Raw genomic sequence first — 144,179 nt, 5'->3', positions numbered from 1 at the left:
ATTTTTAAAATCAATTTTTATTTTGAAGTAGTTTTAGATTTACAGATGAATTGCAAAGATAGTACAGGCAGTCCCTGGTTTACGAACATCTGATTTACGGACAACAAATATAAATTTGCCCTCACTTTGAAACAGTTGAACCAACCCCTACTTGCAACAAATTCTTCATCACAATTACCTTCACTTGGCGCATGTGCAGATTTTAAATCATTGAAAAGGCTTCGAGCCTTTTCTTGCACTCAAGTAAGGCTAAATAAGAACCCTATGCACCTGTTGCTGACTTACCTATAAATTTGACTTAAAGACACAGCTAGGAATGGATTTCATTTGCATACCTGGGACTGCCTGTACAGATAGTTCCCTTATAATCCTCACTCTGTTTCCCCACTGTTAACATCTTACATTACTATGGTATGTTTGTCAAAACTAAGAAACCAATATTGGTATACTGATGTTAACTAAACTCCATACTTTGTTCATATTTCACCCATTTTTCCATTAATGTCCTTTTTCTGTTCCAGGATCTGACCCAGGATACCACATTGCACTTAACCTACTATATTTTACAGAGAGAAACAGAAGCGATGAGAAAAGACCCAAACGTACCTTTAAGACTTCCTGCCTATTGTCCGGATTTTCCACATTGTTCTAGGGGCAGTGTTGCACAGTGATTAGCTAGACTCTGCTTTTCTGACTGAGCATGAATTGTCCCTGGATGGATTTGGTTGCCCCTCCTTGAGACTGCCATCTGCAAACTTTTACCATGGCACTCATTGGGCTGTGATACAATCTCACTTTTAGTGAGAGTCATTTAGCATCAAAGCTGCTTCTGGGGCACAAAAGAAATGCCCAGATCCTGGCAGTGCGATTTGTTTCATATGGGTTTGGTGGTATTAGGTAAAGGAGTCTTGAGGCCTTTGTTTATAGCAGACCCTGAGACTGTAAGGCCCATGAAGCCAGAGATTGTGTCTTTTTTGGCTACTACTATCTTTCCAGATCCACCTGGTGCCCGACCCATATAGTAGGCTCTCCATAAATATTTGTTGAGTGAACGAACGCATGAGAAGATGAGAGGCTGCAGAGCTGTAGGAACACCAGCAGAGACGGGGACCGCCATGGTTGGCAAAAGAATGGCCTTTGGCCCTTTTGGTCCCCATCCAGGTGGCCTTGGCAGCGTGGGAGAAGGAATCCTCCCCAGTAGGGGCGTTCAGCCTTCAGCTGGTCTTAGTTGGACGCCTCACTTCACTACATCACACCTGGCTATATGTCAAAGATTAATGAACACCATCTTGTCAGCTTTAATATATTGCACTTGAGGAGTTTACTTTGACGATGTAATCATACATTCCCTGAGCTGCGAATTACACCTTAAGGACTTAAATGAAGTTCTAGTGAGAACTAAAGAAACAGGAATCACTGTAAAACGTAAAAAGTGCCAGTTTTGAGAGAAAACTGTAAATTTTCTAGGACATTAGGTTTCAAAAGAAGGATTACACACAGACTAAACAAAGTAGAAGTCATAAAAATTTAAAGACACCACAAAACATAACAAAAATAAGATCCTTTTTAGTTATGACAGAATTCTAAAAGGAAACTTACACCAAATTATGCCACCCAAGCAGAGCCATTAATTAACCTAATGAGGAAATATGTTCCATTTTCATGGCCAAAGCATGTCAGGAAGCCTTTGACATTTTAAAATGGAAAAAAAAAAAAAAAAAAGAGGAAAAAGAAAGAAAGGCAATTGCACCATTCTAAAAGTTTTAAATGCTAACTTATCAGTTCAGGAACTCTGAGGTACTTTTGATAATGTCCTCAGTGACCCCCTGGGGAAATGTTTGCATTTGTTTCATAAATAAAATGTGGATTACAAAAGCAGTACTGGGAAAAAGAAGTGGGAGTCAAGGGAGCTATCCAAAAGCTAAGGCTCGGAAATCTTCAGCAGAAGCCTAGGGCTGACCTCTGGGCGGAACTTCTCAAGATGAACTTGAGCAATGTGCAGCGATAAAGCAATGTCCTTCCTTCACCCCGTCCCTCCCAATCTACATTGACCTGAATAAAGGCTAAAGCAGAGATACAAAAATCTGTGTTCTAAGACAATAACAACAAAAATCCCTTTATGCAACCCTGGGGACGGCATTAAAAGCCAACCGTCTTCCTGTTTCTTAGTAATTCTATTGGTTCCTTGATTAATGTCGCTTACATTACATTCAGAGTTGTTTCTCTCTCTCCCCCTTCGTCCTGAGCCTGTTTCACACCCCAAGTCTCTCTGCCTGCTCTTACTGAACCTTGAACCTACCTATGACCTCTGTTCGCCATGTGGGCAATTCACAGCCATGCTCTTTTTTACTTTCTGAGAAATGGAGATAATAATATTTCCCAGAAGCTGTTTCAAGAATTAGTGAGGTCATATGGGGAGAGTGCTTTGAGGTCCTCAGATGAAAGTGGTTATGGGAGTCTAACATATTATTAAAAAAAAAAAAATTATTAGTCAGCGTTATTTAAGCGGCTACACAGTCTTATACTAGCAGAGGTACAGTCGAGAAGGTATTAGTCAGGGGTTTATGTATTTCTCCTCAAGATTACTTTTAAACCTGAAATTGCAAAGTGGTCCCAGTTGTGAAAGTTGAAACCAGAGTAGGTACGAAGGCTCTAGGCCTGGTTCACAGGCATCCCAGACGGTGTTATGTGGCCTGGACAGGCTCCAGGTTCTGCCTTCTCTGGTGACCTGTGGGATAACCTGCCCTTTTGCACTTTCACAGATGATAGACAGTTAACAGCATTTTGGCAGCCCTGGAAATTTTGCCTCAAGGTCTGAGGTCAGAGATGTTTTTCCAGCCTACCTTGAGAAGGTAGTCTAATTCTTACTAGCCTGATTCTCCTGCCAATCATTTCAGGAGATTATATGGAGTACATTTCTACTCTGACACATGTCAGGTCACCATGAGTCAGAATCGACTCGATGGCAGCTAGTGGATCCATTAGGTTTACTCCACTTGAGTCGAGCAAACTGGCTCTTAAGCCTACTTTTTTTTTTTTTTTTTTATTGTGCTTTAAGTGAAAGTTTATAAATCGTCAGTCTCTCATACAAAAACTTATATATACCTTGCTATGTACTCCTAGCTGCTCTCCCTCTAATGAGACAGCACACTCCTCCTCTCCACCCTGTATTCCCCATGTCCATTCAGCCAGCTCCTGTCCCCCTCTGCCTTCTCATCTCGCCTCCAAACAGGAGCTGCCCACATAGTCTCATGTGTCTACTTGAGGCAAGAAGCTCACTCCTCACCAGTATCATTTTCTGTCTTACAATCCAGCCCAATCCCTGTCTAAAGAGTTAGCTTTGGGAATGGTTCTAGTCTTGGGTTGAGTCCTCTACTTTTCAACCTGAGATACCACTGAGCTTCCTGCTTGCTTCCCTTCAGGGGTAACCACAGGCCTCTAAACGCTCAAGGATGTGCCTAGACTTTAAGACCTTCAGGGTCCCCTGACCTGGTATCTAGAGCCAGATATTAAGAGCTTGGCCTCAGGATTTGGGACTTGCCCCCCCCCAAAAAAAAGCTCATATTATTCAACTGGAAGATCTTTAAATGAGGGTTGAAGGGACTAATCTTTTAAAATGTGAAAAATGCTGAGGATTTTTATACGGAAGTTAAAACTTGATGATGAGGATAAAACATTTTGAGATGGATTAAAACTTTAAACTCTAGATTTGTATTATAGAAAGAAAACTTTCTGATTCTGGAGCTGTTGATGATTCGATCAGAGTCTGGGGATGATGGCTGAAATCCTTTAGTTCACCTGAATGCATGAACCTTGATGGTGCTGTGGTTCTCAAACTTTGGCATGCATCAGAGTCCGCTACAGGGCTCGTTGAAGCACAGATGGCTGGCATATTAGCTTCCTAGGGCTGCCACAATAATAAAGTACCAAAAACTGGGTGGCTTAAAGCAACAGAAATTTACCGCCTCTCAGTTCTGGAGGTTAGAAGTCTGAATTTTGGGTGGTGGCAGGGCCAGGCTCCCTCTGAAGCCTCCAGGGGAGGAGACTTCCTTGCCTCTTCCAGCTTCTGGTAGCCCCAGGTCTTCCCTGGCTTGTGGGAGTAGAATACTAATCTCTGCCTTGGTCTTCACACGGTCTTCTTTCCAATGTCTGTGTGTCCACTTCTCTTCTTGTAAGGACGTGGGGTATTGGATTAGGGCCCACCCTCCTCTAGAGTGATCTTGTCTTAATTTAACCAATGCCATCTGCAAAGACACTGCTCTGAAATAAGGTCAGAATCTGAGGTTCTGGGAAGGACAGGAATTTTGGGGAAACGCTATTCAACTCAGTACATAGGGTCTCAACCCTAGAATTTCTGATTCAGCAGGCTGGGGTGAGGCCCAAGAATTTGCACTTTTTAAGAAATTCTCAGGTGATGCTGATGCTGTAGTCTGGGAACCACATGTAGAGAATCACTGAGCAAGGCTGCTGGGTTGTAAATGAGTTTAGGCTAGGCCCTTACTGCACAAAGCATGGTTGCCTGGAATCTCGTTAGAATTGCAGAACCTCAGATTTCTCTATCCCCAGGCTGACTGAATCTGATCTGCATTTTACTAGATCCCCAAGTGATTAGTATCCACGGTAAATTTTGAGAAGCACTGCCCTAAATCCTCCCCCAACCCCCATCTTCACTGTTATTAAAAAACAAGAAACCAGTTGCTGCCGAGTCAGCTTCGACTCTCACCGCCCCATGTGTGTCAAGAGTGGAACTGTGCTCCGTAGGGTTTTCAATGGCTGATTTTTCAGAACTAGATCACCAGGCTTTTCTTCCTTGGCACCTTTAGGTGGACTCAAACCTCTAACCTTTCCAGTTAGCAACCAAGAGTGTTAACCGTTTGCACCACCCAGGGACTCCTTGCTATTATCCAATAACCTACTTTTTAGTTCTGGATTTTCAGGGCCCGGTAGCTTTTGGCTTGAATACAGCTCTGCCTAAATGTGGCCAAAGGCCCACTGAGATTTGGCTTTGCACGATGTAGTCAAGGATTTTACTCACCTCTCACTCATGTCTCATCAAAGAGTGAAATGAGATGTATAAAAATGGCCAGCGGAGAAAATCAAATGGCTTAAGCACTCTGACACTCTTGCTTTTACCACAGAAACCAAAAACTCCAGGAGACACTCTACGGCTTCTGTAATCATGAACTGTGTGATTCCTTTTGAGCCAGAATCCCATGACCCACAGGGAGCCGACTGGTGTCCACATTATACCCGTGTTGCGCATGTGTATAGAACGGAAACGTCAATGCTGCTCTCAGCAGGGCTGGCTGCAGCCCTCCGTGTGTGCAGGCAGGTGTTCAACATCAAATAACACTGCTCTGGACCTGAGCAACTGAGAGAAAAATGTAAATGAAACTTAAACAGTTATGATAAGAACCAGTCGACCACCCGGTCCTCCCTGCCCCAACATATCCCCCCTTTCTACCTCCTGTCTTTGCTCACAGAGCTGAGATTCCTCCGGGGAGTCTTTAGAATCGCAAATGCTGATAAAAAGGACTCCACAACCTCAGAATCCAGGGCAGGTTTACTGAAGGCCCTGCGCATGAGGGACTTCACCGAGAAGGGACCCGTCAAGATACATAGTTAAGGACAGGGTTTAAAGTTTACAGTTTACTAAATGTGCAGTTTTGGCTATTAAATCAAACATCTGGTACAGCTTTCATTGTCTTGCACTGTGCTAGCAAGTTGTTCATTCAACAAGTATACACTCAGTGCTAGGGTCCATGGGGAATATAAAAATTAATTTCCTCATGGGAGAAATACTTGTGAAGATAAAAACCCAGAGAACAGGGTTGGGAGAGTTCAGGACCAGGCCTTTTGGTCACCAGGAAAGCCTGCAGAGAGTAGGATGCTGACCTCTGAGATGTAGGAGACACCCACCACAGTGGTGTGAACAGAATCTGGTAAAGGGGTGCTGGCCGTGCAGTCTGTTAATGTCACTCCTTTTCAGTTTGTGATGAACACTGAAGTCCATTGTTTGGATTAACGGTCATAAACCAAGTTTGAGTTTTGGACTGGAAGGAGAGAGCGAGCCTTGGAACCAAAGCAGCTGGAGTAATGGGTTTGGAGTGGTGTTAGTGGCTTTAAATCAACCGAAAGCTTTCCAGTGTTTTTAAAATAAAACCTAAACTGCTTATCTGTGCCTACCTTTCATAATTGCCTCTTGCCTCCATCTCTAACTCCATTCTTCTCTCTGATTCCAATGCTTCAGCCATTCTGGTCTCCGTAAGCATGACTAGCCTCTTCCAACCTCCAGGCCTTGCTTCTACCTGAAATAGTCTTACCCAAGCTCTTCACATCCTTCTCCCGAGATGAAATTTCCTTGGCTTTCCTGTTTAAAGTAGCTCTTGCTCCCAGTTGAACCCTGTGTCATCACCCTCTTCATTTCCTTCTTAACTGTTCTGCACATACACTGTTATGTGAAAAATCTTTCCAAAACTCAGTGGTATAAAACAAAAGCCATCATTTTAATATGTCTCACAGGTTCTTTGAGACAGGAATGGTGGAAAGGCTTGGCTGGGTGGCTTCGTCTTGGGGTCTGTCACGCAGTCATACTCAGAATGTGGCTGGAGTGTGGTTGGCTGGCCAACTTTGTCTCTCTTTGTATAGTCTCTTGGTCTGTCCATGTAGTCTCTCCAGGTGGCCTAGTTTTAGCTTCTTCGCAGCGTGGTGGGCTCAGGGTAGTCTGACTGCTTACATGGTGGCTGAAGGCTTTCAAGAGTCAAGTGTTCCAGCAAGCTTTTATTATCTAGCCTTGCAAGTCACTCAGCATAATTCCTACATTTTATTGGCTCAGATTTAAGGGTGGGGGAATAAGATTCTATGTCTTGATAAGGGGTGACTCTAGGAGAGCATGTATTATAGAAGATCTTTTGCATCCAACCTTGGGAAATGCCATCTTGAGCACAGCATTTACTACAATATGTAATTATAGTACCTACTCTCTCTTTAGGAAACCCTGATGGCATAGTGGTTAAGTGCTATGGCTGCTAACCAAAGGGTGGGCAGTTCAAATCCACCAGGCGCTCCTTGGAAAATCTATGGGACAGTTCTACTATGAGTCGGAGTCGACTCGACAGCACTGTTTTTTTTTTTTACTCTCTCTTTACTTCTCTGTCATATTTCCCTTCCTAGAATGTGTGCCTTCTGAAGGCTGGAGCCTTGTGTGACTTGGTTATCCCTGAATCTCCTGTATTGCTAGCCCAGAGTGGTGGTACAATCATTATTTAGCTGACTGTAGAATGAATGCCCAAATGCCAGGATAAATTTATGCTTCAACTCAGTTTTTTAATGGAAATAAAACCAGAGCTTCAAACTGGTTCATTCTGGTTTGAACCCCTGCTGAGAGTTAGCATTTCTAACAAGTTCCCTTCTGAGAATTTGCATTTCCACCCCAGATATACTGAATCAGAATCTACAATTTAACAAGATCCCCAGGTGATTCTTATGTACAACTTCCTGGGAACTTGTTAGAAATGTAAATTCTCAGCAGGGAACTTGTTGGAAATGCAAATCCTCAGCAAAGGTTTGAACATAAATCAACTGGTTTGAAATCCTGACTGAAACACACTATTTGTGGAATGTCCTTTCCCCTCTTTGTAAAGGATGCAGCAATAGCTACACAGCCGCGGTAAGAAGTCACCCTGCCCTTTTTTCCTTTTAAGTTGTCATTTCTCCAAGTGCCATTTAGTTCTCACTTGAAAAACACAGACATTCTGAGGCATTTCCTCTATTCCTGAGTCTTCTTGTTTCGGGAACCCATAACCCATATTCACTTCTTAGAGATGCAACCTCTGCTAACCAAGTACCTTCCTTTCCTCCACACCATCTCGTTTTTCAGCAGCGCTCCAAATCCACTTCAATGCAGGAAGTCTGCCAAGGAATTAAATGATTATTGTCCATGTTTTACCAGCCAGATAGTAAGGCATTTGGCCACTGATTACGTTTCCATAATTTTTCTTGTCTGAGTAAGGAACAATTTGCTGAGCAATTTGGCTTCCTTTAAGTTTTATTTTAGGAGCCCTTGTGGTGCAGTGTTTAAGTACTTGGTGGCTAACCAAAAGGTTGGCAGTTTGAATCCACCCAGCTGCTCCTTGGAAACCCTGTTGGGTAGTTCTACTCTGTCCTATAGGGTCACTATAAGTCGGAATTAACTCATAGAGACAGCAATTTTTTTTTTAGTTTTTTTCCTTATTTAGCTCAACTGTCTACTACATATATCTCAAGTGTTTTGTTTAAATGCTTGGAAAGGCATTTGAAGATCCATGGAATTGAGTTTGAACAGGCCTAGACAATATTTTCCAAATGGACATTTAGAATTTTGGTTGGGAATTTCATAAGTGGCTACGTGGGGATTCTGTACACAAAGTATACTTTGTCTCCTTAAGGAATAGTAATGATGTATTTTCCACAGTGTTTTCCGATAAAGATTCTTACACATATCAGCAGGGTTATTTTTCTTCTATAATGGGTAGAGATACAAATTGTCTGGCAGAATGAGGTACTTGTCTTGAGAAAGGACTTATTCCTGCTTCTTTTCTGTGGCTATACTCAGGTTGTATCTTTTCATTAGGGAACATGTGCCAGAGAAAGTTAACTGAACGTATTATGTTTGGAGCTGTATGACAATGCTGTACTATTACTGGCCCAGACTCCCTGTATGCAAATAAAATATATTTTGTTGTCGCTGCTTCTACTTCTAGTGAAGTAGCTCATAAACAAAATAGCCAAAAGAGCGGCAGTCTTGAACTGATTTAAATAGGTCAATAGCAGTCCTGAACTGAAGTTTTGGTCAGCCAAAGAGATTGAAATAGGGAGCTTGTAACACTAATGGTGATGGGGACTTGGTGCTCGACTGGTCCAGGAGTTCAGTAGGGCTGGATATGGGATATGGGAACAGCAGGGAACACTAGCAATGGCCCGGGTCACAAATGATGATGATTTCTTTTAATGGACTAAGTGAAAAAAATCTCACCTGGAATTGCATAATTGTGGCACCAGTAGAATCTCACCGTTATCTCTTGACTCAGGCCCCAAACATAGTGTCTTAGTCATCTAGTGCTGCTATAACAGAAATACCACAAGTGAATGGCTTTAACAAAGAGAAATTTATTTCTTCACAGTAAAGTAGTCTAAAACCCCAAATTCAGGGTGTCAGCTCCAGGGGAAGGCTTTCTCTCTCCGTCGGCCTTCTCGTCAATCTTCCCCCAGACTAGGGGCTTCTCCACTCAGGGACCCTGGGCCCAAAGAATGTATTCTGCTCCTGGCACTTCTTTCTTTGTGGTATGAGGTCCCCCTGTCTCTCTGCTTGCTTCTTTCTTTTATATCTCAAGAGATTGCCTCAAGACACAATCCAATCTTATAGGTTGAGTCCTGCCTCACTAACACAACTGCCGCCCATCCTCCCTCATTAACATCATAGAGGTGGGATTTACAACCTATAGGAAAATCACACATTACTGGGAATCATGGCCCCAAACCAAAAACAAAACAAACCCACAGCCATCGAGTCTCTTCTGACTAATAGCGACCCTACAGGACAGAGTTTGGTAGGACAGAGCAGAACTGCCCCGAAGAGTTTCCAAAGAGCACCTGGTGGATTCAAACTGCTGACCTTTTGGTTAGCAGCCATAGCACTTCACCACTACCCTACCAGGGTTTCCAATCATGGCCCAGCCAAACTGAAACAGATTTTGGGGGGGACAGAATTCAATCCATGGCACATAGGCCTTAAGTAAATAACCAAAATGACCTGGATTTAAGCTGAAAGTTTTTGCTTTGCCTATTTTTTATAGTGTAATGTTTCCGTGTGAGGATACTGTTTCTCTTCTCAGATTTTAAGCATTTTGAGAATGAAGAACCTACCTCATACAATTTTGCTTTCTCAATAGGGCCTAGACTAGTCTTCAATAATTATTGATTTATTGATTGGTGAATTGTTTTGTTCTTAACACTACCCTGTAATGGTCAGTGTCTCCTGGTCCTGCTGTCAGGTGTCATTGTGTAAATGAAAAGAAAGTATATAGGAAGTACACCTCCAGAGTTTTTCCTCCCTCCCTTCCTCCTTCTTTTCCTCCCTCCATTTCTCCTTCCTTCCCTTTCTCTTTCTCTTGTCCCCACTCTCGCTCCTTCTGTTCTTCATTTGCTCTCACTATAGAAATGTAGAGCTGAGGTTATTTTGCTTTTTTTCCCAACCTCTGGTGGTCGAACTTCGCTTTCTTTCTTTTACACTTGTCATAACAATAGTACATTGATATGATTGCTTTTATTGAACATGTACAATGAGATCTGACCATTGGCTGATTTTCATTGGCTGATTTTTGGAAGTAGATCACCAGGCTGGGGAGAGTATAACCAGTCAGAGGAAGCACATTAATATGTGGTCCTAAGTTGAAACAATGGGCTCAAACATAGCAACAATTGTGAGGATGGTGCAGGACCAAGCAGTGTTTCGTTGTGTCTTGCATAGGGTCGCTATGAGTCAGAACTGACTGGACGGCACCTAACAACAACAACAAGTCAAAACAAGTAGAAGTGAAATACTTTAAAACGAACTTCTAAAGAAGCTAACAATAACAACTCAAGTAATTTCTTACAACGAACAATGAAATATGGAAGTCAGTCTTCACATATATTTATGCGAAGATTTGAAAGAGGGTGAAAATTGTGAGCTCATGTTCAGAATGATATCGCAATGCTTTGTGATATAAATATGCTACGTGCTCCATGTGTTGCTTTGTCTAATCGTCGGCGTGCCTTTGAAAGACCATATAGACCTTGTTTTTACCAAAGTTGGTAATATAGTGAGTCCAGCTAGATAATGAGCAAACTTACAGACAAGCATGACTGGGTTGTAGTGTATTAAACTCATCATCAGAAATAAATGTTCGAAAACAAGATGAGAATAAATATTATCACTAACTTGGCAGAGGCAACACAAATTCCTAGAAATATGGAGTAATTAAGTCACCGTGACTTTAATTAGTTCTTTTTATATTTTTTAATGGTTGGACAAGTTTAAATAAAGTCTGATTCCCCTGCCCCCTTTTTTTGGTGCTCCCTTTTCTCTTTACCAGAAACAGTCAATATTTTCTGCTATGCTAATGAGATACTGAGCCAGTTTCTAATGAGTTGCATTTGTATCCATGGAGCACTATTTTCGAATCATTTCCATTCTATCATCTCATTTGATATTTGCAAAGTTGTGGCAGTTATGTTTCTTTCATCAAATATGATGTTTTCTTCCAAGTATTAGCCTTCTAAATATCTTTTGAATATAACATGTTGGAATGACCCCTAATTGGTGCTTGTTGGAACTCTGACTCATTTCCCACTGCTGGTCTAGCAATCTGCTACCATTCCATTATCTGGTTCAAATTACCTTGGATCTTGAACTGTGAACATAGATTAATTTTATATAGTCAACATTACTTCAGAGATATCTTTTTAGTTTAGCACAGAATCTCAAGTTATATTTAAGGTCAAATTAACGTAAGAATTGCCATATTGGCTCATCCACCCGTGTTCTCTTGCTGAATCTCTTTCATGGAAGAATATGTTGCTCTCATTCTTGAAATTATATGCGAATTGCAGCTTCGGTAGCCACTAGGGCTTTTCCACTTGTACGTCTGTCCGCAGGAGAAAGAAGATAACATTGTCCTTAATCTTGTAATTTCCTTATCCTAACAACTTAAAGGTTACCTCCAAAAGAGACTGAATGATAAATAGAATTCCCTAAAATTTTGCTGTTCAACAAGGGATCTGTGGAAGAGTAGCAACAGCATTACCTGAGAGCTTATCAGAAACGCAGACTCGGAAGCCCCTTTCCATACTACTGAGATCATCATCTACACTTTAACAAGGTCCCCAGGTAACTGGTAAGTAAGGATATTCCAGTTTGAGAAGCACTGACCTAAAAGACAGAGTACTAATTGACAGGGCTGGGAGTTGGGGATCTGGTTCACATACAGCATCTGAGGTTGAACACATCCTCCCAAAGTTTGTTCTAGTGGTTTGGTTGGTAATGTCTGCTGTTTGAGGTTTTCCGCGCTAGAGGGTAACATTGGGGCTGCATAGCTAAATGAGCAAGGCCTCTCCCTAGGAAACAAATGGGCAGTTTAAAGTAATCTATCAAAGCTTTGGTTTGGTCTTTCATGTTAAATTTATTTGTTACAGTTGTTAGCTGCTATCAAGTTCGACCCCGGCTCATGGTGACCCCATGCACAATGGGATTGAACTATCGTGATCTATAGAGTTTTCACTGGCTGGTTTTCTGAAGTAGATCACCAGGCCGTTCTTCCCAGTCCATCTTAGTCTAGAAGCACCACTGAAACATGTTCAGCATCATAGTAACACATACACCTTCACGACAGATGGGCGTGGTTGTTCCTGAAGTGCATTGACTGGGAATCAAACCTAGGTCTCCCTAATGCGAGGTGAGACTTCTACAACTGAAACAACACTGTCTGCTAAGTTCACTCTTAGTTACCAAATAATGGCTGACATCCAGTCAGCATGAACTCTAGGCCAAGCACTGTGCCAGGCCTTTCACACAAACTATCACACTTAATCTCTCCTCGGAGTCAAACTGTGAGGAAGGTGCTATTTTGCTCCACTTTAATGATTTGGAAATTAGGGCTCAGAAGGGTCAGGAAATGTGTTGATGGCCACATAGCTGAGAGGTGACAAAAAGTGACAGAGCAAGAATGAGTCCAGGTCTGTCTGACTGTGAGTTTGAGCTCTGATCACTGTACCGGCTTTTCTTTAATTCTCTCACCATCCCTCCAGGGCAGGCATAAGGAAGCCAACAACTGTGACTGTTACATAATTCAAATAGAAGAACAAAGAATTTATTTAAATTAAAATTCCGTATATGGTATTTTTTCAATTTGAAAGAATTTTATTTCAGTTTTTGGTCCTTTAGGTGAAAGCTTACACAACAAATTATTTTCTCATTAAACAATTAAATACAAATTGTTTTGTGACATTGTTTGCCAGCCCCACGATGTGTCAACACTCTCCCCTTCTCGACCATAGGTTCCCCATTTCCATTCTTCCAGCTTTCCTGTGCCCTCTTGCCTTCTTGTCCTTGCCCCTGGACTGGTGTGCCCATGTAATCTCATATATGTGGTTGTACTATGTGTGTTACTGTTTGTTTCATACGCCTGTCTAATCTTTGGCTGAACCTTAGGAGTGACTTCAGTACTCAGTTACAATGGTGTCCAGGGCCCATACTCTTGGGGTTTCTCCAGTCTCTGTCAGAACAGTAAGCCAGGTCTTTTTCTTGTGTGTGTGAGTTTGAAAAATTCTGCACTTTTTTAATGCATGTTCTTTGTGAAGCAGTTGAGTGGTTATGTCCACAGGCTGTAGAGGTACATTGTGTATATGTGGCTACTGAGTCCTTGAAATATGGCAACAGTGACTGAGGAACTGAATGTTTAATGTATTTGATTTTAATTGATTTAATTTTAAAAACTGATTCTGGATTCAGTTATCAGAAAATTTTTAATTTTGTGTTAGAACAATTTGGGTATGTGAATCTACTTTTTCAACTGTAAGGTTTTTGGAAACTAAATATAGACCAAATATTTTTGGTGAAAATTTTGTGTCTTGAAGTGAGATGTGCTATAAGTGTAAAATACACACTGTTTTGAAAGACTTGGCATACAAAAAAAAAAAAAAAAAAGAACGTAAAATATTTCATCAATACTTTTTGTATTGATTACAGGTTGAAATGATACCATTCTGTTCCTCAGTCACTCCAGCAATATTTCAAGTGTTCAATAGCCACATGTGATTAGTGGCTATTGTTTTGGGTACATTGACTTACAATAATATATTATTAAGATTAGTTTTACCTGTTCCTTTTTTGTTTTAATATGGCTACTAGAAAATGTAAAATGATATACATGGCTTACATTATATTTTTATTAGACAATGCTCCCCCAGAGCCAGATTGCCTATGTTCAAATTCTGACTCCACCACTTTGTAGTCGTGATAACTCTATGGGTCTTCATTTCTACAAGTGTAAAATGGCATAAGAGTGAAGAATACTTACCTCGCAGGGCTGTTGAGAAGGTTAAATGAGTTAATACATGCGAAATGCTTGCTGGGAGACAATTCTCCATGAGTCTCTTGTGTTTCTGCATGTCTTGCAAGAAGCATTGACTGTCTTTGTTCTGAACTATCTTTTCATGGATGTTGTATAGCAAACAGCCTTGGAAGGTAGAGATAGCTTCTCCCCCTGAAGCCAAAGTCAGGCAAGTTTGCCTATAGTCCATTATAAAAGATTTGGGATCCCCAAGCTCAGCATTCTTCTTCTGTAACTCAATCTACTGCATGTATGGGTGTCACCTAGCCCTTTTCATGTTGCCCTGGGGGAACCGGAGCTGAGGGAAAGAGTTACTGGTTATGGTATTGCTGTGAGTAATAAACTGTCCTTTGTTTCTGACCCAGGAGTCTCGTGTCTTTTGCCAGCATCCATGAAACTGTGGCAGACTAACTTGTTAGCTTGCAAATGGAGTAAAATTTCAGACCCTTCACAGTTCTTGACAGTGCTGTAGACTAGGTGCCTGGCGCACAGCACAATGTGTTAGCTATTATTGCTACTGTCCCCACTTATTTCCATTTAGTTTAGCTGGATCACTGCTGTCCTACACCTTGTGTGTCCAACTCCGTTTAGGAAGAGATCTTTTTGCTCTTTCTTTGGACCTCTGACATTCCCCTTGGTTCTACCTTGTTGCTTATCTCTCATAGTTACTTCAGTTTGCATGTGGTGAAACTACTAAAGTTGAGTCTTATAGATCAGCCTATTGGATTTAATTTTCTCTCTCTTAATATTGTTCCTAGTTGCTACAAAATTCTTCCAGAAGACTTGCATTGACCTAAATATAAAGACACATGGTGTCAGTCTCAAGTCTTTGGTACCTCTATGTTTTCACTAATTAATTGAGGAGAGTTTTGTACATGACAAGCCAGTGCCCACCACTTCTGTCTACCAACAATTCTGTGTGTAGTGCTATTTCTTCACTTGTACACAGTCCGAGATGTGAACACACACGATCACCGTGCATCGTTTCCATGTACGCATAATGCATATTGACCGCACTATAAAAAAAAAAATTTTAAAAGCTACCTAGAATTAAGAATTTTATTGGTTTTGGTCAAAGGCCAGAGTAAAAACGTTCAGAGCAAAGAGTATGTACTGTGTACTCTTTGGAATAAGCTACAGGATCAAAGGAAAACAAAGCGAAAGGAAATAGGAAACATTTCAGTGTGAATTATTTTAGAAGAAATCATCACACAAATACATCACCAAAATGAATTGAACTGTCTAAATTGCCTTTAGCTCTGGTTCGTGAAGTAGCCAATGTAAAAAGATATTCTATTTATATATTTGCTATTTGAATTTACATTTCATTAAAATGAAATAAAATCAAACATTCTGTTCTTCAGTCACACTACCCCATTCCAAGTGTTCAATAGCCACCTGTGGCAAGTGTCTACTGCTTTGGACAAAGAAGATACAGAACTTTTCCATCATCACAGTGAGATCTACTGGGCATCCCTGTTCTAAAAAGTATATATGTGTTTGGGTCAGATAGCAAAAACTATTCTTTAGCAACCAGCACTAAAAGTTACTCCAAGACACTGTCACATAATTTCAGATATGTGTACGACACTAAGTAACGTGATTATGCCTATTGTTAGGATAAAGTTATAAGATTTTATTTCTGGAAATTCCATATGCCACCAAAATTCATTTTCTACTTTTTAAGAATCTACATCTTCACTTAAATACATTTATTCCCAGGGATATTTTTCTTTGTCTTTTTTCTCTTAACAAGAATCATTCACAGTTTTTCTATTATTGCTACATACTATCTTGGCACAATTTACAGAGTTTAAAACTAGTATATGTCTTATTTATGGTACATATTGTTTTAACAATCCAGTTTAAGTTTAGTTTGAGGGGATAGACAATATTCAAACATACATGAAAATATTGTACATGCTTGTGATTATAATGCTGTCACCGAAAATAGGAACAGCAGCTGTAGTAACAACAGCAAACAGCGAGCAGTACCACAGTCATGCCTATAACTGACTACCACGCACAAATATTTATTCAATGCTGTTGTGTACATTCTACTCAACTAAGTACAAGCCTGGAATTAAGACTTAGGCCATATCATTGTTTCCTTTTCAGAGGGAGAAAGTCATGTTTCCATTAAGTCTTTTCCAGTGTTACTAATCTGTCCTTAAAATTAAAAGAGCCAATAAACCATGCTTTCGATCCTTGTTCCTCAAAGTGTGGACCATGGACCAGTAGCATTAGCATCACCTAGGAAGTTGTTGAACAAGTAAAAGAATCTTTACTGTTGAGTCGATTTCAACTCATGGCGACCCTATCTGTGTCAGAGTAGAACTGTACGCCATAGGATTTTCCACGGCTCATTGGATCACCAGGTCATTCTTCTGAGGTGCCTCTGGGTGGGCTTGAACCTCCAACCTTTTGGTTAACAGCTGAGTGTGTTAACTGTTTGCACCACCCAGGGATTCTGGGAGGTTGCTAGAGATACAGAATCTCAGTCCTCACCACAGACCTACTGGATCAGAATCCACATTTTAGCAAGGTCTTCAGTGACTGTAGCCTCATTGAAGTGTGAAAGCACTGCTCCAGTTAATGAGGAGACATCATGCCATTTCTGGGATATGGTTCCTCTGTCTTCTGTATGATGAATTGTCCACCTTTTTAACGGTATCAACCAGATATTTATGACCTTGTACTGGCCCAGAATATGGTATCTACCTGCTAGGTAGGGCACATACAATAGCCCTCTTGAGGACATGGTTTACAGAAGAGATGGCTACGATGTCCCCGAAGGTTGCAAAGCCAGGCACTCGGGACCCTGGAGGGAGTAAAACATCCCTGCAACATGTAACAGTACACTTCTTCAGCACAAAAGAAATGAACATAGATCAGACACTGCTTTAGAAATTTAGAGTGAGACCTGGAAGAGACATTGAAAGATTCAAGAATGAGCCATACCAGGATGAGAGGAGCAGAAAATGAAGCTACAGAAGATATATTGGAGAAAATAACAACAGAACTACAGTGGGATGGGAAAATCAGGGAGAGAAGGCTGGAAGGGTAGAGAAAGACGAGAAACAGGGTCTTCAAAAATTATTTAACCACCATAAATTAATTCAATGAAGTAGTTAAGGTACTCCTATGGTAGAGAAGATTTGTACTTTCAAATCTGCAATCTACATGAATTCTGGGATTTGTAGTAGCTAGTGGCAAGGGAGACTTGCGCGTTCCAATGGAGCCTTCAGACTAAGATGAGGGAGAAAGACCTGGAGATCTACTTCCAAAAATCACAACGGTTCTATCCACAACTGATAATGGGGATAGTGCAGGACTGGGCAGCATTTTGTTCTGTTGTGCATGGGGTCCCCACAAGCTAGGGGCTGACTGGACGGCAGTTAAGAACAACAACAACAACGGCAATAATAATAGCTGATGGATTTGGAAGGAACTTATGCTTTTCATTTTATACCTACAGAAACTGAGTCCCATTAAGTGAGAGACTTACTGTCTTGTAGCGAGAGACTACCTAATTGGAGACAGAAGCCCAGGGTCCAAATCTCACAGCCTAGCCCAGGGTTCTTGCCAGTACACCTGGCATGTGTGATTTTGGTAGCTGTAGATCACAGAACAGAATGTCTATGATAATCTAAATTACTTTATATGAAGCACATGGATTTTGCATCAAGTAGTTTTAATTATAAGCCTATAAATATGTCTCAGGCATCTGATGACATCTTATTAAATTACATGAGTGAGCTCCAGTAGTTTCGGATGCTGGCAAAATCCCAGAAGAAGGAGTTTTATAGTCAGGAGCTACCCAGGCTTTTTCCTCTCCCTCTCTGTTCACTTCCTTCCCCTTTTACATTCTGTTTGTTTGTTTTAATCATAGAGAATATTGAACAGAAATCAAATAGACACCAAATTATGAAAATAGAGAAGAAATATTTACCCCAATGGTTTTTTCTTCTTCTTCTTCTTCATCCTCTTATTTCTTAGAATCATGTTAGGCTTTAATCTCCAAAGAGGCGATTTGTAACTCCAAATAGAAGAAACTGTATTTTCTCTAATGAGATACTACGTGTGACTGTTATTTTAAATTGTGATTCCATTGAAAATAGTACACATTAGTCTCCGAAATTATTTTAAAAAAAGTCATTGTAAAGTGGCAAGTTTATAGAAGTACCATATCTTTCATTCTAGCTGTCAGACTACTGAGTAAATTGGCAGCCGATAGTTATAATAGTACAAATGTGAGCTATGAGAATTTTTGTGACAACTATGGAAATAATGGCTTTTTCCATTGTTAGCTTTCCTAGATATTTCAGGATTACACAGCAGATTTGGAAATAGGATCCCTCTGACCTCATCTTTCTATATGCACCTTGAGGATCCAGGTAATGTCAGCCGATTGATTTCTTCATGTGTTCTCCTAAAGGACACTCGTCATGCCCCTTGTTAATTCCATCACATTAGCTCTCTTTTGTTCAAGTCACTGTTATTAATAAATGTATCAGTCAGGATTTCAAAAGAGAAATAGAAACTACTGCAAGGTTTAGAACAGAGAGAATTTAATGCAGGAAATTGGTTATAAGGGTAATGGGGGGAGCTGAGAAGCCAAACAAGGGTAGGGAGGCAACCCAGAGAGATTAGCAACAGCAAGAAACCACTTCCATGCCTAGGCCTGTGTATTTGTATCATTGTTATTTTTCTTATGTGAAGTACATTGGAGCTGTTCTAGGGCTATCAGGGATTCAAACAGAAGACATGCCCTCAGGAAGCTTATAATTTGGTTGGAGAGACCACACACGCAGGAAACAAAGAAAATGACCAAGGGCTAAGTTGTGGGAACAAACTCTTAAGAGCTGTCAGGGCAGTACTGAAGGACGACTGTGGTGCTTCCTGGGCCACTGTAGGAATGAGCTCCAGGGCACTTCTCATGGGGTCACTTTGCCTAACTTAAAACTTCTAGGGGGCAACCTGAGCTCAGGGACCCTGTCTGTGAATGTGCGCCTTTGAACACATTTTATTCTCTTAGAAATAATCATCTCTCAAGAGAAAAGTTTTTCCCTTTAATAATTCAAAGAGATTATTCTATCCAGGAAGAAAGGGGATCTAGATGAAAGCATTTTGCTCTTCTAAAGAATACTGGCAGATTTTAAGGTCATGTTCAAAATAGCAGATAAACCTTATATAAATACTCTTGATAAGGCTAAGCCAAACCAAACCTGTTGCTGTCAAGTCGATTCCGACTCATAGTGACACTTTAGGACAGAGTAGAACGGCCCCATAGGGTTCTCAAGGGGCAGCTGGTAGATTCAAATTGCCAACCTTGTGGTTATCAGCCAAGCTCTTAACCACTTTACCATAAGGTTAGCTGGATGCCAAAATGGCAAGGTCAGCAAAGTTTTGGGGTATCCTCAACCACTTTTTCTCATGTCCCCTCCTTTCTACATGCTTCTTCCCTTCAATGTGGGCACCCAGTACTCAACTGTTCTTCTATATTCTTTACTTGTTAATTCTTACAAACTTGAAAGGATCAGACTTAAAGTAATTCACAACTTGGAATAACTTTAAATCAAGGTAAATATCTTTGTAGCTCCTTAGTACATACATACACAATGTAACTGGCCCTTAACATTGGCGTGTATTTTGGGGAGTAAAATTTTAAAACGATAACACGAAAAAAGACAAAAGACAAGGTCATTTTGAAGAAATAGTTTGGATAGAGAATATTTTAAAATTCGTGTTTATATAATCAGTTTGATTACATATAAGTATTTTCACTTTCATATTTAGGAAAAATGTCAAAAAGTTCTAAAATAAAAAAGAATTTTAAAACGGCACGTGTATATCTGGTCATAAGATAAAGTTTAATACATCTGATCACGTTAAAGGACACAAAACACAGCCAATCTAACCAAATTTCAGGCATGCATTTACATAAATATATTAAATTAAGAAAAGAAATTATACACTTAAACATCCTTTTCACCTAAAAATCATTAAATCCACAGATCAACAATAAAAACCAATTCTCTGCATTTACCACTTCAAGATACAATTGTTCTATTTTAAAGATAACACAAATACACTTGTTAGAATTTATATGCATTATACATATATTATATATTACATAGATAGTGTGTATACATATGTAGTGTTTGTACAGATAGATAAATATATATACATGGGTGTGTGCACACGTACAGATACACACAGATTACTTTAGGCCATCTGTACCATTATTGCTGGATTCTAATGTTGAGTTGAATTGGAATTCGTTGGATGTTATTACTGTCTTTTGCGTCTAACATGTTCATCATGCCCACTGGGCTCACAACCCCTCATTGTAAACTTTCTTGCCTTTTCTATAGCACATAATCATGCTAGGCACTTCCATAAATATTTGTTGAATGAACAAAGGGAAGGATGGCTGAATAAGAGAAGCTCAGTCAAAGAGAACTCTGCATATTACATTTATGTGGTTAAATAAATCAGATTAGTTCAAACTCAGAGGGATTATTTGAGGCAATGGTTTTGTCTCTTTTCAGAACATGTGAGAAATCCTACTAAGTCTATCTATTAAGCCTGCTCCCTCAGACTTGTATCTGCTTTTACGACTTGTTCCCCCATTCTTCTGCCTCTTATCAACAGAAATCCAAGCATGGGTTGGTTCTGGTGTCTTCTGCAAGGTTATGGACAAATAGTTCTAATAGTGAACACCTAAAAGAAAATGAAAAACTAGGACGACCAAATGTATTAAAAGAATGACAACCAGTCTTCAACACTGGACATTAGTCACAGACAGGTCAGGAAAGACATGGGATTTTTCTTTGCAGATTCTTTTATGCTTATTAATTGATAATGATTTGATAGTCTTTCCATTCTAATTAATTTTTTTTTAAATAGTCTACTTTAGCATGTCCTAGGAAAACAAGCTTCAAATTTCCATAGTAACCTCAGTATCATTTATCTTATTATTAAATGGGCTTTGGTTAAATGCATGTCCAAACACATCCTATGAATATAATGAGAAATGGGAAATATCTAACACCTCCTAAGGTGGTCAGTTTGGTTTCTCAATACTAGTATTATGAAGGGGACTCTACTGTATAGGAAATCTTAATTTACTCTAAGAAAATCATGTCTTAAATTTTAAGAAGATGAGATAAAGAAATAACATACATTTGGGCATAGATCATAAAAAATTATCACATTTTCTTCAAGTGGATGGAAGCTATTGACCAGTTGTTTTTTTTAGTGCAAAAGGAAATGTGCTGGGATCAGCTTTTCACTATGAAAACACAATTTACCTATTCAAGCCATTATAAATTTCCCATCACTGTTAATGTTCAGTTCTTTCTATACTATGTGCTAAAACAAAATATTGTTTTTTTAAATTTAAGTGACTTGAGTCAATTAAGTCAGTTGAAATAACTCACCATACATTTATGTTAACTTGCCTGTAAAGTATACATGTACTTTGGGTTTAAATAATAATCTTTACATACGGAAAAAAAATAAGAATCAAACATGATGCTTGATTTTGTGGTGTACATGCGGGGAACATCAGAATTCATGTGGACTTGATACCATTTTTTAAAATAAGTTACTGTGTACCCTGGCTTAAAAAAGCAGTAACGAGCTTCAGGCCTAAGGCTTTCTGTTGATGTAAGGGATCCATTTATTTATTTATTTTCTTTCCTTTTTCGACTGACATATACGGCATATACAAATGGTTATAGGAAAGCAAGGTAAATGATGTATATATCTTGGGTTCATATTTAATAAGGAACTTAAGAAAAGTGCTAATCTGATAACTGAATAAATTTCTCCATAGCAGCTAGGAACACCATCACAATAAAAAGAAACACCACGACACTCTTTCATACTCCCATGAATACACACTGTCCTCCTAAATGGTCATTGTAAGGGAATTGCCAGAACTTACTCAGAGGAGATATTTAAAATGAAGAAGGGTTAAGTTGGCTAGGATTAGTTTTGGCCGCTTCCATGGTCATGTTTTTAGTATCTTTAACATCAAATGCTTCTATGCTTAGGTTTTCTACCTTTTTTGACATCCTATAAGCTACTGAGTTGTGACTATTTTGTGTTGATGTGATGAAGAGAAAGAAGGTAAAATAGTACACTTATGTATCTCTTTTCAGATATTCTAAAGAAGAACTTTCTGACGGTGTTGTCAGCACTCACAGTTGTCAAGGCCCACGAACTTCCTGGGCGTAATAAAGGCGGACATTTTCTCGGCGTGGAGCTTTGGTTTGAGTTCTCTGCAAGTTCAAGTCTCACTCCAAAGGTAGGGGAAAGAAGATTCTGAAGTCACCATTGAATAAATACTTATTTTTCCTCATATATTTGGAATAATCTTCTTCAAAATAGACTCCAGAGAGATGGCTGCTGCTTGGGTAGGAAATAGCTACTAACTTTCCCTATCGTTAGCCAAAGCTCTTGACTGGGAATATTCTCTGGGTCTTGCCTCTAGCTGTAGGGTTTATCTGTGATGGAAAACTAGCTGAACGGAAGGAGCTGGACTGTTGGTCATTTAGGCGCCTCAACAATTATTAACAGATCAGTCTAGTAATTTGATACCTGTCTACTATTTTTTGTGATATAGAATTTGAGCAAATATGACACCAGTAGAGGGTGTTTTTCAGGAAAATCAAGAAAAGATCCTAAGTAGCAAAAGCAATAGCAACATACTCCAGGGCACCTTTATTACGGGTGTTCCCAGGACATGTCTATTTTGCCAAAACCAATAGGAAGAGAAATCGAGGAGAGGGAAAGGGTTAAAATGGAAAAAAAAAAAAAAAGAGAGAGAGAGAGCAGCGGGGAGGCAGAGAAGACAGGCAGCATCATAAGGTAACATTCTATTGAGATTCTCAGAAACTTTAATTTGTTGATCAGCCAACTACAGCTTTATTCTATGCCTATGGTATACTTTAGTCTTCCTCTTAAATATTGGGTTTAGCTTCTCTTTTATCTTTCAAATCTGAGAGAATTAACAGAAAATTGGACTAATAAAAGTTTAAATTGATGCGTACTTTGACAGGCCGTAGAGGGAGCTTCTAACTTTATATTTTACACCTTGTAGGCTTGTTGGATAGTCTATAATTCAGTGATAAAAACAGTATAAAAATAATGGATCTAAAATCATCATTACATTATTGTGTCATTGTTTTCAAAGAAAGACATAGGAAAGAAGTGACTTCTCTGAAGTATGTAAATGAAAAAGAGAATGGTTTTCTACTAGGTTGTGTGTATATATTGTATGTGCAGGTTTCTTTGCTTTTTTAATGAGATAGCCCATTAATCTGAGAAAACTTTTGAGTATTCTTTGTGATTTTAAAAAAAGATACATTTCACAATAGCCACATTGTGACAAATTCTGAAAAGAAAAAGTTTGGATGGAAGCACTTTTTGCCCTCATTTGAGTTTCTTAATTATTCCCTTCTTTTCCTTTTCATAACCTGCCAATTCTGTTTTCTTCCCATTACCTTATATAACTGGCAAGAAAACCCGGTTCTATTAGCTCAGGACAAGAGTTTGGCAGGAGCAGTGGTAGGAAGAATATTTCCAATTTTTTTTTTTATAACAACCATAACATTATTTCACTCTAAATTGATACCCAATGCTTAAGCTCTAGAATGAACAAGGGGATAATAATATGCATTTTACTATTACTTTACCTTCGTCTTTACCTCACATATTAGCATTCATACCAAGGCCACTTCTCTTTTGTTTTTAGATTGTATGCTTTGTGAGCTGAGTAGATGTTGCCTTCCATGAGATGAAACTGTTACTTTTTCCTAACTCATCTTTTTTAGCCCATACCTAGGTTTCTAATGGTTAATTAGCTACTGCTATCTGCTTCTCTCCTGATAACAGAAAGAAATGACTCTAACGGCTTTATTTTCTTTGCTTGGGTCTAATATCCGTGGATCTTGCTATCTTCTTTTCAGAAGAATTTAGTCTTTTATTCTGAAAGCTCACTATAGGGAAGGCAGTGACACCTGGGGTACAGATGTTTTTCTAAGTCACTTGAAAGTCCTTCACTTAGGAAAGAGCTGTATAAAAAATCTGGGTCTGGTCCACTTAATATAGATTATTTTTAAATAGTAGAACTAATGACATTATAACAGCTTTTCTTCTGGGGACGAAATGGAAAGGTGAAAGATGTCAGAAGAAATGGTGGATTTTTCAGATTTTGCTGAAAATATAGCAGTATCCTTATTGTTTTCAGTGAAACCATGGATGGGAGAATGAGTAATAAAACTGCACTATTTGACAGATTTAGACAGCTGGCTCCCTCACAAGAAGCTCACATTTTGTTAATGTCACCCACGTTGAATAAGGGATGATTAGATGGTAAGGTCCATTTACAAAAATGGTTGTCAGGACTTTTTTTTTTTTAATTGTAAAACTTTCTGTGATGGAATTCAGTAAAAGGGCTACGAAGAGAAAGAAATGGAGACAAAAGATTGCTATTAACCTACAGATGCAGGCTACTGCAGGGTTCATTGCAAGATTTGTCACACTGTTGAGCCAATGAAGTGTTAGTGTGACTAGAAGGGACCACCCCTTTTCTGGGGTAAGAGGGCAATTTGGTCTCCATGCTCATTTAATTCTGAGACGTCTTTGAATAGACTGTCAATTGAATCTAAATTGTGCAAAATTATGCATGCACTTTTTAATGCAGCCTATTGTTCACTAAGCACTGAACCAAGATTTCTCAACCCATTTCCATTTGGCATGAGGTCACTTGAAACTTCAGTAATCATATATGGAAGACAAGTGCAGTGTACTTGTCCAATCCTTCTACATTGTGTTTTCTACTTAAGTGTTCGCTGTGCTTCAATTACACATTTCTCACTTTAAAACAATAGAGAAATACTAGCTACAAGATGTTTTTTAATTGAGGCTCATATTCCTGAAGGTAAGGGGCAGATCTGGGAAATCAGCGTGTGGAGCATGATCTATATAGCCCTACGGTCAGATTCCAGAGGAACGACGTTTACAGAAGGACGACTACAGTGGGTGTGTATTTGTCATGGGAAGCTGTGTCTTTTTTCAGTAGTGCAAAGAGTCCTTATCACTTTGTTACAATTCAAACGTGGAGAGCTGGCCTCGAAAATCAGAGAATGTCTACCAGACTTTTTGCAGTTGGAAATTAGAACATGTCATTTCTTTAAAGATCTGAACAGAACACTTACAGAAAATTTATTGATACATTGACCAAAGAAAGGATTTTCATTGTGCTCTGAAGGAACATGTACATTGGAAGTCATATCTGGTAAGGATTATTCTATTAAAAAATTTGTACACATGACAGCTTACATAGGCAAGGTTTGTTAAAAATGAGTGAACTCTTCTCCACTGAGGTTCGATTCAGTGTGAAATCGGCAACATTCTAATCACATAGACTCTGCCAGTCTTGCTATGGTGCAAAGCACTTTACGAATGTTTAATGCTGGAATTTTATAAGGATTAGTTGTTTTCTTGCTTTTTCATCCGTCGTTAATGATTACATGTTGGCACAAGGATACATGGCTAGATTAGATCCACAGCACATTAAAGACTGTTTGCTTTCTCATTCCCCTTCTTTCCAATTAAGTTGGTGAAAAATGTAACTTTAGTATTTTACGGGACAGGGTAAAGGTGTTTCATCTAGGTGATGTCTATATTATAAAAATAAAATAAACAATATAAATATGTAACACAAACCCAGTGCCTATTGTTACATAAAATATACAATAGAAGCAGACCTATTGATTTTTAAAATATGCCGTTAGGATTTAATTATAAAACACTTGAGAACAATCTTGAGATTAGATTTCTCTGCCAGTAGAAGGTAAGTGCCTGACATTCTGTAACTGGATACATTGATAAAAATGAAGATTACAATTTTACATTTAGAAATCCCATCAGGGAGTTCTGAAACATTTCTCATATTTATAGTCCTTTAATATAAAAATATAGACATTTTTATTAAATCCATCAGATTGCACAGCAATGTTTCAAAACTCCATTAAAATTGACTTACTATCACAGACAGAAAATTCCTGGGAAGTCAAATAAGTTTCTTCAGGTGACATAAAAATTCTGTTATCAATATACAATGGAATTTCTGTGTAAATTACTCCACACAAGAAAATATATATTTTTAAAATTCATCTGTTACGCAACCGCATCATAGGGGTTGTGAGCGTGTGTGTACGTGCATATGTGAACAAACGTGCCAACATACACACACCGGATCTGCACATTTCTGGAAATTATCTTTAAATTAATCAAAGAAAATGAAATCACAGGAGTGTGTGGCAGGATAACAGTCTTTCTTTTAATGAACAGGATCAAAAAGAAATGCCCACTGGAAAGGAATATTCAAACAGTTCCAGAAACTATACAATGTAACTTGTTAGATCCAGCAAATAAGATGTCATGTCAATGATCTGATCAAGAATACCTGCCCTGGTCACTCTGCGGATGCTTCTGTCCACTTGTTCACACTGAGGGCCAAGATATCCTTTTTTACAGAGGCACTTGTTTGGCCTAACGCAGACACCTCCGTGACGACAGGCAGGCTCACATTTTGCTGGGGGGAGAAAAAGAGCAATAAAATTACACTTTCATTCTGTAGGTCAGATAACAGCCCTTAGTCTGAGGCCAACAAGTGTTTGATGAATAAGGGAAGAGAGGGAAAGAGGAGGAAGACAGCGACCCAAAAGAATCTATGCAGGCAGAGAAGACAGTTTTCAGACACCCAGTTTTGGGGGCCAGCACTCAGTAAAGAAGGAAAGATACTTCAGGACAAGCAGAGATCATGGAAACCAATTTCAAGCTCTTGCACAACTGACTCTATTTACAATAAGGATTTCAGTTCTTTCAAAACTCTGCTTCCTACGGGCATTTCCAACAGGTGGCTTTCCAAGCAACTCCATGTTGCCAATAGCATTAGATCAGGTCCTCAACGTGGGAGAAGGAAGCCTAGGAGGCCCAGTGGTTTTGGAATCTCCAGCCCAACAAAAAGGAATGGAGAGTTTCAGGGTTTAGTTAGATGGAACGCCCAGCATGGGGACTCCCTTGGATTCCTCCTTCCCCTGGCTTCCAGGGGGCCTACCGCTGGCTGTGGGTTTGGCTCTCTGATTATACTTGGAAGCCCATGTTTGGGGTCAGTGTAGTTGGCCAGCAAAGGATAATTTTGAGCAATCCTTTTCAGGGTTACTCTACTCAGCATAGAATCTCTTCATAAAGAATTTTTACCACTGTGATACAGGTGGTGTTATGGATTGAACTGTATCTCCCAAAATGTGTTGGAATCCTAATCCCTATGCCTAAAAAAAAATAATCCTGTTTGGGAATATGGTTTTCTTTGTTAGTTAATGGGGCCATATCAGTGTAGGGTGGGTTCTAAACCTAATCATTTGTGAGCCATGAAAAGAGCAGATTAGACACAGACAGGGCATGTACTGGGGAAGGCAGATGCCATATAAGGATGGGCAAGGAACTAAAAAATGCCCAGGGCTGCAGACAAGGAAAGAATGCCATGGAAAAAGGTGACCCTGATTTAGGCTTTTAGCCTCCAGAACTGTTAGAAAATACATTTCTGTTCTTGTGGTCTTTGTGTTACATCAGAACTAGCTAACTAAGACAGGTAGGAAATATAAAGATTTACTGCTAAAATGAGATAGAAGGATACATTTGGATACATAAATTGTCTTTTGCTAATAGGATAAATTTGGAATGTGCAGCCACTGTAAACAACAAAATTCCTGAAATCCACTTCCTTATACTTTCAAGGGGCAGGGTCATTTTCACCTTTTCAGAAGCATTAAATCAAAATTTGGAGGGGTTTGTGGCTGACTTCATAGAAAAGAAAGGACAAGAAAAAATACGCTGTTTTCTCTTTTAAATTTGGGTGAGATGAGTCAACTATGTGGGTCTGTGAACAACGTTCTTGCTGAAGTAAAAAGTATCATGAGTAGATTACTTTTATAAAATGGTTCTAATTTTTGTTATGTAGCCGACCTTTAAATTTGATTCAGTGGGAAGGTTAAAGTATTGTACTGAAGTAAAACTTCATGTTAACTCAAAGAAACTATTTTTGCTTATATCACATATAATTATTACCTCATAATTGCACTTACTTTCAAAATGATTTGTTCACCCTCAGTTTCAAACACACTGTCACTAGAAGGGACTCAATAAATATTTGGTAACTGGTGACCTGAGGTGACTTAAGAGGTAGGGACAAAATAAAATGGACACTAGATAAAAGAAGTAAAAGAGTAGATATTGTCAGGCATCCAAGAAAGCCTGAGGGGAGGAAAGAGAAATTATCGGGAATTAAAATACTACATTGGAACACTGAATTTGATTCTCAATTTTTTGGCAAGCAAAAGGAAGATAAATAATATACTGTAAGCACTTGTTTTAAGTAATGCAATTACCTAATTTGAGTTTCAATTCTGATAGCTATTTCCTAGGTATCCCATAGTATTAATCACTCATGTAATGTTATCAGTCATGAGGCAAATTAATCTTAAAATGTATACTGTATGGGCGAGTCTTTAAATTTGGGCCATTCTTTTGTTAGACAATAAATAAAGCAGACAATTTATGGCTATATATTTTGAAACAAATATATCTTTAAAATAAGTGAAAAAGTATGAATTAAAATATTAATTTATGACTTTCTTTTTTTTGGCAAGAGGCACTTTAATATTTGAAATACCAGAGATCACAATCTTTTCTAAATAACATGTACGTGATGGTTGTTGAAACATATTTTTAACATATGCATCTTAAACTTTAGGTATCGGAATTGATCTAACTTTTCTTACTTCATACCAAGTGGAACATACACATCATTGCACGTGATTGAGGCAATGGCAAGTCTAAGGATATAAAAGCCTGGAATAAATCTCCTTTGCTCTCTGAGCAGCTGTACACCTAGCTGATGATTCACAAGGGGGAATTAAAGAATCTCATAATATGCCTCCAAATCGCTGCGTTTCCCCGTTTTATTTAACAGCACCCACTGAAAAACCCTGTTCTCAGTTCGCCGCAGCAGGCAAGCAGTAAAGCTGGGGATGGCATTTATGGGGTGTCTGGAAAATGCTGGCACTTGGAGAGGGGTTTTGCCAACCCTAAGTCATTGGCTGACGTGAAATCTCAGAACCCAAGACAGAGAGCACTGGAGAGACGATCCAGTTGTGCTGTTCTCATTTTTCACATTCTGAAAGGACTCAATAATTTAAAGATCTCTGATGCTTCTGATTAACTTACATAAATGAAAAATTCACATTAAGAAAACGGGCAAGATTACATCCACCAGTTCAGAAACAGACCCAGCATGAATGACTGCAAACCGCTAAATACTTTTGAACACGAGGTAATTCTAGAAGAAATAACTGATGCCAAGTTCTTGAGTGCACAGAACTGTCCCATCCCTAGGCTTTGCAGAGATGATGGAAACACTAACCGATTCTGCAGAAGTCCCCCTCCCAGCCTGGGCTGCAGCAGCACTTTCCCGTGGGGGTGCAGTAGCCGTTCCGACAGAGCCGGGAGCACTCGGACGTCAGCATCTGCGCAGAATGAACTGTGGCTCGGCATTCCTCCGGCATTAAAGGTCTGCGTAAAAAGGCAACCGTGAAACATGTTTTTTGGTTGAAAATCAATATTGGAAAGAAATCTAGTTTGTTTTTCCCTAGTCTCTTACAAAGCAACGTCTTCTGCTTTCCAAAGAGAACTTTCTTTTAACTGACTTAGTCAGAAAGATTTACAACTTTCTAAGAATAGAAAAGGAGTCCCTGGGTGGCACACATGGCTAAGCACTCCACTACTAGCTCAAAGGTTGGCAGTTCGAATCTTCCAGGAGGCACCTGGGAAGTCAGGCTTGCGATCCCCTTCTGAAGGGTCACAGCCTTGAAAACCCTATGCAGCAATTCTACTCTGTACACATGGAGTCGCCACGAGTTGGAATCAACTCAAGGGCAACTAACAAGAACGAGAATAGAAAATGCACTTGAGTAAGGAAACAAATGAAGCAGTCTGTAACCAAAGGGACTATATTAAACAGGCAGGAATTTCAGATAACTTTTTTCAGGTCGATTTTTTTTTTTTTTGAAGAGTTATCATAATATATTTGTGTTTGTGTATACTATTGATTCAAAGTTTAAACCCTTCATGCAAACAAAGATCCATATATAGAGAGAATATATATACAGGAAACCCTGGTGGCATAGTGGTTAAGAGCTCAGGCTGCTAACCAAAAGGTTGGCAGTTGGAATTTACTAGGTGCTCCCTGGAAACCATATAAAAAAAAAAATAGGGCAGTTCTATTCTGTCCTATAGGGTCGCTAGGAGTCAGAATCCACTCCATGGCAATGGGTTTGACTTTATATATATATATATATACACACACACACATATATATAAATTTTATTTTGTCCTGCTATGAAGAAAAAGAATGCTAATGGTAACAAACAGAAACATCTCATTTGCAATGTAAAAAAAAAAAATTTATTTGCTCTACAACTGCCATCATTTATAGGGGAAACCAAAATACCATGGAACAAGATTTTTATGAATCTGTTTTTGAAACAAGATGCTGTCATTCCAGCTGGGTCCGGCTGGAATTATCGGCCACAACTGCTCATTATCTAATCTCTGGGAAGAAATACGCAGTGGCACTTTTCTATCAGTTACTGTTCCCCACAAGGCCACTGTGCGGTGAGAAGGCTCTTTTCAGTTAAAGAATGTAAACAAGACGTTTTCATCACCAGTTGAATCACCACCACCATCAGGATGGTCAGCAGTCCTGAGTCCTTAAATACCGTAGCACAGAAGGTGATAATTATAGGTCAAAACTGCCACAAGGGGTAAATTATATCGCTTTCTGAGATAAACAGTAATTAAGCCCTGTAGACTCAGTTTTCTAGACATAGGTTAGCTTGTTATGTCCCCGTGACAATACGAACACTGATAAAAATTTGCGGCCTGACCTCTGCCTGCTTCTGCAATAACTCAAAACCATATGAAAATGTGTAGCCACTTCTCTAGCTCCTCGTCCTCAATCAAAGCCCCACCCTATGTTGAAAGGATCCTGTTTTGCAGGTAACATGGCAATTCAGAAAAGTCCATTAAATCTATTCATCTTTTCATTTAAATCTAGGAATGGTCTATTTATGTCAAAGAGCCTTAAGGCATTTCATGGACTGAGCATATTTTCGTTCAGAAAGCATTAAAAATATTTCCCATGTGTCTCCAAGAGTCTTCTCTATGGAAATCAGGGCCACCACCACCATGACCTAGTGCTGTCGAGGGGGATGTAAAGTAAGGAAAATGTTAATTAGCTATGCCAGTGAAAACCAGGACATTATCTAGGCCTTGTTATTGCGGAGGAGCCCTGGTGGTATAGTGGTTAAGAGCCTGGCTGACAACCAAAAGGTCAGCAGTTCGAATCCACCAGCCTCTCCCTGGAAACCCTATAGGGCAGTTCTACTCTGTCCTTACAGGGTCACTATGAGTCAGAATCGACTTGATAGCAGTGGGTTTTTGGTTTGGTTCTGCTTTTGTTGAACACCCGAGGTGGCTTGATTTTTTTCCCATATAAAAGTCTGATTTTATCTGTGAGACGGTGGTGGCATTTTTGATCACCAGAAGAGCAGTTTTTCAGTAATCAGGAAGCTCTTCTGAGTCACAGTCCAAGATCATTTACCACATGCCATTCAGTAAGTAGGGTCACTGGGTGGTGCAAACAATCAATGCGCTCCCCTGCTAACCGAAAGTTTGAAGGTTTGAGCCTACCCGGAGGCACACAGGAAGAAAGGCTTGGCAATCTACTTACAAAAAACCAGCCATTGAAAACCTGTGGAGCGCAATTCTCCTCTGACACACATGAGGTCGCCATGAGTTCGAATCACCTTGATGGTAAGTGGTTAGTGGTTATTCAGCAATCAGGTATTATGCTAATTTGACCGGTGACTAAAATTTTAACATTTTAATGCGTGTCTTTATCTTATTTCTGTTTAGTACTGACTCATTTACCCACTTCCTGACTTTTTCAAGGAAACAGACTCAGAAGTAGAGTGTGTCGAAAACATATTATATGTTATGCCTGCTCGTTGCCGTTGAGTCCATTGCAACTCATGCCGGCTCTGTAGGCCAGAGTAGAACTGCCCCATAAGGTTTCCAGGGAGCACCTGGTGGATTTGAACTGCCGACCTCTTGGTTAGCAGCCGGACTCTTAACCACTACACTACCAGGGTTTCCACTCCATGTTATAGGTGATGCAAATGTGCAAGCACATAGCGCACATGTGCTCCGCAAGATAGTCTCAGCCTGATCCAATGAATCTACACAGAAGACACCATTTAGATCAGGGATGGAGGTAACTCCAGTTAAACAACAACAACCAGAAGATGTTGCCCGTTTGAGGCCAAGGGTAGGAGCACTGATCTGTGTGCACTGGGAAAAGGAATAACAACAAGATGAATAGGGATCTAGTACTGAAGTTCAGTTCTTCATGACAGGGTACCTGATCCTAGTTCCCTGCTGATCCTCCAGGAGATGCTTGAACCATTTTTCACCAAACTTTCCAGTATGTGGAAACTCAGATTACAGAGGGGATTCTCAGTTGCGTTTTTTTTTTTTTTGCCTAAGATTCAGTAAACGTCTATCTATCTGCGAATGTAATTATCTCATACTTGGGCTTGTTTACTTAAGCTTATGCAAGCCCTTGAGGCTGTCATATATAAACATTATGATCCCCTTAAGTTTTTATTTAAAACACCTGGGAAAATTACTTTTTTTTTAATGTAATTGATAAATAACATTCCTTACTTAGCATGTTAAGCAATTCCTCTCCTTTGAAACTATTATTCTATCAGAGACTGCTTAACATGAAAATTACACAAAAGACAGCCTGTTTCTTAAAAAGCTTCCCTTCTCTTAGGGAGTGGGTTATCCTATCTCCCTTTCCCGTCTCCACTGAAACGAAAGTTTTCTGAGGGCAGAAATTACATAGTCAATCCTCTCCAAGTCCAGTCATTCACTCAGGCAAGGACCATGCTCTTCACTGGGGTAGGACATAAACCAGACAAGGTCCTGATCCTCACAGAAACACAGCAAGGAAGACAGACATGCAAACACAAAAGTGTAATTTGGTGTGATCCTTATTTATGACACAGACGTGTATGAAGTATCGTAGAAATACAGACGAGGGAGCAACTAGCTTAGGGTTGTGGGACATTATAGGAAGGAGATGACATTTAGGCCACTCAAATATTTCATCTTGTCATGCTACTTATATTCATAGCAGCTAAGGAAATACTATATAGACATTCAATACACGTTTATTAAATTGAATTGAAAGTATATAGTATTAACTTTCTCAAATATATTTTCTGAATATAAACTTGATGAGGACAAATACTTCTCTTTGTTCTTTTGTGTCTCCCCAGGACCTAGAAGAGTGCCTAGCAATGGAAGATGCTTAATAAAAATCTGTTGAATGAAAGAATGAATGAACAAATGAATGAAATTAATAAGAATACAGACTTTTAAAGGGTGGTTGTTTCTTTTTTATGTTATTGGGCAAAGGTATTAGGAATGTATGGACTATTTAGGGGAGGGATATCATTAATGACGTAGCGGTTAAGTGTTTGCAGCTAACCAAAAGGTTGGCAGTTTGAATTCACCGCTGCTCCTGGGAAACCCTATGGGGCAGTTCTACTCTGTCCTGTAGGGTCACTGTGAGTCAGAATCCACTCAACGGCAATGGGTTAATTGCTAACCAGAACTAGATGGTGCCTGGCTACCTCTACTGACCGCTCTGATCAGGGCCACAATAGATGGACCCAGATAGAATGGGAGAAAAATGAGGAGCAAAACTCAAATTCTTAACAAGTCCAGACTTACTGGACCATCTGAGACTGGAGGAGTCCCTGAAACTATCGCCCTGAGATACTCTTTAAACCCTGAACAGAAACTGTTCCTTGAGATCACTTTTTAGCAAAATTACGGATTAGCACACAAAATAAAGGATATTATTCCTGAGTACAGTGTGCCATTAGAAAACCATCTATATGAGACCTAAAGGTCAACAATCACTCTAAAGCAAAATGAGAAGATACGGGGGCAGGGGAACGAGAGTACTGGGAACAGAACAACCAGAATACAATGAAAGAGAATGTGGACAAATTGTGAAAAATGTAACTAATGTCAGCGAACAGTTCCTGTAGAAAGTATTAAATGGGCACCCAATTTGCTGTGTAAACTATCACTGAAAACACAATAAAATATTATTTAAAAAAATTTAACTGCTATACTTTTATATTGTAAGCCTAAAACTAAGAAACACTAGCTGTATTTCTCTCTATTGCCTAAATTAACTCAAGTCTTTCAAAATTTTCTAAGGCATGGTTAAATCCATTTTAAATGAAGCATTTTTATACTAACTATAACCATAGTAAATAAACAAAAGGCTAAGAAGTCAAACTAAGCATGACATAAAGGGATAGGATTGTTTACTCCTCCAGATGAAAATTAAGTCAATGTATCAAAATTCACTTTTTCTAGTAATGAATTTGGTGAAGTCTGGCAAAGATTTCTGGTGACACCAAACATCCCCCTCCGTTCGTTGTTTGTGCTGGTGTCATTTCCCCCTTTTGTTGAAAAGAATAGTGTCCTTGTGGGTGGAATGAGGAGAAAAAGAAAGGGAATGAAACAAGTAAATGTGAACTTAATTATAAGTGTTACCTTGAAATAGACCATCTTACATAAATACTATATACACACATCTAGATGGGATCCAAAATATAGATTATATACCTATGTTTTAATGTATGGTCTAACAAGAACCATTTAAATAGGCTTGCTCTTCTTTTCCACAAGTACTTCTTTAGTTTTTGGACTCTTAGCTCTACTCAATGAAGTCAGAGGTACGTTTCAAAATGGAAAACTTATCTAAGGGGTCTCTAGGCCTATAATAAAGAATAGATCATACTCATTTGTTTATCTCCACAGCCTTCAGCCTTAGTTTAAATCAGAAAAGCATATTTCTTAATTTTCTCACACATGACAAATAATGAAATGGCAAAAGGCTAGCGCAGAAAATTGCCCAAAGCTCTTTATGTAAAAACATTGTTTTCAGAAATTTAAGACATTTTCTTAGAAACTTACTTTGGCTGGCATTGCATAGTGAACATAAAGGTTTGAATGTTTTCTTGAAAAAAGGAAGAAGTTGAGAAGCATAATTAATTTATAACACACATACGTGATGGCTTTTTGTGAATAGCTAAGGCCAACAGTGGATGTCTTTGGGTGATGAAATTATGGATGGCTTCAATTTAATGATATTTAACTTAATAAATGAACAAGTAAATCAGTAAATGAGAAGTCCTCTGTGTATTTGTATGGACAGCACAGAGAAAAATACTGTCTGAGCAGGCCCTGTCCTTCAGAGTGAGTGTTGTACAAATCTATTTTGTCTTTTACGTGTGTGTGTTTCACAGGGAAGGTCCCTGGGTGAGACAAGTCGTTTTCGTTTAACTGCTAACTGAAAGGTTGGCGGTTTCTAACCCATCCAGCAGCACTGTGGGAGAAAGGCCTGACAATCTGCTTCCAGAAAGATTATGGCCAAGAAAACACCGTGGAGCTCACATTCTACTCTGTAACTCACGGAGTCACCATGAGTCAGAATCGACTTGACGGCAACGGGTTAAGAGGCTACACTGGGGGACATTCTGAAATTTTTGTTAGAGGGCCCAGATTTTAAATTCACGTTACTGGAAAAAAAGAGAAATAGATCAGGATGCTCCTTAGAAGCAAGGCTGGAGAGAGTACGGCTCACATACTTTACACGTTTGTTATCAGGAGGGGTCAGTTCCTGGAGAAGGACATCATCCTTGGTAAAGTGGAGGGTTAGCAAAAAAGAGGGAGACCCTCAATGAGATGGACTGACACAGTGTGTGCAAGAGTGGGCTCAAGCACAGCAACGATTGTGAGGATGGCACAGGACTGGGCAGTGTTTTGAAGTGAAGGGAGGATCACTCTGCACAAGGAGGCAGTCTGTGTGGCACGCACAATCTAAGGTTTAATGAATTCCCTCACTCTGTAAGCGGTTTCATATACAGCATATTCCCGACCACTCATTATTTCTAAAACCAGTACTCAGCATTTTTACCTAAAAAAAGGGTAGGAAAGGGGAAAATTTCTCATGATGGGATAGACTTCACTGCTTCCCAGCGGTATGGTTTAAGCCCTAGGGATAAGCACTAATGCAATGCTGCGTCTTCTTTTTAAAAAACTCACATTTGTACCTTTATCCAAGGTCAATACACAAACTGATTTTTTTCCCCCTCACAATTTTCTTCAGTTTGGATAGTCTCTGAGTTTACCCTGGTCATGTGAACATTTCCCTGTTCAGTGTCAGTTTACCCAGGAGTTGAAATCTGGTGTCTGATGGATTTATAGCATGTTTTGTGACTACACAGCCATTTGGTAGCAGCTAGTAAAATGACAGTAAAATCTGCTGCTATCAAGTAGACTGACTCATGGCGACCCCATGTGTTACCGAGTAGAACTGCTCCACAGGGCTTCCTTGGTTGTAATCTTTCTGGGAGGAAATCACCAGGCCTTTCCTCTGCGGCACTTCTGGGTGAGTTTGAACTGCCAGTCTTTAGGTTAGCAGTCAAGACCAAGCCATCTGCACCACAAATTTAATTTGGTTGAGGGGAATCCTATGCCTTCACACCCATTGCTGTTGAGTCAATTCCGACTCATAGTGACCCTAGAGGACAGAGTAGAACGGCCCCATAGGGTTTCCAAGGAGTGGCTAGTGGATTTGAACTGCTGACCTTTTAGTTTGTAGTCATAGCTCTTAACCACTACACCAGCAGGGCTCTATACATTCTTCAAACAATTATATTCCAGGTAGGAGAGTACAGCAAATGGAGTCTATTCCTGTGTAACCATGCAATGTTGATCACGTTGGGACTTCATGGCAGTATAGACTGCAATAGAAATTTCCTGACAGTATTTTTCAAGTACTCTTTGAAATATACTAAGAAATTTAATCTTTCAAAAGTTACTGCTTTCATTTTACTCTTAAAGAGTGATTTCTGTTACACTAGATCATATGAAGGCTTCGGAAAAATCTTTTTACATGTCTTGAGTAACCCTGATATTGGAATAAAGGGAAAGAAAACTTAAATTCAAGAATATATCTGAACTTAGTACATTATGTAACATATTACATTTTTTTAGTTGTACCACATAAGGAGCCCTGGTAGTGCAATGGTTAAGTGCTTGGCTGCTAACTGAAAGGTTGGTGACTAGAACACACCAGCTGCTCTGCGGAAGAAAAACCTGGCAATCTGTTCCCATAAATATTTCAGCCTAGGAACCCCTATAGGACAGTTCTCTCTCCTATCGGGTTGTTGTAAATTGGAATCGACTCAACAGCATACAACAACAACACACTTCTAAGAGGTTCAGTAGTAGAATTCTTGCCTACCATGCAGAAGACCCAGGTTTGATTCCCAGCTAATGCACCTTAAACGTAGCCACCACCCGTCTGTTAGTGGAGGCTTGAATCTTGCTGTGATGCTGGACAGGTTTCAGCCAAGCTTTCTGACTAAGACAGAGTAGGAAGAATGGCCTGGCAATCTACTCCTGAAAATCGGCCAATGTAAACCCTTGGATCACAACAGCCTGATCATCAACTGATCACGGGATAGTGCAGGGCTGGGCATGTTTTCTCCTGTTGTACACAGGGTTGCTATGAGTCATGGACGACCCCAAGGCAGCTAACAGCAACAAAATATTTCTAAAGTTCTAATTTTGAATGGGGTAAACCCAATGCGCTACCTTATTTCTGGACAGTGGCTCGAAGTACTACATTTCTCTGTTCTGAAACATGCTGGGGAAATGGGGCTGGGTCTAGCCTGTCTTCTCTGTGACCAGTGATGTCTTCATTTTGAAGTCTTCTAGGATTTAAAAGTCTTGTCCCTCACACATGAACATAATTTCACAGAAAGTATTGATTAACTTTCATATTTAGGAAGTTTGGGATTGAGTTGGTGCTAAACTCAAAGGAAGCAGAGCCATGGGTTTGCTGCCTAGTGCTATTAAGATTATCAGAAATTTCACAAATATCCACTTAATTTTGTTTTACGGTTAAAGATTTAACCATAGTAAAAATAATGAAATATATATAACGTTCATGTTCAATTTATCATCACGAGACAGGGCCGGTGTTGCTATCCCTAGATTTAGAAGATTGGGAAATGTATGAACCAATCAAGTGGTGTTCAGACAGATAGTTCTGGGACTCTTTTCTAGCCCAGTGTTCTTACCACTCAACTGGTTCTAGTACTCCAGGAAAAGATAGCAATGCAGCCATAGCTCAAGTCTATTAATCTCACTATCCAAACACCCCCCCCACACACACATGCGCGCGCACACACACACACACACACAAATATCTGAAAGGGTGGGTGGATCTCCTTCATTCAATGTTATCAGCTTAACTCAATGTATTGATTCCCATGGGAAAGTCAGGAAATGAACGTTATGTATTCCCTTAAAGGGACAATCTAGGAGAAATGATTAATGAAGCTAGATGATAACTTCACCTACTTTTGGATAAAAAGACAAAGTCTAATTATAGTAAATTGCCTTGCAATTTCCTATGTTCAGAATTATCAACCATGACTATCAACGATGAGTACAGAAAAACAGGCAACTCCAGTTTAATTCAATGTACATGTTCTTGAACAATCTTGCATTCCACAAAATCCACATACTAAAAATAACAGGGTTAAAGGGAGAAAAGAGGGTTGGAGCAGACCCCTCAAGGTACTTTGTAACCAAAGCACAAACACCAAGAAAACTTGGTATCTTGGGAAGCAGTTGGGGCAACCAGAAAGCAGCTCACCTCTGCGTAGCTGGAGGCTGCCTCAGGGGGACTATTGTTGTTGCTGTTAGCTGCCACGGAGTCAGGCTCTGACTTTCGACCATCCCCTGCAACAAAACACTGCCTGGTCCTGCACCAGCCCATGACTGATGGCAGAGCAGACCATTGTGGTCCAAAGGATTTCCGCTGGTTGATTTTTGGAAGTAGATCACCAGACCTTTGTTCCTAGTGTGTCTTAGCCTGGAAGCTTTGCTGAAACCTGTTCAGCATCATAGCAGCAGGCAAGCCACCACTGACAGACAGGAGACGGCTGTGCATGAGGCACACTGGCCAGGAATCAAACCAGAGTCTCCCACACGGAAGGCGAGAACAAACACACAAAACAAAATGGAAGTGAATCTCTGAACTCAGCAGGAAGTGCAAACTGCAGGGAGCCATGCACGCTGGAGGGGTGCTTCTTGTGGGGAGGGACACCCAGTTCAGGAACTAATTTTGAATTTTCTTAACACGAAGCTCAGAAGGCTTTCTGTCTGTAAAACAGCTTGGCTGAGGGCTTGCTCCTTGCCTTATAATTTGCTATTCACTATTTTTTTTTATTCTAGCTACACTTACTTAAAATAACTTCTATGCTATGCAGACATGGGCTAACTGATGTTAAAGAAATTTATGCTATAGTAGAACAGCCTGAACTGGGAAGCCAAACTGCGGTAAGTTTTACTCACCTCAGTGCTCATAACCTCTATAATGTATAATGTTTTGACATAATCTTTTGTCTCCAAATGTCAAGTATCTCAGAAAATATTATTTAATTTTCAAAAGTATACACAGTTTCCCTAATTAAAGTAAAAATAAGCTTCTTAAATGGTCAGGCAAGGTATCATTCATTTTCTCCCTCCATAACACATAATACAATATCTTAAACACAGGACACATGCCAAAAAAAAAAAAAAAAGGCAATTGATTACATCAGGAATCTTGGTTTATCTCCATACGCACTCTAATATGGTAAAAAATAAAAACTGAGAAATTATGCTATTACCAAAAAGCCAATTCCATCACTTCCTAATATAAAGAGGAAAATATACTCTGTTCGGAATTTTATGTTCAAAATCAATTTTTTAACTTAAAAACTTATAAGCCATAATACATAAAAATGTTAAACTTGACATTAGATATGTCTGTAATTGGGAAAAGAGATAGGTTTTTTAATGCTTATATAACTTAATCCAACCAGTGAGTTTTTTCCCCTGAGTTTATCCATTTTTATTGAGATGAAATTAATTCAGAATAGTGACAACTAGTATTAACAAAATAGAATAAGGAACACCTTAATTACAACTTTATTCAAAAGACTTAAAGCCTAGGGCATTTTTCTTTTAGAAATCTTCTAAAAAATAACCCCTTATTTCTTTTTTTCCTCTTATAAAGCTGTAGATCTACTAATAGTTTAATTTTATATCCAGTGAGGCTGGAAAGATTAAATATAACTCAATGTCTTAAATGGGAAGTAAAAATTTGATACAAGTTTCTGTTCTTTAAAAGAACACAAAAACGTCCGTTTAAATTCTCTCTGAAGAGTGTTATGGTGGCAGTTTCCTAAGTTTGGATGTTGCATTCTTCGATTCACCTGACAATGTTAACAGTTATTAAAAGTCATTTAAAGAATGAATATTTTAACTCAACTAAAATAAATTAGTAAACAAGTGATACTAGGATGCAGTTTTTTTTCCTTTTTATAAACTAACATCTTCCTTTAGAAAACATCTTTTCACAATGTGTGACTGCTTTAAACATATCTAATACATAATTGAACTTGTCTATCTCAGGCATTGCAATATCTGATAATAAATTGCCTTACAATAAAAGTATATATTTAGAGTATCTAATAATATCAGACTTTCACCACTGTCCAGAAAGAAAAATGCATGGGATTCAAAACAAAAACAAAAGCAAACAAAAAAGCCATGCTTTTAAGAGTTTTTGACTCTTAACAAATGAGTCTCATTTCTAAAAACAGTCTTCATTAAATTCATATTCTCTGTTTTATGCCTCTTTAAATGAATGTCATTTTAAGCTGCAATCAATCAAGTTTTCATAGCAATTTGTATAATTACTATAAACCAAAAACCCGTTGCTTTGGAGTTATTTCCGACTCATAGCAACCTTACAGGACACAGTACAACTGTCCCACAGAGTTTCCAAGGAGCACTTAGTGGATTCGAACTGACAATATTTTGGTTAGCAGCCATAGCTCTTAACCACTATGCCACCAGGGTTTCCATAATTACTATAGGAGCTGATATTCCAACATTCTAAAGCGATAGTTAAAGAGGTATTTTAATTAGCATAAAGCAGAAAATTTCACTGAATGCTATGGTTGCATGCCATATCTCCAGGAAATAGGATATACACACAAAAGTCATACATATATATATATAAAAAACCAAAACCAAACCCACTGCTGTCAAGTCGATTCTGACTCATAGTGACCCTAAAATATTTAATATTTTAAAATAACTTGGTCATATAGATACTTTTTTTCATAATTATTTCTATAAATTTTCAATTATTTTGATACAGGTGATAGTCCTGTGTAACACTGCACAGATTGCTTGAGTATTTTAGGTGTGCATATATACATACATAAACATATGCAAATCTTCCTATAGTACGAATAAAGTCCCAGTGATACTCAGGCCATTATCATATGTTATGTATGCATGCTCATCCATTCATTATAAGTTCTGACTCTAATCTTGTCCCACTCTTCGTAATACACCTTAAAAATTTCAAATGTTACATAGCAGTTAGAAAAGATTTGTTAGTTAAGAGGGTATTTATAGTACATTAAGTATCATACAGTATTTTAAGAACAAATATATATAAGGTAGCAGATGAGCGTATATCCACTTTTGGTTAGTGGATATGCAGAACAACAATAATACTAGCAAAGATGTGGAAAATGGTTCCTTGTCTTTTAGACTTAAAATCCACCATGCTGAATGAATTTTTATAGGGCATATACTTGTTCATGACCTCTAGTGTTAAGAAATTCTGTCATGTTTGAAAACTAGTCCCTCGTGGAGCCCGTATCCCTGTTAATAGCTGAAAGGTCAATGGAGCTGCTAAACAGTTTGTATCACTGTCAGGGTGGCCGTGAAAACACCACCTGCTGCAAGAGGACTTGGCAGCTGGGTCAACAGGCACTGTGGGAATTTATCAACTTAGGGGGACCACTTGCATAAAACTTTGACTGATGAATTGGGACTAGACTGGCTTATTGGGCTAAAGCGGCTCTATTATGTATGACTTTCTTTCGGATGGCAGGGCTGCCTGCTGGCTTGCTGAGACACATGCAGCAGATACACAGAACCGACTTCCCCTTATGAAGTGATTTTCTAAAGAAAGCACTCTTTAGCATCCAGCATAATAAGGGGTAGGATGAAGATATTAAGAAGTAAACAAGCAAACGGCAGTCGGTGGGCCCACGGGTCAGGGGCGGGTAGGAGGCAGTTTTTCATATTGGTCACCAAGGAGTTTGGGAATTCAACATTACAACATTTCTGTAAAATAAAATTCTCAAGCCTAGAATTTGCGGTATCACTTTACAGACCTCTCCAGAGAATGGTCTGTGTGATTTGACTGGGTAATAGATAAGTGATATGTTAAAATATAGAAACACTGGGCACATTGTAATTAGATCAGCATAATGAATAATAAATTTGTTTTTCACATTCCTGGAGACATAATCCTGGAAGCACTAAAAAAAAAAGGAGAAAAGGTTATTTGCTTTAAGGTCATCTGAAACAAAAATTAAAGAATCTTTGTCAATATTGTGAAAATATTTGTGTCTTGTAAAAATAAAGCTCGGAAGTTATATCACTTTGTCAGAATTTAATTTCTACCCTCTGGGAGCAGTTATTTACTTCTGAAAAAATTTAATAAAGAGCAAGCATCGGAGGCATGACATGGGCATTTAAAAACTAGGGATTACTGGCTCTTTAAAGCTTCATGGAGACCTTTACCCTAATTTTAATACTAAGAGAATCTTAAAAGTTGAGAAAGAATTCTTGAATGTATGAAATGAACACCAACAATACTATACAGTTTAGCCTTTTAAATATATTCTTTAAAGGTATCTTATGTATTAATTTACCTTCACAGTCCTCCACAGAAATTAGGCGGGGGCAGAATGATGGTCTGTGCTTTATAGATCGGCTAAGGCGGAGCAGCAAGGTACAATGGCTTATCCAGGGTCACACAGTGAGGAAGACTGAGACCAGACCAACTGACTCCCTGTCCTACTAGGACAGACTCATGCCAAGTTCTTAGTCTTAGCTGGCACTCCCAGGTAATTAAAAGTACTGTCCAGCTTTTTTGCTCAATGTATCTAAATCTGTTGTCTGGAACTGCTGGCTAAAGGATCTCCCCAGACCAGGTCATGCACAACCCAGTGTTAGCGGCTTTTTGGGTCCCTGTGAGTTGGCTGAGGAGTCCCTGAATGGTGCAAATGATTAACACGCTTGGCTGCTAACTCAAAGATTGGAGGTTCAAGTATATCCAGAAGGGCCTCAGAAGAAAAGCCTCGTGATCTACTTCCCAAAAATCAGCCATTAGAAAACTCTATGGGGCACAGCTCTATTTTGACATACCTGGGGCCGCCATGAGTCCAAATTCACTCAACATGGCAACTGATTTTAATAACCAGAGCTGACTGAGCCAGCTGGGTGTTGGGTAATGCTTTGAACTCTACTTTGCCACAAAATGCCCCTGTTCTAACCCTAAAGATATTCTTGAAGTGTGTTCACTGTCCTAACACAGAGGCAAAATTCATTTCTTTTCTGCTTCCCTAGGGAAATTTTTTTCTTAAATAACTCCTGAGTTCTAGTTAAGCCTTAGGGATGTCTGGTTGTATTCTTCTTCTTCTTTTTTTTATTTTCTATTTTTTTTTCATTATAAATAGTGGCACTTGATTTTTATAACAGGCTTTTTTGCCATCCTTTTTTTTGAGAAGGTTCTCCTCTGAAAATGATTTGGAAACGATTTCTTATATAGCTTTAGACCAAATTGTCCTAACAGGCTGAGGTAGTAGTACCAGAACCTCATCTGCTTTGCCAGAATGACGTAAAAGATATTGCATACATTTTCTAAACCCCCTCGTCATTTGTGTGTGTGTGTATTTGTGTGTGTAGGGGAAAACAGAAAGAAAGAACATAAACCATATAGTTAGAATATAACGTCTATGACATGTAATATAGAATATAAAATTTTATAACCTGTTATTCTCTTCTAGGGCCACAAATCAATTGATGTTCTCAAGTTATTCTGAAAACATTATTCTAACAACTCTGGGTTCTCAACAAAAATACAATTAAGCTAAGAGTTTAATTTGAAAGTTAGATTGTTGATATAACAAGAAATGTCTTTCTCTCTCTCTCTATTTTTTTACTTGATGAGGCTCTTTCTTCAAATTCTCCCTCAAGTTTTAGAAAAACAGTTTTGCTCTGAAGCAGACATTCTGAACACTACTATGCTGGTAATTAGCTAGTGTTCCCAAAATAATCCCGCTCACATGCTAAGGTCTCTGCTTATATACAACTTCAGCTCATCTAGAGAGAAAAGCTATAATACTAAACCTTGGCATCCAAATCGAAACAGCATGAGGCTCCCAACAAATGTTTATGAAAACATTGGTTTTCTCATAGGTAGCTTAATTTTGAGATTTATGCCTACGCCTATATACAAGGACAGTGTCTCTGGGACTCTGTTACTCCCCCCACCTCCCAAAAGCAAACACAAATCTTAACCCTGGCCCCACACATGACACGACTCACCAGAATAATGAGAAGTCAGGCCTTTCAGGTATGTCACTCGGAGACCACCCTACTAGAGGAGGCCCTAAGATCACAAAGCCAAGGTCCCTTATGGCAACCCTGGTAATTAGATACTAATAATGGATTGAAGGTGTAAAATTCACCTCAACTCACCCACCAACAGACTAAACAATCCAAATGAAGGGAGGGCAGCTTTTGTGAAGAGGAGGGAGACTTAATGATAATACTACCAGGAAGCTTGCAAAAGGATTTCATCACTTGGACAAACCTAATGGAATAACAGTGAGTATTTTGAAACCAATTCCATTAGATTTGAGTGAAATCCCTAGGCATCATTAGAGCGCTATTTCGTGAATTAACATTAACTTGATTTTTGTTTTTAATGTTGCCAACTTCAATAATCACCTAAGTGTCTGATTTTTTATTTATTTATTTTCATTTATTCTAATGAGGACATTGCTTTCACACTCAAGTGGAGAAACCCCCCCACTGTGTTCAATGTACAGACGGGTACCTCTCCTGTTGTGGAAGAAAAGGCGTACTATTCAACAGAGAAGTAATGCTCTCAGCGTGTGACAGATGAGAATATGTGATGCTGCAGAGAGACTATTTAGAATTGGGCTGTAGCCAGTGCCCACCTATTGTTTTTCCTCAGGAAAGATAGGGTTTTGTCATATGGAAAAGGGGCAAGGGACCACACCAATTAACTCCCTGTCCTAGGATAGGCTTGCTCCAAGTTCTTGACTATAGATGTCTAGTGTTAAGAAATTCTGTCATGTTTCCTTAGTCAGTGGCTTCTTCAGAAAAACATGTCACATAATTTCTAACTTACAAATGATGTCTTTAAAATGGAACTAAATCAATGCCTTGAGTGAACGTTTCAGAATATTAGAATTTACTCTTTTAAAAGAGATTTGAATTTCAAGAATTTTCATTTGCAAAGGGGCTCATGAAGATAAAATAGAAAGAGTTTGAAATTTACAGCATGGCATGGCTAAAGAATCTGCCAACCATTAGTGTTCAACAACAGTCTTATCTGTGAGGATACTTAGGTTTTGTTATAGTTTTTTTTTAACATATGACTAATGTCTACTTGACAATATATAATTTTAGCAGCTTCTGATCAGATTTCATCCATGAAATGAAAGATGAATTATGATTCAAGATGATTTGAAAGTTGCGTGAGTGTGTTCAAGTTTTCGTGGGTGGGTGGGTGAGTAAGGAGAAGCAGGGGTGGGATAAACATATTCTTTAAAGGATTAAAACATTCCAATCTTCCTTTTACTGAGGCAAATAACAAAGTGCTTCTTCAGTTTTCATTTGTTAGGTCACAGCAGTCTCCATGAGCGCTGTGAGCTTTCTTTCAGATAGTTTTGAAATGAGGCTCAGATGTTGAACTGCCAAAATAACTTATCCTGATTACCTAACAAAACTCATGCTAAACAGATGCAATGCCTGTCAGCATGTTTCTAGTTTTCTCAAAAAAAAAAAAAAAAAAAGGAGAGTTTATTGCTTCTAATGTGGTCTCTGGGTGGTGTAAATGGCTAATGCACTCAGCTGCTAACTGAAAAGCTGGAGGTTCGAGTCTACCCAGAGGAACCTCAGAAGAAAGGTCTTACCAACTACTTGCAAAATATTAGTCATTAAAAACACTTGGAGCAGAATTCTACCTTGACACCAACAGGGAAGCCATGAGTCTGAGTCACCTCAGTAGCAACTGGTTGGTTCATTGCTTCTAGCATGAGAGCCTGAGCCACTGTCTTACATCAGGGTCCTCTGTTGGCTTGTAACTGAGGACTCTGATCCCAAAAACACAACGCTGCTCTCCGATGACAATGAGAACAACATGAATGTGTGGTAGCAATAAGGCTCTTAGAGGTCAGCACAGTCAAGGCTAGCACCCAAGACCCTCTCAGGACGGTGCTGAACATATGGAAAGGACATAATTGCAGTTCTTTTGTCACTAATTTGTTTACTGCTAATTGCAGTTCTTCTGTCACTAATTTGAATGCACTAAAATAACTTAAAGAAGAATTACTTGACTTGAAGGGATATAAATTAATCTCACCTCTTGGGATCTACAATTTTGTAGAGTTTTCCATTGTGAGTCTGGGTCATACTTTTACTACTTGATAAAATGTAAACTTCACCTGTTGAAGAGAGAAATATAAGTTAATTCACAGCATCACAAGGCCTTACTTCCAATTGCCTAGCAAATTATATATATGTTATGGATTGAATTGTGTTCCCCAAAAAGGTATATTGAACTCCTAATCCCTGAACCTGTGAATGTGAGCCTTTTGGAGAAAAGATTTTCTTTTGTTATATTAATGAGGTCATACCAGAGTAGGGTGGGTCCTAAACCTAATCCCTTCTGAGTGGTGTCTTATAATAGAGGAAGACAGACACAGGGGGAAGAAGCCATGTGATGATGGAACAGATGCATCTACAAGCCTAGGAATGCCAAGAATTGTTGGCAGCTACTAGAAGTTGAAAAGAAGGGCCTTTCCCAAGGATCAACTTTGGTGAAGGGAAGGACAACACACAATACAGGAGAAATCAACACGATTGGACCAAAGCGAAAGCTAAGAAGTTTCCTGGACACAGTCAAACATTTTGAGGGACAGAGTAGCTGAGGCTGGGGCCTGAGGACCATAGTTTTGGGGGACATCTAGGTCAATTGGCATGATGAAGTTTATTAAGAAAATGTTCTACATCTCACTTTGGTGAATAGTGTCTGGGGTCTTAAAAGGTTGTGAGCGGTCATCTAAGATACACCAATTGGTCCCATCCTGCTTGGAGCAAAGGAGAACGAAGAAAGTTAAAGACACAAGGAAAATATTAGTCCAAAGGACTAAATGACTACATGAGCCAGGGATTCTACCAGACTGAGACCAGAAGAATTATATGGTGCCCGGCTACCACCAAAGACCACTCTGACAGGGAACACAACAGAGAGTCCTGGACAGAGCAGGAGAAAAACATAGAACAGAACTCAAATTCACATAAAAAGACGAGGCTTAATGGTCTGACAGAGACTGAAGGAACCTCCAAAACTATGGCCCTCAGACGCACTGTTATCCCAGAGCTGAAATCATTCCCGAAGCCCACTCTTCAAACAAAAATTAGACAGGACTATAAAACAAAAATCATACACGTGAGGAATGTGCTCCTTAGTTCAATAAGATACAAGACCAAATGGGCAGCTGCTGTCCAAAAGGAGGATGAGAAAGCAGGAAGGGACAGGAAGTGATTGATTGGACACAGGGAACCCAGGGTGGAAAGGGGGAGTGTGCTGTCACATTGTGGGGATTGTAATTAATGTCACAAAACAATATGTGTATAAATTTTTATATGAGAAATTAACTTGGGCTGTAAACTTTCACCTAAAGTACAATTAAAAAAAAAAAACAAGGACCTTTCCCTTGAGCTGGTATCCTGATTTGTACTTTTAGCCTCCTGAATTGTGAGACAATACATTTCTGCTTCTTTAAGCCACTCACTTTGTATTTGGTTACAGCAGCCCTAGTAAACTAAGCCTATATGTTTACATAGAGAGAGAGAGAAAGATAGAGAGAGAAGCTCTAGTGGAGTAGGTTGAGTGCTTGGCTGCTAACCAAAAGGTCAGCAGCTCCACAGGAGAAAGATGTGGCAGTCTGCTTCCTTGGAAACCCTACAGGGGAGTTCTACCTTGTCCTATAGGGTCATTACGAGTTGGAGTCGACTTGATGTCAATGGGTATATATATGTATATACGTATACCCATTCACAGGAAAAGCACTTGCCTAAAGATTTATATGAAAGAGTTTCACGAGTCTACCTTCAGAATACATCCAGACCCCATCCACTTCTCTCCACATTACCCTACCACTACTTTAGTGCAGGCAGAAGTTATCTCTCACCTGGATTATGGCAACAGGTGGCAACAGTCTCCTAACTGGGTTCCCTGCTTCTACCCTTGCTCTTTTATGTTTAGTCTCAAGATACCAGGCACAGTGATTCTTTCAAAGGAAGCAAGATTACTCATGTTGGATGGCACTCCATTATTTCAAAACCCTCCAGCGGCTTCTCACCTTTCTCAGAGTAAAAGCAAGTCTTGACAGTGGCCTGTGAGGTCCACCCTAACTGCTCTGACCTCACTTGTGGCTTCTCTTCCCCCTGCTCACTCCTCTCCAGCCTCACTGGCCCCCTGACTTTGAACACACGAGTCAGGCTCCTGTTCCAGGCTCTGTCCCAGGCACCCACCCAGTAGGTTCAGTCTTTCCTTCTTCCTGTTTGTGCTCAGATGTCACCTTCCCTAACTGTACTATTTAGAATTGTACTTTCCCCAACACCTCAGCAATCACTAGCCTCCTTTACTACTAAACTTTCTCCAAAGTACTTATGACCAATTGATATATTGTATACCTTTTTTTAAAAACATAATTATTTTTTATTGTTCTCCATTAGAATATAAAGTCCAGGTGGGAAGCTTAGATTTTTGTCTCTTTATCTGCTGCTGTGTCTCCAACACCTAGCACAGAGCTTTGTACAGAGCAGGTACTCAACAAATAATTGTGGAATGAATACTGAATGAATGGACATGTTTTATCTTGATTTATTTTTGCCTAAGACTGAATGTTTTTGGTTATCAAGTTTTTACTGTTAACTGATAATCTGAGGCCAGATAGAATTGGGGTACCAAAAACCAAAACCCACTGTCATCGAGTCAGCTCTGACTCATAGCAACCCTGTAGGACAAAGCAGAACTGCCCCATAGGGTTTCCAAGGAGTAGCTGCTGGATACAAACGGCCGACCTTTTGGTTAGCGGCTGAACACTTAACCACTGTGCTACCAGGGCTTCATAAAGGCCTAGTGAGGTCCCACCAAGATTTGAACCTGGATGGTTGGATTCAAAGTCCAGAGTGGTAGCCATTACACCATTACACCATTGAGGTAGTCGTTTTTAATCTTCAGCTTTCTTCTAACGAAAAACACTGAAATTAATACTGGGGGTAAAAAAGAGAGAGAGAAAGACCAACACTAACTCTTGGAACTAGACTGTGTTCGTGATGATGAAAATATAACAGATGGAGCACCTTTTACGAGAGAACCACTCTTGTCTATTACCTCTGCTTCCATAAAATTCAACGTATAGAATGGATCATATGAATAGAGAATTAGAAGCTGTATTTATGATTATGTGCTTATATGTTTTAAAAATCTTCACAACTCTCACTCATAAAATAGTCCTTCAGGTAGTCTGTATTTCTGTATTCTACTCTATTATTTTATATTAAGTACACTTCACTTTTCTGCTTCTGAAAAGGATGTTATGGGGCTTTCATTAAAAACACAGATACAACAGAAAAAATAACAACGAAGCTGAAAAGAAATACAAGCAGAAGAATTAATATTTATTTTGTCACACACTTTACATAGCTTATCATTTAATCCTCAAAATAAATCCACCCTATTTTTACAGTTAAAAAATAATATAGATAATAGACACTCAACACTTTCTATTTTAGAAGGTGCAAAAGTTTTCCTCATTTTCGTATTTGGCTCTTCAATTAAAGCCCAGGGGTTTCATGATAAAACCCAATTCAGGGAAAATGGATCTACTTTTAGTTATGAGGTCCACAAGATGCTGTAGCTTTTGGAGAAAAAAAAAAAAATAAGGACTATATTGTATTAAGCCTACATGCACGTTTGGGATATTTTAACTGACGGTGGTGAACTAATAGGATGACTGATGGTGAGTCATTTGTAGCAAAAAAAAAAAACCCAAAAAACAAAACCCATGGCCATTGAGTTGATTCTGACTCACAGAGACCCTGTAGGACAGAGTAGAACTGCCCCATAGAGTTTCCAAGGAGCGCCTGGTGGATTCAAACTGCTGATCTTTGGGTTAGCAGCTGTAGGTAGCTCTTAACCGCTAAGCCACCAGGGTTTCCTTTTGTAGCAAGGTCTAGGGAAATCAAAATCGTTCAGTTATAATATCTTAACATTCATCTCTAACTCTGCCCAAACAATTTAATACCAATTTATAGATTTAAAATCAGAGTTTGCCAATTAAATTAAAAAATACACCGCAGAAGATTTAAGTGAGAAAGGGTATCCCTGTGATTGCTTTGGTTGCGTAGAGTAGGAGATTGTAAAGGGAAAATTAACTGCAAAATGCTTTCAATGCTGGAATAAGAAAGGAGTAGACTAGACTCCTCTTCCTTAAATCATTATATTTCTGTGGCTCTCAAATATGTTGTACATGTTTCAGGAGTGTTGCCTGAGTCCCTTATTAACCTAAGTGGATGGCCTGGAACTTTTTCTGATGTAGGGAAACCACATCTAGATGTTCAGAGAAAAGATTCTGATTTCTACAGGAAACATATACTCTTTATTATTGCTTAGAAATTCATTTCTGAAGCTAACAGAGCATAATAGGCCATGGTTCATTTTCATATTGCTTTTTAAAGGGAATCATGAAAGCTACATTTATCTCTGTAATTTAAAATCAGTAGCATTTTCACTCTTCAATGACATTCCAATTTTAACTATTTTAATATTTTTGCATGTTAAGTCACATACATGTGATAATATGCAAAGAAATATATTGTATGTCATCACCAATATATTGATAGTTTTTAAAGTCTGGTGGAATAGATTATCAGCTTTTTTAAAACTCAGATTATCAGAGTTGCCTGAGGGGCAAAAATAAAGGAAAGAAAGAAAAGTAGGAAATGCAGAATAAGCTGGGATCCAGATTCCAACAAACTTTGATTTACTGTAAGAGACATGAGTTAAAGGAAGGGTTTTCCTGATACAGAATATGAACAAATAATCTGGGTACATAGTCAAAAATATCAGTAGATATTTAAAAGATTTCTGTCTCTTCAGGACTCAGAAATTCTCTCTTGTTCCTCTTTTCCATTGCCTCACATTTATCTGCTTCACAAATTTTGTATTTCTGGACTGCAAATGAGATTTAAAGACCCCCACCCCACCCAGTGAGAAGATACTGGAAGAGGATACATAACCGGACAATCTTCGCTATAAGAGTAAACTTCCAAAACACAGTGGATATGATTGCTATACTAGCAGAGCAAAGCCTCCTGGGCAAGAGGGTGAGAACGGAACTTAACAGAAATCATTTGTACAATACCTAATTCATCCTCTCCAAATCCCAAAATGTGACCGGAAAAGTAGCCTCTACAGGAACCACCGTTGCCAAGACAGAGTGGTTTTTCCTGCCATTGCTTGGTCACCGGACTTTGCTGGATAGTTAAGAAATTCCTATAATGAAAACATACCACGAACCGACAGTGAAAACATGCTTTTGCTTAAAGCCCACAACAAAATCTTTAAACTAAAATTCACATTTAATCATTGTTGTGCCATAGACCTGGCTTCTAGGGAGAAATAACATAGCCCATAATGTGTGTGAATACTGTGAAAATTTCTAGATGGGGAGAAAGCACTTCAAGTTAACACTTTGTTTGGAGGGGGGCACTAAAAGTACCTGAGTATGAGAAAAGCCCTCCCCTTCATCCAGAGAATGATACTTCCTCTCCAGGACTAGACTCCATGCTGTGCTATTAATCAGAGAGAGGGACAGGGGAAGAGCATGGGGTCAGTACACTTTTCTAGTTCTTGTTAGCAACCAAGCATATAAGCTGTGCAATATGCCTGAATGCCAGCAACTTGGGAAACAAGATTCTCATTCGGGCCCTGACACAGATTTTCCTGTAATTATCCACAACGTGACTGCTAAAATGTAATTTTGTAGTACTCCTACCTAGAGAGACAAATTCGGTTCTCTTGCCCAAAGTCCTGGAAATACGGCAACAATAAAAATTCTCGGCCTTCCAAGAAGAATTTTAAAAATATTTATTCAACTTATATAAAGCAGTAGCTTTCAAATGACTCATTTCACAATAAGCTTTTGTTAAGGATGAAGGGAAAAATCTAAATATTATAAAAAATTCATCTGAAGACTTTTCTGACCTTAAAAACTATTTTATTAAGTTCATGAAGGCTTTTTTTTTTTAAAAAAAAGAGCATCTCTTTGGGAGTTTCTCAAATAACCACCATACATAAAATTAGTACTAAAAATAAACATTATTTATGTGTGTCCCAAACCTGACTCCCAAAGGGAGACAATCATCTGAATAATTTATGGCAATTTGGCAAAACTAATCAATGGCTATGTCATGTGGTATATCAGACAGTGATATCAGGAGACATACCCATTACGGTCCGCAAACACGTAGCTTCCGTACAGTCTCTCAGACTGGCACCCTCGGTAAACAAATCCACCAACCAAAGGACCATTACTGAATGGCTTGAATTCTAAAAGTGATGGCTCACTTTCTAGAAAAAAAAAAAAAAATACAGCATTAGATCAAATGAAACATATTTTCAGAAAGTAAAAGTACAGACCAGGTAACAATTATTATTATTTATTTATCTATTTTAAGTCTGAAACGCATTGCAAGAGGTGGAGGTGGAAGGTTGCTGTAGATATTTAGGGAAAATAACTTCTCACTTTGCTTAAATAGTATCGGAATGAGAATGCTCTGCACATGTTTGCTGTTATTATAACCGCCAAGATATAGCACGGTTTCAATGAACTTAAATTAGAATCTTAATATTTTGAAGGTTATGGTTATTTGTTTTAGAACCAAAATACTTAAAAAAAAGACTTTTTTTTAATATTGACTATTTTTTTGGTAGAAATGCTTGTGCATTTATTTAGTAAATCAAGCCAGAGCTCTCTCAAGTGATAGAAAATGTTTTAAAGTTCACACTTTAATGAAAACACAGGCATAATATGTAAAAGATCTTTAAAATCACATTTATTGTGTATTTACAAATATTGGCACTTAGTCAAGAGTTATCTTCATTTAAAATATTTTTATAGTTTTGACTACAGAAGTTGTGTGCTTAACAAAGTCTACTCCAATAATTCCCTCTGTGTACGGTCACGTTTCTCAATCTTTCCAGGCACGTCATCGTATACTTGAATACATGCATGCTAGTTGCTATGGAAAAAGATCTAAAGCCAGCTGCAAATTAATCTGAAAATCGCTTTACATATTTAATACCAAACAAGTCACTATCAACAGGCAGCATTTTAGGTAAAGGCTTTTGTGGAAAAGGGGTCATTTTAAAGTCCCACATGATTATGGTGAATATGATAGAAAAAAAAGTAGAAAAGACGAGATATTTTAAATAACCAATCACACTGTAGGGCAACATAATTGAATGATTAAGGTCATAGACTCTGGAGTCAGACTGCTTGGGTTCAAATCCTGACCCTGCCACTTTATGTTGTGTGATGCTGAACCTTTCTGTGCCTCAGTTTTCTTATCTGTACAATGGGGCCGGTAAGTGTTCCTATCACATCGGGTTGTTCTGGGAATGACATGAGTGTAGTTTATAAAGTGCTTACTACAGGGTCTGGCATGTAATGAGCGCCTGGGACATGTTTGTTCAACCCATAAATGTTGGGCTATCAATATTGTAATGAATTTCAGCTTAACTTCAGTTAATCTGATCATAGAATTTTGTTGAATCTACAGATGCAGCCAAAATTCCACTGGGCTACTGACTCATTAGATTTCTTTTTTTTTCAAACCACATTATTTTTCAGTTTGGCTTTTATAAGATGGACACACACACACACACACACAAATACCTGAAAAAAAATAAATAAAGTAAAATAACTGAATACCACATGAACTAACACAGCTGCCTGATTCCTGATGCTAAATAAATATCTGTACTGAATAAGTAAATAGGAGAAGCAATCTATTTAATAATCTTAATTTACTAGGTTCCCTGAATATTATATTGCTTCCTTCAAAAGGAAAAAATACTAAAACACTGAAAAATATTGAGTGCTTTGGACTTCATTAGTATCCAACTTTATACTCATATGTGCCTCTAAACACCCTAGTAATCAACTTACTAAGAATAATGTTTAAATGTCCCATTTCCATGACTTGGGTGAATAACATCTTTTTTACTAGTATATTACTTTGTGTTCTCTAGAATAATTAAAAAAAAAAAAAAAGTTGTCATGGAGTCAATTCTGACTCATAGACACCCTACAGGACAGAATAGAGCTGCCCCCATAGGGTTTCCAGGGAGCACTTCGTAGATTCGAACTGCTGACCTTTGGGCTAGTTCTTAACCACTATGCCACCAGGGTTTCCCTAGAATAAATGCCTTTTTATAAATTACATTCTTATTTGAAACACTTATATTTTTCCTAATTGCTGAGAATTGCAAGTTGGGTACTGAGAACTGTCTTACCTTTAACGCTTTTGGTTTTTCTCTGTATAAGATGTTCAGATTAGTTCTCGCTTATTTTATTAAATAAATAGAGGTTATCATCTTGATTCTCATGATAGCAGAGTATAACATTTGAAGGTCTATTACATTTTTTGGACCTATAGGGCACAATTCAGGGCTTCTTATTCAATCCATAATTCAAACCAAACCCAAACCCATTGCCATCCAGTCAATTCCTACTCAGAGTTACCCTATAGGACAGAGTAGATCTGCCCCATAAGGTTTCCAAGGCTGTACATCTTTACGGAAGCAGACTGCCACATCTTTCTCCCGCAGAGCAGCTGGTGGGGTTGAACTGCCAACCTTTTGGTTAGCAGCCAAGCACTTAACCACTGCGCACCAGCCCTCCTATTCAAACTGTAGGAAAGGTAATTGACCAGATAGAACCTTAGGGCTTGGAAGAGTAATGGATCTTTTAAAACTGAGCAATTTACTGCCTCCTTACTGTTTTTTTTTTTTTGTTGTTGTTGTTAGATCAGTACTTTTATGCTTTCCCAAATGCTTATTTTGTAGAAACCTTTTCCTTTTCAATTAATATACTAAAATAAAACTCAAAACAAAATCATCAAATTAAGTTCTACTTACCATAATCTTTCCCCTTTATTATCTGTAGGATTCTGGCTGATGATCTGTTCTTTCCATTGGAGTCTGAACAAAGTATTGTTAAATTGATGTTTATATCTGTGGGATGACGATCCACTGCACATCTGCACAACGAAAGAGGGTTTTTTTTTTTTAAATGATTCCTACCAGCGTATCTCCCAAGCTCAGACTGGAGAGTCCTGCCACAGGAACCGTTTGTGGGCTGGCAAGGATCCTACAGGTTATTCAGTTTGGATCCTCTAGAAAGTGCCGAAGGAAACATCCTGATGTGTTTACCTTGCTGAAATTCAAGGATCTCTGGAGGATATTTCTTAATTTGTGTTGGTATCTATCTCCTTCCACTATGAATGTGCGCAGTGACTTTAAAACATTTGCTAGTGTGTTGTTACGGAATATCACACGTATAATCCATTTGTAAAGAGTTTTGAGTAAGAATTGGTGTCATAACCAACTCACATCTGCAATACGTAATAGAATATTGGTTTTGCATTTCATCTATGGAATTGCTGCACTAACAAAGGAAAACATGCATTTCATTCAGGGAATAAAATAAAGCTGGTCACCACAACCACTGAAGTTCTTTTACACTGACTCTGTCTTTATGGCCTCCACCCCTGATCTGGGGGCCAAAATACCTCTTTAACTTAAGCCATTGACTCTAAACTCTTATCACTGTATTCCTGTCCTAGTTTAAAGCTGGGAATAGTTTGTGTTGGAAGAAGAATAAGGTTGAAAAATACAATGTCTGAAGTTGTTACAAATGTGGGAAAAAAGGCTTGCACTTGTTTTTTTGGTATCTCGGTGCTATGGAAGCAGCAGTCAAGAAATCAAAAGATGCATTGCATTGGGTAAATCTGCTGCAAAGGACCTCTTTAAAGTACTGAAGAGCAAAGATTTTACCTTGAAGACTAAGGTGCGCCTGACCCAAGCCATGGTATTTTCAATCGCATGTGAAAGCTGGACAATGGATAAGGAAGACGGAAGAAGAGTTGACGCCTTTGAATTGTGGTGTTGGTGAAGAATATTGACTATACCGTGGACTGCCAAGAACGAACAAATCTGTCTTGGAAGAAGTACAACCAGAATGCTTCTTGGAAGCAAGGATGGCAAGACTGCGTCTTACATACTTTGGACATGTTGTCAGGAAGGATCAGTCCCTGGAGAAGGGTATCATGCTTGGCAAAGTACAGGGTCAGCAGAAGAGAGGAAGACCCTCTACGAGGTGGATTGACACAGTGGCTGCAACAATGAGCTCAAGCATAACAATGATTGTAAGGAAGGCGCAGGACTGGGCAGCGTTTCGTTCTGTTGTGCATGGGGTCGTTATGAGTCGGAACCGACTGGACGGCACCTAACAACAATAACAACGGTATTATTGATACTTTGTTGCTCTTGTGTGTTGATTCTCATTTATAGCGACCCCATGTGACAGAGTAGAAATGCCCCACAGGGTTTTCTTGGCTGTAATCTTTATGGAAGCAGATCGCCAGGTCTTCTCTCCCATGAAACGGCTGGTGGATTCAGACCACTCACCTTTTGGTTAGCAGTTCAGTGCTTAAACACTGTACCACCACAGCTCATATTGACACTTCAGCAAAAACCCAAACCCCCATTGCTGTTGAGCTGATTCTGACTCAGAGTGACCCATGCAACAGGGTAGAACCGCCCCACAGGCTTCCAAGGCTGTAATCTTTAAGGAGGCAGACTGCCACATCTTTCTCCACAGGGCAGCTGGTAGGTTTGAATTACCGACCTTCCGGCTAGCAATGGAGAGCTTAACCATGACGCATTGAAATGAGTATTTCCTTGTTTTGTGGGCCTGTTCTCAATATTGCAGGAGGTTTAGCAGCATCCCTGGCCTCCACCCACTAGATGATGCCAGTAATACCCCTCCTCCAGTTGACACAACCAAAAATGTCTCCAGGAATTGCCACATGTCCCCTGGGGGCAAAATCACCTGTTGAGAATCACTATTTTAGGCTAACAAAATACATTACTTAAAAACCAAACCAAATCAAACCACCCACTAGGACCACTAAATAAATTTTAAAAAATAATAAAAAAAAATTGAAAATAAGTCCTGGGTCTTAAGGGATATAACAGTCATATGTAGCAATTATTTAAACAAAACTGGATGAAAAAAAAATCATTGGTTCCAAATGACCCCATTCATGATGAAGAGACTATAAGCCTAACCTGGCAAAGATGGGTTCCTTTTTTTTGTGGCAACAGTCACTTTATTGTTTTCTTTAACTCAGTGATCCACAGAACACAATGCCAGGCAGGGATCGTGACACAGACATGCTGTGGCTTAAGGCGCAATGAAACCCACGACAGGGTAAGAACCTATCTTTTGTATTACCTTTCTTTTGAAGCCCAGAAACTATGACAAAAAGAGGTTTGATCTATTTCCTGTAACTAGAAACAGCCAATCTGGAAGAAAAGGCCAGATCACCCCGAGGTGATGTTGTTGTGGGCCAAGAGCGCTAGCTCTGGCTGAATACCAGGTCCACTGAGAACTACTTGACCCTTTTAACCTTTAGTTTCTAAAGTATAAAAGGGGGCCAACACCAGCTACCTCAGTGCAGCTGATGAGCAAACATGAGATAATACATGCAGGATACTTAATGCAGTACCCAGAATCAAGGTGCTCCAGAAAAATTAGCTCTTCTTTCAGCCAATAATTATTTCAGTTTCCTTTCTGTTTTATTAAATCTTCCTCTGCTTAAAATACTCTTGGAGGGAGGCAGAATAACAACTACTTTTCCTGCAGCCCTTTGCCGCCAGAGGAGGTCCCACTTCATGACACAGGCATCCTGCCACATGTACAGTTGGTAAAGCGCCCACTGAACTCTGTGTTTTTGCACTGAGGGTTCAGGGCCCCCAGGAAGTTTTCAGGAAAGCCCCAGTAGGATTGTGGTGACTCAGGCTGCTTGACTTCAAAGTGCTGCTTTGTGGTGGCATCTGTGAGTTCTGAGCTATAGGAATGGAACGTGACAGTTTTCTCCACATCCTGAACCCACCTTAAGTATTCCCTGTCACAGAGATTTTAAGATCGGCTGAGATGCCAAAGAGGAAATGAACTGTATGCTTTGACTTTGATGGAGGGGAGATGAAGGGCATGAGGGATTATAACTCTAAAAAGTTTGAGAAATACTGACCTTGCACATAGTGAACGCTCAGTAAACATTAAATGGCAATAATAACTTAGCTAGTAAATGAATAAATGTGGGCAGATGCTCCTTAGTATAGATAACAGACCACGGACAGGATGAAGCATTCATCACCAAATTTCTATATTATGCATCATAGCATTTTGTAATGTACCAAAAATTTCTCACTCCATGTACTTCCTAGCTTTCCTTACTTTATGGTTAATTATAGTAAGAGTCGGAAGCACTGGGTTATAGTATAGCAGGCAGTCAACATAAATTCTTTAGTGCTTGTCATTTTTTTTCAAGGAAAAAAAGTATTTAACATTTATCCCAACTCCTTGGCAAATTGATACCGCAACATCATAGAGCTAGGGTGATGAGAAGTGTAACTGACTTAACACCTACCAGGTGTCAGACACTATATTTCCTGCTTAACTTGTATATTTTTATTTAACCATTACAATATCCTTGGAAGGTAGTTATTATTACCCCCATATAAATATAAGGAAATTAAGATTCAGAGGGAGTTAAGGAGACAAATCAAAAGGTTTATTATCTCTCTATATTGTTCAGCCTGAAATCTTATTCATTATACTGGCCTAACAGTGTTAATCTAATAATGTTGTTGTCATTAGCTACCATTGGGCTAGCCCCAACTCAGGGTGACCCTATGCCCAGTGGAACAAAATGCTGTCATTCACATGACCAGTTGGTGATCAGGCCATGGGGATCCATAGGGTTTTCCTTGGCTGATTTTTGGAATTAGATCACCAGTCCTTTCTTCCCAGTCCATCTTAGTTTGGAAGCTTTGCTGAAACCTGTTAAGCATCATAGCAACACGAAAGCCTCCACGGACAGATAAGTGCATTGGCTGGGAATCAAACCTGGGTCTCCTGCATGGAAGGTGAGAATTCTACCACTGAACCACCACTGCCCCCGGCATCTAATAATCACCCAAAATAATTTTAAGGAGAATTTTTCTCCATGAATTTGTCCTTTTGGTTGTCCAATTTGCCTTCTTAATCTGGTTCACGCTTTAATGAAAGGGTGTTAAGTACTCGCTTGGATAATGACCTGGTGTTATGCTAGAAGCACTACATGACCTTGGATCCTCTTCTTGCCTGTCTGATGGCCCAGAGACCCTCTTTCTTTTTCCAGTTCCCGAATCCCCGCCTGACCTTAAAGCTTCTCACCTGCCTGGATCGTGGAGCCCATGGGCAAACACTTCGGGGGGCTGGTTGGTGCTGTTGAAGTGCGGGTTGCTCCTTGGTATGGAATAAGGCACACTGCACATGTCTGTGTCCACATCCAGCCGTAGCACTGAGCCCGTGAAGTCACTGAGAAATTGGAGGACAACGGAAGTGCTTTTATTTCTGTTTTGTATTTCACCCAAACTAAATCTAGTAAGGTCGCTCTGCGGGTGAAAGAACCATTCCCTTACTGGAGACAAAATTATTAAAGCTCTAAATTCTGCATTGTGAGAAATGAAACCTGGGGCAGTGGGTTCCAGACACGTGGCAGCCCGAAGACACTACCCTATAGAGGCTGAGGACGGTGGGATCAGGGGTACATTGCCTCGTGCACCATCCTCTTTATCTCACGTCCCCCAAGAGGATGCTAGTCCATCATGCAAAGTGTTGCCAGGGAGCACGGATGCACCCGGCAGCTGACCTGCAGCCGCTGCACAGAAGCACGAGGCGCTGCCTCTCCGTGCTGAGCGGAAGCGGAGAAGGGCCGCAGCACAGAGCTGCAGAGCAGTGACTCGTTTACGACATCTCTGAACGGTGACTTAAAAAAAAAATTCCATCAGCACCTGACTGAATTTATCTTCATTTGATAAACATAAAATTTATATTTTACAATAAAATTTATAAATTTATGTTTTATAAGTATAAAATCTACATTCTACAGATGGATCTTCATTTTATAACTGAAAACAACGTTATATATTCTATCAACGCGATAAAATTCGGAGACTCTTTCTCACTCCCTGGCTCAGACCCTTTTTTTCATTCAAACCTTTGAACATGGCAAGGAGGCTGGTGGTTGTCATCTTTTACCTTAACCCATCCATTTCTTCCATATCGTCCAGTGTGATCATTCCATCTCCCAGAATGATGTACAAAAAGCCATCGGGGCCAAACAGCAGTTGTCCTCCTAGGTGCTTTCGGTGGAGCTCGGCGACTTCAAGAAACACTCTGGCTGTTCTCAGATCAACCTGATGTGGGTTTTTCCTACATGGTGGGGAGGAAACAATACCACAACTGTTTAAAAATGTAAGGTGCGTCCACCAGGAAGTAAATAACACACAGAGAGGCAAGCAAACACCTGACACATAAAAAACAAAACAAATACTTGAAGTGGAGCAAATAAAAGTTATTGAAAAAAAAAAAGATAATTTTTTAAGTTTTGGAAAAAGCATTTAAGCTGAAACTAAATCGAGAAAAATGCCAAAGCCATCATTTTCCTCTGTTTCCCCTTAAGACGCAGATGAGGCTTTAAGCAAGGTGGGGACTATTGTTTAATTACTGCCACCTCATGGCTAATAATTTCTGACACTAGGTAAAAAAAAAAAAAAAAAAAAAATTGTGATGAGATGATGAGAAAATAAGATTAAAAAAATCATGCCTCTGCATTTTATCGATACCTGGATACTGTGTATTCGACGACCCTAAGAATGTGGTCATGAGGCCCGATGGCCCACCGTTCTTGGTTGGTGGTATAAGACACATACAGCTTTCCATTTTTCTTGTAATTGGGATGGAATGCAAGGCTTAACAGGCCTCTTTCATCTCCTCCCTGCAGTCAAATGAAAAACACAAAGAATTGTGAAGTTAATTATGTTCCTTATTGTGTTTCAGCTGGAACCCCAAAAGAGTCTCTTTTTTTCTTCTGGATAATCTTTCCCCAAACTCTTTGCTTTCCTTCTGCGCCTACTGCACAAAAAAGGATTATAAAACATTTCAGTCTGTGGAACTCTTTAAGGGTTAGAACAAGACAATTGTCTTGCGTGGTTATCTATGCGCAAGACTCTTAACACCACTTTTGTCAAGTGATTTGTGTGTGTAATCTTGGGAGGCTCGGAAGACAAGTTGAAGTGCTGTGGAGAATTCTTTCCTGGGTTACTAGGTTGCTTGTAGTTCATAGAAGACAAATAAAAAGGTTCATAATCAGCAGTCACTTCTAATCCAAGTATCCCAAACCTAAAACACAGTGTGGGCTGCCAACTCCCACTGTCTTGGCAATATGTTTAGAAAACAGTTAAATTGCTTGTGTAATATGTAAACCTTTGTTTTACCCCGGAGGCACCCACATCAGTTGTCACAACGATGGTGGTCTGTTCATCATAGCTAGGTAATAAGCGGCCTTGGCCTATCTACATAGAAATGAGGTATTTTTACATGTAACCCTCCCCGCACCGGGTTTTTCTTAGAGGAATGGAAAAGTCAGAGGAGAGCTAAAAGCCAGGGCTGGCGTGGGGGGTGGAAATACGAGGCAGGAAAGGGGACACTAGGAAATAAAAGAAAAATCCCAAACAACTTTCTTTTGTTATTATATGAATGTCAGGGATTGTATATACTACGCATGCCAAATGCTGTAACAATTAAAACATCATCGTGTTCTTAAATAGAAAGGCATTTTATCTTTATTTTCTGCTAATTCAGCTTGTAGTTTCATGAAATTCAATATGGCCTTAGCATTTGTTTTATTCCACAAGTTGTCTAGGAATTTCTATAACGAAATCAAAGTATCTAAAATGATCTAGATCAGAGACTTAACGTTTCATATTCTAGCAAGCCCGTGAATGCTTTCTGTGTAGTCTGGTGGGCTATCTACAACAGGAGAAGCATGACAGAAATTGAAAGCTGTAACCACGGCTAGTACATCACCTTATAAAGGTTATTTCATTAAACATCACCACATCCCCTGTGGCAAAAAGCCATGAGAAGAGAAGTTATGCCTTCTGACATGTTAGAGGAAAAAGGAAAAATCCATCCTACTGCAACTTCGCAGGCTCCTGCTCAATCCTGGAAGCACTCTCAAGCTGTTGCCCCCAGCACAGCTCGTGCTACTAGAGAGCTGTTTGCAGTGGGTACTCTAAATATCCTATAGATTCGAGAATCTGAAGTTTGAGGCATAAAAGTTCACTTTTAATAAACATTGGTTAGTTTCTTGGATAGAGAAAGCTGTTTTCAGATATATACGACCAGAAGCGGAAACATTCACACTTTAAGAATGCATAAATAATTAAATAGGTTCAAAGATCCCAGAACTACCAAATCATTGTTGTTAGGTGCCCTTGAGATGGTTCTGACTCATAGTGACCCTGCGTACAACAGGGTCCTGCACCATCCGTTAATCAAATCATTAGTCAAATGTAAAACAAACATGAGAACAGTCAACCTCCTCTTTTGCATAAGATAATACTCTTTATTTTAATTTTAATGAAAAAAAAAACTTATTGAAGGGAAAGGCTCTAAAGACTGATACATGAACGAGCCTCCGGTTTTTTTTTTTTGGATGTAATTGTTATGATGATTTAAATATTGACTTGCTGTTTTTCTTCTTGTATCTTCACTAAATAAACACCTCTTGGCTTTCTTTGAGACGTTAGAAGCTGGCATGTGTCACTAAGATTTGACTGTAGAGAGGCCACTGCACATTTAAACTTCCTTGACGAATTGGAAGAGGAGGCCTAGGGGTGGGATTTAGTCTGTGATTAATTCCTTTAAATTCCTTTACTGAACATATTTCCCTCGGAAGCTCTGAGTGCAGGTTAAGTAATGCATGTCCCCTTCACAAATGTTTGTGTTCCACTATAAGAAGCTTTTTTGCAGTTTTTAATCAAATCATTTGAAATACAATTCGAGTTGGATAGAAACATAATTTAAAACTGTGCTGGTTACTTTTCAGGAATTAGGAAGGAAGAATTAGTGCATTGTGGAAAGACAGATGGGAAGGGAGATTTAAACAAAGCCACAAGTGATAGCAGACAATTGCTCCCTTTGGAGATTCACCTATCACATGAGTGAATCTGGGGCAGCATGGGCATTGACTGAAGTGTCATAGATGGAAAATGAATGAGACACTTTTCTTGAATGACAAGGAAATAAAAAAGCAATTAAAATATCAAATTCTGAATTTTTCAGGTTATAGGATTTACATTTGATTAACTGTTGCATATGATTTCATATTATTTTTCTAGTAAATTTCCAGGTGCAAAGCAGTGTTATAGTTGCTTTAGAAACATGACTGATTTCTGTTAAGGTATTTTGGAGAAATATTCACTTGCACAACGATATTGATGAAAAAATGTATTATGTAAGGGCCCTAGAGTATCCCTGGAAACCAGATTTTTACATTATACAGTACATCACGACCTCTAAGTGTTCAGAGATTAGAAAGGAGGGCTATGCTTTTGGTGTGTCAGAAGATTAAACTATCAATAGGCTCACATCTAGCTTGAATTAGCCTTCAGAGACACATTGCCTGTTTGACTGAAGTATGTTACCGGAAAATTATTATCTTACTCTTAAATGCAAATTTATCCCTGATGTCTGGGTTATTTTTCAGTCTATATGGAGAAGTATGTTGATTGGACATTGAAGGGTTAACTTTGGACCACGGTCAGCTGGAAGCCACACCATCAGAAACTCTGTCAAACATTAAGGTCCCCAGGCCCTCTAAGGTCGCTTTAGCTCTAGACTTCACCAGGACTTTGTCCCAGCCTGACAGCCTGAACATTAGGGCCTGGAGCCTGGGGCAGCCACCAGACCAGACCTCCCCAGCTCCAGTTCTCCCCGTCTATTACCTTAGTCACCTTGACGCCATTTCTTTCTTCTCTTTTTTTTATTTTTTAAAATAATTTTTATTGTGCTTTAAGTGAAAGTTTACAAATCAAGTCAGTATCTCACATAAAAACTTATATATACCTTGCTACATACTCCTAATTACTCTCCCCCTAATAAGACAGTCTGCTTTCTCCCTCCACTCTCTCTTTTTGCGTCCATTTTGCCAGCTTCTAACCCCTTCTACCCTCTCATCTCCCCTCCAGGCAGGAGATGCCAACATAGATTCAAGAGTCCACCTGATCCAAGAAGCTCACTCCTCACCAGCATCCCTCTCAACCCATTGTCCAGTCCAATCCATGTCTGAAGAGTTGGCTTCGGGAATGGTTCCTGTCCTGGGCCAACAGAAGGTCTGGGGGCCATGACCACTGGGGTCCTTCCAGTCTCTGCCACACCATTAAGTCTGGTCTTTTTATGAGAATTTGGGGTCTGCATCCCACTGCTCTCCTGCTCCCTCAGGTGTTCTCTGTTGTGTTCCCTGTCAGGACTGGGCACCATCTAGTTCTTCTGGTCTCAGGATGATGTAGCCTCTGTTTCATGTGGCCCTTTCTGTCTCTTGGGCTCGTAATTACCTTGTGTCATTGGTGTTCTTCATTCTCCTTTGATCCAGGTGGGTTGAGACCAATTGACGCATCTTAGATGGCTGCTTGCTAGAGTTTAAGACCCCAGATGCTGCTCTTCAAAGTGGGATGCAGAATGTTTTCTTAACAGATTTTACTGTGTCAATTGACTTAGATGTCCCCTGAAATCATGGTCCCCAAACCCCTGCCCCTGCTACACTGGCCTTCGAAGCATTCAGTTTATTCAGGAAACTTCTTTGCTTTTGGTTTAGTCCAGTTTTGCTGACCTCCCCTGTATTGAGTGTTATCTTTCCCTTCACCTAAAGTAGTTCTTATCTGCGAACTAATTAGTGACTACCCCTTTCCCACCCTCCCTCCTCTCAAAACAAAAGAATGTTTTCTTCTCAGTTTAAACTATTTCTCAAGTTCTTATAATAGTGGTCTTATACAATATTTGTCCTTTTGCTACAATATTTGTCCTTTTGCAACTTTTTTTAATTTCACTCAGCATAATGCCTTCCAGGTTCCTCCATGTTATGAAATGTTTCACAGATTCCTCACTGTTCTTTATCGATGTGTAGTATTCCATTGTGTGAATAGACCATAATTTATTTATCCATTCATCCATTGATGGGCACCTTGGTTGTTTCCATCTTTTTGCTATTGTAAACAGTGCTGCAATAAACATAGGTGTGCACATATCTGTTCTTGTAAAGGCTCTTATTTCTCTAGGATATATTCCGAGGAGTCGGATTCCTGGATCGTATGGTAGTTCTATTTCTAGCTTTTTAAGGAAGTGCCAAATCGATTTCCAAAGTGGTTGTACCATTTGACATTCCCACCAGCAGTGTAGAAGTGTTCCAATCTCTCCACAGCCTCTCCAACATTTACTATTTTGTGTTTTTTGGATTAATGCCAGCCTTTTTGTTGGAGTGAGATGAAATCTCATTGTAGTTTTAATCTGCATTTCTCTAATGGCTAATGATTGTGAACATTTCCTTATATATCCGTTAGCTACCTGAATGTCTTCTTTAGTGAAGTGTCTATTCATATCTTTTGCCCATTTTTAAATAGGGTTATTTGTCTTTTTGTAGTTGAGTTTTTGCAGTACCATGTAGATTTTAGAGATCAGACACTGATCAGAAATGTCATAGCTAAAAACTTTTTCCCAGTCTGTAGGTAGTCTTTTTACTCTTTTGGTGAAGTCTTTGGATGATCATAGGTGTTTGATTTTTAGGAGCTCCCAGTTATCTAGTTTTTCTTCTGCATTCTTAATAATGTTTTGTATACTGTTTGTGCCATGTATTAGGGCTCCTAACGTTGTCCCTATTTTTTCTTCCATGATCTTTATCGTTTTAGATTTTATATTTAGGTCTTTGATCCATTTTGAGCTCATTTCTGTGCTTGGAGTGAGGTGTGGGTCTTGTTTCATTTTTTTGCAGATGGATTCCAGTTATGCCAGCACCATTTGTTAAAAAGACTGTCTTTTCCCCATTTAACTGTTTTGAGGCCTTTGATCTTGATGCCATTTCTGCCTGTCTATGCTCACAGCCTTATGTTGATGTGAGTTACAATCCTAATAGCTCCCTTCTCTTCACTCTGTTTCAAACTCTGATTAATCCAGACTTAGAAATTACAAATGGTACAAATGGTTAACACACTCAGCTACTAACCAAAATGTTGGTGGTTAGAGGTCACCCAGAGGTGCCTCAGAAGAAAGGTATGGTGATCTACTTCTGAAAACCAGCTACTGAAAACCCTGTGGAACATACTTCTACTCTGACACACACAGAGTCACCATGAGTTGCAATCTACTCGACAGCAACTGGCAACAGCAACTAGTAAGAGACTCAGCAGAAAGACTCAACAAAGCCCTGTATCAATGACACTGACTCTTCTCCTCACTTTTTCCTCATCCTCTCCCCTCATTATACGTGCCTTTATCAGAGTATGTGGAATTATAATCATATGCTTCTTGCAGAAATGTAAGATTATTTAACAATTTCTAGTAAGCACTCAGGGAGAATGAGCATCTATGGATTAGATGAGCCATGCTAGCTAGAAAGGGAGAAAAACACATTAATAGAATGGCAAATGGAAAACTCATGGTCCAGGGAGCTACTCATTTCAAATAGACACTGGCTTCTAAGTTACACTTTTGAGTACTGTCAACAAATGTCCAAAATATTCATCCTTACCAATGTGAAAACTAGTGATTTGTACAAAGATTTATAGTATACTTTGTACTTGATTGTTGATAGTGAAAGTTTGATCATATGTATCTCGTGCTTCTGGGAATGCGAAACACTGCTAGAACCAAACTAGACACCAAACGGGCAACAACTGACAAGACATTAGGTTTCCTCTCTTTTGAGGATGCTTTTTTTTTTTTTTAAATTCACTGACTGATGCCCCACCCAAGCCTCCTGGGTTCTCACCAGGCTCCTCCTTTGCTCAGCCCTCCCAACAGTACATCAGCTTCTGGGCAGCCCCCACACCACGCACAAATGACTGCCCAAAAAGGGGTAGTTAAATGATCTGAAAATAATGTTCCTATGAGTCGGAATCGACTCGATGGCAATGGGTTTGGTTTTTGGTATATACTTTAGGACCTTGAGATTAACCCCATGCCTGAGAGTAAATCATAAAAACCTTCCGAGGCACTTTTAACAAGTAGTTAACTGTCTGTTTAATCTCAATCCAACTGTCATTCAGCTATTAGGAGGAATTTCACAACATCCACAGAAAAGAGACGAAACCCCAAAACAAAGACTATTGATAAGTTGTATGTAAGTACCAGGTCAGATCTGAGTGGAAGCTACCTTAGTCCTATAGCTCTAGATATAACCGCTTCCCCCGTGAATAAACAAGTTTTAACCAATTGCTTAAGAATATTCTTCTTTGAAGAATAAGAAGTATCTATCAGGGAAAGAGGAAAACATAAAATATTTGTAACAGAAAGTATTTATTTATTTATTTATTTTCTTTTTGAGAGAAACTGTGGGGCCTGGTTTTTCATTGTGATGTTATTTTAAAGAAAACATTCCTTTCATACTTCTGGCATAGTTAAAGGTTGTTTTTTGCTGTTTTATTTATTTATTTTTAGATCTGCCTTAATCTCTTTCAGGAAATGCCGACTTGCATATTTAAGGAAATAGAACTGGACAGCAATGAACCGTAAGCGCCATTACTCATTTTTGCTTTGTTTTTGAGTGACCCTCGGCAACTGACTGCTTTCAAGTGCTGTAGTCCATAAAATGGCTGTATGGTATTGATGAAACAATGTAACATAAGTTATAAAACGCAATGCTATGTTCAAGATATTACTTATTACTGTCTTGTCAAAAAATGTATTTAACACTCATTCATTAATGTTTATTGAACACCTATTATCTACTCTGAAACATTTCCATGAGTTGGAAATGACTCCATGGAACCTGGTTTGATTTTTCGTTTACTATGTACTAGCCAATGTACTTGGCCCTAGGGATAAGACAGCAAGAACCAATTCCTGCCCTCAAGGAGCTTACATATGGAAGTGGATGACAAAGTATAGTTTTCAGACATTCCATTTCCACCACCCTTCTTTATGATGCTTATTACTACTATTTTAGGAGTTAGAACACTACACTATTAGAAATGTACATGGCCTGAAGAACAGAGATCAAAGAATAAACATTCTAGGTAATTTCTGACACATAGTTAATTAAGATATTAGCACCTGAGGTATTTTTACTTTAAAATTTGATAAGAAAAAGAAAAAAACCTGGTCACATGAAAGCTAAATCACACAAAGGCTTAGGCAGAACGTCTGTAAACACTAAGGCCGTCTTCTAATTTATTTTATGCAAGGGACCCAGGTGCACTAGTAGGAAGAAGACCGCTAGTTTAACTGCTGGTTTTAGTACTGAACGAGCTTCTCAGAATTAACCCAAGAACAGAGTCGTGGTATTTTGAATTCTCCATAAAATACGTATTTGTATTACCAGGCACGTCTTCACATTTCCTTTATTGTCAGTCACACGTCTATGTGATGGCGATGGCACACCATCAGCAGAGGAACCAGAGGCATTTGAGATTAACGTGGGCCACTCCTTGTACAAACCTTTTACTTATTCTGAGACTGGAACTTTTTGCTTTTCAGAAATGAGAAATTGGTCTCTTTGAGGTATCATTAGTTTAAATTCAATACCAGATTGTATTAGTTTTCTTTCTCTCCCGTAACCAATTACCACAAACTTAGTTGCTTGAAACAACACAAATTTATTATCTTATAGACTGTAAGTTAGAAGTACAACACAGGGATTTCACTGGACTAAGATGAAGATGTCAGCAGGGCTGCGCTCCTTTCTGCAGGCCCTAGGGGAGTGTCAAGGATTGAATTATGTTCCCCCCAAAATGTGTGGATCAGTTTGGCTGGGCCATGATTCCTGGTATTGTGTGATTTTCCTGTAGGTTGTAAATCCCGCCTCTATGATGTTAATGAGGTAGGATGGGCAACAGTTGTGTTGGTGAGGCAGGACTCAGCCTACAGGATTGGATTGTGTCTTGAGGTAATCTCTTGAGATATAAAAGAAAGAAGCGAGCAGAGACATGGAGGACCTCATACCACCAAGAAAACAGCAACAGGAGCAGGGTGTGTCCTTTGGACCCGGAGTCCCTGTGCCTGAGAAGCTCCTCAATCATGGGAAGATTGAGGACAAGGACCTTCCTCCAGGGCTGGCAGAGAGAGAAAGCCTTCCCCTGGAGCTGACGCCTTGAATTTGGACTTTTAGCCTACTTTACTGTGAGGAAATAAATTTCTCTTTGTTAAAGCCATCCACTTGTGGTATTTCTGTTATAGCAGCACTAGATGACTAAACCAGGGAGACTTTCTTTCCTTTTCCACCTTCTAGAAACTGCCTGCATACTTTGGCTCATGGTCCCCTTCCTCCATCTTCAAAGCCAGCAAGGGTGGGTCAAGTCCTTGTCACACTGCATCACTATCACCTTCTCTGCCTCCTTCTCATACTTTTAAAGACCCTTGTAATTATATTAAGCCCACCTATATAATCCAGGATAATCTCCCTACATGCTGTTTAGCAATCTTAATTCCATCTGCAGTTTAAATCCCCTTTGCCATCTATGGTAACATCTTCACAGATTTCAGAGATTATGACAAGGACATCTTGGGGGGGCATTTTTTTTTTACCTACCACATGGATATTTTAATGTTTTTAAAAAGAAGGATCCTAAGCAATTAAGACTCGATGGTTATAATTCTAATGTCAGCACCCTGAAAGAGGAGACTAGTGAAATTTGTCTACAAGAAGTTCACATGGAGATACCTAAGGAAAGTTCTAACATAGCCAGCATTTTCTTTTTCCTGCTGGTACTGACTGTTCAGCGGTCATTAGAATGGCGTGAAAGAAGCAACTTTCAGAATTGAGGAGGAGGCCGTTTGATAAAATCCAGGAATGTGACACTTTCTTATATGAACTCAGTCAAGAGCAAAGCTCATGTGTTAAGCACATGGGTATTCAAGATACAGAGGAGGTAAGATTCAATGTGGGCAAACCATTTCTACCAACTGGTAGAGAGTCTGCATTTTAAGTTCACTAAACCTGTATTATTTTGCTTTGCTCCTGACTTTTGAATTGTAGGGTATTGATTTCTGCACGACTTCTGAAAATGATGAGAAACATTGGTTGTCACTAATTCTAAAAGTCTAATTTGGTCTCAGAAGAGAAGTCAATCCCCTGAGAGTCCTGAGTTATCTTATAAGAGTGGCTATATGTTTTGGTTCCCTGGCACATCCACCTTTACAGGGAGAAAGAAATCATGATCATTCGCACTGAAGAAGTTCAAGAAATACTTGGAATAACTTGGTAGCCTTCTTTCCATAAAATTCTTATTTTAGAACTTAACATTTTTTTTTTTTTTCTAAACTTAAATTTGGGAAAGACTTCAAACACCTTGTGTCATTCATTCTTTTGGCTTTTTTTACATTCACTGTTCTCAGAGTATAAAACCAACCATTATTAGCTCCTTATTAATGGAGTCCCTAGGTGGTACATACAGTGGTGGCTGCTAACTGAAAGGCTGGAGGTTCGAATCCATCCAGAAGTGTCCCTGCAGAAAGGCCTGGCAATCTACCTTCAAAAAATTAGCCATTAAAAATCCATTGAGACTTCTAGTACTCATTCTTCCCTTTAAAAAAAAAAAAAATTCCTCTACCTCTCCAGATTTGATTGTTGTGTTGGATAAATCTTTAACTTATTCCAAATTTTCTCTTAGTTTTCCTGTAACTGAATGCTAAGGCTTAGCTTGTCTCTTCAAGGCCTACCAAATTTTTACACAAATAACGCGTGACTTCTGCTCTGTTTGCCAGCTGTACCCTCCCCCTGCGGAGTGTTTTCATAAGCCTACTATGCCACTTTTTTTTACAGCAACATGTGGAAGAGGACTGGCATGGTGGCACTTGTGAGGGGGTCTCGCAAGGAGAGGGCATGGCAGGAAAACAAACACAGAAGATGTGCGTTATTTGCGTAAAAATACAGTAATTTCTGATATTTTTTTACCATTGTCCCAGATCTCCTCGAAGTATATATAATTTTCAAAAGCTGAGAGGACACAAGCTCGCCTCCGTCACACTCCCCTGACAGAGAAATCTGCCCTGCTTGAAACGAAGTTGGGGAGCTGCTACAAGATAGCCAGGAATTCAGAATTTTCAGGAAGTATCACATGGGCTATAGAATTTCTGGGATGTAACATTTGGTCCATGTCAAATCTGTGTCTAGGGTCATATATTTTATGTTTTGAAGGCAGAAAATGCAAAGACTGACTAGGAAAGTACAAATGGGAGGAAAACAAGATATTCTAGATGGAGGCAAGCTACCTGAAAGTCACACTAGTTCTCCTCACAATTCTCTTCTCCACTCTCTGCAAACATAAATGAAATAAATCAGTCAAACTAGGTTTAAGTTGAGGCCTACTTACAGGGAAGATATTTGAAGTGTTTATTTTCTAGAATTCCCAGTTTCATGGCTCCTTCTTATCCCACTAATTAATGTTGTTTTGACATCTCACGCCTGTATATATACATTTGTTGTTGTCGTTAAGTGTTGTTGAGAGTGAAACACTGCCTGGTCCTACACCATCCTCACGATAATTGCTGTTTGAGTGCATTGTTGCAGCCACTGTGCCAATCCATCTTGTTGAGGGTCTTCCTCTTTTGTGCTGATCCTCTACTTTACCAAGCATGATGTCCTTCTCCAGGGACTGGTCCCTCCTGATAACATGTCCAAAGTATGTGAGGCTAAGCCTTGCCATCCTCGCTTCTAAGGAGCATTCCGGCTGTACTTCTCCCAAGACAGATTTGTTAGTTCTTTTGGCAGTCCATTCAATATTCTTTACCAACACCATAATTCACAGGCATCAATTCTTCTTTGGTCTTCCTTATTCATAGTCTAGCTTTCCCATGCATATGAGGCGATTGAAAATACCACAGCTTGGGTCAGGTGCACCTTAGTCCTCAAAGTGACATCTTCGCTTTTTAACACTTTAAAGAGGTATTTTGAAGCAGATTTTTTAAAATAGAATTTTTTTGTGCTTTAGGTGAAAGTTTACAGTGCAAGTTAGTTTCTCATTCAAAAATTTATACACAGTTGTTTGCAGTCCCCACAATGTTGCAGAACTTTCCCCCTTTGCCTTTCCACCCTGGGTTCCCCATGTCCATTCATCAGTTTACTTTTCCCTTCTTGCCTTCTCATCTTGGGAAGGAGGTGTCCATTTGGTCTCCTATATTTAATTGAACTAAGAAGCGTGTTCCTCATGTGTGTTACTGTTTGTTTTATACCATGCCTGTCTAATCTTTGTCAGGAAAACCTAGTGGCCTAGTGGCTAAGAGCTATAGCTGCTAGCCAAAAGGTCGGAAGTTCAATTCCACCAGGTGCTCCTTGGAAACTCTACGGGGCAGCTCTAATCTGTCCTATAGGGTTGCTGTGAATCAGAATCAACTACAGCAATGGGTTTGGTTTTCTTTTTGTTTTAATCTTTGTCTGAAAAGTGAACTTTGGGAGTGGCTTCAGCTCTGAGTAAGTGGGGTGTCTGGGGGCCATAGTCTTGTAGGTTCTTCCAGTCTCTGTCAAACCAGTAAAACTGGTCTTTTTTTGTGAGTTAGAATTTCGTTCCACATTTTTCTTCCGCCCTGCCCAGGATTCTCTATTGTGACCCCTGTCAGAGCAGTTGGTGCTGGTAGCCAGGCACCATTTAGTTCTTCTGGGCTCACGCTGGTGGAGGCTGTAGTTCATATGTTCCTTTAGTCCTTTGGGCTAATATTCTCCTTGTATCTTTGGTTTTCTTCATTCTTCTTTGCTCCAAGTGGTACGGGACCAATAGATATATCTTAGATGGCTACTTGTAAACTTTTAAGACTCCAGATGCTACTCACCAAAGTAGGATGTAGAACATTTTCTTTATGAATTATGTTATACCAATTTACCTAGATGTCCCCTGAGACTATGGTCACAAGACCTCAGCCCCAGCAACTCGGTCCCTCAAGGTGTTTGGATGTATCCATGAAGCTTCTATGACTGCCTTGGTCAAGTTGTTCCCCTTTATCCTGTGCTGTCCTTCCCTTCACCAAAGTTAACACTTGTCTAATACCTAGTTAGTTATTTCCCCTCCTCACCCCTCCCTTCCCTGGTAACCTTCAAAGATTTTTTTGTTCTGTGTGTAAACGTTTTCATGGATTTTTATAATAGTCGTCTCCTAGAGTATTTGTCCTTTTGTGAGTTACTTATTTAGTTATGAGATGTTTCACAGATTCATCATTGTTCTTTATCTTTGCATAGTATTCTGTTGTGTTTATGTACCATAATTTGTTTATCCATTCATTTGTGGGTGGGCACTTAGGTTGTTTCCATCTTTTGATATTGGGAATAATGCTGTAATGAACATGGGTGTCCATATGTCTATTCGTGTGGTGACTCTTATTTCTCTAGGATATATTCCTAGGAGTGGGACTGCTGGATCACATGGTACTTCTATTTCTAGCTTTTAAGGAAGTGCCATATCATTTTCCAGAATGGCTATACCATTTTACATCCCTACCAGCAGTGCATAAGAGCTCCAATCTCCCTGCAGTCTCTCCAACATTTACTGTTTTCTACTTTTTGATTACTGCCAGTATTATCTGGGTAAGATGGTATCTCATTGTAGTTATGTTTTGCATTTCTCTAATGGCTAACGATTGTGAGCATTTCTTCATGTGTCTGCTAGCTGCCTGAATGCCTTCTTTGGTGAAGTGTCTGTTCATATCCTTTGACCATTTTTTAACTGGATTATTTGTGTTTTTGTTACGGAGGTGTTGAAGTATTTTGTAGGTTTTAGGGATTAGATTCTTCTCGGATATGTCATAGCCCAATTTTTTTTCCCAGTCCTTAGGTTCTCTTTTTACTCTTTTGGTGAAGTCTTCTGATGAGCATAAGTGTTTAATTTTCAGGAGCCAACAATTATCAAGTTTATCTTCTGGTGTTTGTGCATTGTTAGTTACGGTTTGTATTGTATTTATGCCAGGTATTACAGCCCCTAATGTTGTCCCTGTTTCTTCTTTCATGATCTTTATTGTGTTAGGTTTTATCCTTAGGTCTTTGATCAATTTTGACTTACTTTTATTATGTATGCTGTGAGGTATGAATACTGTTAAATTTTTTTTTTTTTACAGATGGACATCCAGTTATGCCAGCACCATTTGTTAAAGAGATTGTCTTTTCCCCATTTAATGTACTTTAGCCTTTTGTCAAATATCTGCTGCCTGTAAATGGGATGGATTTACTTCTGGGTTCTCAATTCTATTCCATTGGTCTATATGTCTGTTGGTGTACCAGCACAAGGCTGTTTTGACTACCATGGCTGTAGAGTAGGTTCTAAGATCAGGTACTGTGAGGTCTCCCATTTTCTTCTTCTTCTTCAGTAATGCTTTACTTACCCAGGCCTCTTTCTTTTCTATATAAAGTTGGTGAAGAGTTTCTTCATCTTAAAGAATGCTGTTAGAATTTGGATTGGAGTTGAATTGTATTTGTAGATTGCTTTGGATAGTACTGACATTTCACAATGTTTAGTGTTCCTATCCATGAGCATGGTATTTTTTCCACTTATGTATGTTTCTTTGGGTTTCTTGCAGCATTGTTTTGTAGTTTTCTTTGTATCAGTCCTTTACAGCCCTGGTTAGATTTATTCCTAAGTATTTTCTTATCTTCTGAGGGACTATTGTAAATGGTACTGATTTTCTGATTTCCTTTTCGAAGTTCTCTTTGTTGGTGTAGAGGACTCCAATGATTTTTTAATGTTATTCTCGTATCCTACCACTTTGTTGAAAACTTCTATTAGTTCCAGTAGCTTTCTTGTGGATAATTTGGCATTTTCTATGTGTAGGATCATATCATCTGCCAATAGGGATAATTTTACCTCTTCCTTTTGAAGCAGATTTGCCCAATGCATTGTTTGATTTCTTGACTGTTGCTTCCATGGGCATTGATTGTGGATCCAAGTAAAATGAAATCCTGACAACTTCAATATTTTCTCCATTTATCATGATGTTGCTTATTGGTCCAGCTGTGAGAATTTTTTTTTCTTGATGTTGAGGTGTAATCCATACTGAAGGCTATGGTCTTTGGTCTTCCTCAGTAACTGCTTCAAGTCCTCTTCATTTTCAGCAAGGAAGGTTGTGTCATCTGCATATCACATGTTGTTTTTATGAGGCTTCCTCAAATTCTGAAGCCTGTTCTTCTTCACATAGTCCAACTTCTCAGATTGTTTGCTCAGCATACAGATTGAATTAACATGATGAAAGGATACAAACCTGATGTATACCTTTCCTGATTTTAAACTATGCAGTATCCCCTTGGAAACCCTGGTGGCGTAGTGGTTAAGTGGTACGGCTGCTAACCAAAAGGTCAGCAGTTCGAATCCACCAGGTGCTCCTTGGAAACTCTATGGAGCAGTTCTACTCTGTCCTATAGGGTTGCTATGAGTCGGAATCGACTCAACGGCAGTGGGTTTGGGTGGGGTTAGTATCCCCTTGTTCTGTTTGAGTGGCTGCTTCTTGGTCTATGTACAAGTTCCGCATGAGCACAATTAAGTGTTCCGGAATTCCCATTCTTTGCAATGTTATCCATAATTTGTTATGATCCACACAGTCGAGTGCTTTTGCATAGTCAATAAAACACAGGTAAACATCTTCTTGGTATTCTCTGCTTTCAGCCAAGATCCATCTGACATCAGCAACGATATCCTTGGCTCTACTTCCTCTTCTGAATCTTACTTGAATTTCTGGCAGTTTCCTGTTGATATACTGCTGCAACTATTTTTGAACTGTCTTCAGCAAAATTTTACTTGTGTGCGATATTAATGATATCATTTGATAATTTCCACATTCTGTTGTTTGTATACACGCACACACATTCAGTTATATACTTAAACTATTATGGTTATGATGGTTTACTGTACATATACACAGGATTTATTTTATATAAACTATATTTATCACATATAATTATGTTTAGTATATTCATATTTCTATTTTCTCCCTAGGCTTTTACTTATTTGAATTCTGATATTTCATGCTTTATGGCATTACAGTGGCGGATTAACTTGTACCTTTTACGTCCTTCAGGTTGTGGTTAGCTGCTATAAAACTTGTAATATATGCTCCCCAATATATATACATATTTGGAATGGCTTGAACATTAGGGACTATCTGGTTCACTGTGTGTCAAATATTTTAATATCTCTGGTCTTGTAGTTCAGTTTTCCAAAATGCCTTCTTTAAAAGATAAAACGTTTCAATATAATCAAACTGGGTGAAAGATCTGTTTGAAATAATAAATTAACCAACTGATAAAACCACACACAAAGTATAAACACCTCTCCAAAAAAAAAAAAAAAAACAAAAAACCTTGCACTAAACACTTTTTTGAAGAAGAAAAATTCACGGAAATGTTGACAACATTTGGAGAAAACAAAGCTCTTATTCCGTGTAGTTAGGCTAACAGAATATAAATTAATACTAAAAATTATTAAAATATTCAGAGATATCAAAAACAAATCAAAACGGCAATTAAAAAAAGCTTTGCAACTTCACTAAACTCTTCTATTATTAACACTTTTTGGACCTTAAAAAAAACAAAAAAACCGTTGCCGTGGAGTCGATTCCAACTCATAGGGACTCTACAGGACAGAGTAGAACTGGCCCAGAGGGTTTCCAAGGACCGACTGGTGGGTTCAAACTGCCAATCTTTTATTTAGCAGCCGAACTTTTAACTACTGCACCACCAGGGCTTCTTTTGGACCTTAGGTTTTAAAAAGTACACATTTCTGAACTGAACTATAAAATGTAAAATTGGACAGCTACCCTGTTAGACACAACACAATGTCAGATATGTAAATTAGGAACTGGGACAATTCTCCACTTGACTGTAAGCTTCTTGAAGGCAGGGACCTCATCTTGGTATTTCTAGTGTCTTACACAGGACCAGGCAGTGTTCATTCTGTTCAACATAGAGTCGCTATGAGTCGGAACCGACTTGACGGCACCTAGCCACAGCACAGTACCTCATTCACGGTGGGAGCCTTGTCGTACAAGGCTACATGTATTGAGCTTTTGCTATGTGCGAGCACTGCTAAATACTTTGGAAATATTATTTTGTTTAATCTTTCTATCAACTCCAGAGGTTGACACTGTTTTATTAATATCCTTATTTTCTGAATGAGAAAATGGATGTATAAATGAAGACATGATAAATGTACTCTATACCCTCATCAGTACCCGTTACGCATAATCTGAGGCCATTTTGAAATAGTCTTACTTAGGTTTCAGTGTTCCGCAGAATACAACGAAGTTTGACCAGGGATAGGAATGGGAGGAAGGGGGATTGTAAAAAAAAAACCAAATCTGTTTCCATTGAGTCTGATGCTGATTCATAGCGACTCTATAGGACAGAGTAGAAATGCCTCATAGAGTTTCCAAAGAGCAGCTGGTGGATTCAAACTGTTGAACTTTTGGTTAGGAGCCAAGCTCTTAACCACCGCACTGCCAGCGCTCCTACCAGATAGTAGACAGGTGTTATTTCTGTTGATGGGAAAGGCCATATACAATATGGGGAAAGTCAGCACAAAGTGACCAAGGGAAATGAAGACACTGCGAGGTACGCAAGAATAATGAAAACTCCGGTAAGTACTATAACATATACAATCTTGCAACAACAGTAACAACAAGCAAAAAATATGTGAGTGGCTACATAGGTAGATACCAAAACCAAACCAAACCCAGTGCTGTCGAGTTGATTCTGACTCCTAGTGACCCTATAGGACAGAGTAGAGCTGCCCCATAGAGTTTCCAAGGAGCGTCTGGTGGATTCAAACTGCTGTCCCTTTGGTTAGCAGCCATAGCATTTAACCACTATGCCACCAGCGTTTACATAGGTAGATACATATGCTATATGGGTATGGGGAGGCATATGGGAGTTCACGCACATGCATATAGAGGTATATTTGTGGGCATATGTATATACACATTTGTATGTGCTGCATATATATTCATAGATAAAATAAAGCACTTACAGGGCACTTCCTAGACCTATCCAAACACCTTGGAGGATTGATTTACTTCGTTTGAAGCCTCAAGATCATAGTCTTATGAGACAACTAGATCAATTGGCATTATTTAGTTCGTAAAGATAATGTTCTACATCTTAGTTTGAAGGAATCTTAAAAGCTTACAAGAGGCCATCTAAGACACAACTATTGGTGTCTTCCCATCTGGAGCAAAAGAGAATGAAGAAAACCAAAGACTGAAGGAAAAAATTAGTCTACAAGACTAATGGCCCATGCAATCCATGGCTTCTTCTAGCCTGAGACTAGAAGAATTTGGTGATGCCTGGCTACCACCACCAACTGCTCTGACCGGGGACACAATAGAAGGTTTCAGATAGAATGGGAGAAAAATGTAGAACAAAACTCAAATTCGTAAATGAGATCAGACTTGTTGGACTGATAGAAACTAGAGGAACCCCCCAAGACTCTCACCCTAAGACACCCTTTTAGCCTGGAACTGAACCCACTCCCAGAGGTTACCTTTCAGCCAAATAATAGATTGGCCTATAAAATAAACAATAACACCTGTAAGGAATGTGCTCCTTTAAACAATCAACTGTATGAGACCAAATGGTCAACATTTACCCAAAAGCACAGATGAGAAGGCAAGGAGGGGCAGGGAAACTGGGTGGATGGAAACGGGGCATGTGGGACAGAAATGTTAAGAGTGCTGACACATTACAGGATTGTAACCAATGTCACAGAACAATTTGTGTGTGAATTTTTGAATGAGACTCTAATTTGCTGTGTCAACTGTCACCTAAAACACAATAAAATATTCCAAAGAAGAAAATACTTGTTATGCCTCTGATATCCAAATGGAACAACTTTTTTGACATATTTTATATTATACTAATTCTTAATAAACAATTTATATATGTATATATTTATGAGTAAATGCATCTTTAGTATTTAGTTATGTAACAAATAAGTACAGTTTTATAGTTCTAATGTTTTCTAGAATCAAGAAAGGATGATGTTATTCTATTAAGATGGAGTAAGTGTAGGTACTATATCTGAAAAATATGAATGAAGTCCACGTAAAAGACAGGAAAAGAATTATAAAAAACAGAATAGGCTTTATGAAGAAAGACTAAAGGGCCTGCATTTCTTAAGTTCAAAAAAGAAAAAAAAAAATCTGGGGAGTACACATAACCTTCTTTAAGTACACAAGGATTCATTTTAAGGAGGATAGTGTCCAGCTATGCACCCTGTCCACGGATGCTTAACCAGTAGGTCAATTTTCCAAGGAAAGGGAAGTTCCGTTCCCTAGAATTCTCAATATAATGGAAATTTTTCTTTCAATATCTAGGGATAATATAATTTTGGACTAACAGGTAGAATTTGGGGAACTTCTGATATTCAAAGGACATGAGATTTAGTTCTGAGTTAACTCAGGGAGGAACCAAAGGGTCAAAGACTCGAATTCCCTAATACGTTTATAATTCACCACATGTAGCAATTTGGACAAAACCAATGACAAATTAATGCTTCCTGTTCTAATTTGCAAAATTGCCATGTAGAGACGAGCTTCTGATTCTAAATCATAGGGCAAATAAAGTGTTTATAACTGTTCCGCTTTCCTGACAGCCACCATCCACTCTGTTCAACACCTGTAACATCAAAAAACTTTATCTTCGCTCACTGTACAGCTCTTGCTTCCAAATTCTAGCACTCTATGAAACCCTGGTGGCGTAGTGGTTAAGTACTACAGCTCCTAACCAAGAGGTGGGCAGTTCAAATCCGCCAGGTGCTCCTTGGAAACTCTATGGGGCAGTTCTACTCTGTCCTACAGGGTCGCTATGAATCGACTCGACAGCAGTGGGTTTTGGTTTACTCAATCATGGTGGCGGGGAGGGGAGGCAACTAGGGGAAGCCAGTTGCTTCCCTTTCATTGTACACCAAATTCCAGTTCATTCATAGCACAGTGTTTAAGAGTATGGGCTCAGGGGTTTTGACTGTCTGGGTTTGAAACCTGGTTTCCCCAGTTACTAGCTGTTTGACTTCGGGCAAGTTACTTAACTTTTCTGTGTCTCAGTTTCATCACCTGAAAAACAGAGGCATTTACAGTCTCATAGGTTGTTGAGAGATAGAAGTGAGAAAGTCCGTGGAAAGAACATAGAACGGGGTCTGACACACTGTTGGTGCTCAAAAAAAGTTAACTTTTGTTACTATATGCTGTGGCCTGGGCTAAAAAACCAAAAAACCAAACCCTCTGCCATCGAGCCGATTCCGACTCATAGTGACCTAGTATAATCTAACTGGGGAAAGAGGCTTTAAACAAGCCAACTTACAAATAAGTACGTAATTAAATTTTGGAGAGGGTTGTAAAAGAGTAAGGTGTTATGGGAAGGAATATTAGGGGAATCTATGGGTTAATTTAGACTAGAGGGTCAGAGAAGGCCTCTCTGAGGACATACATTCACACTAAGACTTCAAGGATATGAAGGAGCCAGAATGGAGGAAAGAAAGTTCCAGGGAAAGATAGAACAGCATTTCCCAGAGAGACACCTTATGGATATTGAGTGTGATTCTTTGGGAAAAAAGGAATGTAAAGGAATAGTACAGATATACATACATGTTCCTATCCTTGCTCTCCATGGAGAATTTTAGTTATCTGAGGGCACATGTTAATACAGTGGACAGAATGTGGCTTCTATACTATGAGAGCTAGGCCTGAGTCCTTGTTTTATATTTGACTTTGGAGAAATAATTTAGCATCCCTGATCTTCAAGTTTTTGCTATTATAAATGCATAATAACTTCTACTTCACAAGATTTTTAATTTTTTAATGAAAAAGAGAATAAAATAAAAATTTTAAAGTAACTAGCACTCAGCTGGCACATAGTAGTTGCTTACCAATTACCTCTTTTCTTCTTGGAGGGGGTGGATATGGGCTTGTTGTCAATGTACAAGAGAGCTATTGTTAAAAGTAAAGAAAGGATTAGAGGCAATTGTGTTAATGAGGCAGGACACAATCTACAGGATTAGGTTGTAATTGAGTCAATCTGTTTTGAAATATAAGAGAGAAGCGAGCAGAGAGGAGAGGGACCTCATATACCAAGAAAGAAGAGCCAGGAGTGGAGTGCGTTCTTTGGACCCAGGGTGCCTGTGCTGAGAAGCTCCTAGGCCAGGGGAAGATTGATGAAGAGCGCCTTCCCCTAGAACCGACAGAGACAGAAAGACTTCCCCTGGAGCTGGCGCCCTGAATTGGGACTTCTAGCCTGCAGAACTGTGAGAGAATACATTTCTGTTTGTTAAAGCCATCCACTTCCGGTATTTCTATTAGATAACTAAGACAGCAGGGAACATAAGACCCTTTACAATATGCTCCTAACCTCTTTTTTGTGCCTCAACTTCTGCCACTTTATCTCACGCTCTTGTCTTTCCAGCTATGTTCAACATTGATGCTCCATATACTCTCGCATCTCAATGCTTTTACCTTTGGTTACCCCCTCTGCTTGGGAGACCCTCTCCATCTAGTTTCTCCAAAAGAATTTATTGAGTTTTTTAAGACCCTCCTACAAGTGTCACCCCTTCCACAAATTTTCCCTGATTTCAGAGTTCAGCCTTCCTCGCTCTCTTCTTCTTAGCACTTTCCACACATTGCCAGGATACCACGTCACTATCATATCATTTTGTATTGGTTATTGTACCTCCCAGTCTCCCCACTACCTAAAGAATGAATCTTTGAACAGATACCAAGTCTTTCTATTCTTTAACTACATCTCAGCACTTAGCACAAGGGCTGACACCTAATATCCTGTTGCCCTTGAGTTGATTCCAACTCATAGAGACCCCATGTGTTACAAAGTAGAACTGCTCCATAGGGTGTTCTGGGCTGTAAGCTTTTCTTTCCTGGCACTGGTGGGTAAGTTCAAACTGACAACCTTTAAGTTAGTAGTCAGTGCAAACCATTTGCACCACTTAGAGACCCCTGGGAGTCCCGGTGGCACAGTGGTTAAGAGCCTGGCTGCTAACTAAAAGGCCAGCAGTTCAAATTCATCAGCTGCTCCTTGGAAACTGTATGGGGCTGTTCTATTCTGTCCTATACAGTTGCTGTGCATCGGAATTGACTCAACAGCAACAGGTTTTTTTTCTTTTGGTTAGGGACCTCTGACACCTAATAAAACCCCAGTGCCGTCGAGCTGATTCCGACTCACAGCGACATCTAATAGGCACTCAAATATTTGTTGAGTGCATGAATGAAAGGCTATATGATCTACAGCTCCATTTCATGTGTTATATATATATCTTTATACCACACTTTTCTTTTAAAAACATGATTTTGTGAAATAAATCATTTAATACAGTTTATCTAGAAAAGGTCCTAGAGTAAAACTTCAGCAAAAAAATAGAATGTTAATTCCACGTGGTATCAGAACAAAGAAGTATATTGTTAAAAAAATCATAAACATTTATGAAAAATTTTACTCTGATAGCAACAAGTCTATAAAGTACTAGTCTAAAATTGTTTCTTGATTTTTAGACTAATCCAAGCAGCAGCTCAAGCAAAAAATAAAAGGTAATAATTTCCCAGGATTTTATAAGTTTTAAGTGATTTTCTGTTCTACCGCCATGCTTTTTCCTGATAAATGTGTAAAAGAGAATTAAGACTAGCATAGTACTCCTGGAATCACTTCCCAGGATTAAAGTCACCAGAAAACACCAGGTAGAGTATTAAAGGATAACACTAGACCGTTTGTTTTTCTCTGTAATTACTAGTCTAGAGCTTCAGAGCAAAAACACTAATAAAAGTCAGTCATCATTATGATGTCATTCTCATAATTTCCTTAGAAATAAACTAGCAAGTACAAAAAATATTTATAATGTACGACATCATCTATGTGGCTTTCCATTGCTCAAACTTTGGGTTATATTTAGTAAGGTTTCCTGTTTGTTACAAAGAACACCTCTGGGGGGAAATAAAAATATATTAATAAAATCTCTCTGAAGTTAAACTATCTATGCAAATCTCGTGTGTGCAGGTGTAGTTTAAATACTATGAGCTGAGACAATCGTATGACCTAATCTAGCAATGTATGAAAAGCTTTTTCATTTTTGGAACTTAAACTCTTGGAAAGGTATTTATCAGTCACTGAAATGGTTTCCATATTTAAAACATGCTCCCAAATGATACTTGTCTACTGGTATGGCACAGACCCTAGATAACATTTGTAACAGACCAAACTTATTGAAGAAATGAGCACTCCATTAAGATTTATAGTTAGAGATTTCATCAATGATGCCATTTTAAACTTATAAGAAGTCTATGACCTTATCTAGATCTAATTTACAAGTAGAGATGCTGGGTGGGGCAAACAGTTAAGCACTAGGCTACTAGCCAAAAGGTTGGCAGTTTGAATTCATCTAAAGACACTTTGGAAGAAAGGCTTGGTGATATGCTTTTGAAACCCTAAAGAGGGCAGTTCTACTTTGAAATACATGGGGTCACCACGAGTCAGAATTGGACAGCAACTGGCTTAATTTGCAAGAAATTACAACTTGCTCAGAATAGAAGATATAGGAGAATTGGTGAGCTTTGTGACCATAACGATGAATTCCCCGCTCTCCATTCTCACATATAACTTCTTAGATGAAGCATTTTCTCATTTATCGCATCCTGCAATTGTTGCATCTGGCAGTTAGTTAATGCCTACCAGACATTTAACGTGCTTCCCATGACATGTGCTTTGTGTTTTGTGGAGTATGAAACAGACTAGGGAAAGGAACAAAAGAACTTTGGTTTTCTTCAAACACATTAGAAGGCATATCCCTTCTCCAGGAGTTCTATTGCTTAGACTCTAAATTTATTTTGGCAGAAAATCAAGCTTCTCACTCATTCAGGCTGGGGAAAGGCTTATCTGAACACAGGTGAGTCTTTTCCCTAAGACCTGCTTGAATTATGCATTTTCACCTGTTGGCTCCCTGGGGCTTCATGAAGAGAACCTCCAGTTAACTCTAGAGAAGGACACCTTGTCAACCAGAAACACGCTGGGGCTCTTCTAGGAAGCCACACTTAATTTCCTTTAACAATATATATTGCCACTCAAGGACAAATCAAGCGCAGCATCTCTTTCCACTTCAGCGACAAGCTGCTTCAAGGTTGACCCATGTTTGGGAACAGGCTGACTGGAGCTGGAACATGTTCTGAGTCTAACTTTCTATTAATTTATTACGTAATGCTTACAGAAGACAGCAGACCTGAAAATTAGTGTTGATTCTGGGGCAAAATGTCTCTATTCTTTTTCACAGGCTGGATTTTGGATGGTTATTAGATGGATTTTGTATGATTACTGCAGTCAGACAGATGTGGATTTGAACCCTGGTCCTGGTAGCTACTAGACGGGTATCAGTGGGCAGGTTACTTAAGTCTTCTGAGCATAAATTTCCTCGTCGTTAAAATGGGAATAATCACAGGGGAGTAGTATCACAAGGATTAAATGTAGAAAAAAAAAAATTTTTTTTTTTAATCCTGCATAGTGTTTGGAATGTCGTTGAGCCTCAAAAAGGCAGATCCCCTTCCCTATTAAGTTAAAATGTATGTGTAGATAAAGTCTAAAAAAAACCAAAACAAAATCCATTGCCGTTGAGTCGATTCCAACTCATTGCAACCCTATATGACAGAGTAGAACTGCCCCATAGGGTTTCCAAGGAGTGGCTAGCAGATTCGAATTGCCGACCTTTTGGTTAGCAGCCAAGCTCTTAACCACTGCACCACCATGGCTCCAGATAAAGTCTAGGCTATCAAATTTAGCTGTGATAATGCTGAGATGGCCTATAGTTCAATATCAAAAAGATGCCAAAAAGTTATTAGGCACATGAAACATCTCAAGCACACATTAGACCAAAGGACTTTACGGCTTTTTGGTGAGGGGGTGATGTGATTAATTGCTTGAAGAATGAAAACACTGAAGCACTGGCTTAATCTAGGGCAACTCCACATACAATCAAAGAACCGAAAGGTTCTGGTTTCCCCTTTCCAATGTAATGCCTCTCTGATCCACGAGCATATTTAATAAACGTTCCTGGTTCCTACTTCTTATAGGAGGCTGGAATATCCTATTTGTGCCTGAAAGAAAGTAAGCAGGAAAACAGCATTAAGCTTCATACCAGCCTACAGTTAATGCATTAATGTCTGCTCTAAACCAAAGGTATTTACAGGACTGGCTGTACAAGAGGTGGGTTTGCCAGATACTATATTCAGCCCCTTGATTTGTTCAACCAGGATCATCTGTGGGGCCATAATTTATACTGAATGACAGTCCTTTTCCCCACCACAAAGCACTCTATGTATATGGAAACAATGTCTATTGCAACACAGCCTTCCTGGGCAGGGCACATGATGAGAATATCATTAGGATATCATCAAAGTTATTGAATGGATGACTAATGGACAGACAGTTAAACATAAGCAGGATTACTTGCTACATTATAAAGTTATAACCAATTATATATAACATTTAAATGTGTGTGTGTTATAAAAGTGTTAACATTTAAGCAGGAGTCCCTGGGTGGTGCAAACAGTTAAGCGCTCGACTACGAGCCGAAAGGTTGGTGGTTCGAACCCACCCAGAGGCGCCTCAGAAGACTGACCTGGCAATCTGCATCCAAAAGGTCACAGCCTTGAAAACCCTACGGAGCAGTTCTACTCTGCACACATGGGGTCACCATGAGTCAGAATTGACTGGACGGCAACTAACAACAACAACATTTAAGCCGAATATAACAACTGAATGAATGACAACTGTCGTATATTAAACCAGAGAACAAATCACCTTTGCCCTGAAGACTTGAATATTTATTTAACCCAATTTGTCATGGAGCCCAAGAGATAAAGAACAATGCTTGCAATAAAAATGATTTGGAAAGAAATACTGGCTAGGCATCTTTCTTTTCAGTGCTATGTTTTCATAAACTTGTTCTCAGAAACTTTTTGCCCCTAAGACTACTAAGCCCAGGGTAGGGTATACCAGGAATCCCTGACAGCTACACACGCCGCTGTGCCATAACACTCTGGCTTTATGTTGAGCCAGGAAATGACTCCACATTCTCATTCTCTTGTCCCTTTTTTTTCCAGTTATTTATGCATTTCATAACTTTTTAGTCTAACTTGACAGAAAAATTATTTTTAAAGACAACTTAATTTGAGAGCAAATGCCTTCCCTATAATTTCTTTTATGAACATTTCCCATTTTGTTTTCAATATTTCTCACACATTTTTAACCGCCCCCCTTTCTCCTATCCTAATTCCAATAGGATCTTTTATTCTAAGACACCCTAGTCTTTTGAGAAGCACTGGTTTAATGCCCTCAGGATCACAGATAAAATATTGCATCTTAAGCAGCCTTTTTCTTTAAACAACATTTATGCTGTTTCTACTGGTTTTTCTTTTAACTTTGCAACATTTCCCCAAAGACTGCTTCTCACTAATTTCCTGGCTCTTAAAAAATTCCTTTTCTTTAAGTTTGGTGTCATAATAATACTTCTTAGGGCCCCCAGGGAGGATACTGAACTTAATTATATTATGGCCACTGTAATTTAGTGGGTCGGCCACACTTACTTCCTTAACCAATTCGTATGCTACTCAGGGCTAACCTCTCTTTATGCATCAGCAATAAGCTGTTTGAAGAAAGCAGTTGTTTATAGTATTGAGAAACTGTTCCTCCAAGCCACATCCCAGTGTAATATTCAGCTGGCAAAAAAGAAGGTTGTATGTCGTTCAACAGGGAAATCTGCCTCATTCGACCACCCAAGAGGGCAGCAAAAATAAGTCACCTAGTAAAGGTGGTCTTTTATACAAAGGTCAAACAGAACTTTACTGGAAACTTTGGGTGGACTGGAAAGTCCTGGCTTAATATAGTGAACTGTGTAATTTAAAATGTACTCAAGTCTTACTGTATAAGTAAAGCTTATTGCCAGATCGATGCATATTCAATTATGCTTTTTTTAAAGCAGTGAAAAAAAGAGGAAGGGAAATGAAACAAGACAGTTTGTGCAAGAAAGATCTTGCTTCCTAATCTTGGTACAACCCTAGGTCAGCCTCCTTCTTGTTCCTGCCCCCCCTTCTTTTTTCTTCTTTTATTGCTAATTGTCTATAGTGACATCCAGCTGCTTTTCTGAATGATGGGAAGTTGGAGACGGTACTGTGGGAGTGAAAGAGCAAAACGTGTCTCCTTCTGTAGACAGGCTCCTACAGTGCTGCTTGTATTGGGCTCAAGATACTAAATTAATTGAAATTTCCTATATTTTTAAAGCATTTTTGTTTTCGGTCATTTAGTTGCCCTCAAGGTCATTTTTATGTCTATTTTATGACAAAGGGTCACTTAATACCAGACACGGTTTTGTTGTTGTTGTTCGTTGCCATTGAATCAATTCTGACTCATGGTAACCCCATGTGTGCAGTGTAGAACTGCTCTTCATAGGGTTTTCAAATCAAGGCTGTGACTTTTTGGAAACAGATCACCAGGTCTTTCTTCCAAGGTACCTTTAGGTGGGTTCGAACTGCCAACCTTTCAGCAAGTAGTCGAGTGTTTAACCTTTTGTACTACCTCCAGACTTCCTATGCCCCCCCCCCAAAAAAAAGCCAAACCCACTGCTGTCGAGTCAACTCTGACTCATAGCCACCTTATATAAAAGACATGGTATAATTAAGGAAATCCTGTAGTTTTAAAATCTACCAAAAATTGGGTGCCCGTATGTTCTGGCTTGCCTACACACAGTTCCGGTCTACGTTCTAGCAGAACTACGAAGAGAATCTCCTTACACAGTTCAGATGATAAATTAGGTGATTACCCTTACTCTAATAGGTACTTCAACTGTTGAACCTAGGCAGTGGAGGAAAATACTAAGTGAATGCTTTTAGATAAAAAATTCCGTTTAGTAGAGCTAACAGTGTCAAAAGCTGGCCTGCAGGAAGGTAGCATAAGTATGACCCCTGTCCTCCAGGAGCTTACGGCCCACATGGAGGGACAAGGTCAGGGTAATGTGGTTACCGCTGCAGTAGAGCACTCAACTCTGGAAGAGTTTTCCTCAGCTTTTTTTTTTTTTTTTTATTTTGTATAGAGCAGGAGGTTGCAGTTACAGACAATGTTGCATTGTTAATGGTAGAAAGCAGCAGTATATTCAAGGAGCCAAGATAACAGGATTAGAATTTGAGATCTGTATGGGAAAACCTGGTGGCGTAGTGGTTAAATACTACGGCTGCTAACCAAAAACATCAGCAATTCAAATCCACCAGGCACTCCTTGGAAACTCTACAGGGCAGTTCTACTTTGTCCTATAGGGTCACTATGAGTCAGAATTGACTGGACAGCAATGTTTGTTTTGTTTTTTTTTTAATACAATACCCAGGCATACCGCTAATGATTGGTGGAAATTCTACACAAGCATCTATGCCAGATTCTTTTCAACAGTTCCACATGAAAAACTCTTAAAAATAAGTCTTATAATGTTATTGTAATCTATTTTAGAAAAAATACAGCCAGAATGTTCCTTAGAAGCAAGGATGGTGAGACTTAATCTCACATACTTCAGACATGTTATCAGGAGGGACCAGTCCCCGGAGAAGGACATCATGCTTGGTAAAGTAGAGAGGGTCAGTGAAAAAGAGGAAGACCCTCAATGAATGTGTTGACACAGTGGCTGCAACAATGGGTTCAAGCATAGCAATAGTTGTGAGGATGGTGCAGGACTGGGCAGTGTTTTTTTCTGTTGTACAGAGAGTCATTATGAGTCGGAACTGACTCAACGACACCTAACAACAACATAACATAATGTTATTGTAAATAACTCAACAACATAATGAAACATAAACCCTAAAAAACATTAGGATTCTTTCAGACCGGACTAAAATGTGTACTTAGAGAAAACAGGCTAACTTTTTTTCTGATTTTGTCAACAGGTGCTTGCACAAATGATACACTAGCGTCTTCAAAGATTTAAATAACACAACTTCTCAAAGAGGAGTGTATTGAGAATCATTAATTGACCATCTAAAATCTAGGGATAGCAAACTTTTTCTAAATGGGCTAGGTGGTAAACATGTAAGGCTTTGTGGGCCATATAGTCTCTGTGTCAACTACACGACTCTGCTGTTGTAGCACCAAAACAGCCATAGATAATGCATAAGCAAATGGTGTGGCTGTGTTCTAATAAAACTTTATTTACAAAAATAGGCATTGGGCTGCACCTGGCTCATAGGCTGTAGTTTTCTGACCTACAATCTAAGTCCCGAGGCCCTGGATCGTGCAAATAGTTAATGTGCTCTGCTGCTAACTGAAAGGCTGGAGGTTCAAGTCCACCCAGAGGAACTTCAGAAGAAAGGCCTAGCAATGTACTTCGGAAACGCAACCATTCAAAACCCTATGGAGCACAGATCTACTCTGACACATGTGATGTCGCGTTGAGTCAGAATCAAGTCGAAGGCAACTGGTACTGGTAATCCTTACCACAAAATATGTCTTATGTATGCTTTGCTTTAGCCCAAAGGCTATATAGTATCCACATATACGGGAGCAGCTGGTATAATTTATTACAAGCTTTAAATTCAGTTATTTAACTATAATCTTATATTGAATTTCCCAAGAACCAACCACTGTAACCACAAAATCTTTTGCTAATCCCTTAATATTACTAACACAAAAGAAAAATTATATAATTAACCCAAAAAGATTTTTTTTGTTTCATTCAGGTATAATCTAATATTTTTCATTTTCTTTTTAAAACAAAGAAATTTGCATCAGATTGTATAGAGAAAAAATATTTTCTCTGTCTCAGCCCTCACTTAGGATAGATGACCAGAGTTATTTATTCTAGTCTTCATTTTTACATAAAACATGAAAAATAAGTGTGATGCATTTATGAGTGTCTGAATATAAAAGTTGAGCCATGTAAGTAAATTAATATGGTCTTAAAATTCTTGAACAAGAACATAAAACTCTATGACCTGATCATGAAGCCTGATTCTATAAGTTACTACTTTAATGTGGATCAAAATATAAAACCAGAGATTTGTTTTCAGGGCCCGAAACTTTCTAGGCTTTGTCTTTCTGTCTCTCTCTCTGCGTAAAGGTATCTATTTCTTCCACTCCTAAAGATTCTCAAGCTTTCTCTCCATCAAAATCTGCATTTGAGAAAGGATCTGAAACTTATTCTCAGTAAACGAGAGGTTGGGGATTCGAACCCACTCAGCCACTATGTGGGAAGAAGACCTGGTGATCTGCTTCTATAAAGATTACATCCAGGAAAACCCTACGGGACAGTTCTACTCTCACATGGGGTTGCTGTAAGTCAAAATCAACTCCATGGCACCCAGCAACAACAATAACAAAATAAAAATGCTGGTAAGGATAAGAGTCCGTCTTTTTAGGAACATGAGCATTTTAAGAGAAGTCAAGCAAAAAGGGATGTGATTGATGATCTTTAAATAATATATTTCACATCTCCTTACCTTTGCAAATACAATTTTAACCTCTTCTTAATGTCATTCTTTTTTTTTCTTTAATGAGCTCATCTGTATTTTTTTTTTACACGTAGAGATTGTGTTTTCCTGAAAACAATTCTAACCATCGACAGCAGTAATGATGCTGTTTCAAGAATCTCTGCCCAAAGATGTCCCGTAAGAAACATCATTTAATGAAAACACAGTTGAGAAGCAAAGGCAATTCTCTCTTTCTACTTTGATATTTGGGGATGCTTTGAAAGAAGTAATTCTAACCCAGGATGAATGGGCTAGCAAAAAGTGGTGTCATGTAAACCTTCATGGAAAAACATGTATTTCCTTTGGCTAAGAACACCTGAGCCACCAGGGACTGGAGGAGTCATGCTGACATGAATCCTTAGTCATGCTGTCTAGCCATCAAAGTATGCTACGTTTTTTTTCTGCACCCAAATATGTTTCTCCTAGCCCGCTACCATCTTCCAAAACTAAACAAAACAAAAACCAAACTCATTGCCGTCGAGTCAATTCCTATAGGACAGAGTAGAACTGCCCCATAGAGTTTCCAGGGAGCACCTGGTAGATTCGAACCACTGACCTTTTGGTTAGCAGCTGTAGCTCTTAACCACTACACTACCAGGATTTTCTAGCTTGCCCTCTATATCCCACATTTCTAACTGGCTATTCACTGCCACTCAGAAACATGAGCGTGCTGGGAAAGTGAACAACAGCAAAACATCTGGCTTGCTAAATTAGGAAGATTAATTTCACATATAATTCAACGTCAGTGTGGATCTGAGTGAGTAACCAACTGCAAACAAGTTATTTTATCTCTCTAGCTTTAGTTTCCTCAACCAGCAAATGAGTTAGATTAAATGATCCCAAAGGTCCCCTCCACTTCCTAAACTTTTATGATTTTATGACTAAAGCACATAGTGTTTAGTGACAGCAATTTTCTTTGAAGCTCAGAAGTCATTTTTGCTTAATGTTGCTTTCTCAGCTCTGTCCACAAAAGTTGGTGTTGAAATCTGACTGCTAGACAAATGAAATGTTATAGCAGTGCGCTGGACAGAAGACATCCACAGTCTCATATATAATTTGAGATCCAAAAGGTTTGAGAAGCAAAAGCTTTTTTATAAGTTTAGTGCAAATATATTTGCCAGCAAAACTAAATCTGAACTGATGTGAAGCAATTTATAGTCTTAACTTATTCTACTTAGTCTGGACATTCAGATGCTTTCCTGCAGATATATTAATACATTTGATTATGAGGTGCTAGTGGTTAAGAAGAGCCCTAGTGGTACAGTAGTAAGAGCTTGGGTGCTAACCAAAGGGACGGCAGTTCGAATCCACCAGCCACTCCTCGGAAACCCTACGGGGAAGTTTTACTCTGTTCTATAAGGTTGTTATGAGTTGGAATCGACTCAATGGCAATGGGGGAATCCCAGACCCTGAAGTCTATGGTGGCGCAAACAGTTAACACACACAGCTGCTAATCGAAAGGTTGGAGGCTTGACTACCCCCAGAGGCACCCTGTAAGAAAGAACCAGCGATGTACTTCCGAAAAATCGGTCATTGAAAAACCTAAGCAGCACAGTTCTATTCTGACAGACATGAAGTCAACATGAACTAGAATTAACTTGATGGCAACTGGTTGCAATGTGTGCAGCACATTGACTTAACACAAAATCCCTGAATTCTGAAACTTATCTAGTCTCAAACAGTTTCATATAAGGACAGTGAGGAATGGCAAACTGAATATATTTCTAATGATGATATGAAAACTATAATACGACAAATTTTGCACTTAAGAGTAAATGGTGCTTGGTATTGCTTCATGCTTTTCATGACACTATAGATGCCTGTTATGGATAAGTAGAGATTTTATATATTTTAGTATTTTGCAGGTCACCATTGGGAAGAATGAAAGAGCCCCACACAATATAACTGAGCAAGTAAGCAAGGAGACACTTGCAGCTGCTTAGAAATTACCCTTGGAACACAAGTCCATAAGCCCTCATTCCCACCATTTTTTCTCTTTTTCATATTATAAGTGTTTACAATTAAATCATCAACATGTAAAGACAGAATTTATGGACTTTTCCCAGTTCCTCTGGTACAATTATAAGTCCCATAAACATTTGCTCAATGAATGAATGACACAACTATAGCCATCTTCCTCACAAGGAGCCAAGTCATATTATTTCTGCAGGTCTACAAAGCACAGAAAAGTCATTAAATAAGTCCTTACCTAAAGACCTTCTGAAAATAGATTATTCCTCTAAGCTGAATTCCACAACTTTGTGAGCTTTTTTGATAAAATGGAAAATAGATTTACAACCATCTTTGGTAACAATCCTTGGTCAGTACCTGTCATGGGTTGAACTGTGTCCTCCCAAATTATCTGTCAACTTGACTATGCCATGATTCCCAGTATTGTGTGGTTGTCCACCATTTTGCCATCTGATATGATTTTCCTATGTGTTGTAAATCCTGCCTCTATGATGTTAATGAGGTGTGATTAGCAGCAGTTATGTGAATGAACCAGTAATCAATGTACAAGACTAGATTTTGCCTAAAGCCAATCTCTTTTGAGATATAAAAGACAGAAGAGAGCAGAGAGACAGGGAGGACCTTGCACCACCAAGAAAAAACAACCAGGAGAATAGCTTGTCCTTTGGACCTAGGGTGCCTGCACTAAGAAGCTCCTCGACCAGGGAAGATTGATGACAAGGACCTTCCCCCAGAGCAGAGAGAGAGAGAAAGCCTTCCCCTGGAGATGACACCCTGAATTTGGACTTCCAGCCTACTAGACTGTGAGAGACTAAAACTTCTGTTTATTGAAGCCATCCACTTGTGGTATTTCTGTTAAAGCAGCACTAGATGACTAAGACAATACCCCTCCTAGAGCTGCCATGGGTGAAAAGTCATTTTCAAACAAAAAAAAAAAGACTTCCCGTCATTAACATGAGTAAGTGGCAGAATAGACAATATAACACAAGGTCAGGATGGGATAAAGTAGAAGAGTCAAGTTCAACGTTTTTACATGAGCAAATCAAACACTGTTCTTAGAAGAAATGGATATGACAAAGCAACAATGGTAAATTATACACTAAGGAAAACAAGTAAAAAAAAATGTTTTTTTTTTTTTAGTAAGAAGTAGTGAGCGCATAGGTGTTTTTAGGAAGAGAAGGCTAAAAGAAAAGTCTATGTCATATACTTAAATAATATGATTTCTATGTAAAACTCAGATATCTAGGCATACTTCATTTTATTGTATTTCGCTTTATTGTGCTTCACAGATACTGCATTTTTTACAAATTGAAGGTTTGTGGCAACCCTGCATTGAGCAAGTCTACCGGCACCATTTTTCAGACAGCAGGTGCTCACTTCGTGTCTCTGTGTCACATTTTGGTAACTCTCACAATATTTCAAACTTTTTCATTATTATATCTGTTATGGTGATCTATGATGAGTGATCTTTGATGTTACTACTGTAATTGTTTTGGGGTGCCACGAACTGCACCCGTATAAGATGGCAAACTTGATAAATGTCATGTGTGTTCTGATAGCTCCACTGACCGGCGGCCGTTTCCACCTCTCTCCCCGTCTCGATAGGCCTCCCTGTTCCCCGAGACATGACAATATTGAAATCAGGCCAATTAATAATGCTACCGTGACTTCTAAGTGTTCAAGTGAAAGGAAGAGTCACATGTCTCTCACTAAATCAAAAGGTAGAAATGATTAAGCTTAGTGAAGAAGACATGTCAAAAGCCAAGAAAGGCTGAAAGCTAGGCCTCTTGTACCAAGCAGTTAGCTATGTCGTGAATACAAGAGAAAAGTTCTCAAAGGAAATTAAAATTGCTACTTCAATGAACACGTGAGTGATGAGAGTAAAACTGGCTCGTTGCTGATATGGAATAAGTTTTAGTGGTCTGGATAGAAGATCAAACCAGCCACAACATTCCCTTAAGCCAAAGCCTAATCCAGAGCAAGGCCCTAACTCTCTTCAATTCTGTGAAGGCTGAGAGAGGTGAGGAAGATGCAGAAGAAAAGTCTGAAGCCAGCAGAGGTTGGTTCATGAGGTTTAAGGAAAGAAGCCGTCTCCATAACATAAAAGTGCAACGTGAAGCAGCAAGTGCCGACGTAGAAGCCGTACGTAGCAAGTTACCCAGAAGATCTAGCTGAGATAATTGATGAAGGTGGCCACACTAAAAACAGATTGTCACTGTGGACTAAACACCCTTATACTGCAAGAAGATGGCATCTAGGACTTTCACAGCTAGAGAGGAGAAGTCAATGCCTGGCTTCAAAGCTTCAAAGGACAGGCGGCTCTCTCGTTAGGGGCTACCTTAGCTATCTAGTGCTGCTATAACAGAAATACCACAAGTGGATGGCTTTAACAAACAGAAATTTATTCTCTCGTGTCTAGTAGGCTAGAAGTCCGAATTCAGGGTGCCAGCTCCAGGGAAGACTTTCTCTCTCTGTCGGCTCTGGAGAAAGATCCTTGTCATCAATCTCTAGGAGCTTCTCCGAGAAGGAACCTCAGGCCCAAAGGACGCGCTCTGCTCCCAGCCCTGCTTTCTTGGTGGTATGAGGTCCTCCGTCTCTCTGCTTGCTTCTTTCTGTTATATCTCCAAAGATATTGGTTTAAGACACAACTTAGTCTTGTAGGTTGAATCCTGCCTCGCTAACATAACTGCTGATAATACCATCTCATTAACATCCTGTTATTGTTGTTTTCAGGTGCCGTCGAGTTGTTTCCAACCCATAGCCACCCTATGTACATCAGAACAAAACACTGCCCAGTTTAGCACCATACTCAATATTTGTTACACTTGACCCCACTGTAGCAGCTACGGTGACAATCCATCTCACTGAGGGTCTTCCTCTCTTTCAGTGACCCTCTTCTTTACCAAACATGATGTCCTTTTCCAGGGACCAGTCCCTCCTCATAACATGTCCAAGGTATGTGAGACGCAGTCTCACCATCCTTGCTTCTAAGGAGCATTCCAGTTGTACTTCTTCCAAGACAGATTTGTTCCTTCTTTTGGCAGCCCAGGGTAAATTCAATATTCTTCACCAACACCACAATTCAAAAGTGTCGATTCTTCTTTGGTCTTCCTTACTCATCGCCCAGGTTTCACATGCATGTGAGGTGACTGAAAATACCATGTCTTAGGTTAGGAGCGCCCAAGTCTTCAACGTGACATGTTTCCTTTTCAACGCTTTAAAGAAGTCTTTTGCAGCAATGCGTCTTCTGATTTCTTGACTGCTACTTCCATGGGTGTTGATTGTGGATCCAAGTAAAATGAAATCCTTGACAACTTCAGTCTTTTCTCTATCATGATGTTGCTTATTATGATGTGGCTTATTGGTCCAGTTGTGAGGAGTTTTATTTTCTTTACGTAGAGGTGTAATCCATACTGAAGGCTGTGGTCTTTGATTTTCATCAGTAAGTGCTTCAAGTCCTCTCCATTTTCAGCAAGCAAGGTTGTGTCATCTGCATAATGCAGGTTGTTAATGAGTCCTCCTGAAACCCTGATGCCCTGTTCTTCTTTATATAGTACAGCTGCTTGGATTATTTGCTCAGCATACAGGCTGAAGAGGTATGGTGAAAGGATACAACCCTGACACACACCTTTCCTAAGTTTAAACCACACAGTATCCCCTTGTTCTGTTTGAACTGCCTCTTGATCTATGTACAGGTTCTTCATGAGCACAATTAAGTGTTCTGGAATTCCCATTCTTAGCAATATTATCCATAATTAGTTATGATCCACACAGTCCAATGCCTTTGCATAGTCAATAAAACAGAGGTAAACATCCTTCTGGTATTCTCTGCTTTCAGCCAGGACCCATCTGACATCAGCAATGATATCCCTGGTTCCACGCCCTCTTCTGAATCTGGCCTGAATATCTGGCAGTTCCCTGTTGATATACCACTGCAGCTGCTTTTGAATGATCTTCAGCAAAATTTTACTTGCATGTGATATTAATGATATTGTTTGATAATTTCCACATTCGGTTGGATCACCTTTCTTGGGAATAGGCACATATATGGATCTCTACCAGTTGGTTGGCCGTGTAGCTGTCTTCCAGATTTCTTGGCATAGATGAGTGAGCATTTCCGGCACTGCATCCATTTATTGAAACATCTCAATTAGTATTCTGTGAATTCCTGAAGAGTTGTTTTTCACCAATACCTTCAGTGCAGCTTGGACCTCTTCCTTCAGTACTATTCGTTTCTAACATACGCTACCTTCTGAAATGGTTGAACTTTGACCAATTCTTTTTGGTACAGTGACTCTGTGTATTCCCTCCATCTTCTTTTGATGCTTTCTGCATCCTTTAATACTTTCCCTGTAGAATCTGTCTATATTGCATCTCAAAGATTGAATTTTTTCTTCAGTTCTTTCAGTTTGAGAAATGCCGAGTGTGTTCTTCCCTTTTGGTTTTCTATCTCCAGTTCTTTGCACATGTCATTATAATACTTTATTTTGTCTTCCTGAGGCACCCTTTGAAGTCTTTTCATCTCTTTTACTCCATCATTTCTTTCTTTTGCTTTAGATACTCAATGTTCAAGAGCAAGTTTCAGAGTCTCTTCTGACATCCATTTTGGTCTTTTCTTTCTTTCCTATCTTTTTAATGACCTTTGCTTTCTTCATGTATGATATCCTTGATGTCATTCCACAACTCATCTGGTCTTCAGTTATTAGTGTTCAATGCATCAAATCTATTCTTGAGATGTTCTCTAAATTCAGGTGGGATATACTCAAGCTCGTACTTTGGCTCTCTTGGACTTGTTCTGATTTTCTTCACTTCCAACTTGGACCTGCATACGATCAATTGACAGTCTGTTCCACAGTTGGCCCCTAGCCTTGTTCTGGCTGATGATATCGAGCTTTTCCATCATTTCTTTCCATAGATGTAGTCGATCTGATTGTTGTATATCCCATCTGGCAAGGTTCATGTGTATAGTCACCATTTATGTTGGTGAAAAAATGTATTTGCAATGAGTAAGTCATTGGTCTTGAAAGATTATATCATGTGATCTCCAGAGTCATTTCTGTCATCAAGGCCATATTTTCCAACTACTGATCCTTCTTCTTCATTTCCAACTTTCACATTCCAATCACCAGTAATTATCAATGCACCCTGATTGTATATTTGATCAATTTCCAACTGCCGAAGTTGGGAAAAATCTTCAGTTTCTTCATCTTTGGCCTTAGTGCTTGGTGTGTAAATTTTAACAATGGTTGTATTAATTGATCTTCCCTGTGCTCGTATGGATATTATCACTGACAGCATTGTACTTCAGGATAGATCTTGAAATGTTCTTTTTGATGATGAAAGCAACACCATTCCTCTTCAAGATGTCATTCCCAGCATAGCAGATCATGATTGTCCAATTCAAAATGTCCAATACCAGTCCATTTCAGCTCACTAATGCCTAGGATATCAATGTTTATGCATTCCATTTCATTTTTGACAATTTCCAATTTTCCCAGATTCATACTTCCGATTATTAATGGATGTTTACAGCTGTTTATTCTCATTTTCAGTGTTGCCACATCAGGAAATGAAGGTCCCAAAAGCTTGACTCCATCCACATCATTAAGGTCAATCCTACTTTGAGGAGGCAGCTCTTCCCTAATCATATTTTGAGTGCCTTCCAACCGGAGGGGCTCTTCTTCTGGCACTATATCAGACAATGTTCCACTGTTATTCATAAGATTTTTACTGGCTAATTCTTTTCAGAAATAGACCACCAGGTCCTTCTTCCTAGTCTGTCTTAGTCTGGAAGCTGAAACCTGTCAGCCATGAGTGACCCTGCTGGTATTTGAATACCAGTGGCATAGCTTCCAGCATCACAGCAACATGCAAGCCCCCACAGTAAGACAAACTGACAGACGCATAGGGGATTAACATTATAGGGACAGAATTTACAAAAAAATCACACCAGATGACAAAATGGTGGACAATCACACAATACTGGGAACCATGGCCTAGCCAAGTTGACAGATATTTTTGGGGGACACAATTCAATCCGTGACAGGGGCTAATGCAGCTGCTAACTTTAAGTTGAAGCCAATGCTTGTTTACCACTCCAAAAATCCGAGGGCCTTTAAGAATTACACTAAATCTACTCTGGTCGTGCTCTAGAAATGGAATAACAAAGCCTGGATAACAGCACATCTGTTTACACTGAATATGTTAAGCCCGCTGTTGAGATCTAGTGGTCAGAAAAGGGATTCCTTTCAAAACATTACTACTCATTGACAATGCACCTAGTCACTCAAGAGCTCTCACGGAGATGTATAAGGAGATTAATGTTGTTTTCATGCCTGCTAATACAACATCCATTCTGCAGCCCATGCATCAAGGAGTAATTTTGACTTTCAAGTCTTATTTAAGAAATACATTTTGTAAGACTATAGCTGCCATACTGCCTCCACTGATGGATCAGGGAAAAGTAAATTGAAAACCTTCTGGAAAGGATTGGTCATTCTAGATGCCATTAAGAACATTCATGATTCACAGGAGGAGGTCAAAATGTCAATATTAACAGGAGTTTGGAAGTCGATTCCAACCCTTATAGATGACTTTGAGGGGTTCAAGCCTTCAGTAGAGGAAGTAGCTGCAGATGTGGTGGAAATAGCAAGAGAAACAGAATTAGAAGTAGAGCCCGAAGAAGTGACTGAATTGCTACAATCTCATGATAAAACTTTAACGGATGAAGAGTTGCTTCTTATGGATGAGCAAAGAAAGTGGTTTTCTTAAGATGGAATCTATTCCTGGTGAAGATGCTGTGAACATCACTGAAATGACAACAAAGTATTTAGAATATCACATAAACTTACTTGATAAAGCAGTGGCAGGGTTTGAAAGGATTGGCTCCAATTTTGAAAGAAGTTCTACTGTGGGTAAAATGCTATCAAACAGTACCACATGCTACTGAGAAAGTTTTCATGAAAGGAAGTCAGTCGATGCGGCAAACTTCATTGTTGTCTCATTTTAAGAAATTACCACACTACCCACCTAGAGCAAAGGAGAATGGAGAACACCAAAGACACAAGGTAATTATGATCCCAAGAGACAGAAAGGGCCACATAAATCAGGGACTACATCAGCCTGAGACCAGAAGAACTAGATGGTGTGTGGCTACAGCCAATGACTGCCCTGACAGGGAACACAACAAAGAATCCCTGGGAGCAGGAGAACAGTGGGATGCAGACCTCAAATTCTCTTAAAAAAAAGACCAGACTTAATGGTCTGACTGAGACTAGAAGAACCCCGGAGGTCATGGTCCCCAGACCTTCTGTTAGCCCAAGATGGGAACCATTCCCAAAAACCAACTCTTCAGACAGGGATTAGACTGGACTACAAGATAAAAAATGGTACTGATGAGGAGTGAGCTTCTTGGCCCAGGTAGACACATGAGACTATGTGGGCAGCTCCTGTCTGGAGGGGAGATGAGAAGGCAGAGAGAGAGGGGCAGAAGCTGGCTGAATGGACATGGGGAATACAGGCTGGAGAGAAGGAGTGTGCTGTCTCATTAGCGGGAGAGCAACTAGGAGTACATAACAATGTGTATACAAATTTTTGTATGAGAGACTGACCTGATTTGTAAACTTCCACGTAAAGCACAATAAAAATAAAGAACTGAAAAAAAAAAAAAAAAAGGAATTACCGCAGCCACCCTGACCTTCAGCAACCACCAACCAGATCAGTCAGCAGCCATCAAATTCGAGGCAAGACTCTCCACCAGCAAAAAGATTATGACTTGTTGAAGGCTTAGATGATGGTTAGCATTTTTCAGGAATAAAGTATTTTTTAATTAAGGTATGTACATTGTTTTTAGACATAACGCTATTGCACACTTAGATGACTACAGTATAGTGTAAACACATCTTTTATATGCACTGCAAAACCAAAAACTTCATGTGGGTCACTTTATTGTGACATTTGCTTTATTGTGGAGGTCTGGAACCAAACATGCAGTATCTCCGAGGTATGCCTGTATATGATACAAACTAGTATTTTTTCATTAAAAAGAATTAAAAAAATTTTTTTGATTGTTTATTTTATGCTGTTGTTGTTCTTAATTGTAGATGAGTCAGTTCCAACTCATGGTGACCCCATGTGTGCAGAGTAAAGCTGCTTCCTAGGGTTTTCAAGGCTGCGGCCTTTCAGACGCAGGCTGCCTGGCTTGTCTTCCTAGGTGCCTCTGGGTGGGTTTGAATCACCAACTTTTTAACTAGTATTCAAGCACTTAACTGCTTGCGCCATCCAGGGACTCATATTTATTTTATTTAGTTTGTATTAATTTGAAAAACATGTTTAAATGTACAAAGTCTTTCAATGAGAAAACAAATGACTAAAGAATTTCCGGTTAGAGATAAAAGCACACACATTCTTGTGTGTAGAGTCAGCTTGGTGCTTTTCAAACTTTCTCTTGTCTTAATGTAAGTGACTAAACAAGAACAGGTTTTAATACACATATTAAGAACTTAGCAAAGGCATACTAGCAGACTCATGGGAATATTTAAAAATTTCTTGCACATTTCAAAGAGTAGACAAAAAATGACAATATTCCTCATCAAGCAGTCCACGGCACATTAATCACACTATCCTGATTAAAGACAAATTAAAATATGTCCTACTTAGTGACCAAAGTGAATTAAAGTGCACACACTTGAGCTCAACATCATTGAAAAGAAAATGTGAACTTTACAACCATAGGGTACAAAGCATCCCAAAATGATATGCTACAAAAATATAAAACCTCATCATTAAATGTTTCATATTTCCTATTTAAACATTGTAGAGGCAGTTTCCTGCATCCTTCTGTTATTCTTGCAGGTTTGGATGCAAACTCCACAGTGACTCATTAATAAATATGATTAATGGGTAGGATTGAAAGAGAAATTTTACAAAAGACTTTCAAAATGAGAAGAGGAACTGTGGTTTGTGTAGACGTATTTCTTACAGGGCCTCAGCTACCCTTTTCTGAAGATGGACCATTTTCTGCAACTTAAGTTATTAAGCCAGTCTTTTTGACCCCATTGCTTCTGGTGATTCAGCAATGCTTCCTAGTGCATATTTTATTGGTACATCAAATCTAGATACCTGGTCTACATATCTTCAACTAGAAAGTAGATATAAGCAAGAAACTGGTATTATGTGAACATTTTATAAGAAAGCACCGTTAATTAGGTATTTATACCAACAGCAAGCATTAGCTGGGCTGCTTTACAACCCTTGAATGTCGCTAAAATAGGTCCAGAGTGAAGCTCAATATTAAAAAGCACGAGGAGAAAGGAAGACAAGATTGAATATTAGGAGTCTGGGGCTTCGATTCAGAGTCATCTTAGTTTTCCAGGGAGTAGTGAATGTCTTGTTTAGACTGCGCAGCATCCATTCCTTCTTCCTCTGGTAACAATACCCTAGTTTTACTTCAGGGAGTTACCCCTTCCACATTGGGGTCCTGTGTCCTTGGCTACACAGGAGGGTACATGATCCAGGCCTGGCCAGTTATGGTAACACAAGTTCAGGGACCCATGAGTGGCCCCAGGATGGGCGTGGACCCAAGCCAGGGTCATCAGTTAGGAGACTTCTGCAGGTCAAAACTCTTAGGAGAAAGCCGTCTCATTTCACTGGGTTTACTCAACTGGTAGGATGTAAACCTAGAGCTGCTGCAACCTGTGTGCCAGGGAGAAAGCCTGGCCCCAAATGAAGCCAACACAGGGGAAAGCAAAACTGGAAGTTGTTTTGTTTTGTTTTGCTTATGTTTGAATAGGGTTTCTGTTTTTCCTAGGATTTGTCCCCCTTGCAATCATTTTTCAATTCTTTTTAGATTCAGTTCTTAAGCTTCCTTGCCCTCCATACAAGGAGAGACTCTTAAATCTAGAAGGGGGAGTAAGATCAACAGTACACACAGGAGCCTAACACATCATTGAGAGGTCGGCCATACTTGTCCTTGTCTACTTGTCAGCCATACTTGTCCTTGTCTACTGCAGAAAGAAACTGAGACTCCCTGGCTGAGTGTATATGACCCTTTATAGGTAACCTCTCTGGCCTCAGCTTACGTCTCTAGCCTGGTCTCAATCCCTTCTTGATGTTTCCCGTGCCTGAAAGATTCTTCTTTCTTTTCTACACATACCCCGTTAAGAATCATTTCCTATGTGGGGTATCACTAGCCTCTTCTTTCCTCTGGGCTCTCCGAGACTTTGCTTACACTTTGATTATAGCATGAACAGGTCATTTATCATTTTTCTGCTTCGATTTCTTCTTCCCCCCTTAAATTAAAAAAAATAAACAAACAAACCAGTTGCTGTCTCATTGATTTTGACTTATGGTGACTTCATGTGTGTCAGAGTAGAACTGTGCTCCATAGAGTTTTCAATGGTTAATTTTTTGGAGGTATATCGCCAGGCCTTTCTTGCGAGGTGCCTCTGGGTGGACTGAACTTCCAGCCTTTCAGTTAGCAGCTGAATGTGTTAACTAGTCTCACCACCGAGGAACTCCCCATTAGAGTTTCTCATTTCCCTGCCCACCATCCATTCCTGTTTTCGTGGTAAGACCATTTGGGCTTTCTGTGGGGAACTTCCTTCCCTGCTTCAGGTCCTGCAGTTTGGGTTGGGGTGGAGAGATGGCCCCTGTTCAGTGCATTTTACATATTATTTTTAACAAAGGTTTTTCAATGAGCGAATGGGTGGGTGGATGTGTCTCTTGGCCCCTGTTTAATGGTAAAGGACTACAAGGCCTCCAGAGAATGATCACGTGGCACAAACGCTGTAAGCTCTTAAATCGGCAAGATACTTTGATGCCGAATTTTTGACAAAACCAAACCAAAAAAAAATCCAGCTATATCTAAACAGAGGCAGGCATGATGATAAACAAATGCTTTCGGCAGGTTTAAAATAAACAAACGGCCTAAGAGAATTCGGTGTCTTAAAGCTGAATTTATTTTATTCTACTTATAGTTTGCGAATGTGTTTCAAAATAGTGAGCTTGGTTGACATTTTCTCAAATAAAATCTTAAGGTTATCACCAAGCCTACATTTTGCTTTACTATCATTATCTCTCCCAGATCCCCAGATAAACAATCGGGGGTGGGAAGTGAGGGGCGAAGGAGACAGGACATACCTACTACATTTTGGGGACGCGCATGCCTGTGTACTCCCAATGTTAGTTTCACGAATTTAATATTTTCCCTGTCACTTAGAGACTTTTCCCTGTCTGCTGACAGCTCTTTTACTATTGGGTTCCTCTCCTGGGTGGCATTTAAGTTATATTTAAAACTTACAACTTGTTTACATACATTCAAGCCAGAACTTTCAGTTTACAGCAAAGAATTTGCTGATCTCTTTCCTGACCCCACTGAAAAAAATCACCGAAGTTACACTAATTGCTTCTATAACTGCTTATTGTTGATCTCCTCAAAAGGGTGTATTTTAAATGCAAAGCTTAGGCTGCCTGGCTTTGCTTAGGCTACAATCTGAAATATAAATCAAAGAGATTATAGAAGTATTCTACATTTAGTCTGTGCATTTATACACCTAAACATTGCCTGATTAAAAACGAGGTGTGTCAGTTTTTTCGAAAACTTATCATCAGTAATATTTCATTCAACCACAGAGTGGTATATTTTTACACATATGTATGCATTTTAGTGTGTATTACACTTAAAGACAACCAAACTATGGAGTACTTTTCTCCAAAAAAAAATTTAAAATGCTGCTCATTCAATATCATGCAAAACCAATGGGAAAAGAAGAAAATTAGACACTCATGGAGCTACAACACAGACATCTGGGTCTACCTAAGTTATGCCCTAACAAGAAAGTCTATTTAACGTAGAAATGTTAATGGAAACTTAGTGATCAGTTTGTATCTTACGTCCTGTCAGAAAGTATTATTTCCCAATGTTTTCGGTCTAACGTAGCCAAATACGGCTTCGTGTTTTCATCGAAAACTCAATGTAAGTTCCTATGTTTCATATTTAGGGGTACATTATCAGCCCCCAAAAGCACCATAAAAGCTTTCTCAGAATGAAGACAACAAAAATTTTGACAAGACCTGTTTTCATTAACTAAATATTTCATGGGAAAAAAAAAATTCTGACACTGTGTCTTCATTCATCTCTGATGAGGCTTACGAATAATTTTCAAGTGCCACAATAAATTCAAAGTAGCAAAATTACAGGGGTTATATTTTCTACAGTGCTTTCCAAGTGTCACCCAAGGCAGTCATCACTGAACAACGAATCCATTTTTTTAACTCATTTATATTCATTTCAACTGATTAAACACTCGTTATTTAAAATTAAATTGTAGAAATACAAAGCTTGCTGGCCTGCTTCATCTAGATTTTAAACAACAGATGTGTGGTTAACACTGTGGGCATTCAAGAGCTCTTTCTTTTAATTTGATATCTAGCAACGTGACCAAATGCCCCGCAGAAATTTAGAATTAGAAACGCAAAGGTTAGATAAAGTTAAAGGTCATCCCCCTATAGGCAAGAGGGGGCCAGCTCCCTACGAAGTTTCTGGCAGACCTGCTTCCCTAGGGCACATCATAAAAGTAATTTACTGACAACTCACCTTACCAGGGGTCATTTCGGGCCTCAAGTCTTCTGGAATTCACTTTTAAGAAGCATGATTAAGTGGGGACAACTATTGGCCCTAAAGTATTTATGCTGAGAACAAATGTCCGTCAGAATTAAATTCTTTGTGTGTGGTGGTTTCAGACTTTAAAAAGATGTGTGCCCTGATGAAAAGCACATATTTTCTATTCACCAAATTAAATCTTAGAAAGAATATTGGTTAATTGATTTATTAGGTCTTAAAAAAATACTCCAGAAATCCAAACAGACAACAGAGCCTAACAAAAAGGAGAATTCATTTGCCCAGTTAGTTATATCCTTTTTGGTCATGTCTAGTCCAGTTTTTACTCACGTTGGAGAAAAAAACGTATTCACATGATTTCAAGGAAAAATGAAGATACCATTTAAACCAGAAAGTTGATTTTTTAAAATTTTTGCCAAAAAAGCTACTTCCTGATTAAAACACAACTTTACCTCTTTAATAATTCTGGCATGAAACACTTGGCTTTAACATTAGGTAGAGATGGCTTTTCTCATATTTAAAAAAAAGTTGCTGAAAGTGAAAATATGTGTGCATTGGACAAAATTAAACCCGATTATCTGACACTGTGTGTGGGGTAGAGCTCTCATCTGTACAACGCATGGAAACGGAGCTGGTACTTTCAATTGCACAGCACACATCTCGGTAATAACAGGGGAGGAGGCCTACAATTTCAAGGAACACCCACAATGAAAATTATTCTTTCCAAACAGAGAATTGTTTTGGAATAAGTTAGGTTAATTGGCACCATGGGATTTCTCTCGAGGAAACAGAGCACTGGAATCCTTACATGTGCGAGTTAAAATGATCGAGCATTACCCTCTTCCCCTTTTCAACCTTTTCTATGTAGTTTTTTCTACCCACAACTGAACTAACTTCTAGAGATTCAGATTCAGGTAGAAAAGAAGACAGTTCTTTGCCAGCTCAGCTGACACCTGAAATACTAATTTGCTAAATGCGGTTATTTGTTCAATGGTCAACGACAAAAAAGCAATCCACTGAGGCTATCTGGGAATATTCTACTTTTGGGAGAGAATTTTGGGTACTTTATAAGTAAGGTCATTATTTTATAATTTAAAAAGTTAGAAATTGCTTAGGCTACAATATGAAATATAAATCAAAGAGATGACACAAATATTTTTTGCATACCCTCCTTATTAAAGGTCTATATTTTTGTATCCCATCATCATTTTAATCCTCACAGCTTCAGGATACCTGGAGTTTGGCTTCTTATATGCTAAATACAAGCATAAATATCTTTTTCAAAAATAGTCATCTCATCCCCTTTTTTCCTCTTTAAAAGTGCATTTCCAAAGAAAGAATATACATATTTATATGTATTTCAAATAGTCTTTAGTTGTGGTTACCATTTTCTCGAATTACCGTTTACAACTGACATAGAGTGAGCCCTCTTATTTACATGACCACAGTTGATGTTTTCCTGTAATTTATAATCATTTAACAGAATCCACTAAGTGTCCTATTGTGCTAATGTACTCAGTTTCAAAAATTTGCACTTTAAAACTATGGGAAAGAAGGTGTCAATTCTGGAAACAACCATGTGTAAAAAAGCTTACACTGAATAGGGGAGGTTTCTAAATACCCCCCCAAGTGTTGACCCACTGACAGTTGCGACTGAAAGGAAACTTATTATTGACCTTCTCATTTTATGGATGAAGAAATGGAGGCTCCGAGTGTTAAAATGACTGGCCCACTGTGGAAAAATGCTATGAATAAAGCACATTTGTGGCAGAGCTGGGACTAGGATTCAGTATTCTACCTACTACACCCCCGCGTCCACCCTTGTCTCTAGTAGTCTACCCTCCACATAGCTGCTCTTGGTGTGGTTTGAAAAGTTCCAGTCAGTTAGTCCACACAACTAATAGCCCACATGAACCATGGCCTCTTCTAACTTGAGACCAGAAGAACTGGATGGTGCCCAGCTACCGTTATCAACTGTTCTGACCAGTGACACAATAGAAGGTCCCAGATAGAATGGAAGAAAAAAGTTGAAAAAAAAAATACAAATTCCTAAAAAAGGCCAGATCTGCTGGACCAATAGAGACCAGCGGAACTTCTGAGACTATCGCTGTAAGAATTTGGCACTGAAGCTATTCCTCAAGGTCACCTGTCAGCCAAATAGTAGATTGGCTTAGAAAATAATATCACCAGTGAGTAATGCACTCCCTTAAACTATCAATATATGGGACCAAACAGTCAACATTTACCCAAAAGTCAAGATGAGAAGGTGAGGCGGGGACGGGAAGCTAGATCAATGGAAACAGAACAAACAGGATGGAAATAATGAGAATGCCGATACTTCGTGAAAATTGTGACCAATATCATGGAACAATCTGTGTAAAAATTGTTAAATCAGAATCTCATTTGCTGTGGAAACTTTCACCTAAAATACAACAAAATTAAAAAAAAAAGTTCAAATCAGATCATGTCACTTTTCTGTTCAAAACCCTCTCATGATTCCCCACTTCACTCAGAGTAAAAGCGAAAGAGGAGTCCCTGGGTGGTACAAACGGTTAACTCACTTGACTGCTAACTGATGAGGGTTGGAGGTTCGAATCCACCCACAGGCACTTCAGAAGAAAGGTCTGGAGATTTACAGTCATGCATCACTTAGCATCCACAATACATTCTGTGAAACAGGACGTTTTATGTGATTTGGATGTTGCTCGAACACCTTGTTAGAGAAGAAGGTCCTTTCAGGCATTTGCTTCCAGAGTAAGAAGGCTTCTTCCATGTTAAAATTTTACTGGGGCAAATAACAGCTCTCTACAGTTAGTTTATCTAAGGTTTCAACTAGTTCTTCTGCTGCCTTTGCATCAGCACTCATAGACTCACATCACTCACTTTCACATTATGCAGCCCTGTTTGAAGCTCTCGAACCACCAAGAGCTGCCACTAAACTGGATACTGCAGTCTCGTCCTGCTTTTTTCTTTAAGCACCTTGAGCAAGCTTTGTGCCATAGCAGCGATCCTCAAGGTACTGAGAGGGATTTACTTTTGTGTTTGGTCCTCAACCCACGTCATAAGCAATTTCTCCATATCTGATATAGGTCCCTCTTGAGCTTTCATTAGCCTTGTACTGTTCAGTGGAGCCGATCCTTTAACAGCTTGGAGAATTTTTTCTTTGTTTTTGAGGATTGTCCTGATTGTCGAGCGTGACATGCCTGAATCTTAAATCCTGTATATCCTGTTCTCTGATTGGGATTTCTGGACTCTGTTATAATCTTATGGGACCATGGATGTATACACAGTCAGACTTTGCCTGAATGGATATAATGTGGTGCATGACCGTACTTCCAAATAATCGGCCACTGGCTCTAACCCTATGGAGACAGTTCTACTCTGACACACCTGGGGTTGTCATAAGTTGGAATCAACTCAACGGCAACTGGCCTTTAAAAGTCAAAGACTTTACTTTGTAGGACCCGGAAGACCCTACATTATCTGATGCAGGCTTCCCACCCCCACCAATACACAGCCACTCAACTCTGCTGTCATCTCCTCCTCCTCTTCCTCTCCTCTTCCTGTATGCAGCTCCATACTGGACTCCTCCCCCAGGAAGCCAAGCACTATCCGCTTCAATTTCATGGTATATCTTCTACTTCAAATTCATAACTCTGAAAACCTGCTGCCCTATTATCCCTATTCACTCAAGATATCATCTTGCCATGAACCAGAACCTGAAGTCTCACTACATGCTGAGTTACTGCAGCTGTTTAATGTTTTAACTAGAGCGATGATGAATAGACAAAAAGGTGAGTTCACCTATTTGTCGATGTGGTATGTCCTACAGTAGGCTCTGCGCTGGGGGACGATGAGTGGGTGGGTTTCTATAATACTGCAAAGGAAAAAATTCAGAGTAAAACAAAGCAAGGCCCACATTCTCTGAGCCTGGACAAGCTTGGAGTCATCCAGCACTCAAGTCACACTGACCACTTAGTTTTCTGCACTGTGGTTCTCTTAGAAACACCTGGAGACTTGTACTACCTTCTATTTTACAGAACTTTAGAACTAGAAAAGACGTAAGGGATCATTTAATCCAATCTTTGACTTCAAAGGTAAGGACACAGAGATCCCAGAAGGTCAAAGTTACACCATTGCTTTGTAGAAAAACCAGTGCTGTTGTACAGGCAGTGGATGGGTGCTACAACAAGAGCTGTGATTAGTCTGACATGCACACCCAAAGGAGGTGGGATATTAGGGTAACGTGACAAAACACGAATCAAAGGTGTTGACAACTAGTGCTGTTACGTGGAATTTTAAACATAGTAGTACCTCTAATAATGAGCTATTAGCAAAAGAAGATGCTGACTTGGTCCTACCCAGAAGTTCACTGTGTAGTTCAAAAGTTTTATATGTATTGACAACTAGTCAATGCCAAAATCTGAAAAAAAAAAAAAAGTCCTTGGGCAAGGAGATACAGCCTTTAATGTGACCACTTATCTCAACTACTGGGTAAATCATTTTGGCGGAACTAACCAGTCACAAAAGCCTGACTAAGATCAGCTCCAGGGGAGAGAAACCACAGGTATAAATACATTATTAATGTCATGAAGTCCATCTGATCTTTCAAATCCCTGGAGATTTAAACAGAAGCTTTAATGGTGGCACAGGGAAAAGCCGAGGCTGAGTAAGCTGAGTAAGAGAGAAAATGAGAGCCGTGGCTTTTTCAACTTCAGGTCACAGGCTTGAGCCTGGTCTAGGACAGTAACCGAAGACTTACGACAGGTGTTCAGTGACCTGTGTGTGAAGGGAAGTCGGTTCAAGTTTTGTTTCACTTTTCCTGAACAGGTGTGTTCACAACCACAGAGATAGCTTCACTGTTGGAGACTCACCATAAAATCTTTCATTGGAAAGGCTACGAATTTAATGGGAATTCCATTTGGTTATCTTTTTATCCTCTTCAGAGTAGCCCTTTCCAGACTTTTTTCCAAGTTCAAGCTTTCATGCTCTGTAAACAGTCTTTTTTTTTTTTTATAATGAATTTTTCTGAACGGCTTCAAAGTGTTAGCTCAGGGTTTTTAGAACAGATGTGGCTTCCCTATCTAGAAATGCCTGAGGACATACGCAGTTTTATTTAAGTTGGTGATCCTTTTGGATCCAAGGTGCTTTAGGATAACAGGCTGGTTTAGGAACAGAAAAGAAAAAAAAAAAAAAGAATTCAGCCTTTCTGAAAGAGAAGGCTGGAAGATTTGCTATTTGAATATTTGGAAGGAATTTTTTTTTTTTTTCTCAAGAATTTTGTTGCCATATATAAAACTTTAAGGTTCTTTTCACAATGTTTTGTTTTCGTATTAGGCTCAGTTTATTGGGTGCTGTTCTACAATCAGAATAAACAGTTTCAACCAGTGAAATTACCAAAATCAAAACCAAACCCATTGCCGTTGAGTCAATTCCGACTCATTGCGACTGTACAGGACGCCAGCGAAATTAGTTTAGATCAAATTCATGTGTTCTCTTTTTCTGTTCTTGTCCTACTACATACATGTCTGATAGAGTAATTAGTACATATTTTATCTTATATCATTTTTCTTTATAGATTTTTCCATCAACTGAAATTTGGGCCTGAGGAATAACACAATATTTTAAAATGAGTGAATGAATGAACTTAAAATTAAATTGTATATGGCATGCCCAGATAGAGCAAAATGGAAATTTGCTAGAAAAAGGATTGACATTTTACCTCCTTTTTCATGGTAATTCCTGACAGCCAATGTGACACCTGGTATCAGAAAGCCACGCTAGGATAGAATATTTAGAAAAATTTTATGAAGCTTTTCTTATTATAAGATAGAATGCTCATGATAAAAAGCATCATATTTTTCAAAGTATATTTTGACTGAAAGGTCCAAAAATGATTTTAATTTCTACCCAAAGACCCAGTTTTTAAAAACACTTTAAATATTTCCTCACTTCTGGCCACTTCAACATTATGGTATTATTGTCGTTAGCTGCCATCAAGTTGGCCCCCGACTCATGGTGACTCCATGCACAAGTCTGCCCTGTCCTGTGCCATCCCCAGGATGAGTTGTGGATCAAATGGCTGTGGTCTATAGGGGTTTCAGAGGCTGATTTTCCTAAGTTGATCACCAGGCCTTTCTTCCTAGTTCATCTTAGTCTGGAAGCTCCACTGACACTTGTTCAGCATCATATAGCAACATGCAAGCCTCCACTGATAGATGGGTGGTGGCTGGGCAAAATGTGCATTGGTTGGGAATTGAACTTGGGTCTCTCGCATGGCAGGTGAGAATTCTACCACTGAACCACCAATCACCCCCTTGATATTATGCTAGCTCATCATGATTACAGACTTAAGAATAACTTGGCTAAATGTCAGTTAATGAATAATACCACCGAGGACATTAAAACAATGTAAAAGTGAAAGAAGTCTGTTAAAAGCAAAACAGTATTTAAATAAACGTCCAAAGTTGGTCATACAAAGGTAGACACAAACCAAAGAGCAAACATGTTTACAGATTAAGGAAGCTTCCTGTGAGGTATTGAGTCTTTGAGATAGGTAAAGGGACTACTGCAGTCTGGGGTGAGGGCAGGAGGTAGTTGAGACAGTTGAGTTTTACATATTTTTAGTACCTGATCTCCGGCACATTTCACTGACATACTTACTGATGTTGCTGTTATTTAACTTTAAAACCTTCCTTAAGAGAGTTCTCTCTTCCCTGAATTCATGGTATATTTTACTGACAGGCTTTATATATATCTGTAACATGACCATGACATTACATGTTAATTTTATAGCAATTTACCCAATTAGCCCCTCCTACACTTGAGATCCCAAATCTGTGCTTTGAGTAATAGTTGCTAGTGGGCAAAAATATGTGCCTTCTTAGTTTTCAGTTTCAGTATATTTCCTTTGCAAATCCTACCATTTATTAACTCTATGGCAGATTGACACAAACCATGTTCCAAAACAAACACACAAAAAGACCTACATTGCTATAATACGCAGGTTGAGAAAAACTATTATGAAAGCAAGGAAATTCTGCTGAAAGGTTGCAGCAGTACTCATAGGTCAGCTGCTTTGTGCTTTATCATCATTAGGCATGTACCCTGAGAAACTCCAGAACAGGGAGTTTTTGCATCATGAGGTAGGTAGCAATGCCATACACCTAACGTTCTACAGTGATGCTGTAAAAATTAAGATGCTTTATCTGGGGATACATTGAAATAAAAATACATTCTAGGTTTCCTTTTTTGAGTTAAAAAAAAGAAAAACCACACATAGACATCAATATAACTTTGTTTTCATGGGACTGCCATATAATCCACAAATTATCACTCAAATCTGCTTTACAGAGGGGACTGTTTAAATACTAGGGAGTACAGTCAACAGTGGCCACTACAGCTTGTGACCCATTCTGAGGGATAGATAGGCCTGTTTTCCTTTTCTTCCTTTTCATGTTAGGATGATGGATGATAATAACAGCTGACAGTTACAAAGCACTTCACATTCATGTGAGATCATGCATGTCAATTGTTAGGTATGACCTTTTATTATCTGTTTTACAAATGAAGAAACTCAGCCTAGAGGTTAAATAACTTGCTTATGGCCAAACAACAAATAAATGGTCATGTGTAAAGGTTCTAGAACCCAAGTCTGTGTGCCTGGCTCTAGATCCCTGGCCCTTAGCCTCTTCACCGTGCTGTTAGCCAAGACTAGCAGCACCAACAACACTAATATCAATCGTCACCAATCTCTGTTTATTGAACATGTTCCTCAGTCTTCCTTCTATGCAGTGTTGCTGATCGAAGGCAGTATAGCAGTGTAGCACCACAGGTAAGAGCAGGGCACCACACAATCTGTGTTTGAAACCTGCTCTGGTATTTGCTACCTGATATCTTAGGCAGTTAACTGCTGGGCCTCAGTCTTCTTATCTGTGAAATGGGATAGTAATATCTACCTTATGGGGTTATTTTAAGGACTGCAGAGGTAATCTACGTAATGGATTAGCAAAGTAAGTGCTTAAAAGATGGTGGTTATGATTAATAAGGAAGAAGACCAGAGTAGTCCTGCTTACATGGTTTGATTGAAGACTGTGGTTGGTATTGGGAAAGAAAAGCTATTAAAAGTCTCTAGAAGGGATTGCTGTGCTCCCCTTTATCATTTAGAGATAGTTTGGTGATGTCTGATATTTTCTATTAATTAGGTAATATAGCCACTGAAAACCAATGACAACTGATACCACCAACACAGCTTCTCTTTTTTTCTTTCTAGTCAGAGAGTGTCTGTGGGAGATGGTGGATGCCACATCCAGAGAGATACTTTCTAAAGATGGTAGACACCTTTTCTAGAGTCCAGGTTTCTTGGTTTTTCACTTGTTTTAAATTATCAACACAGGACTTCTCAGATTTATAGGTTCTATTTCCTTTGCCCTTCAAGTCTTAGATAATATAAAGACACTAGTGTAAAAACTTTCCTTGCCTCAGCTATGACTTATGGGACCTAAAATGTAGAAGGCAGACCTTTCCCTACCCAACTGGAGGAGCACTGCACATACAAGTCCAGCTTCTGCTTCAGTGAGAAACACGATGCGTGATGGAAAATGGATTAAACTTGGAATATACCACTGTATATATGCTATGCGTTATGTTAGGTGCTGTCAAGTGGGTTCTGACTCATAGTGACCCTATGTATAACAAAACAAAACACTGCCCAGTCCTGTGCCAACCTCATGATTGCTGTTACGCTACGGCTGCTAACCAAAAGGTCAGCAGTTCGAATCCACCAGGCACTCCTTTGAAACTCTATGGGGCAGTTCTACTTTGTCCTATAGGGTCGCTATGAGTCGGAATCGACTCAATGGCAACCTGATACAGATATATATATATGCCCCCAAAAAACCCAAACCTGCTACCGTCTAGCTGATTCCGACTCATAATGACCTTATAGAACAGAGTAGAACTGCTCCATAGGGTTTCTAAGGAGCAGCTGGTGGATTTGAACTGTCGATCTTTTGGTTAACCACTGGGCAACCAGGGCTTCTATATATACACACACAAACATATATATATACACACATTTATATTTATTTAATAAAAGATTTTACCAATAGAATACCAAGTGCCAAAATAATGAAATAATACCAGAAATGAAAACTAACTTAACAAAACAGAAAATTAAACAGATTATTTCGTATTACTAAGGGACGTTTTGCTTTATGAAAAATGATTTCCCTGTGAGAATTCACAGTAGATTTAAAATGAGATTAAAACTTATCTAAAAACTGAAAGCAATGTTTTTCACAGAGCACACGGCATTTGGATGTAATGTCTCAGCAAAATGCAATAAAATATAGTTGGGATCAAACCATGTCAGTACTTCCTTGATATAAAAAATAACTGCAGTCAAAAATTTTACTTGCAGATCTCCATTTTGTTTACATTTCAGCATAACGGTTGGGAGCCAGAATTATAAACAATGAAAAAAGGAAGCACTTAAATGTTTTTATATTGGAAAAGGCTATCCAATTAATTATCTAATAAATTTATTTAGCATATTTTTACCACTTTAGCATTTCTCTTTTAGATGGGGTTTAATAACATATAACTCCTAATGTAGTGATTTGAGATGCTGAAAACTTGTAAAATGAAGTTTGTACAAAACTTTCCAGAATGGTGATTCTTCTATTGTAATTTTTTTCATCTTTTTTTTTTTTTTAACTGTTGCAAACTATATCTACAACACATTTGCCAATTCAACATTTTTCAGGTGTACAATTTCAACTAGTATATTTTGCTTTCTTCCAACCTAGAAGATGCTTAAAAGCAGATTTCTAACAATTTCCCTGAGGAAGACTTTGATAGACAGCCCAATCATTGCCATATGTATACATACATGCTGTTTCCAATACTACTTTCAAAAGGTGCATTGCTTCTCACTCTTCTGCTTTGACTCATTTCACTCAAGCCAAAGTACACTAACATCTCACAGGCTGCCATAAGATTGCAAGTTAAAGACAGAGAAACACAGGAAAGATGAGGTTCTCTGACAAACTTCAGAAAAACAGAACATCATTCCCCCACGGGTCGATGAGCGCTTGGATTTTCCTGAACCTCCGATGCTCAACCTTATGTGTGTGATTTACAAGCATGCCAAATCAGAGGCTGCCCGGCGGGGCTTGCCCCGTGCTCCCTGCGCCCCCCTCCACATCCTCCTGTGACTCCTGGGCACCCGGGCCGCTGTCTCTCAAGTGCCCCACCTCAATGGGCTCAGTCACCCGGACAATCAGCAGCTTTCAGCCTCACGTCCTCTCCTCCCCCGGTAAAAGGACTGCTTCGAAAAGCATCTTTTGAAATGAGGATCCAAGTAGATAGAGAGGGACAGAAGTCCAGTGACACTTGTTCCAATGACAGACAAGTCTTTCAGCTCTGTCTGCTGCACGCCGAAAGCGCTGCTGTGGGTGTGAGCCTCTCCATCCTCTGACGGCTCATGAGAACTGAGTGGCAGAGAACAGCCTTGCTAGTTTCCTGGAGGGGCCACCCTCTAGGTGACAGGTGCAGGCCCAGCCTTACTTCTGCACACTTGCAAAACTAAGGCTGACTTTCTGATCTTCGGTAATCAGGGCAGGTCTGGTGAAACGACACTAGGCTACCTTCTGGTGTCTGTGTCATTTTTTACAGTAGTTTCCACATAAAAGAGTAAAGTATGTGTTTTAGGAGCATGAAAACTAACAATTTTGCCAACTCTCTGAGCACCAGATTCCAAAAAGGAACAAAAAACAGGAGAAAGTTTCAATTTAATGGGTAAAGCAATTTTCCAATTATGATTAATTGTTGATATTTTTAAATACCATTTTTAAATACCATTTTCCAGAGCTTTGTATCGAGATTCTTCTGCTGCCACCCAAACAGGGGCAAATAGTATGTTTAGGCCAAGTAAATGACAAAATGTACAGGGCAAATGACAACTTGTGTCCAGCCACTTGTGGTCATTTCAACAAAAGGGCTCGGGAGGTAGATGGGTCAGTGAAAGCGTGTCTCATTCACTGTGTAATGGACCCAGGCATTTGACTCAGTATAGATTAGTGGTTCTCAAACTGGCTACACATTGAAATCACCTGGGAAAACTTTAAAAAAATACATTGAGGTCTGAGTCCCAATCCTAGCCATTATAATTTCATTAGGACATTGGAGTTTTTTAAAGGCCCAGGTGATTATAACTTGCAGCCGTTCTTGAGAACCACTTGTCAATCCTTTCCAAGGATTTTGGACAGATTAATCTGGTTCTAATGCTTGCCAAGCTTCCTGGGTGGCACAGCTGGTTTGCACTTCACTACTAATCAGAAGGTTGGTAGTCTGGACCCACCCAGCAGCACGTGGAAGAAAGGCCTGGCAATTTGCTTCTATAAAGAGTACAGCCAAGAAAACTCTATGGAGCAGTTCTCTTCTGTAGTGCATAGGGTCACCGTGAGTCGGAATTGACTCGATGGCAACAGGTTTATTATTTTTTTGGTAATGCTTCTCAGAAATTGTGACTTCTGATTCAGAATTCAGATGTAAGTTCAGTTTAAAGATTTCAAATTGTCAGCATCCTAAAGACTTTAACCTGGATATAGATAGTAAAATGTTTATAATGTCCCTGTTGGGGGTTAAACAGCAGCAACAACAAAAGACACACACATACACTGGAGATTTTAAAGTTTGCCAGTTTGTTTACCCTTGAGCCATTCACAGCGTCAGCGTTAGCTAGTAGCTTGGATAGCACGCTATCACCAAAGAGCTACCAAATCATTGCGCATTTTCAAAACCTATTTCTGCCTCACTCTCAGTAATTTCACAACACTCAGTCTTCGAGGATTTGCGCTGTTGTGAATGGAATCATGTCTCCCTAAACTAAATGGCGCTTAAAATTTACACGGCATAGAATTTAATCCATAAATCTCTACTGTATAACTTATTCCCTATGGCAAAAAGAAGTGAATTCTTTAGCTTGTGCTTTGCATTTTTTGCATATAACTTATATTCGGTAAAAGGTAGGCAGTTAAGCCCCAAGGGTACTGAAATCTCCTACAATTTAGGCAGCACAACCTGGGCGTTTAAAAATAAGACGTCATTTTTTCAGCTTCAGTCAAGACCCACTTAGGGAAGCGTTGGCCACTTTGATAAATGGCTGGCTCTTTGCTGATGTTGTCCCTCCAAAGCAACTATAAGAATCAGGGCTGGTAAGGGTTTAAGAAGATCAACCACGTCCAGTGCTTTGCCATGTGACAGAAATCACTGTCATTTCTTAACTGACAATTAGCAGAGAATTTCTAGGTTCCCTTATAGCCAGCACTAGCTTTTAGAATCTCTTAGAATCAGGAATTCTTCTTTATGTCTGATTTAATACATTCATACCAAACTAGTGGTCTTTGAGTCGATTCCAACTCATGGCGACCCCATGCGTGCAGAGCAGAACTGTTCCATAGGGTTCTCAAGGCTGTGACCTTTCATAAGAAGATCGACAGGTCTTTCTTCAGAGGTGCCTTGGTGGATTCGAACTGCCAAACTTTCAGTTAATAGCCGAGTGCTTAACTCTTTGCCCCATCCAGGGCCTTAATATATTCATACTAAAGCCCAAACATCAAACCCAGTGGCATCAAGTCGATTCCAACTCATAGCGACCCTATAGGACAGAGTAGAACTGCCCCATAGAGTTTCCAAGGAGCTCTTGGTAGATTCGAACTGTGGACCCTTTGGTTAGCAGCCATAGCACTTAACTACTATGTCACCAGGGTTTCCATATTAGTCATTAATTAATGTCAAGGGGGTTCTCCATTGTGGCTTGTCTCATTTTCATTTTAAAAATATGAAGGTTGGGTTTACTATATATTAATTCTGTTATCAGAGTATTCCAATCAACACTCTGGTCTGTTAAAAAAGCTTTATGCCCTCTTTTCAGATTTTCAAACAAAAAGAATAAAGTAGATATCCAGAACAATTTCTGGTGAAAATTGGTAATTACGTTATTTATGTAAAATGCTTACTGACAAACATAGCAATACTGTTGTGAACAGACTAACCATTCATATATCAAAGAAGCCTGAAAAATTATTGTGAAATAGCTGTGATTTTTTTTTTTTACTTCCAGGTCTCTGAGGAGCACATCACTAAAATCCATGGCATGATCAACCTGGATGTGTTGGCATCTGCCCCATAATACCAGCAGCAGTCCCTCCTAAGGCTTCCAGTCTCTGACCTGTGATGGCAGCTCCAAGGAAATCGAGGTGGAGACCTTTTGGTTAGCAGCTTAACCATGGGGCTTAATCACTGCGTCACCAGGGCTCCCAATAACCACAGCACTGTTACACCCTGATGTGTACAATTTTACTACAGGATGCAACATCTCCATGTCAGAATAGATACACTTCCACTCACTATGCCGGCGAACAGGGGTAAATTGAAACAGAGCTCTGAAGTAACCCTAATTGTAGCATAATCTCCCTGAGGCGATAAAGATATGGTCTCCTTACTCACTACACACGCTCAAATACCCAAGTGACAGGTTCCTATCTTATCGACATCATGAGTGCCAAATACTAAGGGAATTCAAAGTATTGTACTTTAAAATATGGCATATTAGTTTTATTTTAAGCCCCCAAAGTCTTGATTCAAAAGAAAAACCTTAAAAGGAGCCTGATTCATAAAACATACAAAAAAATGGAGCTCTTCTGGAAAAGGGGAGAAGGAGCTGCAGGGGATTCTGCAGAATTCCTAGAAGCCTGCAAAGGACACTTTGATCCACAGTGATCCTATAGGACGGAGTATAACTGCCCCATAGGGTTTCCAAGGAGCAGCTGGTGGATTCAAACTGCTGACCTTTTGGTTAGCAGCCATAGGGCTTAATCACTGCGTCACCAGGGCTCCCGATAACCACAGCACTGTTATGCCCTGATGTGTACAATTTTACTACAGGATGCAACATCTCCACGTCAGAATAGATATACTTCATTCACTATCCCAGCGAACAGGTGTAAATTGAAACAGAGCTATGAAGTAACCGTAATTTAAAAGGCAGTCATTCTTTCGACAGTTGATTCAACAGAAGCAAGAACATTATTTTTCGACTTCTCACAGCAAAATTTTCAAGTACTCTGAGCCTATTTCTCACTTCCATGTTTTATCATACATATCTTTTTAATAAAACATTTTTACACAAATAATATTTGAAAATTATGAATTAATTTCTCAAATACTTGAAAATACATTGGTATGTTTTTAAAGCAAACTAACAACATGTATCATGGTACATATTCTTCCACTTGGTTATATTCCTGCAAACGACTATTAAGGAAGTTATCATGACAAGGCTAAATATATGTACACAAAAATGATAAATAACATTATTTACAATGGTGTAAAGAAAATATGGGCGTCATTCTAAATTTCTCAGAATAAGGAAATGGGACACTCAAATGAGAGAAAAACTAAAATTTTAAGGAAAGTTTTCATATCTGGGAAAATACGGGACATGGTTAAGTGAAAAAAGGAGGCTATAAAGATGTATATATGATTTCATTTTTATTTTAAAGCTGCTTAGAAAAAAAGCTAAAAAAAAATTTCCTTCTTTGTGCATTTCTACATTTATTAATACAGACCTGTATTACCTTTGTAGTCAGGAAAATTTAATTTAATTTTAATATATAAGCTGGAAGATAATATATCAAAATGTTAACTGTGATTTTCTTTAACTGATAGGATTATAGGGATTATACCAAAAAACTAAACCTGTTGCCATTGAGTCGATTTTGACTAATACTGACCCTATAGGACAGAGTATGGGTAGGACAGAGTAGAACTGCCCTGCAGAGTTTTCAAGGAGTGGCTGGTAGATTCAAACTGGTTGGCAGCTGTAGCTCTTAACCACTACGCTACCAGGGATCTATAGGTATTATCATTATTTAAACATTTTTCCCAACTTTTTTTCTTTTTTAAAGAGAGGGCATATTTTACTTTCACAGTAAGAAAAATACGCTGCTAGTGGTAATGACCTTGTTGCTGCATCCTTATTCCTTGCTCATTAGGTACCAATGGCCATGAGTTATCGAGACACACGTCAGAAGATACTTATGGAACGCTTATAAGCAAAACAGTAATGCTTCATTTTAAAACAGACTTTTGGTTATTTGCTGTGAGCTCTAATGGAAAGCTTTTTTGGAAGAAAGCTGAAACTACTGAGTTAAACAGATTTTCCAAGTGATCTGTGCCTTGGTGCCAAAGTCCTTTTCCTTAAAGTTTTACTTCTTTTATGAAATGTGTCTTGGTGATACTGTTACAGCTTGAGCTTGAGGATAGTTGATCCCAACAGTATGGCATTCTCTCTCATCTGTTGCCATTAAGTGGGTTCTGACTCATGGCAACAACACGTGTATCAGAGTAGATCTGCACTCCATAGGGTTTTCAGAGGCTATAACCTTATGGTAGTAGATCTCCACAGGGTGGATTTGAACCACCAATCTCTCAGTTGGTAGCCAACTGCCAACCATTTGTGCCACCCAGAGCCAATGGTATGGCATTGCCCGTAATTTAGCTGAACATGGGTTTTACATAGTAGGTACTGAATATATCTATATATTTCCTGACTTGTTTCTTCTTGTTTTGGTATCCTTACTTCTGAAGAGAGTTCAACAAAGCAAGGAGGAGTTCGTTTCTATATGAATAAAAACATGTTGCCATTGAGTCAATTCTGACTCAGGGCAGCCCCATGTGTTAGAGAGTAGAACTGCTCCATAGGGTTTTCTTGGCTGTAATCTTCACAGAGCAGATTGCCATGCCTTTCTTCCATGGTGTCACTGGCTAGTTTCAAATGAGCAAACTTTTAGGTTAGTAGTGGACTGGAAACTATGCCACCCAGGCATCTTTCTATATGAAGAATGTAAAACCTTTGATTTCTTTTCCAGCTAAGAAATGAAAAGGACAACCAGTTCTTCCCAAATCAAACTGTTGCTTTGTTTCATTCTAAAATGGTCATGAGCTGTTCAATGGGTCTTAATTTTAGGATGCCACAATTTGCTTTATGGTTTAGTAATAACTTTGTACCTTGTTACTTTTCTCGTGAAGCAAACTTAACAACAATTTTGTTTACATATCTACTTATTTACTGTGAAACTTCGAACTGGGAAAGAAGGCAATAGATGCGCTTATATATTATATAGACCCAGAACCAAACCTGTTCCTGTGGCAACGATTTTGGCACTCGTAGAGATCCTACAGGACAGAGCAGAACTGCCCCATAGGGTTTCCAAGGAGCAGCTGGTAGATTCAAACTGCCCACTTTTTGGTTAGCAGCTGAAAGCTTAGCCACTGTGCCCCCAGGGCTCCTGTATATTATATAGTATAGCTAATTACAGATAAAAAGATTTGACTTACCTGTAAAAACGCTGTACAAGGAAGGCATAGTGCAAGTATCATTTTTTTTTTCCTGACACAGATTCAAACACAGACACGGTAAAAGAATAACTTGCAATTTCCAAAATAACTAAAAGATCTTTTTTACTACTAGCAAATGCTGATATACCATCCTAAGTATTATGCCCACTATAACAACACTTAAATACTTCATAGAGCCAAAATTATGTTAATGTGTAAATTACATAGGGAAATCACGTCAAAATATCAATTTAATTGCATGCCCAATAGTCACCAATAACAGAAAACTTAATGTCATTGTCCTGATTCTGTTGCCATAATTATGTTCCCTTTTTGTCCTCCTGATTGTCTCCTTAAATGATCTTCCTTTTATCACAAAGAAATGCCTTCAATGAAAAAGATAATGCTAAAATAAAATTAACATAGCCAGAGTAAAGATAAAGGAAATTTAAAAAGCCAACCTTTATTCCACTTTGAACAAGTTTGTGAATGTCCAAATAAGGCTCCTTGAAAATTTCTCCTTCAGGGGTAAGTATCTTCACATAGCCTTCTTTTTCCAGAATGAAGAGACGGTGCGACCCATCCCCACTATGCAAGGCGCCGACAGGCTGCCGCAGCCCGCTCACAACCTCCTGAATGCAGAAGCAGTTGTGTTTGTGTTTTCTAAACAAATTAAAGACAACCAGTAAGCTTTTCTCCAGATGAAAGTGGAAAAGGATGCGTTTGGCATCCTTTTCAAAATACACTTCCTATATGAATCAATGGTTTTGGGAATCATGGCATGCTGCTAACCCAAGGGTCACATTACGACTCTTTTAAATGAAAAAAAAAAAAAAAAAAAAAAGCCTTGTATCAGAAAGTAAGAGAGATAATTAAAACAGGTATGTATTTAAAAATTTTATAAGCTTGTTAGCTCATCTTTCAGTGACTACAATTACCATTAGCCTTACATTAATTCAACCTTATAGAAAGGCACTCTGAGGGCAAGTTCTAAGATCTATTTATAGAAAGCTTATTTGCTAGTAATATTGTGCTGAACATTTCCTCAGCACTGTAAGCTAACAATCATAAAATTCAAGTTTAAAACTATACACATAAAATTCATATGAATCATTGAGAAGCCAAGCTCATAATATATGATTAGTAGCTTAAATATAAAAAATACTAAAAACATTTAAGCTCATATGATTTGAGAGAAGCAAACTACCAAAAAGAGAGGGAACACCTGGAGGACACAGCTGCTGAGCCTAAGCACAGACAGTTGACTCACTGTCAAAACCACAAGACTGGTCGTTTTTTTTTGTTTTGTTTTGTTTTTTAAAGATGAAAGTGCATTTATCTTTATGAACCTGCTGATCTCTTCCGCTTTGTCATATTCTTCCATCTGGTCCAAGTAATTAGATGCTGGTCCTCTGACTTGTTTTCTTGGGAAATCTGGAAAGCACAACCCACCATCTTTTCTTGCATAGTAAAAGCAAAACTCATCCGCAGTAGTTTGAAGGAAACCTTTAAAAAATGTAAAAAGGCTCATTAGAAATATTTAGTGTTATTGTAAAACCACTTCATTTGAAAAATACACGAGAATTTAAATGAATGTTATCACGGTAAACTTCATAGAACACCCATTTGGCCATGCCAACAATTTTTAAGTGTACATTTATTTCAGTGGCATTAATTACATTTACAATGTTGTACGACCGTCATCACTGTCTATATCCAAAACTTTTTCAGCACCCCAAACAGGAAATGAGCAAAGAGAATTTTTAAAAACCATATAATCTATACAAAAAATTTAAATGTCATGGAAGAAAAAATATATAATAAAATGAAAGGAAAAAGAAAAGTTGTTTGTGTTTTGGCTTGGAATTCCCATTTCTTCTTTAACCAACATTTTAAGAGCTACAGTAAATGTGAAATAATATTGTATTGGATGCTTTAAAAGGCTCAGAAGAAATATATATTAATATAAACCAGTAATAATCTCATTACTGAATTGCCTTCCAAGCTTCCCTTACTTAGCATACGTTGCACCTGTGAGCTTAATTGATTGCTGTTTAGCATTTTTCCCTTACAACATTTTAAGGAAAAAAAATGAGAATCGAGAAAGAGGTAGGCCATCAGATGCCAGTTTGGGTCATTTTACAATATTTATTGTATTCTCACTCCCATAGGATTAAATAACATATCTCATTATAAAAATATACACTCCAATAAATGACTGACTCAATGTGTAATGATCAAGCAATTAATTAATGCTAATAATGAAGCTACCCTTTTAAGATACGTAGGTGCCTTTCTCGGAAACCCTGGTGGCGTAGTGGTTAAGTGCTATAGTTGCTAAGCAAAAGGTCGGCAGTTCAAATCCACCAGGCGCTCCTTGGAAACTCTATGGGGCGGTTTTACTCTGTCCTATAGGGTCGCTATGAGTCAGAATCGACTTGATGGCACCGGGTTTGGTTTGGGTTTTGGGTAGGTGCCTTTCTCTGGTATATCACTTACAGGAGGTAATGATTTATTTTGTGTATGCAAAAATTATATTTAAAAATCCTTTCATTCCTGTCAAGCAGTTCACCATCACTGTCCACACTTTGTATTTAGAAAGCAGAGGCAAGAAGTATCAAGAAGTCAAACAGTGCGTCAGAGGCTGAGCTGAAATTCTGGTCACTAGTATCCGACACATAGCAGGGACTTAATAAATATTTGTTTAATGAATGATGAAATTACAGAAACAACAGTTCAATGATTCTTGTCAATAATCAAAACATATTAAAACACTCTAAACTTTTAATTGAACTTCCATGGTCAAACTCAAATTTTTAAGGAAAGCTGACATACCGTCAACTCACCAAAAATAAACATAATAAATACATTTTAAAAAATGATACAAAACAAAAATGTGAAAGTCTTCATGGATTTCAAAGATTTTTTTTCTGATGTATTAAGAATTTTTATCAAATACATACAGCTGTCTTTGAATAAGAAAGTAAAGAACTTTATGACAAAAAAGTATTTTGACATTACTTTTACAATTTGAGTTAACAAAGTGTTAGTTTTTTTGATGGGAGAGCATAGCAATAAAAGTCACTTACATATTTTGATGACTTCTACCCTCAAAATATGATGTTGCTGCTAGAGCTGGCCTTCTATGCATGTCCTAAATTCTTGCTTCTGGTCTCAAATTTATATTACACTCAAGGTTTTGATTTTTATCTAACAGGTTAGATTACTGTATTCCTACTAGTTTTGGGACAAAGGCACTAGTTAACTTGGTTGAAGTTTAGAAGTTACGAAACAGATCCAGATTTAGCAAAGATTTCTAAGAACAAGTGAGACTTACCAATGGAGCATGAAAGACAGAAAGTTTATTTTCTGTAAGCCTGACCTAGGTCCCTCACGAACCTAAAACTAAACTTAGAATCTGAGAGTCTCAAATGATTGAAGCTTTATGTACATTTTGGACAAAGTTTTGGGTGAAATGGATCATCCCTAAATTTCTGCGATAGACTCTTCAAGGCCAATTTTTGAGCGGGCTATGGGGGAAGAGCTTATATATTTGGGAACCAGGCAAGTAAGAGCAGATGTCCTTGGGAGCGTCTGTAAGGGGAGAGACAGAAAAAGGAGGCATGGCAGCTGGGCAGGGTACTCCATGGGAGAGGCAAGGCAGCTGGAAGGAGGTTATCTTTCTTTGTGAAAAAATTTAGGGATTAGAAATTGGGGAGAGGAATGAAGGCCAAAGCATTTACTCATCTTAAGCAATTCACTGTTTGCAAAAGACTTTTCTCCTCTGTCCTTTAAAGACTAAATATACAAACGAAAACTGCCTAGTAGAGTTACCCAAGTCTCTTAGTAGCAAAAGGAAAACTAAGTTGCTGAATCAAATTTTTTTGCACAGTTTTGGGCTAGATCTTATTTTGGATCTATATTCTGCACGCATGATAATTGCATGGAGATTTTATATATACGTATATATTTGTATACCACCTAAGTGGTACAAATGGTTAAGCATTTGGATATGAACCAAACGGTTGATGGTTAGAATCTACCCAGAGGCACCTCAGAAGAAAGGCTTGGTGATTTACTTTTAAAAGGTCACCAAACCAAAAACCAAACTCATTGGTGTTGAGTTGATTCTGACTCATGGCAACCCTATAGAACAGAGTAAAACTGCCCGCATAGGGTTTCCAAAGCCATACATCTTCAGGGAAGCAACTGCCACATCTTTTTCCTGCAAAATGGCTGCTGGGTTCGAATCGCCAACCTTTTGGTTAGCAGGAGAGCACTTAACCACCGTGCCACAAGGGCTCCTTTCAAAAGATCACAGCCATTGAAAACTCTATGGAATGAAGTTCTACTCTGACAAAACACATTCGGCCGCCATGAATTGGAATTGACTCGAAGGCAACTGTTTTTATTTTTTGGTATACACGCATATACACCCCCCCCCACACACATATATGCCATCCTTTGTGTGTTTACCACGAAGCAGCAAGATCTTCATGCCAATCATGCATGAAAAAGACTGCACACTCTGGATATACTTATACATGAGTATATGCGGTTTCAGGGCTGTTTATAATCGACTGGAGCCCTGGTGGCAAAGTGGTTAACAACTCGGCTGCTAACCAAAAGGTAGGCAAGTTCGAATCTACCAGCTGCTCCTTGGAAACCCTGTGGGGCAGTTCTACTCTGTCCCAGAGGGTCGCTATGAGACGAAATCAACTAGATGGCAATGGGTTTTTTGTTTTTGTTTTTTTATATAATTGAGTAATGCAAAATTTTGTTTCAATGTGATGTTTGCCTACAGGGTCACGGAAATATTTCAAAGTGTAATTCAGAAGAAACTGAGTTTGCTTTTTAAAAAAACCTTGTTGTATATTCCAGCATCACAGTCTGAAACCAACAGCAAGTTAAGGGGAAATGAATAAACAATGCTGGTGGCTGTTCCATTTTATAAGGAATTATCAGCTGGGGACAAACATGAGGAAATGAGAAATCATTTTCAAATGGAACGTCTGAAGATTAATGAGTACGTAGTTGTAAACTCTGCAGCTTCAGAGATACTATGCTCTCATAACAAATAAAAATACAGAATTTTATTTTGATTACTCCTAACTTCTTACAGAACCTAGACAATTTGAATAAGCATGAATGAGGGAGCCAGCTTAGGAGACCTTTACATAAAAATACAGGCATTTTTCTTAAAATCATGATATTTGAATTGAAATATTAATACCTTTATTAAAATTTACCTTAAATGATTTTGCAGTGGAAAATGATGAATAACATATATTTTTCAGTGAAGAGCTTACTCTCATGAGAACAAGGAACTGATTTTAGGGCATTGGGGTAACATTTATTGCTAAGGACGATGAAACTTACCAAATGGTACCCTTATGTTTTTTTTAAAAAAGAGCCGCTTTAGAGTTGATTCCAACTCATGGTGACCCCAGGTATGTCAGAGGATAACTGTGCTCCACAGGGATTCAGTGGCTGATTTGGGGGAAGTACATCACCAGGCCTTTCTTCTCAGGTATCTCTGTGTAGACTGGAGCCTCCAACCTTTCAGTTAGCAGCAATTAACCCCTGGCACCATCTAGGAACTCCTAATAACTTATCAAATACCTTTGACCTATAACTATGAATTCTCTTAGATCATGAACCCAGTCCCACTGGACCACAAAGCACTCTGTAAACTATGAACACATAAAATAAATACTACCCCCTGTTGGGATATTGAGGAGCCTTGGTTGGCTCAGTGGTTAAAGTGCCTGGCTGCTAACCATAAGGTTGGCAGTTCGAACCCACCACCAGCTCAGTGGAAGACAGATGTGTCAATTTGCTTCTGTAGAGATTTACAGCCTTGGAAACCCTATGGGGCAGCTCTGCTCTGACCTGTAAGGTTGCTCTGAGTCAGAATCAACTTGACAGCAGTGGGTTTGGTTTGGTTGGGCTATTCTGAGCTGCAGCTTTTCTTTCAGCAGGCATTCTGGAGAAAAGTCATTTCTCCTCATTATGCATGCTGCTCATTACCATAAGGAAAAAAAAGGAGCTTCCGACTCAGTGTCAGTAAGGTCTGTGTTGGAGAGTATTTTCTAGTAGAGCTGGTGGATTTTTACGTATCCATTCATTCCCTCTGGAAACCCTGGTGGCGTAGTGGTTAAGTGCCACAGCTGCTAACGAAAGGGCCAGCAGTTCGAATCCGACAGGGACTCCTTGGAAACTCTATGGGGCAGTTCTACTCTGTCCTATAGGGTGGCTATGAGTCGGAATTGACTTGATGGCACTGGGTTTGGTTTGTTTGGTCATTCCCTCTGATTTGCTCTTCTTGGGACTAATAAGACACATATGCAAATACCTGCAGTTAGGAGAGACTATGGACTAGGGAAACTCAGTGGGATCAAACCCTTGACCTTGGCCTCATTAGCAACATGATTATGCCAACTGAACTAATTGTATGCAGACATTTCTCACCACAATAACCTACAGCTGAGGAGATGACAGTCTAAGAGCTTGGATAAAAGTAATTATGATAATAGATAAAAAGGAAGAAGCAAGGCCAACAGACAGACATTCTAAACTTCCCAGAGTATAGTAATCCACCATTTCTTGAATAGGAAACTATCTACCCTGCTCATCATAATTCAGGCAGAAGAAAACTTCTGTGGTGTTGAGCAGGGAGCATTTTTTCTTATTAAATGTAATTTTGGCGTTTTTAGAAATTTTAAGAATTTACCTCCCTAAGTAACAAATTTACAACCAGAGAATATTATGATTTAATAAATCTCTAGTGTACCTTTCCTATACCACTTTTCTCATTTTGGGGAAAATAAGCAGGTGGTAACTATTTCTGAATTAAACTTTTTAGCAAGCAGCTCTCTTGCAGGTATATGAGTATTCTAGAGCTATGAAAGCAAAGCAAAGGAATAGACAGATCATCTCTATATTTACTTCTTCATGTATGGAAAAAACCCAAAACTAAACCCAGTGCCATTGAGTCAATTCCGACTCATAGCGACCCTATAGGACAGAGTAGAACTGCCCCATAGAGTTTCTAAGGAGCGCCTGGTGGATTCAAACTGCTGAGCCTCTCTCTGGTTAGCAGCCGTAGCACTTAACCACTACGCCACCAGGGTTTCCCAGGTGTGGAAAATGAAGATGTCGCCACAGTTATTTTCTCTGTCTCCCAATTCTTGCCAGCATTTGCCTTCTCTTAGCAAAATATATCCCTTAGGGCATCTTCCTATTCAAGTTTTCAACTTGCAGAAAGAAAAGACAGTATTAGTGAAGACAGTCAAAATATATTGACCAGTTCCTGATAAAAAGAATCAAAAAGTAGCTGTTTTGCGCAGTTTGGAACTTCAGGGCCAAGTAAAGCATGTCATTAAATAGACTTAAAAAGATGGCCATAGCATAAAGTTTCTTTCATTGTATTTTCTAAAAAATTAGCTTCCCAGAATTGTAAAGACTCTTCTGTGTTGGCGCAGAGGCTGAGGGGAAGCTTACCACATTATTCATCATACTTTAGGAAATGGTAACCTACATGCCAAAGATCCGTCTACCTGACCAATCGATTAACTAAGAGTGTGTTATTCCAGCCTGCTTTTGGGACAGTATTTAGGGTGATTATTAGCACCTGAGGGATGCAGGGGAAGCCCCTTTGCTTGTTGCTAAAGTCTATGGCTCCTCTCAGGAAAGCTCCCTCAGTGCTCCATCCACCACTAGAGTGGAGCTTTCATCTGGTTATCTTTCAAGGCAGCCTGGGTGGCCACCAAAAGCACTTGACATCTTGATGCACTTCAGCAGTTTTACATATATACAAACTTTGTAGAAAAATAAATTTGTCATTCGTCACCACAGATGTTGATTTGGGGGGGTGACTTGCTCGCAGTCTTGACTCCTGAGCTATTTGCTGCGCTCTCTTTCAGTGGCTATTGTTTTTGTTTTGTTTTGGAAACTGAAAGAGTTTCAAATTTATAAAGACCCCCACAGATGAGTCCCCAAATCCAGCATAGTTGTGTTTCTCTAAAACGGACAAATGTGAATGAAAATGCTAAGTGCTGATATGACTTTCAACTTACAGTGATAAAGGCAAATCTTCAAGACTTGAAGTTTGCAGCAAACCTTGATGGTATCTAATCTGTTATCGCTCCTCCACAGGCCAACTAGGCAACCGTGACCTAGTCTACTTTGCTTTGGGGAATATGATAAAGGGGAAGAAACAGCTGGTTTAAGAAAAGCCTTAGAAACATCACTGGAGTTTATAAAGACAAGGATAATATTTTCACATGGAATAGGTTTAGATACATGTTAGGCGACACCAGAGGAAGCAAGCAACCCTAGACAAAATGTTTTCTTAGGATATTAAGAGATCCCTATAAAAAGAAAAAATCTATACTTTTCTGGGTCAGAGAAAAAAGGAAAATGTACATAGTAGTTTCAAAAAATTCTCCAAATGCATCCTACAGTTCTTGAAGGTTATCTTTTACCTACATGCCATTTAGATTTATAAACTGTTAACTTCAGTAGATTTGTTTGTGTGTGACTTTGCTTAACCAACACAAACTGTCTTGTTAAATTCTTTCTACCTCTACATTGATTCTTCCAACTAAAACAACAAAAGGTTTACAGACTTTTTTTTTTAATGGTAAAATGAATCAATGCCTAAGAATCTATGTATTTATGAAGGTCCAATGCATGATAGTGACTAGGTATATTTGTGACACTCCAAGCTTAAGAATGTCTACGTCTACCCTGTCATCTTCTTGTATGACTTTGGTTAAGAAATTTAACTACTCTCGAGGTTCAGCTTTTCTCATCTGTCAGCTGGAGATGGCTCTATTTTTCCCACTTACCTCACAGGGTTTTTGAGGAGCAAATTAGCAATTATATGTGAAAGTGCTTTGTAAGATGTTACTTATTGGGATTTCTAATCATATTTTATTTCAGGAAGTATTTTAGAAGTCAGTAGACAACCCCTAACTATGTATCAGCTGTGCAGAAGAGGAGGCTACCTTGATATTGATACTGATGGGTAAAGAAGACACCAAGAAGACATTTGGATTGAAAATCCAACATGTGTAAAGATTATCAGCTGTATTATCACTTTCACAAAAAATGTAAAACATTCCAAGAAAACCCATAAACTACTTGTAAAATGAAATTACAAGACTCCTTTTAGCAGCAATAAAAGGTTAAGAATCTAGAAAGGTTAATTATGAGGTAAAATAGGTATTTTGAAAGGCAAGATAAATTTTACACTCTCATAAGCAAACACTTAAGGACAGGTATCTTGCAAGGATACCTTTAGTAGTTGATTTACTTTTTCCTTTTTTTTTTACCTGGGATGTGGCCTCGGCAAGTATAAAAAAATTCTTTGCAATAGTCTTTGCAGAGCAGGGGAAGTACTAGGTCTCTTTCCAAGACTTCTCTCTCAGGTGAGTGGAACAGGCTCTGAGAATGTGGAGAGCAATGTGCACATTTGACTTCTTCCAGTAACTTCCCGCATTCTGTGTTGTTGGTAACAGAAAATATCTGAAAACCATAAATCAGAAACAAACTTCTTTTAAGTTATGTAGAATTACTTTGAGGTGTTTTTTTCTTTTTTTGTAATAATGCAATCAGGAAATGCAGTTGACTGTGAAAAAGTTATCATAATACAGAATGCCTTTATAAGGAAGGATATATCAAGTACAGTCTCTCAGGTTGGGATGGAAGATCAAAGGGTAAGGATGCATAAAGGCGCTTCTTACCCTTGCAAATTAAAGTTCCTTTAGCTGTCTTTCAGGCGAGAAAAACTAAAAGACAATTACATTTAGACCTTTTAACCCTTTATCACTTAAGTGCCTCAAAGTACGTACTGACTGATATTTAACTTTTAAAAGTACAAACGCCTTTATCAAATGCTATGCAAAGTAGAATTTAAGACAGAGCTTATTTGTATCTTAGGTAAAAATCTGTTTCACTCCTGAAATTCCTAATATGATATTCTCCTTTTATTTCAATTAATTTTCAATCTACAGCACGCATAGGCAAAGTTTTCTGAGGTGAGGAACTAGCTGCCTTTCACGTGCTACAAAAATAATATCTAAAGCTGAATCAAACAGGCTTAAGACCAATTTTTATTATTCATTATATCATAGCCAGGAAAAACTTTCTAACTAGCTCCTCAGCTAGTTAGATGCATGAATAAACACGAGTCTAATGAAAGTGCTCTTGTGTAATATTTAGTGAAATTTAATGAAACAAGCCATACTTTTATCATTATTTTTATAATGTTACATCTTTTAGTTCAATAAGACCAAAGTTGGGAGTTATAGAGTCATTGAGGTTTGTAATTAGTAGATAAAATTGGTCTCGGTTTCTAGTACTAATTTAAAAAAAAAAAAAAAAAAAACCGACTTCAGGAGCTCCTTTAATAAACGTAGACTATAGTATTGGCATAGTGTTTGAGACATGAATGCAGTGTTGTCTAAAATCAAGCACTGATCTTTCATATTAAAAAAAACACCATAAGAGGATTGAATTTTATATCTTTTCCCAATTCAAACAACTATATATTTAATTATTTCTTTAGGCCTATGAACTGAAATTAATATTTTAAATTCTAGATCACTGTTGAAGGCAAACATTTCATTCATAAGTTGAGGTTCTAATTTGAATAAATCCTGTGGCCTCTTTTTGATGATAAACATATTCTAGGTGACCACAAAATGGGGATCTGAAAGAGCAAAGTAACTAAAAAAACGTTGACTTTAAGTATTCACAACTTTAAAATTCCAACAGAAGTTACTCTATTTTGGAAAAAATACATATATGATATGTTGTAACTATCTGCAATATTCAGCAAAATTATTAATCATAATCACATTTGCATTTTAATTTTTATCCATTTATTTAAATGACAATTGCTTAAATGGTTAAAGTTTTCTAAAAGGAAACATATCCCAGACACTCAGAATTTGCATTCCAAGAATGTTTTAAATGTCTTTTATTGTCCATACTCTGGCAGACCTCGCCAGATCAATTCAATATTAATAGTGTTCAACTTCGTTCTGTTTGTTTATCATAGAACAGTCCTCTGAGAACCAAACAACTGCAGGATGTTGAAGCCACCTCTATTCCTGGCTGGAAAACTGGAATGTAATTACCTTTGCTTTTATGGAGAATATGCATGCTTCTATTTTTTAGAGCTGAAACCAAATGATCCCCACACACCTTCCCAGCTGCTCTCCAGGAAGCGCGTGACTTTAGTGCCTAAAGAATTTTGTCTCTTCCAATTGTTGGAATGTGTCCTGGCCACAAAGTCTCTCATCAAAAGTTTCAGGAATAGGAGTCAATAAATTATCTGAAATCAAGTATCATATTCTTCTTTTTAAAGTTTCGTGCTGTTCTGGCCCAGCAGGATGGTAACATTTTGCTCTGTGTGAGGTCTGCAGTGTAAATACCTATTCGAAGATAGATAGAGCCATCATTCTGGCTTTGCTTTCAATGAACCAATAGTCTTACTGAAGTCAATTAAACTGACTCAGCCAGAGCTGCAGCACTGTTTTAGAGGGATGAGCATGGGTGTGTAGGGTACTTTTTCTTCTTTTTTTGCCTGTGTGTGTGTGTGTGTGTCTGTATAGACCTTAACTTTATGTCTGACAATGGCATCATTCTTAAGAAGAAATTGAAGCTAATTTCCTGTCTCGATTTTTTAAAGCCATATACAAAACCATCAAATTATAGTGGTTTAAACTAAATATACTTTAGAAATAAGGTAAAACTTCGAAACGTTATTACTCCATGCCTAGCAATGTTTGTGGCTGTTGCTGACTAATTTATAACATCTGGAAGGTGATCCTTTAATCTTTAGCCACATGAAAGTAAAACCCATAGAAGAAAGGTAAGATAAATACTGGAATACACAGTAAAGCGTGGCCTACAACGATAGCTTATCAACAAACAGTAAAATGGGTGACAGAGACCTTCTGTATTTTTCTTTCTTTATTAAGTAACGAAACAAAGAGGGGTAAAAAGGCACCCACATGAGTTCAATGACTGGACAAAAGAAGAGAATACATGACAGTATATTAAGATGTCGCCTTCAGATCACTTGGTACACAAAAAAAGTTATTTCTAAAAATCATATGCCTCCAAGGTTGTTCAGCTGTTGGGTAGAACACATGCGTCTCAGGACTATAGTGCTGGATTATGTCATTAAAGAGTTCAGTTTCAATTTTAGGCTAATATGTAAATAGATCATTGTACTAAGGCAGCTGTTAAAGGGACCCCAGGATGAGTTATTTGTTTAGTTGGATGTGTTCAACAATAGCCTTTGTCCCTGAAAGAGCCAGAGCAAACAAATGATTGTAAAAGGGCACACTTGAAAACAATTACTTTTCACCCATTCCTTGACAGCTTTGGCTGTGAAACCACCCAAGGTAGAGAGAGCTTCTATGCCTCTGTGGCTACAAGTTTTAGAAATGGGGGTATTTTAGCTGGTTGCGGATTCAATTTGGCTAATGGGAATTAGAACCTTTTAGCATGCTATAATTAGGAGCTGCAAAAATATTGCTAACCCAATATAACTTCCCCAATTTTGGCAGGACTTTTTTGTAATGCTTAGTTAATCTTATCCCAATACACAAAATTATTAAATCATACAAAAAATTAAAATATAAAAGACTAATACCATGGCTAAAGAACTGAACTCAATGCTAGCTCATTAAAGTTGATTAGTCCAGAAACTGGGCTTATCTGCACAGCTGAGTGGGCTCAATATTCCTTTCTAGTTTGCTACTACCATGGTATTTGACTATTAAGTTTCTTCCCTTAGGAAAAGGCTACTACTGTAGTTTCTTGAAAAGCTGCAGAAATCTTTCTGGGGAAAGTATTTTTTCATAAACAAAAAAGGGCTCTTTCAAATAGCCATCATCCCTCCTGTACACACATTATGAAATAAGACCCTAACATATATTATAAACCAGGAAGGCTTAGAGGAAAAAAAGGAAATACTGGAGTTTATTATAAAATAACATGTTTTAAAAACTATTAAAACTTGAGAACTAACATATGTCAAGAACGCACACGCATTACTATATCAAATCTCTGTTTTGAACAATTTGAGTATTGTTGGTTTATAAACCATTTGTAATGGGACCAGCAAAATCTAATGCACCGACTTTAATTCAGACACATTTTCCAAATGAGTAGGGGTTTGTTGGAGATTGGAAGCACGTAAAACGGCAAGGAATGTGGATAGCTAACGTGGCAGATTGCTTCCAAAAGAATGATTTCTTTAAAAAAAAATTATAGAATCTCTTAAAAGCTATAACCCTTCCAGTCTACCCTCCCAGCTCCCCTCTACATTGAGTTAAGAACAAAGTTTTCATGCCTCATGTTCCTGGTCTTTAAGAGTTCAGTATTGCAGGGGTCTCCAGATCATTGGTACACTCACACGGTATACTACACATAGGAAAACTAATGGCAAATATTTCTAAACCTTTTTCTGAATTTCCTGGTTATCTTGGGCTCCTGGTAAAACCCTTAAGATTATCTGAATGTAGCTATTTTGTAACTTAACTCAATTACAACACAGGAGCTTGATGACATTGTTTTGAATGAAATGCTGGAATATCTGTTCCCTGAATCTCAGACTACTGCTGCATATGGTAAGAATAAAGAGAGAGTTGCAGCTGAAAACCTGCAGCAAGACAGTTCTCACTCATCTGGGAATAGAGGGAGTTGGACAAATGCTCCCTCACAAGGCAGGAACATTTGGACAGAGCTGGGGACTGAAAGAGAATGATGTTCTCTAGTTTCACCCATTAGTGAACCAACTAACAAACACAATGGTGTTGTTGTTATTCTTTTGCCATAAGCAACAGGACTCTGTGTGTGGGCAGCAGTTTAGTGGGGAGGAGGATAAGTCGACCCCTTTTTGTCCTATTGATTTTTTCCTATTTGCATGACTTGAGCAAATTAAATGATGCAATATGGCTTTTTGTTACAAAACAAAGTGAGAGATACCACCCAGACACATATGTTGATTCGTAGGAGCTGTTTACATGAGAATAGAGTGAAATCTACCGTGAACTGAGCATAAAAATTAGATTCAGCCTGGGTATTTTTTTTTTTTTTTTTTGATGCCTGGGCCAGCAAGACTGAAGCACAAGTTTTCCAAGAGTCTCTCAGACCTTGACAACTGCAGCGTTGTAACAGAGGAATTCTTAATTAAACCTAAAATGGGAAAGGGAGGGGGAGCAAAGACACCTGACTGTTTATTTCACGTGCAGTGATTGTTAATGACCTGATCCAGCGTTCTTCCCTTGGAGTACAGTAGATAACACATATTACTGCATCCCATGACAAGAAAGGTGTTGCAAACTCAAAAATAAAGCACGCCTTTATACTCAAACAACACGATTCACATATTTGTTTAAACTTACCAGCCCAGGGAAAATCTAAGTGTCAGCGCTTCTAAAACAAGTTTCTGGAGATCTTCCTAGACAACTAATTTACGATTATAAGCCTGAATTTATAATGTTACAAAATGACGGAGAATCATCTCCGTTTTCTGTGATAAATAAGCCCCAGCAAAATCTTTGGCCAGTTTTTCGGGTTTTTAACTGGACAACCAGGAATTCCTTTTCGCTGGTTTAACTATTGTAACGCAAGAAATTCCCCTCTGACGGGACCGGGGATCATAAACCAACCATGCTTCAATGTTCTTTACTATTCAATCCTCTCCCTAACCGAGCACGTGGGGAAAACTGCACAAATCTTTTTTGCCCTAGAAAAATAAACCGGAAACCACAGCCGCCTTAATTTACAGTTTCACCGCAGCCAATGCCCGATTCAATCCAAAACACACTGTTAATCGCAATTCTTTTAAAATATTTATCCAGCCCAGGATGCGAGTACCACAAGAAGCGACTCTTTTCTGAGACAGGCAGTTTGCACAGCATCCCGACCGCGGACTCCAGGGGCGGGAGAGTTTTCTGTGCACCCCAGAGGAACACACATAGGGATCACGTTAGCGCTGTGCAACGGTTATCAGAAAGAACCTCCCAAACAAGTTTTGCCCTCCTTACAACTACTAGCATTGCCAGAGCCACAGGGGACCCTAGCCAGCCAGGACGCCAAGTTCTCATCAGTAAGGCCGGTGGGTGCCTACCTTGTTATCCACGCGCCCCAGCCCCGGGCTGTCACTCCGCAGGCAGCAGGACAGCCGAGGATAGAAGGCACCACACAGCATCTCTCCCCCACTCAGCAGATCCAGCTGGGGCATCATCCGCCTGTCTCTCCTTTTCAGGCGCCTCGGGGGGTTCCCATTCAGGCACCTTCTCCTCCTCGCTCCGCTCCCTTCGCTTATTTCCCCAAACTTAGCATCTCCTTCAAAGAAGCCCAGAGCCATGGCCAGCAGCAGCAGCTTGAAGGAGAGCATCTTCAGCATCGTCTGCCCCGAGCGGCAGGGGCAGGGCGCGCGAGGAGGGGGGGTAACGCCACTGCCCAGCAAGGACACTAGGGCGCAGCTCCGGGAGGAGGCTGCGGGGCGGCAGGGCACTCGAAAGGCAGAGGGAAGTGGCCGGGGCGAAAATATGTAGAGAGATGCAACTTTGCAAAAAATGAAAGGCGAGGCGATGGGTCCAATGCCTTGAGGGAGCCCGAGGAGCGAGATAAAGTTGTGCAGATGACACAGTCAGCAGTTGTGCCAATGTCAGTTGGGTTAGGGGCTTTCTGCTGCAGCTGGGAAGTGAGAGGAGGAGAAGGAGTTGGAAGAGGAGAGGGAAGAAGAGGAGGAGAAGACGGCCCCAGAAGTTCACTTGTCCGTGTAACGGGAGTTGTTTGGGTGAGACAGTAGCAGGAACAGAACCGGCGGCGGTGGCGGGGCAGGCGGAGGCAGGGGCAGCGCTGGGCTCTAGATGATGCTGAGCTCTCCTCTGCCGGCGGCTGCAGCTCCTCACACAGCCTCTCATGTTTCGCTCCCTCTTTTCTTCTTCTTTTTAACTAGCGCGCGGGGAGGTGCTGCCACCGCGCGCCCCTTGACGTCACCGCTTCTCCGCGCGCCCCCGCCCGAGCTGGGGGGAGGGGCGGCCCCGGGGCTGCGGGAGGGAGGTAGGGCGGGGACCCGGCGGGCGGCGGAGGGGCGTGCCCCGCGGAGCCCGGCTGCGCCAGCCTCGAAGGCACCGAGCGGAGCGCGCCCGCCGGTCCCCGGCGCCCTGGTGGGGGCGTCCACGGTCCTGGTACCCGGCCCGGCCGGCCTGGGGAGAGCGCACGGCTGGGAGAGTCCGGGGCTGCTCCTCGGTCCTGCCCGCAGCCCCTCCGCGCTGCCCCGGGCTAAAGGCGGCCGAGCGGCGGCTCCGAAAGACAGTGAGTAAGAAGAGTGGGCCGCGGGTGGTAAGAAGGGGCCACCTCCAGGGCCACCTCCACCCCGGCCCCGGCCCGCCCCTCGCCCCGGGGAGCCGGGGTTTGGCCGCTGGGGAGGATTAACGAAGTGAGCGAGAGGGAGCTTTGGGGCCCCTTTCCCTCTCCTTGCCCGCTCGGACGTCCTCGCTTCCCAACTAATTTCACAGGGAAGCCTGGGTTTTCCAAGTTCCTCGGGTCTGATTTAGAGGCGGTGGGAAATCCCAGATGCTACTGGTTGCTGAGTAAGTGGAGAAGGTTTGGAGACTGTACCGGGATGAGGCACCCATCCTCGCCGAGGACCCTGTACGCTACTGAAGTGGCGGAAACCCAAGTGTGGGGTGTGGTGATGGGGAGCAGACCGAACCCGAGTCTGCCTGCCCCGAGGGTTTGGCCCCGGTTTCGACAGACCCTCCGGGGCGCCCCTTCCGAGGGCCCCACCTGCTCCCGGGAACTGAGCCGGTTCTCGCTGGCGCCTCCCCCAGAACGCAGGTTGCTCGGCCCCAGGTCGGCGGAGAGGAAGAGAAGCTAGTCGCGGAATCGGAGTACATTTTAAATGGAAAAAAAAAAACCTGGGGGAGATTCTCGAAGGTGTAAACACAGCGGTGTCAGTTCAGAAGGAAGGATTAATGGCAAGTTTGCGGACATTCACATTCTCAATGCCCTACATATCCCCGTCTGCACAAAGAAATTAACCTTTACCCCAGCTAGACGAGCAAAGAAAGTGTTTCTGAAGAGATTTGTACGTTTTCAAGAGCGGTGATTTGACATTTATGGGATCCCTGCAAGTTGGCCTGAGGACCAGCCCCTACGGGGTTGCGCACAGTAAGCGCTTTTTGCCCACTTGGGTATTTAACAGGGGAAGAGATTTCCTGGTGGATGGGTTTTGATGAGGAGATAGGCAGCTATCCCATTTTGGCAATGGAGGAATGTTCACCGTATTTGGATTTACTTCACTTCTTGGTCAGGTTTCTGCAAGCTAAGGTGAAAGTTTGAACGGTGGAGGTGAGTGGCCCATTAAACTAATTTGAAGTGGTAGTTTTGGCTGTGTGAGACTTCGCCCTTTCACTTCCTAGGCCCTGATTACTAGCAGAGCTAGGCTTTTCCCAAAAGAGGTGACCACTTAGAATATACTAAGAAGAATCTGCTAGGCTATTTGGCCCAGTCCTGAGCTCAACGCAGGGCCCTGCTGACGCACTTAACATTTCTCCCACGGGCTTTTGCATACATACAACTTCTGTATACATACGTGATTGCAAATGCTACTTTAGATCTCACAGGCTTTTTTATCTGACATCTTCCTGCCTTGAGGTCTCTCAGTATAAAATGAAATCACAGAACCGTAAAGATTGGATGGCTTTAAACTCTCTGATTTAATAGATCCGGAGATGAGTTCAATGATAGGTCAATCACGTGCACCAACTCATCTAATTAGGTTGTTTGGAAACCAGGACCCAGGACCACAATCTAAGGTGCTTTCCACTATGTAAGGTTTTATTCCCAAATGCCAGCTTTATATTCTTTCTCCAAAATAAAAATCTTTTGAAAATTGTATTTCAGTGGGTTGAGCTTCCACTCTTAAGTGGTGAGTTCACCTTAATAGTGTTAGAACAGGTTTTCCTTGAATTTTGTACTTTAAGACTAATGCCACTTAGAGGTAAATTAATTTTGGTTGGAAAAAAAATTTAGGCAGCTGTCATAACCTATGAACCTAGGTATCGTTCCTAAACAGTTGCTGAAATGGGACATGGCTGTTCTTTCTGGATACATGGGCTGTAGAACGGATCTCATCTACTGTTAGTCGTGAAATTCATTAAATCGGGTCACTTATGAAACAGCTGAGCTTATTCTTAGTGCCATTGATACGATTACTAAATAGTCTTACACAAGTGAACTAACTTCTGATCTGTTTTTTTTTTTCCAGAGAGAAAATTGCACACCTCATCTACATCCAGATTGACAGCATGAATTCATAGCAATCAAGAATTAACCTGAGTTATTTCCTAAGATTAAACCTTGAAAGCCCACTTGGAGGCTCCAACAGGAAAGCACAACCACCCACACACCTGAACATAAAAAATGACTTTCTTCCATCAGGGGAGCCTTGCTCTTCAGCTAACCCACCAGAAGTGGAAGGAGAAGGGAGCCATATCCAACTAAACTCATCCAGACAAATCAAATTGGCCCTTTTTAGCAAAGAATGGAGCTGTGCAAGAGTGACCTGATTACTGTCACCTTCTCACACCAGCACTGAGCAGCCCTCTCCAGGGCTGCTGCCCACATGCAGGTTGTGCCCTGTGTACAAGAGCACTTGGCTGAGGTGGCCAGTGTGAGCCGAAATCCTGCCCAGGCTCCACTCACTAAGTAGCGTGTAATGGTGCGCAGCTGTGTTCACCCAGATGACATGATGTCTTCTAATTTGCACCAAGGGTCCTTTGTGAGCTGATGGCACCCCACTCCTATCCAGTGCCATGTTCCTTACCTGGAGGAATTAAAGATTCTCATTCAAAAATTAGGTTTATTGTAAAAGATAGAATACTTGACCCAAATTAAAATTAATTTCCTAGGTCAAGCTCAAAATATTACTATGTATGTAAATTTTTTATTTTATGTAAATTGAATATATAGTTATATAGTATACATTTTTACATATCTGAAGCTAGAACAATGTAAATTTGGTCAATGTTTAAAATAAAATTTTGTGTGTTGGAATCAGTTTTATGTGGATTCCTGGGCTTCACAGAAATATATACTATTTAATTTCATTTCAGCAAATATATATTGTCAGGCACTGTCCTCTGTCTCTGTATACAGTGATGAAAAATAATACAAACACCGTGCCTCTAGATAGTTAATATCTGGTGAGGAAGACAAATGATAAGGTCATAAATAAATTTATGGTTGTAAAGCTAAGATGGAATAACAAGGCAGATCTCTTTCAGATCAAGCGGCTGGGAAAAGCCTTTCTGATAACATTTCAGTTGAGACATGAGGATGAGTTAAAAAGAGTTTATGAAGTGACTCTGCCTTGCCATTTAAAGTTTAGAAGCATTTGAGTTTAGAATAAATAGAACCTGGTGCATTTAAAGGAAAGCACAGAATAAAGTAGGTGACTTAAGAATGAATAGACCAAAGGCCAAATTCACAGTTCTGTAGCTTGTAGACTCCAGGTAATTGATGAAGTGATATTCATATATTTATCTTTTGCCTTTGCAAGTGCTGCTCGCTCTTTTCTACCTCGAAACTTTGTCCCCCTCCTTGAACTTTGTCTCCTACATCCTGGCTTAACACTCAACCTCTTCCAGGAATTACTTATAGTTTGAATAGCCTTCAGCCATTACTAGGACTTACCTACTACATTTTGTTATTGACATTCATATTTATAACTTAAGACTTTTTCATATGTGAAAGTTGAATATTCATGAGATTGTAGGGTCACTGAGCATAGGACTTGCCTTTCCTTCTTTGGCCACCCCAGCAAAGAGTTGACTTCATTCTCAAGGTGCAGTTACCAACGTCTCAATAAATACTGATGGCCAACCAATCATGTTGACTTGATACTTTTTAAAAGTTTAAAATGGAAGAAATATATGCATTGTAAAAATTCTTAAGTATAGAAGGGAACACGTAATTTATGTTCAGGAAATATTTCTACTAACGTGATTCCAAAAGAAGAAGGACAGCCAATAAAGACAAAGAATAAATACACATCTTTTTTAAAAATTAAAGATTGGTTATAGTTAAGTACAATGACACAATAGTAAGACTGCCAGGAGGGGTTTTTCTATAGTTATTTTGTCTTTCAACCCTTATTGGCACCTGCTGGGTGCCAGACCCTGCTCTGGGTACTGGAGACAAAACAGTGAATACAATTGTTCTTCTTTGAAGCTTGTGTTCTAATGGGGGAGACAGATGGTGATGAGTGCTTCAGAGGAAAGAGATAACAGGGAAAGAGTTCAGACTGGGCTGAGAAAAATAATTTTATATCAGTTGTCAGGAAATGTGTCTACTGAGGTGGTATTTGGGCAGAGACTGGAAGCAGTGAGCCATGCACATGCAGATGTCTACAGGCACAGGGAAGAGCGAGTATGTTCAAGGAAAGGCAAGAAGGCCAGTGTGACTACAGCAGAGTGAGTGACAGAAAATGGCAAGGAATGAGGTCAGAGAAGGAGCCACGGGATCCTTGTGTAGGATCTTGTAAGCTATATTTAGGACTGGCTTTTACTCTGAATGCCATGGTTACCAGTCAGAGTTTTGTCAAAAATAAACTGCTAGGTATTTCCACAGAATGAATGAAATATAAGGAATTTGTTAAATGGGTATTCACCAAAACCTTTTGCTATCAAGTGGATTCCGACTCACAGCAACCCTACAGGACAGTGTAGAATTGCCCCATAGGGTTTCCAAGGAGCAGCTGGTGGATTTGAACTGCTAACCTTTTTGTTAGCAGCCGAGCTCTTAACTACTGCGCCAAACTGAAAAGTAAAAAGGAAATCCTGAAGTAACCTAGAGTGACTGCGAGAAGCAGCTCCCAGCCCTAGGCATTGGGCAACAAGGGAAGAGTTGTGGTTACCAGAACCTAAAAGCTTATTGGAGAGGCCTATGGAATGGTGGAGAAAGCGTTGCCCAGCTGGTGCTGATAACCTCTCAAAAATGGCGAAATGAAGTTGGTTCTGGGAGGGCTGGAAAAAAGCTGGAGACCAGAGCCAATTGACAGGGTAAGGGGCCATGGCTGGGATAATGCTGACAGGAACAACAAGCTAAGAGAAAGGATCAAGTCCTTTCTTTCCTTTTGCTTTCCAGCCTTCCTTGACTGCCCTGCCTTAGGTCATGCTTTCAATAAACATATCTTGAGACAAAGATTCCCTAAAACCCGAAGCCATCAAGTCAATTCCGACTCATAGTGACGCTATAGGACAGAGCAGAACTGCCCCATAGGGTTTCCAAGGCTGTAAATCTTTATGGAAGCAGACTGACACATCCTCCTCCCGCTGAGCGGCTAGTGAATTCCATTAACTAGACTTTCAGTTAGCAGCTGAGTGCTTAACCACTGCACCGCCAGGGCTCCTTAGAACTCCCCAGCAAGTGATTTATTGAGGGAGTACTCACAGGAAAAGGAGAGTGAGGAAGCAGGATAAGTCGGTGAAAAAAGTAAGGACGTGGTCTCAGCTGGTGACTAGCTCCAGCCTGATCCCACTGGGAACTCTGGAGTGTGAATTGCACCACAGAATCGTCCCGCCTTGAGGCAATGGGGGGAGGAGGGGGCTGATTTGGGGT

At 39.3% G+C, this 144,179-nt stretch overlaps 1 protein-coding gene across 1 annotated transcript; it reads right to left on the bottom strand.

The window, feature by feature from the left end:
* Nucleotides 1-26,459: 26,459 nt before the first annotated feature.
* On the bottom strand, nt 26,460-137,952 carry HHIP (hedgehog interacting protein). The gene is made up of 13 exons (XM_064267542.1): nt 137,674-137,952; nt 131,855-132,047; nt 123,866-124,022; nt 122,978-123,179; nt 61,645-61,796; nt 61,058-61,231; nt 60,191-60,334; nt 55,825-55,946; nt 53,130-53,253; nt 52,046-52,176; nt 46,972-47,053; nt 29,632-29,780; nt 26,460-26,742 (listed from the first exon to the last, which is right to left on the bottom strand). The coding sequence occupies exons 1-13, from the start codon at nt 137,950-137,952 to the stop codon at nt 26,549-26,551; spliced, it is 2,103 nt and encodes a 700-aa protein (XP_064123612.1). The 3' UTR covers nt 26,460-26,548.
* Nucleotides 137,953-144,179: the final 6,227 nt, after the last annotated feature.

The sequence above is a fragment of the Loxodonta africana genome, chromosome 13 (assembly GCF_030014295.1).
Source record: "Loxodonta africana isolate mLoxAfr1 chromosome 13, mLoxAfr1.hap2, whole genome shotgun sequence".
Taxonomy (NCBI): domain Eukaryota; kingdom Metazoa; phylum Chordata; class Mammalia; order Proboscidea; family Elephantidae; genus Loxodonta; species Loxodonta africana.
The sequence above is the reverse complement of the archived record's forward strand: the minus strand, read 5'-3'. Positions and strand labels throughout refer to the sequence as shown.

What these genes read in the sequence shown, in the direction of transcription:
- HHIP (XM_064267542.1), bottom strand. Translation starts at nt 137,952, where the DNA reads ATGCTGAAGATGCTCTCCTTCAAGCTGCTGCTGCTGGCCATGGCTCTG. An exon ending in GTCGAATACACAGTATCCAG is followed by an intron (nt 61,232 to 61,644) that starts GTATCGATAAAA and finishes CCCACCATGTAG; the next exon opens with GAAAAACCCACATCAGGTTG. An exon ending in GGGGGACTTCTGCAGAATCG is followed by an intron (nt 26,743 to 29,631) that starts GTTAGTGTTTCC and finishes TTCTCCCCCCAG; the next exon opens with CAAAATGTGAGCCTGCCTGT.